The following is a 127,656-nucleotide window of genomic DNA, read 5'->3' as shown; positions in this document are numbered from 1 at the left end:
AAGTTACTGGGCATGAGTAGTTTCCCAGGAGCCTTGACTCAAGATACACGCAAAGACTTCATTTCCCAGCCTTCCTTGCAACTGTCAGTAGTCACATGACTGAGTTTAGCCAATAGAATGTGAGCAGAGATGGTGCACACCATATCCGCCCATAGCCTCTGCAAACCTGCCATATTGCATGTCCACGTTCTTTCCCCTTCTGCAACCAAGTGACAAAGGCCATGTGACCTTGGGAAGCCACTCTTTGAAAATGACAGACCTTCCATCAGCCTGAGCTCTACAGCGATCCACATCCCCGTTAGGTCAGACAAAAACTTTGGTAAAATGGTTGCTTAACACAACTTGGAAAGGAGGGAAACCAGCTAAAATGCTGCCTGCTGGTGCATTTAACATGATGCAAGAAAGAGATGAATTTGGGAAATTCTGGCAAGTTTGTAAGCAAAAAAAAAAAAAAAAAAAAATCAAAAAGAGAGAGAATAGAGATGGTGCATAAATTTAGGGTCTAGCAGGGTTAAAACGGGCAGAAAATAGCTAGACCACACATTTTAGGAAAAAGACTAAAAAAGGCTTCCAGCAATAATGACCCATTAAATTTTCTCAGTTAAGTGGCTTGTCCTGTGGCAAGTATCAGATCAAGGGTGGAGCTTTTTCTCCCCTACCCTTACCAGTGGTTCAAATGGCCTCAGAGCAGCTGCCATTACATTGAGGCTATAATGGAGTCCAGGAAGAAAATAAATTCAGACTTGAAAATTACATCTAGGAAAAGTCTTATATTCCTGCACAGAACAGAGTGGAATCACACAGATTAGACAGAAGCCTTCTGATGTTTGAAAGAATTACCTTGCCAAGAAGGCCGGACAAAATGAAAACAAAAACAAACGCCTGTGATGGTTTGAGTCTTACTGCAACCTTGGCTCCTCAAACTCACATGAGCAGAAAGTGGGCGGTGAAAGTTCATGGTCCCTAAGAGGATATCCTCTCTAATACTCTGAAGTTCCCTTCTGCTGTGAACACATAAAATAATGAACAAGAAAGCCCTCCCAGAGGACAGAAGCACAAAAATTGATGGATAGGGAAGTTCCCTCTAGGCTACATAGAAACAGGATTACATCAAGAACTTTGCCCCATGCCAGGGCAGAGGCTTGCAATTCCTGCCTGTAAGGATTTTATTATTGCTACGGACCAACGACTGCTGTGTGTGCAAAACCATTCATTCCCTTTTTCAATAGAGACATTTTTGTTGTGATTACCTTATTCCTGCTTCAGCATTAGGAGTGAGTGTAATGGAGGATGCCTGGCAGGATAGGAAGAGGATAACTTGTCTTTTAGTTTGTCAAACCATACAAAGCTACCCTCAGACCTGATAGAGTAGACTGCACATAACCAGGAGAACCTGGACTTTAAACTTGATGTGGTATCAGGATAGGTCTTAAATTGTCTCCTCTAGGGAGAGAAGAAGATATCTTCTCTACCTTCTTCCCAGGAGCCTTGACTCAAGGTACACAGAAAGCCTTCATTTCCCAGCCTTCCTTGCAACTGTCAGTAGTCACATGACTGTGTTTAGCCAGTAGAATGTGAGCAGAGGTGGACAAAAGGATATGAATGGATATTTGGGGAGCTAGCAGAATGATGGACTAGGACCGAGACTGCTGGCATCACCCCAGACTTCATGTTCTATTCTGCCTTTTGTATACTCAGCTAGACAGTATCTCCCAGTCTCCTTTACAATTAGATGGGGCAACATGACTGAGTTTTAGCCAATGGAATGTGACTGAAAGTGATAGGTACCAATTACTGGGCTGGTCTATAAACACTTCTCATGTGTGATGAGGCTCCAGGTTCTTTCCTGAATGGCTGCATGGAGCCAAACTCCCCAAATGACCTGAACTACTAAGAACTGCAATATGAGCAGGAAACAAGCTTGTCTTAATCTAATGTGTATTTTGGGGTTGATGTATTAGTCCAACTAACCAACTAACATTACTCTAAATAATACACTGATTGTCCCCTTCTGTTTTCCCAGTTTCCCAATTCCCTAGGCCACTAATCAAGACTGAACTTATAAATATGCATTTAATTACAATTTTACCAATAATTGTATGGCCTCTCTCTCCTCCACACAGCCCCTTTGTGCTCCATTACCCAAAGCTCCTCTATTGGGTATTTCTTCAGTTTACTTTCTTGTTGATCTCAGGCAAAGCAGTTAAGCTCCTGAGTCTCAAAACCATGGGGGTTAATAGCAGAAATGCCTTACATGGCTATGTGAGGAATGGCTAAAATAAAATCTAGCCCATATTGAGCACAGTGCCTGATACGCAATACATATAATGGGGAAAAGCTTTTTCTCTGCCATCTTAGGTTCAAACCTGTAGACTGTAAATTAACTGACAAAAGATTAATAAAAGACATACAATATTTGTAATATTGTTATGTGCAGAGAGGCTTCACAGAAAAGAAGTAAAAACCCAAAGAATGTTAGACTTGAGGGCTACTATAAAATTTTAAGAAAGGGTTAGAAATTGTGGAGAAGTGACTAGAAAAAGGAAGGAGGGTTTGGGCTTCTAGGCTCAATAAATTATGGGAAGAGAACTAGGAAATATGTGGGGGAAAACTAATGGAAGATAAGAGTTATTTTAGTAAGGTTCAGTTATGTAAACCTAGCTCTAGTTCTCTGTCTGTGGTGATAAGAGTCGCTCTCCCCATCCTGGTGTGGGGACTGGGGTTGGGGGTATTTTAGGTCACTTGCACAAAGGGAAATTTAGGCTCTGCTTTTAGGCAGAAAAGGGGAAGGCAGAGAACCTTTCTTAGGTGTGTTGATTCTCAACTGCCTTTAGCTCACAATAATCCTCATGCCAAAGTAGCATATTTTGAAGTGGCGTATTCTGGACCTCTCCATATGTGTTCAGTGTATGTGTATGTGTTCTCTGTATGTTCAGTAAATGTGACTGTTATTGTTATCTTAAAGAGACCATATTCATTTGAAAATACCACTGGTCTGAATTCACCCTTCAAAGGGTGAAAAGGGTGTGCTTCCATCATGCTTGAATGGATAACTTAAGACTAGCTGGGGACCCAGATGGGGAGAGTTTTGGTTAAAGGAGCAGACATGGAATTGAACCTGTCACTCAGGAGAGGGCCTGGGAACACCACAGCAAAAGCACCTATGGTAGGATCCAATGGCAGAGCCAGTTAGGGGTGAGGCAGTAGTCATTTCTAACAGTTGATCTTCATCTAAAGCAGACATCTGGTAGCCGAGGGGATGAGGAAACTAGGTTTGGGAATAAACAGAATCATAAAGAAGTAGCAGGGATGTCGGAGAAAATAGTTTAAAAAGTAAATAACTAAGCTGTGGGAACCTAGAGACTCGGGAGCCACTCTCTTGGGACAAACTTATGTTTGTTCTTTGACTAAAGTCAGAACAAGACCCATGTAAGCTCAGTGAAGGAGTGTGGGAGACAGTCAGAGGTGACATCTGAGGTAGAACCAAGCCAGTCAGTACGTCAGTCAAGTCAGGCAAAAAGGCCTACTACGGGTAGTTCCAGAATCTCTAAATTTTTAAAGTAAGAATGGCTTGGGAGCCGTAATCAGGTTGGAAGCTGCATTCGTATTACACAATACTGAGAATAGCTAAATATTCATATAAAAGATTAGTAGGTGGTGTTTGTTCTATTTTACCTAGTATTTAGAGGCATTTTGTAGAGTGAGAGTTCCCAGGGTACCTATTTCCCCATATTGCCAGAAACAGAAGTCTGTGACCAGACATCTATCTAGTTTGTAATGAAAAGCCACATTTTGTTGATCTCAGCCAAGCTTCATAGAGCCCAGAAATAGCAGACATTTGCTTCAGATTCATCTTTCTCATCTCCACCAACATCTATTTTTTCATAATGCCGCCCTCAGGCCACTTACATTATAATACAGGTTCTTAGGCCACATTCCTAGACCTCCTGAGTCAGAACCTCTGGCTGTGGAACCCAGAAATCTGTATTGTTAACAAGTCTTTTAGTGATCTTTATCACCAGCATTTGTGAGCTATTTGTCTATGCAATAGTAGATGCTCAATAAATGTTCATTTGTTTTTTCCTCCATGTTTTTAAAGAACATTTGAAAAGATCCTTGCCCCTGGAGAATTATCTCCCAGTTCCTACAAAGCCGAGTATCAGAAATAAATTGAAATTGACTCCTTTACTTGCATATAAATGCCTGCTGTGGCCTGAATGTTTGTACCTTCCCACAAATTCCTAATTATCAGTGTGAACAGGATTAAGGACCTTATAAAAGAGGCCTAAGAAAGACCCCCTGCCCCTTCCACAATGTGAGGACACAGCGAGAAAATGCCTTCAGTGAGCCAGGAAATGGGCCCTCACCAGATACCAAATCTATTGGCACCTTGTTTTTAGACTTTCCAGCCTCCAAAACTGTAAGAAATAAATTTCTATTGTTTGTAAGTTACCTGGTTTATGATATTTTGTAATAGCATTCCAAAACAGACTAAGACAATACCACTGCCCTGGCTGTTTCTAAAGGAGCTGTGCTCTAACAGTTATCTCTTTTATTTTACATAACTCCAACCTGATCATGGAAAGTCAAAGATCTAAGCATTCTGAGTTTTTTATTAGCTTTTGTGTGTTTCATTGACTTTGTATCTTCAGTGCCTGGCACACAAAAGGTACACAATGTGTGCTTTTTGTCATGTATTGAGTTTTAAAATAAGACTCAAACTAGAATCTCGGCTTAGTTTATTGCTACAATTCTATTCATATCATTCATCATTTATCAGAAGTTCTATAGCAAAAGTTCAGCAGCTTTAGTCTCTTATGAAATAGCATTGTTCTTAGTGTTCTTTCTGTGCATTTCACTAATCACTGTGACTCAGTAATATATAATTATCAGAGCAAGCTTTGCATACATATGAGCACTTATTGCATCTATGCATGCCTATTAAGACATGCCACAATTTTTAACAATAGGAGAAAAAATATTAAAATTGCCATGGAGATTTTATTTGCTCTTGTTTATGAAATGTGCCCCGATTAAGACCATCAGTCTTGAATTCATTTTTGATCATTTCATTCTAACTACACTCTTAAAATAATTCTTGAATAGGATACTAGTTTTCGTCACTCACAGTGGAGAAATAAAATATCAGAAAAGGAAAATAATCAGCACTGAATTCATCCGAAGAATTTTATCTGGATTTTGGTGTGATGCCTTCAAATAGCATGTACTGTGTATCAGGTACTATTCTAGCAGATGCGGCATTCAAAGAAGAGAAACACAAGATCTCTGCTCTTTGGGCATCTCATAGGAGAGATACAAGTGTGTGCAAATAGTTGCCCAATGGACACCAGTGCTTGTTCTCTCTCTCTTGTTTACCCCACACTAGTTAATAACATGGATCCAGGGGAAGTAAGAGTACACAGTATATACAGCACCCTGAAGAGTGGCATGTCTGTTAACCACCCAGAGTCAGTTAGGAGAAGAGGTGGGCTGGTAGATGGAAAGCAATGGTTCCTACTCTTGGGGAATGCTCTCTCTAGAGGAGAGAAAGGAATTGTAGTACCATCAGCATTTCCTTAAGAAAGGACAGTGCATATACGTTACATTGGGAATGGGGCACAGGGTGGGATGCCTGCCCAAAGCCTGGTACACAGGACAGGCTCAGCAGTCAGCTGTGGGGCTTGGCTTTAGCACTGGGGTTTCCCGCAGCCCTGGAATGAGCACCATGAAAACATTCCTGACCTCTAGAAGCTTATAGTACAGTTGAAATGACAGAACAAATGAACCGTTCAATTAGAGATCATGGAAGGACAAAACTGCAGTGATGGTAAGATTATGGTCCAGTCCTACTCCCCACTAGCAGCATGTCAGCTGGTAAATTGCTGAAACTCCCTTATTCTCTTGTTTTTATTACAGTGAGGGTATATTCATAGCCCCAATCTTTTGGGTTGTGGTGTTTGATGAGTGGACCTGGATAAAGTGCTTGGGAGGCAGCCATCATACAATGCTTGCTCCACAAGTGTGAGACCTGTCTATTCTTTGCTGAGCAGCAACCACAGAAATCTGCCCAGGCCAATACTGTGCCTGAGAGCTCTCTAAGTTAAAAGAGATTCCCAAACAGCACTCACTTCATGCTACTAGAGAAAGAGGTTGTGGTTTTCAAGAGGAACAGCAGCCGTTCATGACTGTGCAGGAACAGCATCCTTACCTTCTTCTTCGGAGCAGGTTTGTAAATGAGCGTCTTATTCCACAGGTGTGGGCTAGTGACATAAGGTCATCCTCTCCAACATCAGTGGCAAAGAGACAACAGTCAACATGATATATGTTTTTTCTCAAAAGAAAGACTCCTAATTCCTTCCCATGAAAACCACATTTTAGTAGCAGCCTAGTTGAATTAAAGGCATCTCATGGCTTAATTTAAAGAGAAAATAAGGTTTGCCACAGTAATTAACCAAAAAAGAGACAAGATGTCTTAGAAGAGAGATTCAAATTATCCCAATGCTGAAGTTAATAGGAATGCTTTTTTGCTTTTCTCCCTAGAGGCTATGTCGATCTGGCAAATTAGTAATGTGCCTCAGCTCATTGGTATTCTATGCCAAGAACTTGTGCTGCAAGATAAAAGAATGTGACTGTAGTAAACCCTACAATAATGACTTTCCCTGAGCTTCTCTAGGGGGTTTCTGGTTTATTCACCCTTCCCTTTCTCAGCCTAGTGATTCCTAAGCACTCATCCGTGAATCCCTATTGTAAAAGAAAAGGTAGATAGTAAGCGTAATTTTCATACCACAGGCAAGAAAGTCAAAGAGTCATAGCCTAAGGAATAGTCATACATAACCAAGAAAACAGCCAGTGTGGGAAGACCCAGGGACACCCAATTGCTACATAGTACCCCCCGCAGCCCAGCCCCATCTCCAGGAAGCCTGACTGCCCTTCCACCAAGCTTTCTTTCCTTCATTTATTCATCCATTCATTTATCATTTGTCAGATATTGAATGGCCATCTATGATGTTTCAGGCACTCTGACACCTATTCGGGGTACAGGCATAAATTAGACAATCATGGTGTGTCTTAGCTGGGGTTAGGTGTTTCCCAGCTTCAGTCTTCTGTAAATCTGTCCACCTCTCTCAGAAGCCCAGTTATAAATTCTATCTTTATTGTTCCTTGAATACTGATGTTTTAGTTAATACGTCCTTTCATTTTTTCTGGATCTACTTAACAGACATTTCAGATATTGAGTATTTTTTCAGATGCTCAAATCCAGTCTCATAGCTTGAAATTCTATCTACATACCAACAACTACCAAACCAATTCTTTACCTTTTGGATTCTAGGGTTTTATATCCAAATGCTTTCTTGACATCTCTACTTGTAAAGACTTGTAGATCTCTACATCTAACAGAGATCTCAAAGTTAACATGTCCAAAATTGAACTCCCCCAATCTTTCCCCACAAAACCTCCCACAGACCTCCATCTTCATAAATACAATCTCCCTTCCTCCATTTGCCCAGAAAAGGAAGAATCAAGTCACCTTTGGCTCCTCTCTCTCACACACTTCCTTATCCAATTCAGTCACAAATGTTGCTAGTCTTCTACCTTTGTAAGATTTTGAACATCACCACTGGTCTAAGCCATCATTCTCTTTTCTGAGAAATATTGAATGATCCTTCTAATTGGCCTTCATGCTTTCTTTCTTGCTTTCCTTCTGTGTAACAACTTGGAAAAAAAAGTTCCAAACCTATCACAGTTAAGCATTAAAAGTGTTTGCTTACATAATAAAGAATGTTGGAAATTTCTCATAATCCAGCAGGTTTTGTATACTATTGCTATATCAACTGGGTGGTTTCTTTCCTGAACTTCAATATGTGGTAGCTCAACAAAGAAAATCACACCATGCTTTGGACTTAAATTCTAGGGAGTCCCATTACCACGTTAATTAACCAGATCTACTGGGCTTCCTCCTTAAATGCTGCGTGGGTCCACCCCTCAAAAGGAGATGGTGCCCAGTAGTGGCTGGGACCCTCTTCCCAGAGTAGAGGCTGCTGCATCCTACCCTGGTCTGTCACTCCTGTGCTCCGGCACCCCCATCTCAGCCATTTGCTTTGTGAATTCCAACTCCTGCTGCTGCTGTAAGCTCCAGATGAACAAGCAGCCTCCCCTGTCTGTTTTCTGGTTCACTGATTCCTCCACTTGACTTTAAATTCTAACCAAATACCTTTTCCTACTTCTTTCCTGGGATTCCTTTGTCCCCTTCCTCTGGGCTGTGTGTCTGAGTGCTGTCATTATCACCTAACTCAGTGGAGGCATTTCAGAAGAAACTTGAGACAAAGCACAAACATCATAATGAAACTATAATGTATGTCTTTATGACTACCATTATCTTCATATAAAGAAGCAATCGTTTTTAAGGGATTAATAAGTGGTGTTGAGAATTTAGGAATGTTAATAAATACATGTGAATCTGCTTTCTGTTAAAATTTACAGCTTATAGGAATAAAGCTTGGTTACTTTATATAAGGACAAAAAAGAACAAGAAAGAAAGAAATCACTGACAAACTTCCCAGGAGACAATTCACAAGATTGATTTTTTTAAACAACATTATTTCTTCAAGTAAAGAGTTGATGTTTAATAAAGTCTTTGATACTTTTTGTAAAATGCACTTCCTTAAATTTTATTACATTCTATTGTTCTTGAGAAAAACTCTCCAAATTAAAAAAAATAGTGATAGATTTCTAACAAAGCATATTTTCCAGATGTGCATTAAGTTACTGCTCATGCATATTTATTCACATTCAGATCAGAGTCTTATTGACAGAGAAACTAGCTTTTTTCATTTCTGCAAGTATCAGAACATTTAAGGTCATTTAGCAAACAAACAACTGATACATGCTGGGAACCACTTTAATATTTAGGAATCAACGACCACCAAACCAGAAATGCCAAAGAATCATGGCCGCCAAAAACTCAGTAGACTACTTCCTGCCATATGGATGGTTGTGACCGCAGTGTGTACTCCCAGGCTGAAATCTACCACTTCTAGTCTATTAGACACAGGGACAGCTCTTGAAGTTCTACTCAGCATAGTGGATAGCAAAGTTCTGAAACAAAAACTATCTCAAGATGTGATAAAATAAATACACATAGGGAGAAGATTCTGGCAAGATGCTGAAATAGGAAGCTCCAGGAATCTGTTTACCCATCCAGACAACAACTGCACTGGCAGAATCTGCCTGATGTAACTATTTTGGAATTCTGGAGTCTATTGAAGGCTTGCAACTTCCAGGGAATGTCTTAGAAGTAAATTTCAGTTAGTTTTGGTCAACTTAGACTCAGCACAGTAGTAACTACCTATTGACCGCCCCAGCCCTGTGGCAGGCAGCTGTGCCCATGACCTGAAGAAGACTGCATACAGCTTGTGGGAGCCAGGGTGGGCAATAAGGACCCAGTCCTCCAAGTATTTGTGCTGTGATTATTAATTGCTGCTTCTCATCACAGAAGTACAGACAAAGAGGCAGGTGGCCATTGCTATTGCCCCACCCTCATTATTGCTAGCCCCTCTCTCGCTGAGGTGACTTCCAGGGTACTTAAAAACCCAGCATTCTTTTTCTTCTCCTTAATTTTTATCTTTTCCCCTTTTGGGAGCCATCCATTAGAGACTGGGACATTCCGAAGTGACTGCATATATGGGGGATATTGGAAGGTGACTATGTATGCCCAGGGAAAGGCACAGGCTCAGAAAGACCTGAGAAGACCTTAAGTTTACCTTAAGGTCAGGTTAGCCTAACCTTAAGCTCAGGCTAACCCTCAGCACTGAGACAGCCTACAACAATTAAAAAAACAAAAACAGTAAGCAACAACAACAACAAAAAAACAAAACCAAAAACAAAAGCCCAGTAAACCCCAGGGAAGGGAGAGAACCTAATTTCCAGTGTTATCAAATCATTAGCTTCAAATGTCCATTTTTAACAAAAAAAATCAAGAGACATACAAAAGAAAAGGAATGTGTGGCCCATTTTAATGGGAAAAAAAGAAGCAGCTCCTGAAAAAGACCTGATGTCAGATCTACTAAACAAAAACAATTATCTTAAAGATACTGAAAGAGCTAACAAAAGATGCAGAAAAAGCCAAGAAAATGACATAAGGACAAAATAGAAATATTTGCAAACATATAGAAAACCTATGAAGAAACAATAAATTTGATGCTAAAAAGTGTTATAACTGAAATAAAAAATTCACTAGAGAGATTCAAAGGCTGATTTGAGAACGAAGAAGAATCAACAAATTTGAAATAGGACAAAGGAAATCATTGAATCTGAGGAACAGAAAGTAAAATGATTGAAGAAAAGTGAACAGAGCTTAAGGGACTTCTGGAACACTGTTGAGCAGAACAACACGTGTGGTGGTAGGCTAAGAAACAGAAGAGAAAACAGGAAAGATAGATTATTAAGAGAATTGATGGCCAAAGTCTTTACAAATTTGATAAAAGACATAAGTAAAAATATTCAAGAAACTCAGTAACTCCAAGTAGGATGAACTCAAAAAGATCCACACTGAGACACAATATAATCAAACTGTCAAAAGCCAAACACAGAGTCTTGAAAGTTGCAATAGAAAAGTGATTCATCACATAAAAAGATCATCAATAAGATTATAGGTTCAAAGATATAGTGCAGATGGGGGAATAAGTTCTAGTGTTTGATAACACAGTGGAATGACTAGTTAACAATATTTTATATTTCATGAAAGCTAGTAAAGAAGATTTAAAATACTCCCAACACAAAGAAATGATAAATGTTCAAGTTGATGTATATCCTAATAAATATCCTGATTTGATCACTGATTGTATATTGAATATACAGCTTACACATTGTATATTCTTGTATCAAAATATCATGTGTATCCCACAAATATGTTTAATTACTGTATATCTCTAGAAACATTTAAAAATAATAAATAGTAAATTATGAGATTAAAAAAAGAGAGTCTCATCATAAATACTGGAGACCAAAAGGCAGTGGGCTGATATATTCAAAGTGCTAAAATAAATAAAAATATCAACCCCAAATTCTATATTTGGTAAAAATTGTCCTTCAAAAGTGAAGGAGAATTACAACATTCCCAGATTAACGAAAGCTAAGGTAATCTGTTACTTCTAGACATACCCTAAGAGAAACACTCAAGGGAGTTCTTCAGGTTGAAATAAAAGGACACTACTCAGTAACTCAAAGCCATATGAAGAAATAAAGATCTCAGTAAAGATGGACAAATAGGCAATTACAAAAGCTAGTACTATTATAACAATGGTTTGTAACAACACTTTGTTTCATACATGATTTAAAAGACTGTTTTTTTAAATTTAAACAACAGCAATTTATTTTCTCACAGGTCTGAAAGCTAGAAGTTCAAGATCAAGTTGTCCATAGGGTTGGTTTCTTCTGAGGGTCGTTTAACTTGGTGTATAGATGACCATCTTCTCTCTTTCTTCACATGATCTTCAGTGTGTGTAAAAGACTATTTAAAAAACAAAATAAGAAATGATTAGTCTAAAAGCTAGAATTACTGTAACTTTGGGTTGTAACCACATTTTGTTTCATACATAATCTAAGAAACTAATTCACTTTTAAAAACAATTGGTTTATGTTGTTGAACATACAAAGTATGCAGATGTAATTATGGTACATTAACGACTGAAAGGGTAGAGGCAGAGATGTAAAGAAGCAGTGTTTTCATATGTTATTGAAGTTAAGCTGGTTTAAATACAAATTAGAGCATTATAACTTTATGATATTAAAGATAATCTCAATAGTAACCACAAAGAAAATAGCTATAGAATACACACAAAAAATAAGAAAGGAATTTAAACATTTCACTATAAAAAATTAAACACAAAAGAGGACAGTAATGCAAGAAAGGAAAGACAGAAAAGCTATAAGCCATGTAGAAAACAAATAGCAAAATGACAAAAGTAAGTCTCTCCTTATCAGTTAGCCTTAAGAAGAAAGGAAATTCCAACACACACTACAGCATGAATGAGCCTTGAGCATATTATGCTCAGTGACATAAACCAGTGAAAAAAAGACAACTACTGCATTATTCCACTTGCATGAGGCAAATAGAGTAGTCAAAATCATAGATACAGAAAGTAGAATGGTGGTTTTAAGGGGCTAGAGGAATGGGGGATGGGGTTATTGTTTAATGGGTACATAATTTTGATTTGGGAAGATGAAGTTCTAGAGATAAATGATGGTGATAGTTATATAACAATCTTTAACTGTACTTAATACTACTGAACTGTACACTTAAAAATGGTTACAGTGGTAAACTTTAAGTTATGTGCATATTACTGCAATAAAAAAATCAGAAAAGAAATGAATCCACTAAATTAATGAAGCATTATGATCTATTTATGGTTGAGGAATTTATCAAATGTCCTCAAAAGGAAGACACAGTGTTTTAGTATTGTTGTTCTTCATGAACATTTGAAGTGATACTATGGTGTCCACAGATATTTCTTTCTACTATTATCAATATCGGAAAGATAATATTGGGTAAGAAGAACTATGATGATGGTCTATGTCTTTATGTTAAGCTTCATACTGAATGCTTAGTCCAGTAGAAATAAAATTGTTTTGGCTTGCTTGAGTGAGGAAAGCCTTTGAATGCTGTGCTTTGCAACAACATGGATGAATCTCAAAATATCATGCTGAGTAAAAGAAGCCTTATCAAAAGAGTACACACAGTAGGATTCCATTTACATGAATTTCAAGAAAGGGCAAAACTAACCTACGGTGGGAAAAAAATCAGAAGAGTGGTTGCTTTTTAAAATTTACAGTGGCTGTAAATTTAACTGAAAAAAGACAGATTGGCCGGACATGGTGGCTCATGTCTGTAATCCCAGCATTTTGAGAGGCCAAGGTGGGTGGATCACTTGAGGTCAGGAGTTTGAGACCAGCCTGGCCAACATGGAGAAACCTCGTCTGTACTAAAAATACAAAAATTAGCCTGGCATGGTGGCACGTGCCTGTAATCCCAGCTACTTGGGAGGCTGAGGCAGGAGAATTGGTAGAACCCAGGAGGCGGAGGTTGCAGTGAGCCTAGATCGTGCCATAGCACTCCAGCCTGAGCAACAGAGCAAGACTCTGTCTCAACAACAAAACAACAATAACAACAAAGAATGTAAAAAGACAGATGGACAGAAACACAAAATGTTTTAATGTTTTACACACATGGGAGTTCACAGAAAAGAAGTGAAACTCAAAGAAGCAGTTAGACTTGGGGCTTACATACCATTTTAATCATTTTAACAAAGGAAAAAAGGTTTGAGCTTCTAGGAGTGATAAATTATGGGAAAGTGACAGGAAATATTAGGTTGGTGCAAAATTTATCGCAGTTTTGTCATTACTTTGGCAGAAACTGCATTACCTTTACACCAACCTATGTGAGAAATTAATGGAAGCTGAATGTTATTTTCCTTTGGTCTGTTTATGTAAACCCGTTGATGCCAACTCTGTCTCTGGTGATGAGTTGCTCTCATCTTTCTTGTATAGGACAGAGAAACACCTCACAAAGGGAAATTTATGCCCTTCTTTTAGGCAAAAAAGGGGAAGAAAGAGAACTCTTCCTGCATCCATTGATTCTCAATTGTCTATGGCTCAAAATAATCCTTAGGCCAAAGTGGCATATTTTGTGGAGGCATACCTTGATCCCCTGCAATATGCACACTACAGTATTTTTGTTTTATTTTAATTTTTTGAGACAGAGTTTCACTCTTGTTGCCCAGGCTGGAATGCAATGGCACAGTCCTGCTACTTCTCAACATCTGCCTCCCGGGTTTCAAGCAATTCTCCTGCCTCAGCCTCCCAAGTAGCTGGGATTATAAGCATCCACCACCATGCCCAGCTAATTTTTGGATTTTTAGTAGAGATGGGGTTTCACCATGTTGGCCAGACTGGTCTCAAACTCCCGACCTCAGATGATCGACCAGCCTTGGCCTCCCGAAGTGCTGGGATTACAAACGTGAGCCACTGCACCCAGCCACACACTATTTAGAAGGATGTATACTGATGTATGGAATTTACTTCAAAATGTATCAAAAATAAGAGGAATTATGAATAAATGGGGGATTTGATAAAGAAATAGATGTGTAATTTTTTTTTTTTTTTTTTGAGATAGGGTCTCACTCTGTTGCCCAGGATGGAGTGCAGTGGCACAATCATGGCCTACTGCAGCCTCGAACTCCTGGGCTCAAAAAGTCCTCCCACCTCAGCCTCCCAAGTAGCTGGAACTACAGGCACATGCCACCATGCCTATTTTTCTTATTTTTTGTATAAATGAGGGCTTTCTATGTTTCCAGGGTTGGTTTCAAACTCCTTGGCTCAAGTGATCCCCTTGCCTCCACCTCCCAAAGTGCTGGGATTACAGGCATGACTCACCACACTTGGCCAATTAAATATATATATATAGAGAGAGAGAGGGAGAGAGAGAGTAAAATGTTAACGATAGAACTAGGTAGTGAGTATATGGGTGCTTATTATAACATTATCTCAACTTTGATGACTGTTTGCAAATTTTCATAAGAAAGTGCTGGAAACTACGCTGTGTTCATTGATAGAGCCTCTACTGTCCAGAAAATGACATCTGGGTGACCCCTTTTGTAAGGCTGCCCCACTTGCAAGACACACAAGCCCATTCCATGGCTTCTTAATGATTTCAATTGTCTCCCTAAGAATTCTGCATTTTTCTGGAGGCTCTCATTGTGCGTACAGGCTTCTGATTTGGACTTTTCTGCTTCTGACAAATTGCCACTCACTACTTAACAATCTGGGGCTTTATAACCCCACTTCACACCAGAGAGAGCTGAACTAGACTCTTACCCTTTATTTTCCTTGAAAGCCTCTGCGCAGATTTTCCTGAAATTCAAGAGGGACAAAGAGGGTTTACATCACTAACTTGAAAACAAAGTAAATGAATATTTGGATTTCCTGCTTTTAACAAGCGTCCTCTGCTCTTTCTGCCAATTCAAGCTCCTATCTCCAGCTCTATGGTTTTCCTCCTTTCTTTTCATGCCTTACTCTGTGGACTATTTTCTCCCTTTCCAAGGGTCCAAAATAATTTGCTTAACAAATAACTGTTTTCTCCCTAGAGCAGCTCTGTCCAATGGAAATGGAATGTGAGCTGCATATGTAATTTAAAATTTTCTATTAGCCTCATTAAAAAATAAAGAGAAACAGGTGAAATCAATTTTCATGAGGCATTTTATTTAATCTGAAGCATTCAAAATATTGTCATTTCAATGAAGAGGATTAGGATATGCCACCCAAAAATGTGCTACTGTGGCATATTGATTATGTTGAGCTGATGGCAACTGAGAAACGGCAGGAGCAAGATGAACTCTCTGCCCTCTCCTTTTCTGCCTAAAATCAGAGCGTAGGTTTCCCTTCTCTCCTGGACTACAATGAAGAGGGTGACCCTTATCACTGGATACGAGGAGCCAGCACCGATTAAACCTTACTAAAATAACCCTACCTTCCATTTGTTCCCCCTATAGATTTCCTCATCACTTATTAGCCCTGGAAGCCTCAACTCTTTCCTTTGTCCAGTCACCTCTCCTCAATCAATAACCCATTGTTAAAAAGGTATCAACCAGGCGCGGTGGCTCACGCCTGTAATCCTGGCACTTTGAGAGGCTGAGGTGGGCGGATCACCTGAGGTTGGAAGTTCAAGACCAGCCCGACCAACATGAAGAAACCCCGTCTCTACTAAAAATACAAAATTAGCTGAGCGTGGTGGCGCATGCCTGTAATCCCAGCTACTCTGGAGGCTAAGACAGGAGAATCACTTGAACCCAGGAGGCGGAGGTTGCGGTGAGCCAAGATTGCACCATTGCACTCCAGGCTGGGCAACAAGAGCGAAACTCCGTTTCAAAAAAAAAAAAAAGGTATCTAAGCCCCCAAGTCTAACAGCTTTCTGGGGTTTATACTTTTCTGTGCAGTACTTGTGCACATAAAAATATTAACATCAATAAAAACGTATGTGCCTTTTCTCATGTTAATCTTTCTTTTTCCAGTAGAATTTGCTCATCCCAGGCACTGAATCTGAGAGGATAGAAGAAAAGTTTTTATCCCCTCCACTCCATCAACATATAACCAATATGAACACTATCAATGAGATATATTCTTTTTTAATCTTTATTTTAATTGTTTTACTAAATTCTTTGAAATTCTGCACGTATTTTACAGTTACAACTGTGAAAGGAAAATATCTTGGGCCCCCAAAATCACTAAGCTAAATGGAAAAGTAGAGCTGGGAACTGCTTAGGGCAAACCCGCCTCCCGTTCTATTCAAAGTTATCCCTCTGCTCACTGAGATAAATGCATATCTGATTGCCTCCTTTGGAAAGGCTAATCAGAAACTCAAAAGAATGCAACCATTTGTCTCTCATGTATCTGTGACCTGGAAGCCCCCTCCCCGCTTGGTGTCTTCCTGCCTTTGCTTCGATTGGTCCCACTTTTCCAGACTGAACCAATGTACTTCTTACATAAATTTATTGATGTCTCCTGTCTCCCTAAAATGTATAAACACAAGCTGTGCCCTGACCACCTTGGGCACATGTCCTCAGGACTTCCTGAGGCTGTGTCACGGGCGCGCAACTTCAACCTTGGCAAAATAAACTTTCTAAATTAACTGAGACCTGTCTCAGATTTTTTGGGTCCACACAACTCATCTCAATTTAGACTAGCCACACTTCTGCATGTAACCCTAACCACCAAATTCTACAGTGCAGCTCGAGAGGAATTCTACCTGTGGCCTTTAGTGTGAGTGTGTGTGATTCCTGTAACATACATACAGAGAGAGTAGATTGGCACCTTTTGTTCCAAGGGAAATAACATAATCAGGCTTCCTTCCATGTTTATAAAGGCTTCCCTGCTTCATATTTAGTTCAAAGGTTCTTGGGATGGGGTGGACAAATGCACACAGGGGCCATGGAACCTCCTGGGGAGGAGAGGAATTCACACACACACACCTTCAATATCATCACCACACCTCTGAAGAACACGGATGATTTCATATAAGAAACCTGGCAATCAAGGACATCAGGGACCTGAAAGTCACTTACAGCACAAGAGAAAGAAAAGCCTATAATAGTCCCAGGCTCTACTTTCGGGTTTAGAGTGTGAAGGGAGAAGACTCATTCTGTTTACAGCATGTGGTCATGTTGGAAATGCTAACACTATGAGCTTTCCTGGGGGAAGTGTGTGTGTGTGTGTGTGTGTGTGTGTGTGTGTGTGTGTGTGTACAAAGCTGTACTGGTGGGGGGTTGAGTCCTCGGAGTTACAGAGTGACCATAGTACTGTATGCAAGAGACTTTCTTTAGAGGGAGCCTTGAGATGTCTGTCGCTGACACACCAGTGACAGCAGTGCAGCCTTCAGCCACCTGAGTAAATCCCACCACGAGCAGGTAGGACCCTGGGATACAACAGGGCTTGGGGGACCAGATATACACAGCTCAGCAATGAACAAGGGCCCAGCCTGCCATGATAGGACCTCCTCTTGCCTTGCTGCTCTGAATGTGGTGTACAAAGTGGCAGTGCAGGGATCTCCAGGGAGGTCATCAGATATGTGGAGTCTTGGGCCTCCTTCCCACCAAATCAGAACCTGCATTTCAATAAGGTCTGCAGAGGCTTTACATGCACATGGAAGCTTAAGAGATTCTGCTTTAGTGGATTTTCCAGCTTTCTAGAAGGCACTAAACACAAGAACTGACATCCTGGATTAATTTATCACCCAGGAAGTCAAAGAAGCAAAATGCTTTCTTGGGTTTGGCAGAATGGGGGCTCCTAGGAGTTAAATTTGATTAATAAAAGTAATGCGACCTAATGTGTACCCTCTACCTGTGATGGGGGCATATCTGTTATACTACTAACAATAACATTATACTATACTTGAAACCAAACTGCCAAATGTAAAAATGTTGAAGGTAAAAAAGCATATTACATATGTGTATATATATATATGTGTGTGTACATATATGTATTTATATATCATATTTATTAGATATATTATCAGAAACTGGCTGGTTGTTCTTTGCCACCATGTACTACTTTGGATGGAGTATTCAGGGAAGGCTTTAGAGACACAAGTGTCCGGCTAGACCTTGAAGGGAGACTTTAGATGGGCAGAGCAGTGGAGACAATGATTAATAAGAGGAAAAGCTTTGGTCACAGAGGCATCAACTGACTGCAGTCACCTGCCTGTTTAACTCATGAGGATCATTTCACTCTGTGTCTGTCTCCTACAGGGATCCCAGAGCCATGATCTCTGACAGATAGACTAGCAGGAGATCAGTGAAGCTTTGGGTATTGGTTCCCACAAAAGATAGATGGAAATGCTTCCATCAGGCCCTTCATTCAAAACATGTTTAGTAAGGACCTAGTATGTACACCGGGAGGGACCTTGGATGGATGGGGCAGGAACAAGTAGTATGTTTTAGACTGGATGGGCCTTCTAAGAGTTTGCAACCAACAGTCAGATCAAATTAAAAGTGGAGTGACACTGAGTGGACTGGAAGGGCCAAGATCAGTGATATGGATGATAGGTACCACAGGAATTTTCAAAGAGAGATCAGTGAGGCACAGCATTAGAATTTAGACCCTCTCGATCAAAAAAAAGAAAAAAGTTATTGTTTTTATTAATCTGTTTAAATTACTTGTGCATCAGAAATGCACAATTATCACTGATATCAATGATGAGTACATAGTGTCAAGCATGAATGATTAAGAAAAAGATCACAAGAAGGACAAACTGAGTCTCTTTCAAAAGACAAAAATGAAAGGAATCTCTCCCTCCAGTATCTTCCCTGGAGGGCCACAGGCGCCTGTCCTTGGCAGTTCAGTATAGCTGTTGAAGAGGGGTTCACTTCTAACAAGAGCAGTGCCCTAAAATTCACATGGTAGTACTGAGCCAAGGTTCCAGAAGCTTGTCTACCCATATCTGTGAAGATTATCAGCAGCAGACTGCAATGAGACCACTTCTCTCTGAAGTTCTATTTGAGGCTCCACCTTGAATAACTTCAGTGACCAGATTAGCCTGAAATCCTTGGGATAGAGAGGGCTATCAGGGGCTTATTCTCAGGTCAGAATGACTTTTCCAGCTAACATGCTTCTGGGCTTATGTAAATTTAAACCAAGTGGGAAGATGGATGACAGAGGGATGGAGTGGTAAGTAGACACACAATAAAGCAAGGATAATGACAGTGCAATCTAGGTGATGGGTGTAGATTGACACCTTTTGTTCCAGGGGAAATAACATAGTCAGGCTTCCTTCCATGTTTATAAAGGCTTCCCTGCTTCATACTCAGTTCAAAGGATCCTGGGATGGGGTGGACAAATGCACACGGGGGCCATGGAACCTCCTGGGGAGGAAACGGATTCACACACATACCTTGGATTTACAGTTCAATATCATCACATGGCTCACATGAGTTTGCTGGGGTTGCCATAACAAACTGAGTGGCTTAAACAACAGAAATTTGTTGACTTAGAGTTCTGGAGGTTAAAAGTCTATGATCAAGATGTTGGCAGGGCTGGTTTCTTCTAAGGCCTTTTTCTTTGCCTTTTTGCTGTGTCTTCACACGATATTCCCTCTATGCATGTGGATGTCCTAATCTCCTCTTCTTCATAACGACACCAGTCAGATTGGATGAGGGCCCACCCTAACACATGATGGTAACTTGGCTACCTACTCAAAGAGCTCATCTCCAAATACAGTCACATTATGTGATACCGGGGGTTACAACTTTAACATAAAAATATGATTCAGCCCATATCACAGATGTTCACCGTAAAATTCTTCCAACTTTGCTATACGGTTAAATTTCTTCATAATAAAATGATAAGTAAAACTTAAATCAAGCAAATGTATCTCTTGTTTACAATTCTTCCGGATAGTTTGGCCAGGGAGGAGACTACCAACCCTCAGCCAAGTGAAGCTTAAAGAGTTTTATAGATTTCACATCCTCCATGTCAGCCCTTGTCTCTCTTCCCAGCCTCCAGCAGCAGAAACAAGAGGCTGGGCTGCAGCATTTTGCATTTTATTTACAGAGCCTGCTAAAATACCATGATACTTGGTAAAACATCTTAATGTCTCCATATGGTAGAAACAGACAGTATCAATTGCTGTCATAGTCTGAGACTGCAGTGCCTTCATTTATAGTGAAAATTCTTCAGTGAGACTCAAGTAGCTCTCCAGCCTCCAACAACACCTGCTGACAGTCCAGGACAGGAAGAAAGGTGCAAAGTCAACTGCAGAGGGAGGAGCACACAAACATGTGATGAAAACTCACCTGCAGACCCTACTGGACACAGTGGGATGGGGGAGTGTGAGTCTCTTAAGGATCAGAGCAGGGTAGGACTCCAGCCCTGTATTGCCTCTGAAAAAAGGTAAACAATCCCCAGGCAACCCCAAGGGGTCAACCTAAAACAGCTCTTGCTTGATTCTGTCCCTGAGATACATTCTGAGGACAGCTCAAGGAGTCTGTCATGCCTTCTTATTGTTTTTAAATGTTCAAAGCAAATTTGTCTACAATCACACATGTGGTCCGTTGTAAACTTATTTCCTAAAGAATAAACTTCACTTTTTTCTATTAAAAACAATCAAACAGATACAGTTAAGATCCAATTAGTATCCAGAGTGATTTACCAATACGTAGTAAATATGGCACTTACGAATTGGTACATTGCAGAGTTCCATGCTGCTATTCTGGGGCCATGAAAAATTTCTAATTATAGTGGGAATAGAGGAGCTGGGGTGACGAGAGGGGAGGAGCTGCCTAAAGAGCCCCCAGTAGGCTGCCCAGAGTGGTCACCGATTTCCAACAACATCTGCAACCACAATAGGCTCAGATTTAGGGCTGCCTCAGTCCATTTGCAGTTCTTCAATAAAGTGTGATGGAAATCAGCTTTTCCTCAATCAGTATTATGTTGGCTGTGGGTTTGTCATAGATGGCTTTTATTACATTAAGGTATGTACCTTCTATGCTGATTTTGCTGAGGGTTTTAATTATAAAGGGATGATGGATTTTGTCAAATGCTTTTTCCGTGTCTATTGATATAATCATGTGATTTTTGTTTTTAATTCTGTTTATGTGGCATGTCACATTTACTGACTTATATATGTTAAACCATCCCTGCAACCCTGGTATGAAACCCACTTGATCATAATGGATTATCTTTTTGATATGCGGTTGGATTTGGTTAGCTAGTATTTTATTAAGGATTTTTGCCTCTATATTCATCAGGGATATTTATGCCAGTTATTTTTGTTTTCCATATAATTCATCCCATGGACTAATCATACCAGGCAGAAAATGGACACACTTCTGGGTTTCTGCAGAAGTCTAAGAAAGCCATAGGGAAGGCAGGAAGCCAGAGCCTGGATGTTGCCCTCGTCAACAACTTGCAGTGACCTTGAGAAAGTCGGGCTTTCTGCTGGAGTTGGCTTCTCTCTTAATTGAAGATGACAGTTTTAATCTATGTCCCAGGAGAGCTGAGAGGAAGAAAGGACTCAAAATATCCTGAATGTCACTGTCTGTGACATCCCACACAGTAAGATTCATGTGCAATATAGGACACATACAGCTTATTTCATTAAAAATAAGGGAGAAATTTCAAAATATGAAAGTTTAGCTTACCATGGTAGAGGACTAGGAGACAATATGACATTTCCTTAGTGTTATACACAGCCATTTGATGTGGTTTGGATGAAGTTCATTGAAAACACATATGAAGGAGCACTTGAGGTCCACAGGTATGTGAGAGTCCAACTGGGGGAATCCTGGCTGAAAACAGACATCACACTCAGATTGCATCATTCAAGGAAGTTTAATAAAATGATTGTAAAGGTTTGGGTGTGGTGTTGGAGACCATAAGGGTTAACATAGGACCTGGGCACCTCTGGAACTGAAGAGGCAAGAGAAACAGGGATCACTCAAACCCAGTTCACAGAGAGGGCCACCTGAGAGCACCTGTGACCTAGTCCAGGGATGGAGTCCAGCCTGAGGTGACCCTGGAGGAGGGGATCAGGATGAATAAATGCCCAGTCTCATCTTCTCCTCTCTTCGACCTCTGCCCATCCCCACTGACCCAAGTCGACAAGAGGCTAGAGGTCAAGGAAACCCATTGATGCCATCCATATGGGCCAGGCTCACAGACCCAGAAAGGTGTGGGAAGGAAGGAGGGTTTGTGGTCAGCACAGACTTTAAAGGAGTCCATTGTGGGATTAAAAACATAGGCTCTGAAGTCAACTGCTGAGAACTACTCCTGACTCCTCCACTTACACGAGTTGTGTGAATTATGCAAACTTCCTGCAAACTGCCGATAATACTATTACCAAGTGAGCCAAAAATCATTGAACACGTAAAAATTGTGCCTCAAGGAGACAGGAGGAAAGAGTGGAAGCTGCTGGCCTTGTATCCATTCACTTGCTTAACAGTAGAACGCCTCTGGTCTGAGCTTTGTGGCAATGAAACAAATGGGGAAAGAGACTAACAATATCTGCTAGGAGGAAGAGACTTTATTTATTAAATGCCATTAACAGAATGTCCCGGCCTAATGAATAACTTTGAGCAAATAAAACCAGAATCTATAATGCAAGGCTCCCTGGGGAGAATGCCACATAAGTAGTATAACTCTCTGGGGCACAGTATGGAATGGCTTCAGCATCCACACTGTATGGATCCTCACAGAACCTCACTTGGAGCCCATCTAGTAATCTCACCTGACAGTGTCTCTAACGTGGGAAGGAGGGTCTTGGGTGCTATCCAGGCTGCCCCACTCCTCTCTGTCTGTCTGTGACTCAGAGCCACCTGAGCCCAGAATTACCAGGAAAATTTAGTATGAGGTAAGATCTCTCATCTGGATGAGGTTGATTTGATAAGCAAATCAGAACAGGAACTAGAGGAAGGCAAGCAAAATGTCTATGACACCAATTGAAGACGACACTCACTCTCACAGGCAGATGGGTACCTGAGAGCAGGGGTTTCCTTGGATTTTGTGCCCTGGTGCCTGTCATGCCTCACCCTAGTTCTGCCCTAAACCATCCACTGGGTTAGCTCACTTGGCCATTTGTGAACCTTGGGCAGTTATCCCTGTCATCTTGAAGATGCTCAGTAGCTGCCCTTCCTGTCTTGTGGTTCTATCAAGTCTGTTTTCTGGTTCTCCACAATTCATGTGTGCTCTGAGAAGTGGCAAAGCGGCATCAGCTTGATCTGCAAATTCTCAGACCCCACTTCAGACCCATGAAAACATTATCTGCATTCTAACAAGATTGCCAGGTGAGTTGGGTAGATATTAATGTTTGAGACACTCTGCTCTGATTAACTACAGTCTTTTGTAGCATATTAATGATTGAAATGGCAAGCACATTCAGCTCTTCATTGTCTCAAAGCTAAGTCAGGAGGCAATATTTAGTGCAAGGCACATACATGCTGTTCTTGATGGTTTTCATATAAAAGCTAATTTCCCAGGAACCAATTTGCTATGGTTTGAATGTATTTCCCAAGAAGCTGGTGCTGGAAACAATCCCCAATGTAGCTGTGTTGGGAGATGAGGCCTAATGAGAGGTGATTAGGCCATGAGGGTGGAGAGAATTGCCACTATCACTATCACTGGAGTGAGTTTGCTATAAAAGGGGGAGTTTGGTGCTCTCTCTCTCTCTCGCCCTTCCACCTTCTACCATGAGATGACACAGTAAGAAGGCCCTCACCAAACGTTGGTCTTGGAGTTTGGACTTCCCAGCCTCCAGAACCATGAACCAATATATTTCTGTTCATTATAAATTACTCAGTTTTGGGCGTTCTGTTATAGCAACACAAAACTGACAAAGACACCATTTTTTAAAGGGCCCTGTTCCTTTTATATCTCTGTGTACCTAACTCATAAGGCTGTTATTGAGAGTAAGTGAATAAATGGATGCAAAACCCCTGTGTGGTACCTGGTGCATGGAAAGCATTTGGTGAGCATTACCTCTTACTACTTTAGATGGATTTTACATAAGAAAAAAAACTGAGTTCTATGTTTCATTGATTTAAGGGAATAAATTGAGAAAAATGTAGCCATTAAATATTCTTAACTTTTTTACCCTAAAATCAACAGCTTCTCACCCTGTTCCCAAATTGACATGCAGATCAGTATACTCAAAGAACCAGGAGGCAAACAAACCAATCACACGCAGCTAAGTGCACCACAATTGGGCATGCTTCATAATTTTTCACAGCCGTGTTTGAGGATTATTAATACACAAAGGGGATTGGTTGAATGCTGGGGCTCATTTTCCTGTCACTCTGTACCAGAAATGGAGATTTGTAAAGGCAGATTTTATGCCAGTTCTTGGTTATTAAAGTTTTTCTAGGCAGTAAAGGAGAGAATTTTCTGGCTTTCGCTAGAGAAAAGCTGTCTACAACCTCCTGAAAGGACAGAATGCTTTAAGTTTGGTAGGAGCCAAGCAAAACAAAGTCATATATTTTTATTTTAACATCAGATTTCATGTGTCTATTCTGTTGTGCATTTATTGTATAGAGTCTTTTGTGACTTTGGAGTTAACAGAGGGTTTAGGCTGTCATATCTAATTCATTTATAATTGTATCCAGCAAGTTATGTCAGGACAGCGCTGACCTTGGTAGACACAACGTTTCACAATTCCTCACAATAAGACCTTTCGCCCAAGTCCCGGATGTGTAATTAGTAGTGCAGATAATTTCTGCTGTTGACTTTTAGTTTTCCTCAAAGAATTCCAAGGCTCAGTTAGGGCAATGTGTGTTTACTATCTCCTCACGATTTTAAAGCAAGGCATCCACTGGGTCTCTCACCCAATGTCAGCAGCTGATAAACATTCTTGAAGCTGTGAATTGCTGGGAGGATGAGAAATGTTGTTTCAAATACCAGTTTGTGAACCTTAGCCTTCATATTAGTTGGATGTGAAAACAAGACCCTTGATTTTCAGGACACTGGCTTGAAAAATCACACAGTGCGCCAGGCGAGGTGGCTCACGCCTGTAATCCCAGCACTTTGGGAGGCTGAGGTGGGCGGATCACCAGGTCAGGAGATTGAGACCATCCTGGCTAACACGGTGAAACCCCGTCTCTGCTAAAAATATTTAAAAAAATTAGCTGGGTGTGGTGGTGGACACCTGTAGTACCAGCTACTCAGGAGGCTGAGGCAGGAGAATGGCATGAACCCAGAAGGCGGAGGTTGCAGTGAGCCGAGATCGTGCCACTACACTCCAGCCTGGGCGACAGAGCAAGAATCCGTCTCAAAAAAAAAAAAAAAAAAAGAAAAATCCCACAGTGGATTACCACTGAATTATTTACCCTGCCCTGAAGGATCACAGTGTTGACTGGCCAACTTCCGCTCTATGGAATAAAACTGGTAACACATCAGGAAGGGGCATTTTAAACAGGAAGCCATTTCCAAGGAACAGAACTTTGACAGCGAATGAGATGTATTAAATGTATTATGTTAAAATTATAGGAATAAAAAGAGTTTCTAAGAAAGATGTGGTATAGTTTCAAAAAATGAAATCCAGAATAAATAGCTTAGGAGGGTAGGAAGGGGTTTGGAGAAGGAAGGTATGAAACCAACATCAGCTCCTAACAAAGTTTCACTAGTTTGTAAGAAACTTTAAAAAAAAGAAAAGATAATAAAATATACAGGCTGGTGCTCAGGTTTGGAGTTCAATTTTTCAATGAATTGAGTTAAATTTCCGTGGGACTTCAAGTCAAACTGTCTGATAGGGCATTTAGATTTTTTTTTTTAATTAGGCAGGAGATGCTGATAGAAGATGGCAAAAAAAAAAAAAAAAAATTACAAACAAAGTGGAAGCAGGGAAGGCTAGGATGGAATGAATAAACCATTTCAAGCTTTGCTCCCTTGCCCAAGCATGTGGGGAACTCCACAGCACCTCAAGAGCCTGGGCATAAGTTCTACCCATTCCAAAAGAAGGGACTTGTTATGTTATCCTTTTCTTAGAAAGGGCAACCACAGTTCTTGGTTCTCTGTTATCTGCCATATGTGCACTTGATTCTCATATCTAGATCAGGGGTCATCTTCTATCTCCACATTTTCCAGGGGAGGAAGCAAGTTCAGAGTTCCTAAATACCTTAGCAAGGTTGAGCAGCCAGCCAGCCCCAAGCAGGACTCGGCATTTATTTGATCTTAGAGCCCACTATTGTCCCACTATGACATCTTAGTGGGAAATGGGGCCCAGGGAATGAACTGTAGGAGTTTTATAACCATAGCAAATTAAATAAATCACCTGAAGGCAGAAAAATATTTCATCATTAGACAAATAGTAACCAATTTACTGGAAAATGTCCTCCTTTGTGTAAAGAGATTGATATGACCATTGCAATATTATTATTTTTGCTATTTGTAAGTTAGATGGAAGTCAAGAATCATATCTAAAACCATTTGTTATAGGAGGCCATAGGATAAATTCCTGGATTCAGAAGAACAAGCCAATGAAATGGCCAAAACTCCTCCACCTACATCCCTTTCCCCTTATTTAATAATTATGGACACAAGCACATGTACGTAGTGACATCCCTTTCCACTGCCCGTCGGCAACAAGCTGCCCTGTTCTCTTACCTCTAAAACTACCACCAGCTCTGTCATGGGGCAAATCCCAAAACTGGTGTTCAGCCTAGGAGGCTATGTGGGTTCTTGGCTCCATGAAAGAAAGAATTCAAGAGCAAGCAGACAGAGTAAAATGAAAGCATGTTTATTTGGCCAGGTGCAGTGGCTCACCCCAGTAATCCCAGCACTTTGGGAAGCCAAGGTGGATGATCACTCGAAACCAGGAGTTTGAAACCAGGCTGGCCAACATGGCAAAACCTCATCTCTACAAAATATACAAAAATTAGCTGGGTGTGATGGTGCACACCTCTAATCCCAGCTACTCGAGAGGCTGAGGCTTGAGAATCACTTGAACCCGGGAGGTAGAGGTTGCAGTGAGCTGAGGTCATGCCACTACATTCCAGCCTGAACAACAGAGCCAGACTCTGTCTCCCACTCCCCACCAAAAAAAGGAAGTATGTTTATTAAAAAGTAAAGAGGCTGGACAGGTTTTAGCAGGCTTCTCACTGCATGCTGTTTTATCAGCAGGTCTTTGTGACCCGTGTAAATGAAACAGTAGCTGAGACAGGTCTCAATCAATTTAGAAGTTTATTTTGCCATGGTTAATGACATGCTCGTGACACAGCCTCAGGAGATCCTGAGGACTTGTGTCCAAGGTGTTCGGGCTACAGCTTGGTTTTATATGTTTTAGGGAGACACAAGAGAGCAATCAATACATGTAAGATGTAGATTTGTTCAGTCAGGAAAGGCGAAACAACTGGAAGTGGAGGGAGGGGGCTTCCAGGTCATAGGTGGATTCAAAGATTCTCTGATTGGCAATTGGTTGAAAGAGTTTATTTAAAGACCTGGAATCAACAGAAAGGAGTGTCTGGGTTAAGATAAGGGATTGTGGAGACCAAGGTTTTTATTATGCAGATGAAGCCTTCAGGTGGCAGGCTTCAGAGAGAATAGATTGTAAATATTTCTTATCAGACTTAAAAAGGTGTCAGACTCTTAATTCTCTCCTAAATCAGGAAAAAGACCTGGAAAAAGAAAGGGGTTATCTGCAGAATGTAGATTTTCCCCACAAGAGACATATTTGAGGACCATTTCAAAACATGTCAAATAAATATAGTTTGGGTTTAATTATGTTGATTTCTTTTAGGGCCTACTATCCGTCATGTTGGTATCTTATTGCTACAAAGAGTCTGCTTTGTCAGTCTTAAGGTCTCTTAATGTTAACACTGGTCAGGTGTGCCTGATTTCCAACGGGAGGAGAGTAAAATGAGGCATGTTTGACCCCCACTTCCCATCATGACCTGACCTAGTTTTTCACGTTAACTTAGAAATGCACTTGGCTGAGAGGTGGGGTCTGTTCAATGGGTTGAGGGGCTCAGATTTTTTTCTTTTATTGAGATAGAGTTTTGCTCTTGTCACCCAGGCTGGAGTACAATGGTGTGATCTCAGCTCACTGCAATCTCTGCCTCCTGGGTTCAAGTGATTCTCCTGCCTCAGTGCCCCCAGTAGCTGGGATTACAGGTGTCCACCACCACACCCAGTTAATTTTTTTTATTTTTAGTAGAGACGGGGTTTCACCATGTTGGCCAGGCTCGTCTCAAACTCCTGAACTCAAGTGATCCGCCCACCTGGGCCTCCCAAAGTGCTGGAATTATAGGCGTGAGCCACCTTGCCCAGCCCTAGAATTTTATTTTTGATTAACACCTGTGTCTTGTTAAACAAGTTCTACCAAATTTCAATCTCACCTCCATCTTCACAGACAAACGATAGCAAAAGGGCATGAAGAAATACAAGATTATGAGGCACACCAAAGCTGCCAAAGTGTTCTGATTGAATCCTAGGCAATGTCTAAAGACAAAATCACAGCAATTCAGTTTAAAGATCTTACTTGGCCTATATTTGTGATTCTAGAATCAGGCAACACTTTATTCCGTAAAACAGAATGAGTGTTCTGACAATCTGAGCAGAGGAGGTTGGCTTTACAGACAGAAAAGGGCTGAGAAATGCAGACAGAGAGAACAAAAAGATTGGTCATTTCGAAGTTACTTTTCTTATAGGGTTCAAAACAGAGGGGACTGACTGGGCACAATCACTCACACCTATGAAGAAAATGAAAATATTCTGCCCCAAAATATATTTCTTTGGCATATGTTGAAATGGCTGCCACCTAGGCATCCTGACAGAAGTGGCCTTTCAAAGCTGCCTTAAGTGGTGTATTAGTCTGTTCTCACACTGCTATAAAGACATACCCAAGATGGGGTAATTTATAAAGAAAAGTTGTTTAATTGACTCACAGTTCTGCATGGCTGGGGAGGCCTCAGGAAATTTACAATCATGGTGGAAAGGGAAGTAGGCACGTCTTACATGGCGGCAGGTGAGAGAGTGTGTGTGGGAGAAATGGTCAAACACTTATAAAATCATTGGATATCCTGAGAAATCCATCATTATCCTGAGAACAGCATGGGGGAAAACCACCCCCATGATCCAGTCACCTCCTACCAGGTCCTGCCCTTGACACATGGGAATTATGGGGATTATAATTCAAGATGAGATTTGGGTGGGGACACAGAGCCAAACTATATCAAGTGGGAAAAATGTGCATCTGTAGAGAATCTCTGTTAATGCATCCAGACCCCTCTCCTTTCTGTTCCTTTCCCCAGATCCGGGGGAGACATTGAGAATCTGACACCTTTAAAAGTCTGAAAAGAAACAGTTTACCATCTATTCTGTCTGAGGGAGGCTTCATCTACATAACAAGTCCTCCTTTGCAGCCAAGCCTCTTCTCCACCTCCCACACCCTGTTTTACCAGAATCTAAGCCTCTAGTCTTTCTGTAACCTCGAAATGGTATACAAGTTTCTTAACTCATTGGGAATTTAGATCTTCATTCTGTAGACTCTTGTGTATGCACATTAAATAAATTTGTATGCCTTTTCTCCTATTAATCAATGTGCCTCATGTCAGCGATTTTTAGCAAAACTTTAGGGGGCCAAGGGCCTACAGCCCCAACACCTCTAATCCTAGCACTGTAGGGAGCTGAGGTGGGAGGATGGCTTGAGCCCAGGAGTTCAAGACCAGCCTGGGCAACACAGAGAAACCCCTATATCTACAAAAAAATTAAAAATTACTTCAGTGTGGTGGCACATACCTGCAGTCTCAGCTACTCTGGAGGCTGAGGCAGGAGGATCATTTGAACCCAGGAGTTTGAGGCTGCAGTGAGCTATGATCATGGCACTGCACACTCAGCTGGGTAACAGAGCAAGACCCTGTTTCAAAAAAAAAAAAACAAAAAACAGAGGGGACTTCCTTATTATACCGAATCAGGTTGACTAGAATCTCCTGTTTTTAGGAAAACTGTCCTATTTCAATGTTCAATTTGATTACATGGCACTTAGCACCAGTGACTCCATTCTGGTTTGGCCTGATCTCCTAGGGCCCAGTGCAGGAGGCCAGCCCAAAACAGTGGTCTCTCATGCACTTTGTTTCCCAGCACAGATGTTCCAAGGACAGAATGGACAGCAAAATGTTTCACTTCCATTCAACAAATTGCTTCATTTGGAACTGCGTCAAAAAGTTGCTAGCCCTTTTTTACATTGGTGATATTCCCAACATGTAGTCATATTTTCCTACATCTTAAGTTTTTGCTTCCAAAGAAGCAAGAGCTTGGAATTCTTTACAGAGAAAACATGTCTAGTGAGTTGAAATCTGCTCCCACCCTGCACTGAGATTCTATACCCCCAGTAGACTGACCTTGGGTCTGACATTCCCTGTGCTAGAGCTAAGGCCTTTCAGGATTTTAATATAGAGTAAACTTTCATTTTCTTCCATTAAAATGGCAGTCCTCCAGCATTTTTTTCTCATCTGTTGGCAGTGAGTGTAAGTTCAGCACTTACTTATTTCCCTGGCTCAGCAAAAAGATACACATGCCACTTGACAATGAAGATTTAGTAAAAACTCATTTTGGAGGAGAATTACTTATTTGAATTTTGCCAATGAAAGTGAGATAATTTCAAAATGAGTCCATATGTTATGTTGCATGGTTAATGAGAATGGAGTCATTCCAAACTGATTGGACATTTTATTTCTAATTTTACAATTCTTTGAGTTATTTAAAACTTCTCCATTACTTCTCCATTGCTTATCTAATTTGTCCTTATTTTCCTGGAAACTATGTATTTTTTTCCTCAATTGATGGATTTGTTCTTATCCATCAAAAATAGGTAAGGATTGGCCAGGTGTGGTGGCTCACGCCTGTAATCCCAGGCAGGCGGATCACAAGGTCAAGAGATTGAGACCATCCTGGCCAACACGGTGAAACCCTGTTTCTACTAAAAATAGAAAAATTAGCTGGGCGTGGTGGTGGGCACCTGTAGTCCCAGCTACTTGGGAGGCTGAGGCAGGAGAATTGCTTGAATCCAGGAGGTGGAGATTGCAGTGAGCCAAGGTCACGCCACTGCAATCCAGCCTGGCAACAGAGCAAGACTCTGTCTCAAAAAAAAAAAAAAATATATATATATATATACACGTATATGTGTATATATATGTGTGTATATATATGTATATATGTGTATATATGTATATGTGTATATATGTATATATATGTGTATATATATGTATATGTGTATATATGTATATATGTGTATATATGTGTATATATGTGTATATGTGTATATATGTGTATATGTGTATATATGTGTATATGTGTATATATGTGTATATGTGTATATATGTGTATATATGTGTGTATATATATACGTATATATATATAAAAGAATAGGTAAGGACTGAATTATATTCAATATACTATAGAAACATATCTTATCTCTATGAGATTAGTTTAATTTTTCTTTCCATTAGAATCAATTCATTTATTCTTACTTTGTTTCAATAACAAATATGAAGAAAATATCTGGGGATAAATTCACTTATCCTCAATTTTTTTCTCTTTTTTTATATTCTTCCCATTACTTGATAACCTTAGTCTATAATCAGTCCTGTTTTACAATCTTGTAATCACCTTTGCTTTCCTAAAAGTGATCAGTTCAGTATTTAGTTAGTTGCTGGATTTGAGAGAGAGAGAGAGAGAGAGAGATCATGTTTATTTCACCTTAAAAACCAAAGATAAAGATATTTGCCTCTATAGCATAATGCTTTAAACATCAGTGCTACAGTGGCTATTACAGATGGAATCCTAGCCTATGCAAAGGCTGTGGCCAAGAGATCTCTGCCAGAAGCCACCCTGTGGTATTCCTCAGGCCCCTCTCTCTGGAAGGAATTTTTACTTCCTACATCCAGTCTCCTCCCAGGATATTTGCCACCTAGGCAAATGCTAGGACCTTTGGCTTTCTTACTCCCCACACACCCAGGACTTTTCCTGCCCTTGTCACGTACAGCTATATGTTAAAGAGTTTGTTTAACATCCATGCCCGTGGTCTTCCACATTACTCCAACATGAAAAAGAGTTGTCGAAATGGACAAATAAACTTTAATCTATTCACTTTCTCCAAAATAACACTGAACATTTTCTCATGAATTCAGATGACCAGTCAGAGAACATACGTCAAAGTCAGGGGTGGTCTTCCTTCTTGGGGCTTTGGTTCACTAATCCTCCACTATGCACTGATTGTTGATTCTAAATGGCATCAGTGATATCTTACAGAGGGAAAGTCCAATGTTCTTTGCTTCTTGTCCATCTGGGATAATTTTTTTCTCTGAATTCCCAATATTTTTTTCTTGTTCTTCTCATTGATCTATTGTTGATTTTTAAAACTACCATCCCCATGATTCTGCTTCCTTTCTGATCCTTCATCATTTATTCTGCCTATAGACAGAAAGGGGCTTTAAGCTTCACTTGGGAAGCCTGTCCAGGATTCCCTGAAACATCACTTCCAACTATTGGAATCCAGAGATCTCAGATGTGTTTAGTGTCTGTGGTAGGCAGACCAATGGTTGCCCAAGGACGCCCACGTCCTAATCCTTGGAACCTGTGAATATGGCACTTTACATGGCAAAAGGGACTTTATAGATGTGATTAATGATCTTGAGATGGGGGGTCATCTGGATTATCTGGGTAGCCCCAATGTGATTTTATAAAGGAGCAAGAAGTTAGAGTTAGAGGAGATGTGCAGACAGCTCAGAGGCTAGAATCACACACCACCATGAGCCAAGGAATGCAGGGCCTCTAGAAGCTGGGAAAGACCCAGAGCTGATTCTCCCCAGAGTCTTCAGAAGGACAGCGGCTTTGCTGACACCTTGATTTCAGCCCAGAGAGACTCATTCTGGGCTTCTGACCTCCAGTGCTGTAACATAATAAATTTGTATTCTGTTAAACCACCAACTTTGAGGGACTTTAATTATAGCAGTCATAAGAAATGAATGTTGTGTCTTTTATTTCTTCATTTAACCACCTTAGTTCTTTTCATGCTATCATCACTTGTTCTTTAATGTCTGTTATTTGTTAATGTCCTTTCCCCCTATTTTTTTCTGCCTGTATTTCACAGAGGATCTCTAAGTTCTGAGCACTGACACCATCCTGTAAATGGCCAGGTGCTGCTCCTGCCCCTAACAGTCTTCTTTGCTTCCTGCTAATTATTACACTCTGGAGGCGAGAGCTGAGCAGTTGTTGATTGGGGCTCAGCAACACTTTTGCCTCCTTGCTTTAAACACACTTTGTGCTCTGTCTCCTTTCCCAAAATTGTTCTGTCCTCTTGAAGTTAATTAATCCTTTTCTTTTCATGAGATTTGAGAAAAGTGCCTCCCCTCACCATATGTCCCATTTTTCATATTTGTCTACTGGATAATGGATCTTGTCTCTCCTTTGCATTCCTAGAAGTGATTACTTTGGTATTTAGCTGCTTGCTGGGTTTGAGAGAGAGAGAGAGAGAGGGAGGAAGAGAGAGTAATATAAACCCTTTATCTTTCCTTCTAAGGTTTAATCTTTAGCTAATTAACTTCAGGTAAGAAATTCCCCATCTTCTAAGTCTAAGCAACTACTGTGCTACCCAAATTTATATCTCTTTTCTGTTTGTAATCCAATCAGCCATATCTTTCATTTAAAATGTAAAGGCATGCACATATTCTCAGACCATCCTTCTAAAAACTCACTTCCTCCAAGATTCAAAGTCTTCTGAGACTGTATATTTCTCCTTTGCTTATAAAGTTTCATTTCTCATGAGACAAATAGGTAGTTTTCTTTATCAAACTGTCTGTATAATGAGAGTATAAATTGGTAAATTTTTCAGGCAAGCAATTGGACCACAAATTTCAAGGCCTTGAAAACCTCAGAGCTTTGTCACAACAATCCATGAATAAATTTCATAAAGTTAGAATTTCATAGGAATTCATGACATAAATTTACTTGTTTACTTATGAAATAAACTTATGAAATAATTGGAGACATGCAAATATTTACACATACGTATTTATGATTGAATTATTTATACAAAATGTAGACAACAAAAAACCCAATAATAAATGTGTAACCTTATAAAATTAAACACTGTGCAGTAAAATTTGAAAAATCAGATTTCTAAAAGGTCAGATTTTCAAAAATTATTTAATGACATAGGAAAGTGTCCATGATTCAAATCTTAAAAACAAAAACAAAAGCAAATCCCAAGTTATAAGGTGAGTATAATTTGAACTCAACTGGGAAAGCACAGACACACTCATTCACACACAAAATGGAAAGTTCCATAAAGAAATACACCAATCTGTTAACAGTATTTATCTCTACATGGTGATGATGTTAATAATGACATTTTATTTTTTTAATTTAATTTGATTATTATTATTTTTTTGAGACAGAGTTTCACTCTTGTCACCCAGGCTGGAGTGCGATGGCATGATCTTGGCTCACTGCAACCTCTGCCTCCCAGGTTCAAGCAATTCTCCTCCCTCCACCTCCCCAGCAGCTGGGATCACAGATGCCTGCCACCACGCCTGGCTAGCTAATTTTTGTATTTTAGTAGAGACAGGGTTTCAACATTTTGGCCACGCTGGTCTTGAACTCCTGACCTCAAGTGATCCGCCCGCCTCAGCCTCCCAAAGTGCTGGGATTACAGGTGTGAGCCACCATGCTTGGCGCATTTTATTCATAATGTTTTCTGTATTTTCCAATTTCTCCACAATAAACACCTAAAACTTTAGGAAACAAATCTAAAAACAAAACAGTTATTTGAATGTTGACCAGCATAGTCAGTGATAAGACTGCAGACTGGAGCCCGACTGCCTGGAGTCACAATCCAGGCTCCAAACCACACAGTCTGTGTAAAGTGCTTAGACTGTGCCTTCCCCATAGTGAGTCCTAGGTGAGGGTCCTGACTATGGACTACAGTGGACACTTTCAGATTATCAGGCTGGGACCTCCACCCACACAGGTGGGTGATGATCGCAGGACCTTCAGTGCCTTCCTGGCCAGGCAGCAGTAAAACATCTGGTGAAGGGGGCCAAACGGTATTTTCCCGCTAGGAATTCTGGAAATGAACCCGAGAAAGGAGTACAGTCTACCTTGACTGCCTGGTCTGTGACATGTAAAATTGGGAACTGTTAGACATTCCTCTACCCTGCCTCACTTGCCCCAATACCTGTACCATGGGACCCAGGTATATTCATATATATCCCATCTGTGTCTATGAGGAGGCAATGAAGTCTAGAATTATAAATACCATTGTTTTATTGTATATTGTAAAATCAAGATATAACTAATTATATATTAATAATAAATATGTATCACAGAAGCACATGTATTATATAAATATGCATGAGCCATGATTCTAGACTTGGTCACCAACCTGCAAAATGAAATAGAGAAGAGCAGAGGTGAGGAACCTGAGTGCAGCCTGGCCCACATGGTCTAGATGCTCAGCAACCCCTCTGGTCCTATTACCTCGCCCTTCTTGTAAACCCATCTAGGACTCTGCAACCACAGGAATCCTAACTAGTGCAAATCTGGTTGACGGTGGGCTCTGCACAGTCCCACAGCTGCAAGCTTCTTCCAGTCCCTCTCCCTGTGGCTCGTGAGAAAACACACACCAGAGGAAGCTCACAGATGACAAGCTGTCCAGGAGGTCTGGGGGCTTGGGAGCATGGGGAGGGCAAGGAGCCACAAGTCCAGGGAGCAAGGAAGTGACGAGAACAACTGGCCAGCTGCTTCCTATTAGTGGAATACTGCTTCCTGTTAGGGAAATAGACAATTACCTGGACAATTACCTCAAGTGGAGGACCCAGTAAGCTTATCAGAGTGTTTGTATGTAGAGGCCTGTTCCATTAGATCTTCACAGACTCGAAACTGCGCTTTACTAATACCCAATTTGAGTTAATTTACTTGAGATTTCAGAATCAAAGTCAAAAGATTTTGAAAAAGCCAAAATTATAGGATATATAAATATTAGGTTGGTGCGAAGTGATTGCAGTTTTTGCCATTACCTTTAATGGAAAAAAATGCAATTACTTTTACACCTATCTACCATTATGGTTTGCTAAGTTTTTATAAGTATTAATAGTTACAGCATGCTTAATTTGTTGTCTATGTGTCTTCTTTAGCGGTTAGTATATTCTGAATATTTTTTCTTTTGTAAATAGTGAATACTTGAGGGGACACGCTTTGAGGCTATGCAAATTTCTGGTTCTCCTTAAACTTTTGTCCTCTAACATTAGCATTCATCAATGGACTGCACCTACAGTAGCTATTACTGCGGTGTCCTCATGGTCACTGTCTACTTCCCTCATTTCTCCTGCGCATATTAACTGCGCCTCCCCTGTAATGAAGAGTTACACCCTTTCCCTCATTTGTTTGTCTATTAAATCATTTATGTAATATAGACTCACAGATGTTTATCTTATATATTAGTTATTTCTTTTAGCTCATTGCTCAAATTGTTCCAGTTTTGTCCATTATAAACTCTTTAGATTAGGTTTTGTGTCGTTTTAATATACTTTCCTTTTTTCTTTCTTTCCTTCTTTTTTTTTTTTTTTTTTTTTGAATAGTACTTATTTACTTTCTCTTGCCACAAGATGCTCCAGGCTCATCCTGGATTGTTCGATTGTTCCTGTCACAGCCTTGGTGAATTAGTCAGCTGGGCTGCCATAACAAAATGCTATAATATATGAGTGGCTTAAACAATAGCAGTGTATTTCTCATAGTTCTGGTGGCAAGAAGTTCAAGATCAAGCTGCCTACAAGGAAGACTTCCTTCTGAGGCCTCTCTCTTGGCTTGTAGGAGACTGCCATCTTGGTGTGTGCTCACATGGTGAAGAGAGAGAGCACTCTCTGGTGTCTCTTCTTATATGAGACTTCATCTAACACTAATTACCTCCAAAAAGCCACATCACAAAATACCGTTAAATTAGAGGTTAGGGCTTCAACATAGGACTTTGAGGCAGGGGACACAAAAACACTTAGTCCATCACACTTAGAATCAAGCATTTCTTCCAGGAGCCCTGGTTTACTTTATTAGAAAATGTTTGTATTTAGGAGCCAAGACCTGGACATTAGGATTGCTTGTTGCTACTGGGGTGTTCCTGCTTCTAAGTAACATTAGGAAGAACTAGGAAATATCTGTATATATACTAATTTATGTATATACACAATTTTTATTGATTTATTAATAGACTTTATTTTCTAGAGCACTTTTAGGAGTACAGCAAAATTGAGTGAAAACGACAGATTTCTCACATAGCCCTGTCCCCACACATGCACAACTTTCCCCACGATTTACATCTCACACCAGAGCGGTACATTTGTTACAAGCAGTGAACCTACACTAACACATAATTATCACTCAAAGTCCATAGTTTACATTAGGGTTCGGTTTTAATCTTTTGTATTCTATGGGTTTTGACAACTGTATAATTTCCAGCATCGTAGTGTCATATAGAGTAGTTTCATTGCCCAGAAAATCCTCTGTACTCTGTCTATTCATCTCTCATCTCTCCTTCTCCCAATTTAATGGCCACCATGAATCTTTTTACTGTCTCCATTTTCCTTTTACTTAATGTCATATAGTTGAATTACACAGTGCATAGCCTTTTCGGGTTGGCTTCTTTCACTTAGTAATATGCATTTAGGGTTTCTCCACACTTTTTCATGGTTTGATAGCTCATCTTGTTTTAGCACTGAGTAATACTTCATTGTTTGGATATTCCATGATTTACCTATTTACCTACTGAAGGACATCTTGGTTTCTTTCAAGTTTTGGATTGTTGCTTCCTCTCTCTAGGCCATTATGAATAAAGTGTCTATAAAAATATTCCAAGTAGGAAGTTGTGCAAACCCTAAATCACTGGGAAAGGTTTTTGTGTGGACATAAGTTTTCAGTTTACTTGGGTAAATATCAAGGAGCATAATTTCTGGGTCATATGGTAAGAGTATGTTTACTTTTGAAAGAAACTGCCAAACTACTTTCCAAAGTGGCTGCACCATTTTGCCTTCCCACCAACAATGAATGAGAGTTCCTGTTGCTCCACATACTCACCAGCATTTGCTGTTGTCAGTGTCCTGTATTTTGGACATTCTAGTAGGTGGGTAGTGTTATTTCATTGCTGTTTTAATTTGCAACTTTCTAATGAGATATGATGTTGAGCATCTTTTCATATACTTATTTGCCATCTGTATATCTTCTTTGGTGAGGTGTCTATTTAGGTCTTTTGACTATTTTTCAATCAGATTGTTTGTTTTCTTATTGTTGAGCTTTAGGAGTTCTTTATTTTGGAAAACAGTCTTTTATCAGATGTGTCTTTTGCAAATATTTTCTCCAAGTTCATGGACTGTCTTCTCATTCTCTTGAGATGCATTTATCATTATTGTTATTTTTAAGTTTTATTTTAAGTTCAGAGGTACATGTGCAGGTTTGTTATACAGGTAAACTGATGTCATGGGAGTTTGTTGTACAGATTATTTTATCACCCAAGTATTAAGCCTAGTACCCATTAGTTATTTTTCCTGATCTTCTCCCTCCTCCCATGCTTCACCCTCCAGTAGACCACAGTGTCTGTTGTTCCTCTTTATGGAGACACATGTATTTTAATTATAATGTAAAGCAAAATAATAAATAGTAAAGTAACATAATGTAAAATAAGCTATCCTATTATTTTTTACATTTTTATAAATGTATTAAAAATACCATGTGTTCATACCAATGCCTCTTGATATCACAGGCTCATTCTAGCTTTGTCCTTTGTCATTTGTATTGATCATCTATCAATGAGTAATAGGAAGCAAAAGGAGGCTTACGACCCAGAGCCTGGGTGGAGCCTGAGTTCAGCTTGCAGATCATGGTGATGCTGCTTGTGAGGCTGGGAACCAGATATCTCCAGGTCCTCTGAAGTACCCTTGTGGGGACATATTCGAACTCCTTCAATTCCCAGAACTTCTGTGACTCCTTCAAAAGCCTGGAAAAGGAAAGGTTGTTCTCCCACTTCTTAAATAAGGAAGAGGTAAACCAAGACACTTGTACTCAGCGAAACCTGGTTGGAATCATTCAACACTGAGAATTTATTGCCTTGAGTGCAAAACTATTTAGAGGCTAGTTAAGAATTTTCTGGAAAATCGTAAAGTACAAGAAAAATGCCTATTGAAATAATAAATGTCATTTAAATTTGTGTGTGTGTGCGCGCGCACGCATGTGCATGCTATGGATTTAGTTCTTTTAGAATAGAAGAATTGAAGGCTTGTCAAAGCTATTCCCTTGGGTGTGGTGGTGGCAAAATGTTGTAAAATGAGGATGATAAATTAGTAGTTTGGAGGCAACTTGCGAATTGCACCATCTCAATTCCAGCCCTGGTGCTTCCTTGACTCACAGTGAGAAACTGAAGTATTTTTTCTCAGATTTACTAACGTGAGGGCTCTGACAGGTGAGAGAGGGCTCTGATGAATGTTTTCCTTACACACTGGAGTGCTGCTCTTTGCCCCCAGTGTGGCCACATCCAACTCAAAGCAGCTCAAGTGAGAGTCTCTATGGCCTAGCCTTCTGAAAACAGAATACTATACACACACCACAGGGGGAAAAATAAAGAGTCAAGGAAAAGGCATCACAGCTGCCTATTTGGGCCCAGACCTGAGATCATTTTTGTGACTTTTGGCTGTAAGATTTCAGGAACACTCAGATTTTAAATTTTAACGGGCAGTTTCTAAGGAATTACTTTTCTGGCAGCAGAGGTAAAGGCACAGAGGGAAGCTCCCAGGACTGCCTAGGGACACTTTCGGGCCTACGGAGACAAGGCTGCATCTTCTTTATCACAGTAGGTGTCAGCTGTCACTGGAAATAATTGTTCCCCTGACATTTTTGCCAACTGCAGAGTTACAAAAGGCCCTTTCACTATTTTTATCTTCATTCAGACTCTGGTAATTTTTTATAATTTCTGAATTTTCTTTTCATTTAAAAATATTAGTCTACTAATTCCACTTTTAGAAATTTATCCTAGGTATATGTTGAGAAATGCATGAAAATATTTACCACCTGTGAAGTTCATCATATCTTTATGTACATTGTACAAGATATTAAACAATCTAAGTGGTAGTCCCGGTTAAGTAGATTACGACAATGGAATATAGCGCGATTATTTCACAATTTTTTTCAAAGTCTGTTTAATAATATTTCTATCAGTTCAATAAGACCTCTTTTACCTGTGTGCCAGAGAGACTTTATTGGACTGTTGAAAATGTTCTAAAACTGATTAATAGTGATGGCTGCACAACTTGGTAAATTTACTGTTCATTGAATTGCACACTTGAAGTGGGTAAATTATATGATGCGTAAAATGTGTCTCATTAAAGTTGTAAGAAAATTGCTGATTGCTGAGACCTAGATCACTGCTGCTATCCATGGGTCAGAGTAGGGGTGTCACGGAGATTAGTAAATATGTGCAGTATAGACCGAGTTCCCTTGGCAGTTGTTGAAACGTCAATCATAGCTCCTAAGATTATTCTCCTAGTTCCTAGTTTCAGGTTCCTATTCTCCTAGGAGAATATGCATACTTGGAATTGTAATTTTCAGTAACTGGGATAACTCCCATATTGGCTACTAGACCCACTGAGTAGAAAGGAAAACTGAGAAGTCCGTGAACCTGTTACAGTGATGAAATCGCACTCTGGCTCTAACCAGTAGGAAGTGGTGCACACCCTAAATCACTGGGAAAGGCAAACTGCCAGAGGGAGGGAGATAAGCACCATGAACATGCAGGGCTCACCCTGATAAAGCACTGGGGTCTAGTGTCCTGGGGCACATCGGGATACCCCTCCCAGACAAAGGAGACAAAGGACAAGCTGCTAAACCTAGAGCTCCCCACCTCCAAGAAGACAACACGTTGGACTTTGGATATATATATTCCATAACTTTTGGGGGGCCCATTTTGATTCACTTACTGTTTTTTCAAATTACTTCCAGTTTTGATTGGTACCCAGAGGAAAAATCAGTTTTTCAAGTGATGCAGCTGCAGTAAAAGAAGCTGGGTTCATCAACTTACAAACTGGCAGAGCCAACTAAGGGCAAAGTACCCAAACAGCTTGGCTGCTGTCTGAAGCCCGCAGTGAGCCCAAGTGGAGAATGAGAGCCTCTGCATTCCATCAGGAATTACCTTCCCTTTGAGAAAACATTTCTTAGTTTGTAACTAGGCTCTGTGGAGACTCAGCATCTGACTATATCACCAGGTGCTGTAGACGCTGTTGGCTGTCAAACCAATTCCTATGTGCTCAAACCCTTATCCCCATGTCTGTAACATTAGCAGGACTGGAGGAGCTATATTATCAAATATTCCTCCACTTCTGTAGATGAGGGTGGGGTAGGATGCCACAGGTCACAGATTTTGGGCCAATAAGACCAAAGCAGAAGTCCCTGCAAAGATAACTGCAAAGGTGCTGGTCCTGGGTCACTGAGCCTGCATCCCCTCCGACTTATTTCTACAAGAGTACAAGAGAAAAGCAAAGCCCTATGTGCTGAAGTCACTATGAGTTGTATACTCTGTTGTTTGCATCCTGAAGCATCCCTAATTGATACACCAGGCATCTGTGTGACTTGAGCAGCCCTTGCTGACCTGGGAATTGTCAGTTTCATCTTAGAGAAGCTTTGCACCCCATTGTCTAGCAAGCCTGCAGCACCCAATCTCAGAGAGCCTCATCCCACCACCTTGTTCCTTTTTCTTCAAGCTTCACTTTTATCTTCAGGGTACATTCCTGAGGAACAATTCATTAGGAAGAAACAGATGACTCTGCATGGCATCACAGCTCAGCAGTGGCACTAAAGGACAGTGGAGGAGGAACCTCCCTGTGGTAAGCAGAACTTCAAGCCACATATTTCATTCCCCACATTTCCTGGAATGAGGGGTGGCTAGAGATAGGGGTGCACAGTTCATTCCAGCTCAGTGCTTTGGCCAAATAGCAAGGGATTTAGAAGCAACAGAGTGGACCTGGAGACAAAAAGCGTGGAAAAGAGGATATGGATTGTCTTTTCAGAATGGTGCAAGAGTAGCAGAATATCTGCATTCTCTGCGGCTGCTCCCAGGCTGGATGAGATGTCCTACTCTGTCACTGTGGGTCAGCATCCTCCTCCAACCAGCCAATCTCTTGCGTGGTGGTATTCTAGAGAGTGGCCAAACTGTCGGAAAGGAGGTGACGAAATGGGTCAAAAGCAATTCTCCACAACTTGCTTTGCCATCCCCTCTGCATAGTGCCCAAGCGGCTGGCACCATTCACCAAATTGAGATTTTAATATTTACCATACCCTAGGAACAGCCAGCTTCTTGGTAGCACAGTGACTGCACCAAGCATCTTCCGTCATAGAAGCACAGCGATCTGCTTCACTGGAATTAAGATGAACTTTGTGCTTCAGTTTGCATTCATGCTACTTTCAGCATCACTACGTCCCAGACTTTCTAAACATCTTATACGTTGTCATGTTGCCCCACATTACATTGCTTCTGACAAATAATTAATTTTATAAAAACAACTACCTTAATGTTTGTGGTTTTCACAGGATTTATCAGGTGTACTATCCTCCAGATATAGGCAGCATATATATTCTTAAATACATATTAAAAACTCAGTTTTGACCCCAGCTGGGAGAAGAGCATCTTGTGAGGCTGGGATGCTGTCCTGTGGATGCAATATGTCCACTGAACCAGCAGTCAGTATGTGGTGCTTTCTCACCCTTGGCCAAAATACATGGATCTAAAGGTAAGAATAAAGGTGGCATGCCTCATGATTAGACCTATAGCCTAATGAAACATTTGTATTTCCAGTCCTTGTACTTCAGTGTTTTTCTTGTTTGGAGGTTTACTAGCTATGGAAGAAACCCTCCTATTAAGGATCACAACAATGTCTTCAACTGCTTGGCCATTTATGTTTTCAGGCCATTTGGCACAAAGAAAAAGAAAAGAAAAAAGTAAAGAGGAGAAGTTGTAGTGTTTGGGGGGCATAGGTCCTCACTATGAAGGAAATACTGAAGTTTTTTACACAATGGCAACAGGAAGGCAAGTGAATGGAGCCCAGGTGATTCTCCCAGGTCCTTATGCAACCACGCCCAATGCTATCACTGTATATGGGCTAGAATGCCAAGGGTTGATATTCATTGGTAATGAAAAGTTGAGTTATCCCAATGGGTAAACAACAACTTAGTTATTGGCAGAAGGCAGAAGGAACATAGAATACATTATGGGGAATGCAGTCTCCATTGACGTTGCCTTCCATGCTGGGTCATGCTATGTTCATAATTTTTTTAGTGATCTTTTCTTTCCCATATTGTATATAGGTGTACAATAAGTCCTGGTAGTACTAACACTGAAACTGAGAGCATAGGTTGCAGGATATTGAGAGGGCACTGCAATTGCTCTAGAAGACTGTGTATTACTCAAGGAACGTGGAGTGGTTGAAGTAAATGACTACAACTTGGATTATATTCCACTGAGGAGTGCTGTACTTTTAATCATACAAGAAAGGACTATATTATTTTAGGCAAGAGTACTTTCTTCCATAGGATTGAAGAAAGGTTTACATAGGTGTTGAGTGGTCAAAGGGAGGGGATGTAGAAATATTTCACATTTTCTTTAGAGGAGGGCCGCTACCTTGATTCAAAGGCTCTTCCAGTTTTGAAGGAGTGCCTCATTACCAGGCTTTATGGGAGGCAGAGCCCTCCCTCCCAGGCCAGAAGCAGAGAGACCAGATGCTTCCTCTCACCCCTAGCCTGCCAGCAACCTGGGCTGTGGGCAGGTAGCCAAGGCTGGAGTAATCTGATGCTCTTACCCAGGACTCAAATCCTGCTTTTTGGGTGAGCCTCTGAGACAGCTGAGATGTGAGCCCTGATGAAATCTGCACCAGACTGCTCTCGGCAGGGAGCTCAGCTCGGTCCGGCTGCCTGGTCTCCTGCTTCTCTCAGACGGGCTTTTGAGCCTTCTCACTGCTGCTGTAAACTACTCAGCATCCTTCCTTCTCTGATTAACTACCAGTCAATTTCTATCACTTGCAACCAAGAATCCTGACTAATGTGCCAAGTAATTTCTCTTTACTCTGAGCACGCCTCAAAAATGAAACACTTCTCTAAAAACAACTTGTTTTTCTTACCACAACTGTTTGAAGTAGTTTGATAACATTGCTTGGCCTAATAATTGCATAAATTATCTGGTATTCTGAGCTCACACACAACCAAATCAGGCCCAATCTAAGAATGTTAGAAAATTGTCTTTTGCCATGAAAATGTTTTCATAGTCTATGTATGATATGTGTGTAATCCACACATCAAACATTTATTATTCATCTCATAGATCCCAAGAATGGACGCTATTGCCTTTCAAGAGTTCAGACTACAGAATAATTGAGTACTACATGTACCTACAAGATTTGAGAATAGTTGAGAAGAGTGATCAGCACAAGGCTGGGGTTGCAAGGAGCATCCCCAAGAAGGTGAAATGCAACATGCATTGCACTAGAAAAATAAGAGCATTTCTTCAAGCAGAGGGCACAACATATGCAAAGGCCCAGGAATATTTCACACACTGTGTCAGGGAACTACGGGATGTTTGAAGTGGCTACAGCAAGCTTAGGAAAAGAGCAGTCAAGGAAAATGAAGTGAGTGTTGGGCAGAGGTCAATTCATGGATGGCTCTGTTGATTTTTTCCTAAATGTAAAAGGAATGTACTAGTTTCTCAGCGCTGCCATAACAAAGTGCCACGGACTAGGTGGCTTAAACAACAGACATTTATTTTCTTTCAGTTCCGGAGGATGGAAGTCTGCAATCAGGCTGTTGGCAAGGCTAGTTTTTCCTGAGCTCTCTCTCCTTGGCTTGTAAATGCCACCCTCTCCCCGTTGTCTTCACACGGTCCTTCCTCTCTGTGGGTCTGTGTGTCCTAATCTCCTCTTCTTATAAAGATGCCAGTCAGATTAGATTAGGGCCCGTCCTAAAGACTTCATTTCAACTTAATTACCACTTTAGAGACCCTGTCTGCAGATAGTCACATTCTGAGTTACTGGAGATTAGGATTTCAACATATAAATTTTGTTGGGGATAAAATTCAGGCCAGATACAGTGGCTCACACCAGTAATCCCAGTGTTTTGGAAGGCTAATGTGGGAGGACCACTTGAGGCCAGGAGTTCAAGACTAGCCTGGGCAATATAGCAAGACCCCAACTCTACAAAATTTTTTTTAAAAAAATTAGCTAGGTATGATGGCACGTACCTGTAGTCCTAGATACTTGGGAGGCTGAGGAGAGAGGACTGCTTGAGCCCAGAAATCCAAGGCTTTAGTGAGCTATGATTGTACCACTGCCCTCCAGCCTGGGGGACAGAGAAAGACCCTGTCTTAAAAAAAAAAAAAAAAAAATCAGCCCCAAACAAGGAACACAGAAGGGTTTATACAAAGGAGTGACATCATTAGAGCAACTGTTTAACAGGCCCACTTTAATGACAATTTGGTGCCCTAAGTATGTGTATGTAATTAAAGTCAAAATATCCCATTGTCTACAGCAAGGAATCAGATAAGTGAAATGACACCCAAAAATAAGCCTTTATTGAACAAATTAAAATTTAAATTATTCTAATTCACTTTATCCTAAATTGAGCTTTGATTTAAATTCATATCACACCATGGCCAGAAGGGAGATGTAAAAAGGCCTGAGAGAAAACATACTAAAAATCAATTTTAAAAAGTCTTAAACAGTCAATCTCAGTTACAAAGCATTTTCAGATAGCAAATTCTTGCTGAATTTCTCTCAATTTCTATACTTTTGAGAGACTCCTTTTCTATACCAGTGTAGAGAGGAAGAAGCAAGGGCGTGGACAGAGTAGGAGGCAGAGGTAATGGTAGCATAAAATCCTAGATTGCCTACGTACTTCCCTGTTTTATTTCACAATTGATTTTACATAGCCAATTTCACCTTTAATCATGAAGTTTTAAATGGCTTTCATTTCAAGATCCAAAAGACTATTTTAAAACGTGACATCCCATACATCTTTATTACTCACTTTTCACCAAACACTTTGAATTATCAAATAGTTTCTTGAGGGTTATAAATGTTAATAATTTTTATTCCCCACAATACCTTTCATAGTACCCTGAGTGTATTAAATAGTGCTCAAATATGTTTTATTTAATTATTAAAATAAGAGACACTTGAATTTCATAGCTAGTAAAATCATTTAAATGTGTATGTGTGAATATACAAAGACATACACGTGTATTACATAGCAAGATTTATTTCAAAGCATTTTGAAAACTATAAATGGTTATACCAAGAGAAAACATAACACAGCTCTGGTTGACCCACGGTTGCCCTCTGATGTTTTCAAACCATTATCATAATAAAGTGGAGAATTTGTCAAACCCAAGAACTCAAAAGATGCGTTTCAGAAGTTTTCATATGGACAAAAAAACTTGAGAAATTATTTATCAAGGTATCACAGATGATAACCAAATGTCAAAATTTTAAAAGAGCAGAAAATGATAAATAGTTCTGTTGCTCAGGAGGAAGTACAAGAATGTCCATGTGTGAGAAAATATGTATGTGTATAAATATATTTCTATACATACACACATAGACACACACATGCACACACATATACATGTGTTTATGTGTATATATGTGTGCATATAATATATGCATATGCATATCTATATATCTTATTCCATTATTTTTATAGTGTCCCCAAATTTTGTCTTTTCATCAACTTACTCTGAAATTTTGAAACAAATTATAGTGTACATTTTGAACATCAGCTTTAATAAAGTTTCTAAGTGCCCCATTTAAGTTAATTTCTGACTTATTAAAACTTCCCTAATGAATATTTTTAAAATACACATGCTTAATAAGACATATTTTCTGCTTTTATAGGAACGTTTTGAGAGAGTTGATTTTTCTCTGTAACTTATATTAGCAGTAATTTTATGAACTTAGTACATGTGCTTGATATATTGTCAGTGTTATTGAACAGGCTGGTTGATAGTTTGTCATCAATGTGGTGCTGTATTTCTAGAAATATTAAGAACTTAACCAATTCAATTTTGCACTTGGAAAAAAAATGAGTTCCAGAGGCAAAATTCCATGTCCTACATAAGAATATCCAGGCCTTCAGGAATCCTAATCCCTTCACAGAAATGGTGACAGCTATGTTTTTATCCCAGCCCCATGTCCACAGCTCTCTCCTCTCAACAGAGGCTTTCTTGACAGAGGTACTTCTGTAATCAACAGAGCATGGAATGGGGAATGTGGCTAATTCTGTGCTAGCTCTTTTTAAAGCTTCCACCCAGAAGTGCCACACATCAGTTTTCACATTCATTGACCAAGACTAGTTACATGACCAAACCTAAGTTTTAGGAGAGAGGAAAGTTTAATCCTTCCATGTTCGCAGAAGGAGAACAGGAAATATTAGTGAGCAATGCTGATGACAGGCAGTCCACCGTAATCCACAAGGACTGATAACAGCATCAGTCAGTGTAGCCTGGGGAAGCAATGGCTACAGGATTTTGGTCAACATATTCTTAGAAATAGTACGCTTGTCTCTTCTATTTAAACCAAACAGGAAAACCTGATGATGATTTTTATTATCTTATTGACTTCCTAATTCCACAGGCCTGGTAAAAAGACTCTATTCCCTAGTGAAACATAGGTAACTTTTTAATGTACATGACTTGGTTGAGAGATTGAATTCCGCTAAGTTACAGGAAGTGTAGAACACAGGGCCTTCTTTGTTCGCTTATCAGTATGTAGATAATTGGGTTATACACAGGGTCTTCTTGTCAAAATGAATGGTATAGTACTTATGACTGGTGACACCATTCCAGGTGGCCCATATGTAGCAAGTAAGCCAACACTCCATAGACCATCCCCAAAATGAGAAGTCAGATGACTTGACTAATGACCATGAGGAGGATGTGGTATTCCCTTTTCTGAGGAGCAGTCTTCTTGGTTTTCCCAACCTGAATGTATATCATTTAAATCCTGTTAGTAAAGTTTTAAGATTTTTGTTAATGGCTCAAAAGAAAAAAAATAGAAATCATAGATAGTCCTTTTATCCCCAAATACAGGTTTTCATTGAATAGTAAAGGTGAGTAAGATCTGTAGTTTACAGATGAGATTATGAGACCTAGTTAATTTAAAAACCTTATACCATTTCTTTGAACATAATCTCAGCAATAGTTAATGAAATTTAATCATGAGTCAGAAAGGCTATACAGTAGTCCCCCTTTATCTATGAGGGATACATTCCAAGACCCTCAGCAGATGCCTGAAACCGTGAATAGTACTGAACCCTATATTATATATAGGGTTTCAGGTGTATATATATATACACACACACATGCATATATATATATGTCATAGTATAGTATATGGACATATATACTACATATGTTTTTTTCTATACATACATACCCATGATAAAGTTTGATTTATATATTAGGCATGGTAATAGATTAACAATAGCTAATAAGAAAATAGAGCAATTATAACAGTATGCCAGCATCACAACTCTTCCACTTTGGGGCCATTATTAAGTACAATAAGAGATACTTGAATGCAAGCATTGTGATACTATGACAGTTGATTGACCTGATAGGTGAGATGGCTACTAAGTGACTAGTGGGCAGGTAGCTTAGATAGTTTGATACGCTGGACAAAGGATGATTCATGTCCTAAGTGAGACAGCGTGAGATTTCACCATGTTACTCAGAATGGTGCACAATTTAAAACTTGTGAGTTGCTTATTTCTGGGATTTTTTCATTTAAAACATTTTTAAACCACAATTGACTGAGGGTAACTGAAAGCATAGAAAATGAAACCATAGATAAGCGGGGACCACTGTGCCCATATTGGGTTTTTGTTTTACAAACTATTCAACAGTTCATAAGTCCCTCAGCATAAATAAGAGAAATGGATTATTTCCCCAACTCTGTAGCTTTGAATGTTACAGATTTAGTGGAAAAAATGTTTTTGTCAGCTGGGCGTGGTGGCTCACACCTGTAATCCCAGAACTTTGGGAAGCTGAGGTGGGTGGATCACCGGAGGTCAGGAGTTCAAGACCAGCCTTGCCAATGTGGTGAAACCCTGTCTCTGCTAAAAATACAAAAATTAGCCAGCCATTGTGGCAGGCACCTGTAAGTCCAGCTACTCGGGAGACTGAGGCAGGAGAATCACTTGAACCTGGGAGGCAGAGGTTGCAGTGAGCCGAGACTGCAACATTGTACTCCAGCCTGGGAGACAGTAAGACTCTGTTTCAAAAAAAAAAAAAAAAGTTTTTGTCTCTCTTTATGTCACAGAAACTCTGCCCACCTAGATGCTAATTATCTTGGAGTGTAATTAATTACCATGACCTGTAGCTACATAAGTAAAACAACCAGGCTAAGGTTCTATGAAACAATACACTAACCAAGTCTTCCCATGGACTCGGAACTAGGAAAGCCTTTTTCTATTACTCCTAACAATTTAGAGATCATTCTCTTCTGCATCCTTTTCTCCTAATAAGCCATTAAAGGACCTTGAGACATCCATGAAAGAATCCTAAAACTCTACTTCTATAGGAAATAACAAGAGTTTTCTAAATTTCTCTGAACAACATCTCACTCTATTCCCAACCAAACTAGATTTGATTAGTTTGCAGACAGGCAGTAAGTTTTGGTGCTCATTATTTTTTTAAATCTCAGCAAAACAATAGATAATTATTAATGCTTTTAAAGAACAAGTTTTCAATGACTGCTCACTTACAAAAAATGTCTAATACTGTATAACAGAATCACTGGCTCATGTAGAACTGCCTCATCCTAAAATAGTCAGACACTACATTATAGTATTTGTGCTATGTGTTCATATGCAGTCACATATAACATATATTTGGCATGGCATGAATAGTTTCTGAAGGTAAAAATAAATAAATTTATATTAATTGTCACCTTTAGTTAAAACTGTGCACTATAAAGAATTGTGGAAGCAAAAGCTTAATAATAATGAAGGGTGAGAGGATTAAGATTTCTACCTCAATGACAACATAGTAGAATTACTGGGGCAAAGCTGAACTAAATGGTAGTTAATGTGTTGATAATAAAGCATCACATTTGAGCTTCATTTGCCTTTTAAAAACTAAGTTACTTCTACTTACAATTAGCATCCAAAAGAGTAAAATACGTAGGAATAAGTTTAATCGAAGGGTTAAAAGACTTATACACTGAAAACTATAAAACATTGCTGAAAGAAATTAAAGAAGACCTAAATATATGTAGACATCCATGTTCATGGATCAAAAGACTTAAGATTATTAAGATGATGATACTACTCAAAGTGTTCTACAGATTCAATTCAATCTCTATTAAAATTCCAATGTTTATTTTTGCAGAAATGGAAAAGCCAATTCTCAAATTCATAAATTCATAAAGAATTACAAGGAACCCAGAATAACCAAAACAATCTTGAAAATGAAAAAGTTGAAAACAATTTCAAAACTAACTACCTGTTACAGTGATAAAAAGAGTATGGTACTGGTATAAAGATAGACATATAGACCAATGAAATAGAATTGAGACTACAGAAATAAACCCATAAACCTATGGCTAATTGATTTTTAATAAGGATGCCAAGACAATTTAATGGGGAAGACTGTCTCTTCAACAAGTAGAGCTGTATAACTGCATATCCACAAAATATATTAATGATCTACCTGTAAGTGATAAAAACCAAAAAGCCCTTAGGAGAAAACATAGTAGTGAATTTTCATAACCTGAGATTTGGCAATGAATTCTTAAATGTAGCACCAAAAGCAAGTGCAACAAAAAATAGATAAGTTGGACTTCATCAAAATTAAAAACTTTTGTTTACCAAGGTACATTAGCAAACAAGTTAAAAGACAATCTACAGAATGGGAGAAAATATTTGTAAACATCTGCTAAGGGTCTATCTAGTATCCAGAATGTATAAAGAACTCTTACAACTCAGCAGAAAAGAAGTATCCCAATTAGAAAATGGGCAAAGAATTTGGACAAACATCTTGCAATGATACGCAAGTACCCAAAAACACATGAGAAGATACTCAACATCATTAACCATTAGGGAAATGTAAATCAAAACCTCAATGAGATTCCATTTCAAACGTACTAGAATGACTATAATAACAAAAAAAAGGAAGAAAGAAAAATTGAAATAACAAGTGTTGGTGAGGACATGAAGAAACTGAAACCTTCAGACATTGCTGGTGGAAATGCAAAATGGTACAACTGCTATGGAAAACAGTCTGGCAGTTTCCCAAAGAGTAAATAATAGAATTACCATATAGCCCAGCAATTCCACTCCTACGTAAATACTCCCGAAAATGAAAACAGATACTAAAAAAATACTTGTACATGGATGTTCATTGTAACACTATTCACAAAAGCCAAAAGGTGGAAACAACCCTAAATCTATTAAACATGAATGAATAAACAAAATATGACATACACATAAATGAAATGTTATTCACCTATAAAAATAAATGAAATACTGATACATCTTACAATATGCAAAAACTTCAAAAACACTATACTAAGTAAAAGAAGCCAGACACAAGAGGTCACATATTGTGTGATTTCATTTTTTATAAGATATCCAGAGTAGGTAAATCTACGGAGACTGAAAGAAGAATGATGGTTGCCAAGGCTTGGGAAAAGGTGAGAATAACAAGTAACTGTTTAATGGGGTTTCCTTTTGGGGCGATTGCATTAGTCCGTTTTCACACTGCTATAAAGATACTATCTGAGACTGGGTAATTTATAAACAAAAGAGATCTAATTGACTCACAGTTACTCATGGCGGGGGAGGCCTCAGGAGACTTACTATCATGGTGGAAGGTGAAGGGAAAGCAGGCACCTTCTTCACAAGGCGGCAGGAGAGAGAGAGATAGAGGAAGGAAGTGCCACATTTAAAACCATCAGCTCTCTCATCAGCTCTCTGATAGTGAGAACTCCCTCACTATCAGGAGAACAGCTTGGGGGAAACCACCTCTATGATCCAATTACCTCCTACTGGGTCCTTCCCCTGACATGTGGGGATTACAATTCGAGATGAGATTTGCAGGGGGACACAGAGCCAAACCGTATCAGCAATGAAAATGTTATGGAACTTAAAATAGGTGGTAGTTGTACAATGTTGTGAATGTACTAAATACCACTGAATTGTGCACTTTAAATAATTAATTTTATGTGAATTTCCCTGCGGTTTGTTAAACTAAAAAATAATGGGTTAAAACGAGCTTAAGGATATTCCAAAATTGTATCCTTCTCAATCACTTGAATTTAGGTAGAAGTTTTTGAACTGCAGAGTGAATCAAAGGCTGGAAGTTTTGGGTTGCCCAAGGGAATATATTACACAGCAGTCCGTCATTTGTCATGTATGTGGTTAAAAAGGACAGAACACTTGGCCAGGACTGTAGGGTCAGCTCTAATATCCCAGGCCCTGATGATATGTGATGATGGTTTTTTCCCTCTGGGATGAGGGTTATCAGATTTGCTTACATAATCAAGAAATTCTTCAATACAGAAGCTTTTAGTAAAGCAGCAACATTATTAAAATTGCTATATCTCCATATGCTCATGTGAAAACACCAATGTGTTGAAAATTTTCTTCTTTAATCCTCAAGTTTTAGGGTTTTGCCTCTTAAATATATTTCCTCTCAATGACATTTAATATCCCTAAACACAAAATGGAATGATGCTAATTCAGTCATTCTATAACATCAATACAGCATTTAGACCTGAATAAAGGATGTCCCTCATTGTTTAGGTGCATCTTGAATTCCCTATCTGTCTGGTGCAAGGAAATGAAGGGGTAATAAAATCAGAGTGTGCATGGAAGCATTTGATCAAACTCCATGAGCTGCTGCTGGGGCTTGGAGTGGGGGTGTTTCCAAGTGGACCACATAAGGTTGTGGCATCATTTTGGATAAACATTGAAAATATCTAAAGTGTAATCTATTCAGGATGATGGCACATTACAGGGAAACTATAATAGCTGTGAAGAATTCATAGGCATCTGCCACGCACAATTTAACTAAACAATTTGCCAGTCCCGTCTTTTAGAGTGGCATTTTTAACACCTTCATAAAACAACCACATAAAAGAAAGAACAATCTACATTTATTCAAAAAGACAGCCAGCTTTCCCAATAAAAACAGAGCAAGAAACATAGATTCCATGAGTTAATATGAGGCAGAGCCACACAGGAGTCCCTGGAGTCATTAAGACAATTAAGTCACTAAATGACGTGGAGAATCAGTTGAATTCCTTCGTCAAGAAAGAAATAAAAATTATTCACTTAATACAGGTTTGCTTATTTATAGTACCACAGGAGTCATTTTTTGTTTTCTTCCTCTATGTTTTTCTCTGAATCTGAGAGCCCCGTACTTATGTACAGTTTCAAAATAACAGATGATTCAGATCAAGCCTTAATGCCTAGTCAGCAGGAAAAGGAAGAGAGAAAGATCTTTACTAATAAAGTTACCAAGACTCTGACAAGCTGTTCCCCATGGATTTAAATTCCCACAGACGACCAGCTCCAAATCCCAGAGAAATTTTACAAAATGAGCGTAAATAGGAAGGTTTAATTAAACAAGAGTGCTCTTTCTAAAATGAGAAAAAACTTATTTTTATGTGAAGAATAATCATTTCAAAAGAGAATCTACAGGTAAGAATCATGTGTTCTCAAAAGCTGAGGTAAGCAGAATTACTTACTGCTGCCTAAAATGAAACTCAGCTGACATCATCATCCTTATCCCGTTAGGTATATTGAGAATATTTTTAGAAACCGTATTTCTATATATTTCTGAACAAAATTTGAGGGGCCTCAGAACCTGTTAAGTTACCATCTTTCAATGATAATCCTGCAGAGACCCAGAAGGAAAAGCGATCCTAGAGGAAGGCTACTGTTCTTTCTGTGGCTTACCTGGAAAGAAACTCTCAGGTGGATTTGAGGAATATCAAGGCCATTCCTTTTTGTTGCCTGTTTCTCTGAACCGTTCTCACTCTGAGGGAATAAGCGGCTGGAGGTGCAGAGGGAGAGATACATAAGACAACTTCCCATTCTGAATGGGTACCACAGGTGCCACTATTCTCTCATTTCGCCAAAAGGTTGTGAAATAAGGGTCAATTCTGGGATTCATAAGTCCTTTCCTCAGTACATTCTAAATTTTCATTAGCTCTTCCTGTTAATTCACAGAACTCAGACTTCCCAAGCAGGGGGCAGGAGGGTGGCAGGGTCCTCTCTTCTGAAGAAAATCTTTCAGCCAGGGATACTGAGGCACTCTTCTGGGGCCCTGTGCAGAGCGACTACCTGGAATGTCCAGACAGGGTTGGAGAGGTCTCTTCTCTGTCACCCCCTCATCCCTAACCCACCTCTCCTCTACTAGGTCCCTAACTTCATACACAGTATAAACTCAGTGTTGAAGCATGATGGGGCACCATCTGCTACTGAGTGGGGAAAGGAAAGTGAGTCCAGACAGGGTAGAAGTGACACAAGTTGAGTCAGTGAAGGCTTTATTCCGAAAAATAAAGTCACTCCAGGTGCTTCAAACAAGGAATTGAATTCTGCAGGTCAGGAATAAGATAGTGGAATTGCTGAAAGACTAAACAAACAAACAGGGATAGTAAGGTCAACCAGAGGTTCATCCCTCCTGCAGCTGCAGGGACAAAGGAATGAGGTGGTCACCCACCCGAAGCTGGAACTGCAGCAGGCCAGTCTGGTGGGAGCTGAGCCCACAGAGGGAGAGCATGCCTAGGGGATCCTGGGTCCACCAGGGGACTTGGCCAGAAATGCCACAAGGCAGAGTGAGAGCTTCCCCCATCTCCTTGCCTCCAATTTTTGGCACATGCCTCCCACTGGCAAAACCTACCTGAAAGACAAAGGCAAAGAGACATGGAGAATATTGTTCCCTGATATACAGAGCAGACTGGAGAAAGCACAGGGTGGACCGAGAACCAGCACTCTGGCATCTGATGCAGAATTCGGGCTCAATGAGTTTGCAGTCAGTGTAGTGAAGACAAAGATGTGTGTCCCTGTCACAGTTCAGCTTCAATAGTCCCTGTTGCTTACAGAAACTATGGTAAATAAATTACCTTTTGTATGCTAATACTGACCAATTAGCTGTGGTTGCCTGGAGCTGTGTGTTTCAAAGGATTTTGAGGCTAAAATCAGACTCAGCAGGAAATGGTGCTGTGACCACTTAATGTTGTTTGTCCTGAATGTAGGAAGGATGTGGCGGCATACGGACACTGTACTGTTCCTGTAAGTTGTACTTTCAGTCAATATTAGACAAGTGTAGCCCACCATACATACCATGTGATAGCTCCCCTCCTTGCCTGTTTCATATTGTCCCCTCTAGGGGAGTACCTGCCTTTCCTCCCTGTTATATATACAAAGTGCTTATCCAGTTTTTAAGACTCAGGCCAGTATGTTCTCCACTATCTATTCTCCTTCCCTAAGTGGGATGAAGCACCATTAATCCATCTTCACATTCTACCATGTGCCTGTCTCTCTCATTGTATTTCCCACATTCAGTGTACTTCCCACATTCTATCATGTGCCTGTCTTTATCTACTTTCCACATTACATTGAGTTATCTCCTGATGTGACTGTCTCCTTCTCACCAGAAAATGAGTTCTCTCATTTTCTGGTAAGGACAGAGACCTTACCTCATCTAGCTCAAAATCCCTGGCATTTGGCCTTGTGAGTGTCCAAAACTTAGTAGGTAATCAATACATATTTGTTGAAATAACAAGTCAATAAAGTGGGGATGATATTCAGATAGCTATGGTTGCACTGCAGGAGACATGCACTTCAGGCAAAAAGTAGGCTGGGAAAGATGGTCAGAGGTGGAGTCCAGCCTCACAGGGAGGTAAGGTTTGGCTTGAGAGAGGATTCCATATCTAGCGGGGACTAAGATGCTAACCAAGAGTTAGGTAGAGTTTATCTTTATTACCAGGAAACCATGGCTGTAGCTTAACAGTATGTTGGAAGAGGGGCTTATTGGGTTAAGGGAACACTCACTGGCATGTGAAAGGGTCTTGACCTAAGAGGATGTGAGTAAGGCAGCACAGTAAAAGCTTGTGACTGCACCAGGACTCAGTGCACAGGTGTGGTGACAGGTGCCAAGGCACCTACTGCTCAGACTATTTAGCCCAAAATTTTCTCTTCAGACTACTCACCTGCATTTCTTCCAGATGGCAGAGCCCACCTGTGGCCCTGCTCTTCTAAAGGTTACTGTTGTTTCTGCACAACTTGTTCCTGTTTTTCATCATCAAGTCCAATACCTATCTATTTATTGTCATTTGCTTTGTTCTCTGGAAAACTGTAGTCCCTTTCTGTTTGAGTTATTAGGTCCATCTCTTTGGCTTTCAGATAAATGATTGTCCCATAATCATGTAAACCTTGTACATGAGCCATCAACTGGACCCCTGCAACAGAAGACCCCCAACTAGCACTGTCAGTGTTGTGGGCATAAAACATGCCACCTGGTCCCATTCATAATCAGCCCATTCTGACTTCCCAACCTGGACTTCTTTCTTCTCCTCTACCTTCCCTTCACCTCCCTTTCTCTCCATTTCCCTTTCATTTAGTTTTTCAAAACGGAAGTTCTAAAAGAAATGACTTCTCAACACCATGACTACATATAATCCCCAAGAAGGACCTCCAAAACCTCCCCCCAGGCTCAGGAGCTGCCACCAACCCCCTACATTTCCCTGCCCCTCAACATTTCCCTTCTTTCCCCCATCACACAGCTTCACACGGGCCAGGGCTTTGGCGGACACTAGCAGACAAACCTGTAACAGAGTCTACATCCTTCCCCTCAGATCACCTACCTACTTTAAATTCTATATATGCATTTCCCCCATATGCCCCTTTTAACCAGCAGACATTAAGGCATATTTCTGTGTTTGAATGTTTGTCACAGGGATTCCCTGGCATTCTTATCTTGGCATATGAAGAAATGGTTCCATTGATTTAGTTGAGGGCCCTGCAATCAGATTATTGTAAAATGCTTCAGAAGCAATAGGGAATTTTTCACTTTATTTTTATTTACATGATCAACAGAAGTTTCTAAAGATTTTCCTAGGTTTACTTTTGATTGCTATTTTAAACTCTCAATCTTCACAACTTCTGGTTTCTCGTGACCGTGGAAGAGTGAGTTGATGTGATTGGTGTACCTTCTTGAGTATATGCCTGAGATATCCAATGCACAATGTCCCCTCACAATCCCCTCACACCAGCAAACACCCTGCCGTGACAGGTGGTGGTGGTCTTCCTTTTGTCTCCACTGTGTAGACATGTTAACCCACTATCTTCAGGCTTTTAGTCATGCAGAGAAGAAGCCTGGTGTCAACTTAAGGCCATTTGCCTTGTAAGTTATTCTCCTTAGATCTTGGTTTTTAAAGGTTTACTTTTTTCTTCTGAGAATTCAATATTTCCAAAGAAATTCATCCTATCTGGCACTTGATAGCCCTTTTCATTAGCAGATCCAAATCTTTCTTTTGGTTAGATGTTCTAGCCAGGACCTTCAAGGAATTTACCTTTTTGATTATGATTTTCATGGGTCTAGGCTTTGATATTTTTCTTCAACTTAACCACTTAGGCAATTAATTTGGTTCTCAAGAATGAGTGCTCTTTCATTTTATCAAATTATTATTATCATTATTTTTGAGAATGAGTTTTGGTCTGTCACCCAGGCTGGAGTACAGCGGCATGATCTCTGCTCACTGCAACCTCTGCCTCCTGGGTTCGAGCAGTTCTCCTGCCTAAGCCTCCAGAGTCTCTGGGATTACAGGAGTGTGCCACCACTCCTGGCTAAGTTTTGTACTTTTAGTAGACATGGGGTTTTGCCATGTTGGCCAGGCTGGTCTCGAATTCTTGGCCTTAGGTGATCAGCCCGCTTTGGCCTCCCAAAGTGCTGGGATCATAGGTGTGAGCCACCACACCTGGCCCAAATTAACTTTATTTGTTTATTTATTTATTTATTTATTTATTTTATTTTTATTTTTTTTGAGACGGAGTTTCACTCTTGTTGTCCAGGCTGGAATGCAATGGTGCGATCTCGGCTCACCACAACCTCCATCTCCTGGGTTCAAGTGATTCTCCTGCCTCAGCCTCCAGAGTAGCCTCAGGTGATCCGCCCGCCTAGGCAGTCCCCAGCCTTTTTGGCACCAGGAACCAATACTGTGGAAGACAATGTTTCCACAGACCTGGGGAGCGGGTGGTTTCGGAATGAAGCTGTTCAACCTCAGATCCTCAGGCATTAGTTAGATTCTCATAAGGAGTGAGCAACCTAGATCCCTCGCATGTGCAGTTCACAACAGGATTTGCACTCCTATGAGAATCTAATGCCACCCGTGATCTGACAGGAGGCGGAGCTCAGGTGGTAATGCTCACTCGCCAGCCACTCACCTCCTGAGGTGTGGCCAGGTTCCTAATAGGCCACAGACTGGTACTGGGTTGGGGACCCCTGCTTTAAAAGATCATGTGTCTTAGCTCTGAAAAGCCCGTCTTTATCTAACTGAATTCCTTTAATTGCCCCTATTACTTTTTGTTGTTATTGTTAAAGTCGTTGCTGACTTTGTCGACTCCTTAATTTCAACAGCAGCCCCTATTCTAGGTATTTTGCTTTGTCTTCTCCCTTCTGGTAGCCAGGTCTGCATAGGTGAGGTTTGGCTTTGTTTCTGGTTTGCCTGCTTTCAGCTCTGTGAATCCTCTGTGTCAGAAAGTGCTCATTGCCTTCCAGTGTCCTTCTCTGCTTCTGCTTCTTCTTACCAACAGAACATTTTGTTGCACCAAATCTCCCAGCCTGCCTTCAGGTAGGAAGAGCACAGTCTGAGCCAATGGGATATAAGTGGAAGTTGCTACGGGATGGTCAGTGTCAGCTGACACGCTGGTTGGCCTTCTCTTCTTCTGACCAGGTTCAGGAACTTGATGCTAGAGCTAGAGAAGTCATCTTGAAAACTACAAGGTAATAAGCATGCTGTCTGCTAATTGCAGTTGCGCAGAATAACAGAAAGAACCCAAGTCTCTCACAGCATCATGGACCTGCTATGCCAACCTTGAAATGCCTAGCTCTGGACTACCTGTTACAGTGAAAAAAATAAAACCCCTAATTTGTTCAAGCCAATCTATTAATAGCTACATTTTCTATTATTCCTAGCTAGATGCAATCCCTAACCAGTACAGTCTCTGCTGTTGCTACCTCTTGGAAAACCAGCCGGTGTTAGAGAGGCAGGGTGATTTCCACCCCTCTGAACTGGCAATAAGCCAGCCCACAGTAACCTGTTGCCCCAGGTCATGGGCTGAGCAGAGGATTTGGGGGCCCATTTCTCCTGAAATGTTAAGTACCAGCCCCTACCAGCCTGAGAGATAAACCGTGAATTAGTCAGCTTGAACAGCAGCAACAAAATACCACAGGTCGGGGTCTTAAAGAACAGACACATATTTCATCGCAGCCCTGGAGGCGGGAAGTCTGAGCTCAGGGTGATGGCGTGCCCAGATTCTGCTGAGGGCCTCTTCCTGGCTCCCGGATCTCCTCACTAAGTTCTCAAATTGTGGAGCGAGAACTCTGGCATCTTTTCCTTTTCTTTTAAAGGCACCAGGTTTATGGGAGCAGGGCTCCATCCTTATTACCTCATTTCACCTCAGTCACCTCCTTAAAGGTCCTGTCTTCAACACACTCCCTGGGGGTTTAGGGAGGACAAAATATGAATTTGGGAAGATACAACTCTATCCACAGCAGACAGCACCTCAGCCCTCCAATGCTGCTCCCTACAGATGTGCTGGGGCCAGCAATTCCTGGCAGATACTGCCGGGGTCACACACTCATGGTGGTAGGAGATGGTCAACTCCACTGCCCCCCATTATTTCCAGCTCCTTGTGGAGAGCCACTCTTCTTGGACTGAAGCTCCTCAATCGACACTTCAGGTCTCTGAGCCCCTCAGAGATAGAGCTGATCCCACCTTCCCACCTTGTCCAGGGGCTGAAGCCCTGGCCCCCAAGCCTCCTTCATTGTGCACCAGTGCCAAACCCAGGCAAGTACTCCAAACACTTTTGCACATTGCTTCTTGGTATCAGAGTCGCCAAGCACTGTCTGGAGTGATGCTTTCACTTACATAGGGAAGAGACCAGCTTCAGTACTGTGTGCTGGTTCCCTACAGCTAGTGAGTCTCTCCAGGCAGCCCATGCAGAGATGTGACTACAGACACCCTGTTCATCCCTCAGCAGAAGGACCCCATCCCCTCCTTGTGGAGGACAGATACAGCAGTGAGGTTGGCCAGGTGCCGTGTGAGGCACACACTTGAGCACAGCAAATGGGAATGTACTAAGCTTGCAATGGGGAAAGATATCCCCACAAAGGCAATTAGTCTGGCACAGGCTGTGTGGGCTCATTATCTCTGGGAAAGGCACTGTTCCAGGCACAAGAGTCATTTTTATGTGGCCAAAAGAAGTCGAGAGACAGCTTGCATGGGACGGCCTTTCCCAGTTGTGCTGTGTCAGGGGATTTAGAGAGGGACTAGATATGGGGAATGAACATTCAGGCCACTATCACATCTAGGACAGGGCGGTCCCCAACGGTTTAGCCATTTCTGCTGTCTAGGATCACTCGTAACAATTGCTAACTAGATCTCATTTGGAAAACTTCTCTGTATTGAAAAATCCCTAACTACTTAAGATTGTCCTGCCTCACATGGATGGAGCAGGCCCTTTCTTATTAAATGGACTGGTTCTTTCAGAGAAGGAATGAAATGGAGCTACTCATGGCCTTTTCAATGTTCTTCCAAGCATAAATTATCCACTATCTCTAACATCCGAGTCAAACGCTCTCCGGGAAAATGAAATAGCAACAGGCAAAACGTGACATCCCAAACCATCTACCAAATTCCTGGGAAATGGAGATGGAAAAAGGATTTGTTTGTAGGGTCTATGGTTTAAAAAATTCATGCAATTTCTTCCTTTCTTTCTTCGGTTTTCTGAAGCCTTTTCTTCCCTTCATCATTCAATAATGAAAGGCTGAATAACAGCAGTTTTATATTGAGCGCTTATAAATTGGAAATGGATTTTAAGTAATGCAGCAAAATCCTGTACCACAAAAATCGATAAACTCCATGGACTGCGTTATGAGGGATTTGACCTATTTAAGGAAAGTACTAAAGGATTAATAAAGTATAGTAGCAAGTCCCGGAGTGCTGGGGGTTTCTCTGGCTTGCCTTCCCTCCACCTGCCTGTACTTGTAGGGGTGGAAGGGACTCAGGCCGTCAGACCTGCACGTGCTGAATGGAGCTGCTTGTTGATACTCACTAGTCCCTGCTCCAAGGCCAGCCTTTCCACCCTATTTGTTCGTACTGTGCTGTCCCACCTAAGCAGCCCTCTCTCCAAAGACCCTCTTGTCCATGCCACCTCATGCTTCTAGAAGCAGCTCACCATCATCAAGCTTCACTGTGCATACATCTTTCTCATTGAATGTGGCTCAGCATATTCCTGTCCTGTGTGTCCTCCTCTGCCACCACGGACTCCTTGAGGGCAAAGACCACACCACAGCTGCAGCGCACGGCACTGGGAACAACCCTGAATTATTTTAATTCAGCACAATTAGCTGAAATAAGCACATGGCCCTCTTCTCACCTCCAAGTTTTGGCTCATTATGTTTTATAATCTACTAGACTTTTCCTTGTTCTTTTCTCTGGCTGTGCAACTACTACCTGCCTGGTCCCACCTCCTCCATGAAGCCTTCTATGATTATCCTTTATTGATTTATTTTCCCCTCTAAAATCCCATAGCACCCTTTACAGGGCTTGGCTCTCAGTGCAAAATTCCTTACTTTGCCTACTTGTGTGTTTGCCTTTTCTCTCCAATTATAGTATAAGGTCCTTGAACAGAAGTCTGTATTACTGAGTGATTGAATATGTGTTTCATGAGTAAGAGGTCTGTCTCTGCCCAAGTAGTAATTCCTGCATCACTTGGGCCATTGCCCAAGCCCTGGCACACAGCCACTCTCCTTGGCCACCCTACCATAGTCCCCAGTCATTCGGCTACTGTGCACCAAGACTTAACTGTGAATCCCTCCAGCCTGTTCTAACCCTGGCTGGTAATATCTGTGTTCCCTAGTTTGAGATGAGAGTAGGGTTGAGTGTGGGGAATTTGTCTCGGCATTCCGATTTCTAGTACTAGGTGCCAAACTTCCCTGGGCCAGATTGACAAAGGCCATGAATGACAGTGAAACCAGTGACCCAAGCAGCAAGCTAGGCCATATTCATCATTAAGACAAACCACCATTATTTTGTAGTTGAGGGAACTGAGATCCTTCCCAAGGAATTAATCTCTCTGAAAGGGCTCTTAATCTGGAGTCTATGACCCGTCAAGGGCAGTGGATGGAATTCAGGGATCTATGAACTCGGGTGGTGTCTTAGTTTCCTACTGCTGTTTTTTACAAACGACCACAAATTTTGTGGCTTAAAAATCACACAAATGTTTGTCTTTCCAGTCCTGGCAGTCAGAAGTCTGACATCAAGGTGTGGGCAGCACTGCATCCTTCTGGGGAATCCACGGGGGAAGCCACTTCTTTGCTTGTTTCCAGCTTCTGCAGACCACTGGCATTCCTTGGCTTGTGGCTGCAACACTCCAATCTCTGCTTCCATCATTGCATCTCTTTCTCTAACTCTAATGCTCTTCTTTACCTCTTATAAGGACCCTTATGATTACATTAGGTCCAGAATTACCTCCCTATTTCAAGATCTTTAACTTAACTACATTGGTCAACTTCCCTTTGCCATGTAAGGTAATGAAATAGAATCATAAGTTTCCATGATTAGGAATGGATGTCTCTGAGGGGCTATTATGTTGCCTACAACAGGTGGAGAAATTACATCTTTATTTTCACTAATGGTAACTGAAATTTGGTATTTCCTATTATTATGGATGTGGGCAATCATTGTAGTACTAGAAATACTATTGTTGCAGATGTCTTACAATATCAATTATGTTCGTCCCTGCTTCAAAATTATTGTAATTATCAGACTTACCACTGAATCCTGGTATTTGTTGTGTCAATAAAAATTCACATACTATGTCACAGTTAAAAAAAAAAATACTTTGTCAGTGAATTTCCAGTTTCCTTTGTATCTTAGGTGAGGTTTTCCAGACAAAAGATTGTGAGTTGAGGGCTCATGTGCAAGCGTTTTATGAACGCAGAGCTTCCAAGAGAAACGGGAGGAGTGGGGAAGGAGAGGGAAGGAAAGAGGACAGCAAGGTTCAGACTTCCCGTGAGGCCTCAGCTTCAGCCTGGTTCCACTGGGAGGTCTGGAGTGAACACTAGAACTCAGAGTATGTTTCAACCAGAGGTAACAGAACTGGGGTTTCGAACTCTGGGCACAGTCAGTTATTAGCTTAGGGAGCTCAGAACCCATAAACTCACAGTCACTGCTAGCTTTCTGTCTATGGGCAAAGAGCTCCACCTGGCCAAGAGCAGTCGTCGGAAGAAACTCACAGGTCTGGGTCAGGATACAGCACACACAAAATCTGGGAAATGAGCACACAGAAATGGTACGGGGACTCCAAGTGGATTTGCGAAGAGCACCAACAGTACCTGCTATACTTTGTGATTCTATGTATTTCATTTTATGCATTTTAAAATACTTTGAGGAGGGGTTCATCATCCTCACAGGACTACCACAGAAGTTAAGTACAAAAAAAGCTCATGGTACAAAAAGTTAAGATCTTCTGTTTTAGGGTCTGCTATCATAAGTGGCTTGTTAAATGGCTGGGAGTTTCCATTCCGCAAATGTAGATGCAGAGGATAGATTTCAGCAGGGTCATTATAACCATCAGCATCCCTCTCCACATAAGTTATCACGTGTGTTTATTTCAGCACAGTCACATCAGGTCTGTATTTGCCACATCTGTTTAAGGACTGATATGAACTCAATTTGTGAATACTAAAGTGTTTCTTGTAAAAGATATATATCCATATATTATTATCCATATATTATATATATTACATATATCAGTGACTATGACTATGATTTTTTTTAATTTAAAAAGTGCCTTTGAGAGATACAATTTCACAAGGTTAATTTAAAATCTAATGTGCCACTGAGATTACAATGGAAGAAAGCAAAGGCTGCCTGGCTTATGGCATTAGGTGTGCACGCCAGCTTGCTTACAGCACGCTCAATTAGAACAGCCATGTAACTGCAGAGAAAGGTTCAGGAGAGAACGAGGGAAACCCAGGCCAAGAAACTAGTAGAGAAAAAATGGCTTCTATTTAAACACATTCATGGAATTATTTTATCTATGTATATGAAGAATTATTATCTTAAAGCATATTTATCCTTAAAAAATATTTTTTAGGTTAAAATATTCTTAATTTTTTATTTAAATTCCAAATTAAAAGCAAAGCATGTAAGAACCAAAATTGTTTATTTAAGTTTATTAAAAAAAATAATGACAGCCTTTTTCAGTTCAAATGAAATAATAAATTTTAGAAGGGGGAATGAATGTGAATAATCAGGATTACCAGAGTATTCTGATTTGGGAGTTTTATAAAGAATAAAAAATATGCACTGATACTCGCCAGTCCCACAGACACAAGAGCAGGAAACACCATTGTTTCCCTAGATTGGGTTTGTGTTTCATGGTGCTCATGTTCCTCTCAATGAAGAGTTAATTTAGAAGCCAAGTGTGCTATTTATGAAAGAAAGCCTTCTTCCCAATAATATAATGGATGGAAGAAAGAAATGAAGTACACATACAGACACACATGCACAACACATGCACACACACACAGGCCCACTCCTGCATACACATAGACGCACATACACACTGACACATACACATTCATACAGACACACATACACATTGACACGCACTCATTCACACAGACACGCTACACACACACTCATACACACACATTCACATGACACACTGACACATTCACACGGACACACCACATGCACACACACAGACACACTCGTATACATGCAGACACACATATACACTGACACACACACTTTCACACAGACACACACATTCACCGAAGATGTCGAGATAAAATTATTTATGTAAAATATCAGTAAATGACAAACCCTATTTATAACCAGGATCCAAAAAAGTATGTTGCAAATATAAGCCTGTGAGGAGAATACAACACACAACATTTTTCTTGTCTTTTGCTCTGGCTTTGAAACTTGCTAAAATTAGCAGCAGCACATTAGCTGAGAGCAGAAGAATGTTATATGCAAAGGACTATATATCAAAGAGCTAGAATCTGTGTGGCTGAATCATGCCAAGACTTCTAGATTTTGGAGGTTGTTTTTGAAAACTCCCAACTATACATTAAATCTCATCTCCTCACTGATCTCAGAAAACTTGATTATAATGATTCCTTCTCTCCCTTTCTACAGGATTTTTACCATCAATGCTTACTCTGAAAAACTGTGAAAGCCTGAGATTTGACTCTGCTTGCAAGCAAACAAGTAGCTTGCCATGATTTTATGGATGATGGGAGAAAACACAAGACTCCTGGGTCAGAGGCAAAGGATTTTATTACTCACAGCAAACAGCACAAGCACCAGCCTACTGACATTGGTTTACTGAGCCCCAATGCCCATAAAATAACGTGAAAAGGGCCAAGTAATACCTGGGGTCATTTCAAGGTGCATTATAGGAGCCTTGTGCTTAGGGAAACCAGTTTTTCATAGTGAGCCCTAAAGCCTGCCTGAGATTTTCCCCAGAGGGAGACATTATCTTGTTGACTGACAGTAAACAAATCTACCCCCTGATGGGAGGAAAACACTGTCTCTATCTTCCAAGCCTATTCCCCATACAAACATTCCTGAAAATATAGTTTTGAACAAAGGCAGTCAATGCCTCTGCTTGCAAGATGCACAGGAGTGTGAGAGACCCATGAAAAACTGTCCCCCAACACTTAAGTCTTTCTCATTAGTAAAAAAGAAACTCCTCCCATCCTTTATCTTCTTCAGTCACTGCCCTATCACCATCCTCCACAGCTAAATGTCTCAGAGCTGCCATTTGTTCATCACTCAGTCACTTCTCATGCAACTGCATTTTGCCTTTCCTCCTCCTCCTGAGTCCAGGGGACCCTGTGCCTTTCTCATCCAACCTGTTCTCTCAGCAACTTCCACACTGAGGATGACTCCCTTCCTGAGCCTCTCTCTTCCTCGGCTCCCCTGAAGTCACATGGTTGCATCTTTCTTATGGACCCCTTGTTGTCCTTCCTCGTCTGTTTGCTGATTCCTCCTCCATTCCCTGTTAAACTTTGGATTTCCTCCAATGCTAGAACTTCTCTTACAACTCTACACTCCATCTTTTCATGATTTTACCCATCACTATATTGTCACCATTGTGTAGGTAGTGTTTCTTCCTATATGTATATTGCTAACCTAAATCTCTCTTTTTAGTTGAATACATTCAATTGCTTTCTTGGCCTCATGGTTGAACAACTTTAACGGTTGAAAAATGCAACCCAAGAAATTTCTTCCCCAAATCTACTCTGCTTCCAGCAGTTTTCACCTTTGTAAGCATGATCATCCCTGTAGCTGTACAAATTAGAAAAAAGGTTTCTCTTCCATAAGACACTTTACTTTCATCTACTGGAAAATTTTCATAATACAGTTGACCCTTGAGAACACAGGTTTGAACTCTGTTGGTCGACTTACGCACAAATTTTCTTCAATTTTTTTTTCAATAAGTTACACCAAATGTGCCTGCGTCTCCTGCCTCCCCTTCCATCTCCTCCATCTCTTCTGCCTCTGCCACCCCTGAGCCAGCAAGACCAACCCCTCCCATTTCTCCTCCTCCTCAGTCTACTTAACGTGAAGACAATGAGGATGAAGACCCTTATGATGATCCACTTCCACTTAATGAATAGTAAATGTATTTTCTCTTCCTTTTGATTTTCTTTATAACATGTTCTTTTCTCTAGCTTACTTTATTGTAAGAATACACTACATAATACATATAACATACAAAATATGTATTAATTGACTGTTTATATTACTGGTAAGGCTTCCAGTCAATCGTAGGCTATTAGTAATTAAATTTTAGGGGAATCAAAAGTTCTACAAGAATTTTCAACTGGGCAAGAAGTTAACACACCTAAACCTTGCATTGTTCAAGGATTAATTGTGTATTAATTTTGTTAGGACAAGACATTATCTTCACCAGCTGGAAAACTGTTGTTATAAAAATAGAAATTAATGCTGTCAGAGGTATAAATGTTGTCCTTTAGAAGCAACACCCTTATTCACTGCACAGCCTCTGCAGCAAACCTGGTCACCCTAACCCACTGAAATACAGAAGATTTCTCTGTTAGGAAACACTGTGACATTTATCCAGGCATTGGTTCTGAATGTTCACTCAATAGAATGGAATAATTAACCCCACTATCAGATACTTCCATGTTTTAAAAAAAGGAAAGAAAGTAAGAAAAATGGGGCATTGTTAAAATCCTGCCTTGAAAGTTCCTGGAAATGAACAGAAACATTAGTGTGGTATTCTTTTCACTGTGAATTTCACAGCCAAGAAGACAAAAGTTCTCTAAGATGCAGGTTTTTGTTTCTCTGCTTTCCCTACCTATCTCCTTAAAATGTAAATTTTGACACTGCAAACACAAAGCTGACTCTTAAAAGTAAAATAAAAGAGAGAGGGCCTGTAATTCTCCAGCTTCAAAAAGCAATAAACAAATTCCTACAATGATGCAGCTGAACAAATGCTGATTAAAAGGCAACCTCAGAGGAAACAGCAATTTTCAAAACAATTATTAACGCTAGAGACCCATCGATCATTTGATAAATGTGAAAGCCTTTTTCTGCTTTTCTGCAGCCTCTAGCTGTATGTACTTGAGTCTTTAAGAAATGTTAAAATATAAATCTCAGTAGAATTTTCTAGCATCTGCATCTGTGTCTCAACTACTGTAGTTCGCTTTACTTATATAGACTATATCAAATAATTCCGTTTTTGAAATTTTCTATTGATTCCATTTTGTCATTGCTTCAGAAATTATATTCATATCCCACTCCTTTAGGTTTTAATGCATCATTGATTTTTGTCTGTATTCATATTAAATATGTAATAGTATTTTATTAACAAAAATGTCATTAAACTATCGGTATTTTATATTCTAAAACACAACTATCAAATAGAAAACAGTATATATTGTAGCACATCTGTAAAAATTACCAACTTACAATTGGATAGGCTACACTGCAACATTCAAACTTGCTCTTTGCAGATACAGGACATTTCTTAAAACAGTTCAAAAGTATTCACTACCACTACGTGTCCATTCTGACAATGCCGTAGCCTGCCTAACTCAAAATGGAGGGAAAAACAACTCAGGAAAAAACGGGAGTTTCCCAAATTAAAATCTTGACAATGTACCTGCAAAGAATGTATATACAGAATAAAAGAGAAGAAATAAGCTAAGAATGATGCTGCAAGAAGAATCTTGTGATAAATTCAGATTTTTAAAAGGAATAAAATCTGTACACAAAGTAAAACTATCAAAAGCTTCTGATGAGGACTAACAATACCCAACTTTAAGACTTACTATGAAGCTATCACAGTCCAGACAGTGAGGTATTGACCAAAGAATAGACACATAGATCAATGGAATGGAATAAAGAGCCCAGAAATAGACCCATACAAATATTGTCCACTGATCTTTGGCAAAAGAGCAAAGGCAATACAATGGAGAAAAGAGCATCTTTTCAACAAATGGTGCTGGAACAATCAGATATTCGCATGCAAAAAAAAAAAAAAAAAAATCTAACACATGCCTTACAGCTTTCATGAGAACTAACTCTAAATGGGTCATAGACCTAAATGTAAAATGCAAAATTATAAAACTCCTATGAGAGAATCAGGTGACCTTGAGTTTGGCAGTGACTTTTGAGTTACAATACAATCCATGAAACACACACACACACACACACACACACACAAGCACAATCCATGTAAAAAAGGATAAGTTATATTTCATGAAAATGAAAAACTTATTCTCTACAAAAGGCATTAAGAGAATGAAAAAACAAGCCACAGTCTGGGAGAAAATATTTGCAAAACATATATCTGATAAAGTACTTGCACCCAAAATATAGAAAGAACTCTTAAAACTCAACAATAAGAAAAAAAAAGCAATTTAAAAATGGGCAGAAGATTTAAACAGACATCTCACCAAAGAAGATACACAGATGGCACAGATGGCAAGTAGCATATGAAAAGATGCTCAAACTCATATGTTATTAGGGCATTGAAAATTAAAATAGCACAGTGCAGTAAAATTAGAAATCAAGATCACGAAAATTACTAAAAAACCATACAATTTCATGGAAATTCAGTAACCTGCTCCTGAATGACTTTTGGGTAAACAATGAAATTAAGGCACACATCAAGAAATTCTTTGCAACTAATGAGAACAAAAATACAACATATCAAAATATCTGGGACAAAGCTGAAGCAGTGTTAAGAGGGAAATTTGCAGCACTAAACACCCACATCAAAAAATTAGAAAGATCTCAATTTACCAAGTCCACATCACAACTAAAAGAACTAGAGAACCAAGAGCAAATCAACCCCAAAGCTAGAAGAGAACAAAAGACAACTGAAATCAGAGCTGAACTGAGGGACACTGAGACATGAAAAATCATTCAAAAGATCAACAACTCCAGGAGTTAGTTTTTTGAAAAATATTAATAAAACAGACAGCTAGCTAGACTAATAAAGAAGAAAAGAGGGAAGATTCAAATAAACACAATCAGAAATGACAAAGGGGATATTACCACTGACCCCACAGAAATAAAAATAGCCGTCAGAGAATATTAAGAAGACCTCTATGCACACAAACCAGAAATCTGGAAGAAATGGATAAATCCCTGGACAAAGGAACCCTCCCAAGACTGAACCAGAAAGAAACTAAATCTTTGAACAGACCAATAACAAGCTCCAAAGTTGAATCAGTCATAGTCTACTGATGAAAAACAGCCCAGGACCAGATTCACAGCCAAATTCTACCAGATGTACAAAGAAGAGATGATAGCATTTCTGTAGAAACTATTCCAAAAATTGAGTAGGAGGAACTCCCTCCTAACTCATTCTATGAGGCTAGCAACATCCTGAAACCAAAAGCTGGCAGAGACACACACAAAAAATTCAAAACTTCAGGCCAATATCCTTGACGAACATCAATGCAAAAATCCTCAACAAAATACTGGCAATCCAAATCCAGCAGCACATCCAAAAGCTTATCCACCATGATCAAGTTGGTTTTATCCCTGGGATGCAAGGCTGGTTCAACATACACAAAACAATAAATGTGATACATCACATAAACAGAACTAAAGACAAAAAACACATCATTATCTTAATAGATGCAGAAAAGGCTTTCAACAAAATCAACACCCTTCATGTTAAGAAGTCTCAGTAAACTAGGTATTGAAGGAACATGCCTCAAAATAATAAGACCCATCTATGACAAACCCACAAACATCATACTGAGTGGACCAAAGCTGCAAGCATTCTCCTTGAAAACCAGCACAAGACAAGGATGCCCTCTCTCACCACTCCTATTCAACATAGTATTGAAAGTCCTGGCCATAACAACAGGAAAGAGAAAGAAATAAAGGGCTTCCAAATAGAAAGAGTGGATGTCAAACTATCTCTGTTAGCAGATGACATGATCCTACATCTAGAAAACCTTGAAATTAAGGCACAAATCTAGAAATTCTTTGAAACTAATGAGAACAAAAATACAACATATCAAAATCTCTGGGACAAAGCTGAAGCAGTGTTAAGAGGGAAATTTGCAGCAATAAACACCCACATCAAAAAATTAGAAAGATCTCAATTTACCAACCCCACATCACAACTAAAAGAACTAGAGAACCAAGAGCAAACCAACCCCAAAGCTAGCAGAGAACAAAAAGCTCTTGGCCCAAAAGCTCCTTCAGCTGATAAACAACTTCAGCAAAGTCTCATACAAAATCAACATGCAAAAATCACTAGCATTCCCACACACCAACCACAGCCAAGCCCAGAGTCAAATTAGGAAGGTAGTCCCATTCACAATTATCACAAAAAGAATACAGTACCTAGAAATACATCTAACCAGGAAGGTGAAAGAGCTCTACAATGAGAACTACAATACACTCCTCAAAGAAATTGAAGGTAACAAAAACAAGTGGCAAAACATTCCATGTTCATGGATAGAAAGAATCAATATCATTAAAATGGCCATACTTCCCAAAGCAATTATAGATTCAATTAAACTACCAATGACATTCTTCATAGGACTAGAAAAAATAACCAAAAAAAGAGCCTAAATAGCCAAGGCAATCCTAAGCAAAAAGAACAAAGCTGGAGGCATCACACTATCTGACTTCAAATTATACTACAGGGCCACAGTAATCAAACAGCATGGTACTGGTACAAAAACAGACACATAGACCAATGGAATAGAGCAGAGAGCTCAGAAATAAATCTGCACACCAACAGTCATCTGATATTCAACAAAGCTGACAAAAACAAGCAATAGGGAAAGGACTCCTTATTCAAAAAATGATACTGTGATAACTGGCTAGCCATATACAAAAGATTGAAACCAGCCCCCTTTCTTACACCTTCTGTTAGACAAAAATCAACTCAAGATGGATTAAAGACTTAAATATAAAACCCAAAACTATAAAAACCTAGACAATACCATTCAGGACACAGAATGTCTGTTTCCTGAAGACATTAGTGTTTGAATCAGGAGACTGAATAAAGGAGATTGGCCCTCACCAACATGAGCAGGCATCATCCCATCTGTTGAGGGCCCGAAAAAAAAACAAAAGGGTGAAGGAAGGGCAACTTCTCTCTTCTTTGGCTGCGACTTCCATTTTCTCCTGCCCTCAGACATCAGGGCTTACAATTCTCGGGCCTTTGAACTCCAAGACTTACACCAGTGGTCCCTGGTTCACAATCCTTCAGACTCTGGCTGAACTGTGTCACTGGCTTTCCTGGGTCTCCAGCTAGCAGGTGGTAGATAGTGGGACTTTTCAGCCTCCATAATTGGTGTGAGCTAATTGCCATGATAAACCTCCTCTTATATATATCTATGTATCTCCTTTCAGTTTCTGGTAAACTTTGACTAATACAACTATGGCTTGAATTAATAATATATTAATATTGATTCATCAGTTGTTAACAAATGTATCACACTAACGCAAGATGTTAATAATAGGGGAAAATCCATATGGGAAGGGAAAGGGAGAGATGGAAACTCAATTTTCCATTCAATTTTTCTGTAACCCTTAAGCTGCTCTAAAAGATAAAGTCTATGCCTAGACCACTGTCATGGACCTTTTCCCCTATGTTTTCCTCTAGTTGTTTCCATAGTTTCAGGTCTTACATGTAAGTCTTTAATCTATTTCGAGTTAGTCTTTGTACATGGTGAGAGATAAGGGTTTAATTTCATTCTTCAGCACATGGATATATAGTTTGCCCAGCATGATTTATGGAAGAGAGTAACCTCTCCCTATTTTGTGCAATTGGCAGTTTTGTCAAAAATTAGTTGGCTGTAAACATGCAGATTTATTTCTGGGCTCTCTATTCTCTTGCAATCATCTGTTTCTGTTTTATGCCAGTACCATGCTGTTCTAGTTAGCATAGCTTTGTAGTATGTTTTGAAGTCAGGTAGTGCAGGTAGTGTAATGATTCTTTGTTTTTTGTGTTTGTTTTTTGGTTTGTTTTTTGGTGGGGGTGGGGAGGGGGGCTTAAACAACAAACATTTATTTCTCACAGTTCTGGAGGCTGGGAAATCCAAGATCAAGGTGCTGGCAAATTTGGTGCCTGATGACAACCTGCTTCCTGGCTTGCAGATGGCAGTCTTCTGTGTCCTCACAGAGCAGAGAAAGAAGCAGTCTCTCTCATACCTTGTTATAAGGGCCTTAATCTTATTCAGGAGGACTCCACCCTTATGACCTAATTATCTCCCAAAAGCCCCACCTCCAAATACCATCACGCTGGGGATTAGGCCTCGACATATGAAGTTAGGGTAAGGGTGACACAAGCATTCAATCCCTAGCAGGGAGCCTGTGAAGAGCAGAAGGACCCAGGTTCCTTAGGAGTGTGGCAGATTAACTCTTATTGCAACTTCAGCTAGTGTCTCACTTTTGAAACATTGTTTTTATCTCATAGGGTGGGGACTACAACAGAGACAATCTGGGCTGCAGTGGTCATAAACTTATTCCAGGCAGATTCTCTGTAACTGTATTTTTCTCTTTCTTTCTTTAAACCAGCCCTTGCCTGATTATTGGAGAAAAATTCTTTCCTTCCTATTTGTTTCATTTCATTTCACCTACTGATGACTTTTAAACATGAGAGTAGTATGAATAAAACATTTTAACGCCCAAACAAAACCCTGTGTTTTGAACTAAAATTAGCTAAAATTGACAGTGACAGCAACCTCACCAAAAAACCCTGAAAGACACTTAGAATTCTCCTTAAGGAAGTCTCCATCTGACTCCTCATCCTACTTTCATTAACTCTCCTCTTCCCTAAGCTGAGCCACTTAAATCAACCGGTGGACTTAACCCCTTTTCAGTTCACTATCTCTGTTTTTTTGCTCTAGATTGCTTTGGCTATTTGGGTCTTTTGCAGTTCCATACAAATTTTAGGACATTTTTTTTCTATTTCTGTGAATGTCACTGGTATTTTTGAGAAGGAGCACATTGAGTCTGTAAATCGTTTTGGGCAGTGTGGACAGATATTTATATATATTGAGACATCGTGTTGGATACCATAAATATGTACAATTTTCATGTTTCAATTATAAAGAAAAAATAAAATAAAGTCAGTGAATTTTTGTAAAACAATAGATTCTAGTGTGCTTATTAGGGCTTGGGGAGGTGAGTGAGAGAGGGCAAGACTGGAAAACTGTAATTGAAGGGAAAGAGAAAGGCATTTACATTTGTTAAGACGCTACCATGGGTCAGGTCCTATGCCAGGCACTTTCCATGAATTTTTCTCACTTGAGTTGTTCCTGACAACACCATCCTTAAGGATAGCCATGTTGTCCCTGCTATGAGGTCAAAGTATCTGCCCAAGGTGAGTCGAAGTGGGGCTAGTCTGATTTTGCAGCCTGTATGCTTTTCACCTTACCAGTTGTTATAGACTGAGTTGTGTCTTGGGCAACACAATCCATATGTGGAAGCCCTAACCCCTAATCTTACTGTATTTGCAGATAGGGCCCTTAAGGAGGTAATTAAGGTTAAATGAGGTATAAGGGTGGGGCCCTAATCTAATAGGACTGGTGTCCTCATAAGGAGAGAAAGAGACCTCAGGGACGCTTGGGTACAGAGGAAAGGCCATGTAAGGACAGACAAGGCAGCATCTGCAAGGCAACGAGAGAGGCCTCAGGAGAAACTGCAGGCACCTTGATCCTGGACTTCCAGCCTCCAGAACTGTGAGAGAATAAATGTCTGTTGTTTATGGCCCCCAGTCAGTGACATTCTGCTATGGCAACCCTAGCAGACAAGGACACTTGTAGATCCCATGCCATGCTTTATGGAGCCTGGGGGGCTTGTGAGTGTCTATTCAGGGATCACCTTAGAAGGCAGAGAAGAGAAGCCTGTGTCCCTCCGCTGCCTTCACCTCCTCTCCAGAAACATCAGTCCTGCTCATTTCCTTTTTGTTTCTTTACTCTCTGCTCTAAGATTTCTCTTGGCCAAGCTTGAAGATCGGTGGCCACCACCACCCTTCCACTAAATGGGAAGAGCCCTGCGACGCCAACTACGAACCCAGTACTGTGAGAATGATGTAGGACATATAGCAACTTACATGGACACACAAACCTGTGAAGACTGTTCATCCTTGCTGGTCATGTAGTCTCTATAAAAAGCTCCTCTCTGGGGTGGCCCGCTGTGCTCATGCTGTCTGCTTCTGCTTACTGGGTGTGACCAGCTACTCACTCTGTGGGTGTCTTCAAGGGCTGGGTTTTGTTGTGGGCATGTTCTTAGGGCCCCTTAATCAATTCAGTGTATTTCTACATGGTGAATGTGTCTTTTCATCCTTTTCTGATTCTGATTCCCCTCTGAAAGGTCCCAGATGTTGCCCTCTGGGTCTCTGAAGCCAGAGCTTAAGGAGAGACCCCTCTTGTCCCCTCAGCATGTGCCAGTGGGACCTAAGCTGGATGTCCCCACCTGCTGCAGGGCCCTGGCCCTTCTTCTCCTCTGTGCTGTGTGCCCCAGACAGCTGACCCTAAAGGTAACATCAGTGGGTCGTCGCCTTCCAGGCTGGTTCTGCCATTGGAGGTGATGGCAGACATCAGAGGGAGCAAGCAAGTAGACGAAGCCTGATGTATTTGTTCTCCGCATGTGTGTCTCTCCAGAAATCCCCCCTGAAGGCCACAGCTGCTGTCAGGCAGTCCTCTTCATAGAGCTACACACTCAAGGCTGGGAGCCTTCATCTTGCTCCTCCAAGGCTGTTGAGAGCTTTGGGGAACCGCATTATTGCTCATTAGTTTTTTGTTTTTAAAAAGTTGTGGTAAAATTCACATAACACAAAATTTATCATCACAGTCATTTTTAAGTGCACAGTTAGTAGGGCCACATATATTCACAACCAATCTCCAGAACTCTTTTCATCTTGCAAAGCTAATGCTCTGCACCTGGTAAATTGCTCCCCACTCTCCTCTCCCCACCAACCCCTAGTAACCACCATTCTACATTCTGTCTTTATGAAGTTGTCTGCTCAGGGACCTCATATAAGTGGAATCATACAGAATCTTTCCCTTTGTGACTGGCTTTTACTTAGCACAATATCCTCAAGGCTCATCTATATTGCAGCATGCATCAGAATTTACTTCCTTTTTAAGGCTGAGTAACATTCCACTGTATGGATAGACCCCATTTTGTTTATCCCATCTATCAATGACAGGAGTTGCTTCTAACTTTTGGCAATTATGAATGACAACTTGTTGATTTCTAAAATTCTGCCATTATCTCTGACAGTAAATCTGCATTAAACTCTCCTCAGTCACCCAGTGAGTGAGGCATCTGTTTTCTGCTGGGATCCTGATGGACGCAGAAGCCAGGTTACCACATCAGCCTGCCTGGCTGCCCAGCCAAGAAAGAGGACTCAAGAAGAGAGAGCTTAGAGGATACAAGGAAGTTACAATTCAGAAAGACTTCAACAGGTCGAATGACATCTCCAATTCAACGAGATGAAATCTGATACAAATAAAACTCTAGCTTTAGGTTAGAAAATTACACATTGACTACTCAGCAGCATTTCACTTTAAAAAAGAAAAAATAACTGGGAATTGCTCCAGAGCAATGGGTCTCATCAGGGAATGTCTTCCAGGGGATGTTTGGCATATGTTTTGTTGTCACAACTAGGGAAACCTCTTGGAGTCTAGTGGGTAGAGACCCAGCATGATGCTAAACATTCTACAATGCACAGCACAGCCACCACAACAAATATTGGTCATCTCCAAACGTCTATTGTACCAAGGTTGAGAGGCACCACCCTAACCTATGGGAAAAAATGCATAACTAAGAAGGAGGAAGCTTTTGACTTAATGTTGAGAGCAAACTTTCTACTTCTATAGATGCCCAGCAAGAGGGCAAACTGTGTCATAAAGCCATGCTTGAGCAGGACGCAGAAGCTGAGGCCTACGATTAGGGCTACAGCAGGGAGGCACTGGGCTGGTCAAGGTCTGAGTAGAACAGCTGCTAACTCTCTTCCAAACTTGGGATATCTCCTTGCTTTTTAATTGGTCAGCTGCTTGTGTCAGTAATTGTTCTCAAAGCCTTAAGAATAGACAGATTTTTTTTTGGCAGCATCTTACTCTAAAAATTTTAAAACCTATGGCAAAGTTGAAAGTATTTTACATTAAGCACTTACATACCTACAACATAGATTCTACTGAAGCTGCCTTTGCAAAAATATGACAGTGAGCGAAGGCAAGCATGGCTGACTCAGTCTTGCTTCAAGCCTCACAGGCTGGCTGTCTTCACTTCTGGATGTGGGCCAAGCTAATCATGGAGGGAATTTATAGTTTAATTAAGCAAGGGTGATAACAGTTTTTCCCTAAAATCAATCCCCTTCTTGTTTAGGGACTGAAATGGTCTTTGTAAGATTAATGAAAGGGCACAAAATTAGGATTATGTGAGAGGCCTGAATTCTGCTAAAATGACTCCCTTACTGCTCAGGAGTCATGTGGTCAGAGGTCACAAGAGTTGTGACTTTTCCAATTGCTCTTGGAGATAATATCACTATTGTAGAACCTGAGATTGTTTTTTAAGATGTTTTTCAGACTTTTGCATTCTGGCAACCAATTGACCTCACCCAGACCCATGGCTCATGACTCAACCGGTCCTGTGGCTCCAGCCCAGAGGTAGACTCAGCACATGAGGACCATTTCCCATACCCATATGATCTCTTTCTCAACCTATCAGCAGCACCCATTCCCTAGCCCCCTGCCCACCAAATAATCCATAAAAATCCTAGTCTTTGAGTTCTCAGGGAGGCTGATTACAGTAATAATAAACATCTGCCCTTCCACTTGGCCAGCCTTGTGTTAATTAAACTATTTCTTTACTGCAATAATGCTGTCTCAGTGGATTGGGTTTATCTGTGCAATGGGCAAGAAGAACCTGCCCAACAATTACACTACCATTCAGATATTTTTAAGAAAGACTTTTTCTTACCTTTTTTACCTTTTTTCACATTTTCTGCTGGAAAAAAATGAAATGTCAGTATCTAGATGGACTTTTAAATAATTTAGTTGCTCATGTTTTTTAAAGGTAATGGGATATAATGAGTATTCTTGACATGAAAATTTTACTCAGATGATACATTTGACATAATTGGGCCTATAAAACTCAATTTGTGGATTTTTAAGATGTCATTTTTGAGGACATGGATTGACTCTTCATTCTGTTATGAAATCATCATAGGTAGGTATGTCAAATACAGAGGTAGCTTTATTAATGCACATCCAAACTACAGCTCCTCATCTAAACAGAAACCCAGGAACCAGCAAATTGCAGTTTGATGCTTACAACTCACCAACCCTGATTGTCAGTGAAGTCAAGTTTTGATAATAACCAAAACTATAGTGAGTCAGTAGCATTTTATCTTTGTTATTTAGCATTTTTGTAACATTTTGTGTTTTCAAAGGGAATATCATCACCATTTCTCCTAGTCATTCAAGAGAATATCTACCTGCATATTTTCTCTGGTATGTAAGAACCACCATAACTGTTCATTTCAAACCCTAGCACATATTCTGAAAATGTTTTTAGTTCTTTCCTCCAAAAGGAAATGACCTTAAGAAAACTTACTTTGCAATGAAAAGGATTCCAAAAGGAAGATACACACACACACACACACACACAAACACACACGCACACACACACTCTGGGCTATTTGGAGGTTTGTATAGATTAATTGAAATGTAGCCCCATCCTGTAGGATCCATTTGGTGTTGTTTCACATACATATATTGTAGAAGCAATTCTTACATTGGGTTTTTCTTCTTCTTTTTAGACCCAAATTCTAATCATTAGGAATATTGAACATTCGTGTCCAAAGAGAAATTTGTTTTAGCCAAACTTCTCCTCTTTCCTCCACGTCCTCCCTCTTCACTACCCTCTACTATTGTATCACATAGCCACTCACCTCATTGATTTTATAAACACTGAAAAACAGCAAACAAACAACAATGTCAACTCCAAGAGGATAGCTCAAGGGAGTTAATGGCTCAAAGTCAAGTTCATCTTACTGAATGATGCAAAGGTTAAGGCTTTCAAGACTTGGTAAACGAGAGGAAAGTGTCACATGAAAGAACTATTGAAGAGCTCCTCTTAAAGAAGCAAAGGCCAACTGTAACAATCATCACAGTTGACGAAAGCAGCTGAAAGCAAAAGCAGAGGAATTTCCTTACTTTCTTGAGCTCCAGCTCCACAGAATAAATCAGGTTTCCTGAGAAGACTCAATCATATCATTTGATGTGCACCAACTACTATAATCTGGAAGCAATTTAATAAAAATATGTGAAGACTTATTGATAGGTTAATTGTATCCTACAGCCAAAAAATCCTACCTTAAAATGCACAAAAATAATAACCAAATCAAATTATTCATTTTGTCTATGATTAGAAAGAAGAGGGAAGCTAGGAGGAGGCAGCTTCTGCTGGTACCCACTTGAAGAAGACTTACCCTAGAGGGAGCAACTCAGAATTTCATCATGCCTTTATATGAATCTGCTGCATCTCAGGCAGCTTTTTATTGTAACTAATAGATTATCTGAGTTAACATGAGCAGAAAACACATTGGCCCATCATTAATCATTTGTACACTTAAAGTAATTTTCATTAGAGAGCACCTCACTCCTTCTGATTTGCTCTTACATCTTTACTAGACTTTAAGATCTACATAACTTATAGATATTTCAGAAGCCATTTTATTCTCCTCTTCAGATGATTTACTATTTTTCCACCTTAATGTGGCTACTTATAGCTAGGATTAAAGACTAGGTGAATTTTAATACGTATTAAATGTGTATACATGCACAGGTGTGTGCATAACACACATGGAGCTGCAAGTATTTTCCATGGTGAACTGAATTTGAATTTTCTGGACTGCTTTCAGGTGCATTGCTTCTAATTCTTACATTTATTGTCTATTTCAGGAATTTCTATTTTTAAATTTTCTTGAGAAAAAGTCAACACAAATGACATTTAACTGGGGTGTTTGTACTTTGACATTTAAAATTTTATGTGAGATGATAGAAGAAAACACTATATGGAAATTAAGCATTGGAATTGTGTAATACAGTGAAGAACTATATGTATCAAACTGAATCCTGTCACATAGATTATCATATTTCCAATTTCAACTCTAAAGTCTATTTGAACTTGCTCCATCTACAATGTGGAGATAAAATACATGTAGACAATAACTTGGACTCAGCCAATAATGCAAAGGTGCAATGATCTCAACACTGAGTTAGCCTGGAGTTTTATTGTGTTTGATCTCTTCCGTAGCTGTGTTTGATAGAGAACATATATGTATTTATTTAAATAAAGTACACATTAAAAATATTGCCAAATACTAAGATTATATATGTTTGCCAACTATCACACCTTGCAATGTCAAATACAGGATTGAAAACACAAAATTTCAGTTCTAAATAGAAGTCCAATGCAAGTTGTTGTCTAATGTGTATTCCACCCAACAGATGATCCAGTCAGTCACAGACACATTGATCTCTTTTCTGGCCATGCCTAGTACTAACGTGATTTATCATGAGGACATCAGTCTGTTAGCAACCACAGTGAATGGCAAAGCTTTCATATATGCGATATATGTGAAAGACTAAGCTAATTAGAACTAATCTACAACCTACAACTGGGGACTCTGGAATACAACATTGCAATGCCAAACCATGCAGTCTTCGACAAGAAAAAAAAATTAAGAAATGTGAATTACGTTTAAGGCATTTTGCCTCTTACCTTGATTTGTGGCATGGAGGTTATGTTGCTACTGCTGTTGTAGATCTTAATTGATTTTTAAAACATTCCTGCAGAGTGAATTTCCCAGAAGAGTTCTTTTTTCCTACTGTCAGTACATTATAGTCTTCATATTCATGTTTATTTTTAAATTACAGGACTAGCTTTTTTTCCAATTTTATGATTATTCTGCACATTTATACAGGGTGATATCAGTTTCCCTTGCAGGGCTCAGATAAACCAAGAGCAACCCTACTCAGGGTGGGTAGAAGATCTCAAGACCCCAGGGGAACAGAGGGCTGCCATCTAAGGGAGCTCAGGCAGAAAGATGAGGGAAGCTGGTGTGGGGACTGTGGGGCACAGCTGGGAAGGTGCTACTGTGTCTCACATCATAAGTACAAGGAAAGTCCAAGCAGGAGAAAATTCTGCCAAAAACTAGGAGAAAAGATGAGAATAGGAGGATTGTTGATTCCCAGCCAGAAAGTGCTGACACTTCTGTTACATGCTGCCTGGTGTGGAATGCAGTTGCTTGGCAGCTCCTTAAAGGGCCCCACAGGAAGAGCAGAGGATTGATCAATCCGTCCTGCAATAAGGGAGGATTTGTGCCACACCTACTCTTGTAAAGGGTTCCAAATGACTCTCCATTAGGGTGACTGAACAATGGGAAAGTTGTCAGAATCAAACTGGAGTCACTAATGTTAAGGTAACCCTGACAAACAGAACCAGGGAATGCCATGAAGAGGTCTCACACTGGCATGCCTGATAACGAAAAAGACTCTGCATAAACCACAACCTTGCACAAAGACCATCACAACCTTATATACAAATGCTTCTGCAAGTACTTCCCAGCAGCTTCCTGTCCAACCTAGGACTGGCACCAACCTTGTTACTAATCTCTGTAGCCAAGAATAATTATTTCAAAACAACTATGTAGTCCTCCTCATGTTTTAAAAACCTTTGTCTTCCTTTACCCCCCTGAATATGCACATAGTTATTATGGTATGTGTAATCCTATTGCAGTGCTATATTACCAAATATCTTTTGTTTAAGAGAATCTCTTTCTGCTGTTTTTTAGGTTGACAACAACATGGTAGAGGTGTTGGCTCACTGCAGCCTTTCCAGATGTCCCTCCTTGACCTTCTCAGGAGACATGTCTATTGAATCTATCACGTTGGATCCCAGAGGATAAGTCTTTATTTCCAACATGTGCAATGTGGCCCTATCAACCAGGAGAATATCTCAGGAGTCTCCCAAAGTTGTTAGCATGAAATGGAAACCAGTGGAGACTAAATAAAGAACAAGAGGTAAGAGCGGAGGTGAAGCTGAGCTAACTGTTAGCACCAGGTCCTTGTCCCATCCTTTCTAATCTTAGAGACTTGGACCCAGTTGCACCAGGGCAATTATGTCCTGCCACACAAAGTGTCACACAGTTGCAGCTGTGGCTTTGCACAGGACCAAGTCACAGAGGGGAGGGATGGGACACTTTTGGGCAAAAGACATGCTGATCTGCACAGTGATGTTAGCATGGTCCTTTATAATCCTGCATAGAGGATTGTCTCATGTGTCAATATGACTTTCAAACACACTTTTTGCCCATCCATGGATGGTGTCCTCCTTCACTCTTGGAAAATTAAGGTCCAGAACCTCACTTGGTGAATTGAGTACTGAAATGGTCATATAAGCTAATCATCACAGGCAGGGGAGGCATCATGAAAGGCAGCACGGGAAGGCAGCTGCACACAGGTGAGCCATGTTCCCAAGGCCCAGACACACTGCCACCATGCACAATGGCACTTCCGGCCTAGCCCTGACTTTGCAATCTCCGTGATTCCAGTGCCCAATCCCTTGTCTGTCTCATGAAATGGGTTCAACAATATAGGTCTGTCCGAGGAATTGTTTAATCCTATTTATCGCTTGATGCATCATTTTTTGGGGAGGACACTTCCCCAGAATTTCAAAAGGCAAAGATAAAATGTTTGTGGTGTCTCTAAACCACCGTGTAAGAAGATGACGAGGCACATTACAGAGAAGTTTGCACTTCAGGCCTCAACTTGCCTTCCCTAATCATCTCCAAGGAACCCGTCATATTCCTCCTGATACAGTTCACCCCAACTGTTCAATTTGGAAAGAATTGTACATTTCTATGCTGAATTTTCCTTTGTTGCAAAGACCATATGTAATCTTTATCCTTTTCCCATCAAATAAAAACCTACAAATTTAAAAATGAGCTCAATTTGTGTTTCAAGCTGTTCTCCATGAACTCTGAATCAACTTGCTGAATTAAGAGGAGAAAACAAGTATTTCCACCAGTTGTGTTCTCTGCCATTTAATGGGTATCAATTTCCAAAGGGAGCATCCCTTTGTATCCATTCAACATTAAAGCTTGCTTACAAGGAGTCATGAAAACATTCACGGAAAATGCATATTATGAAAAAATTATGCAGGGATTTCAATTTCTGGCACCAACGCATACTTGTACTAACTTGTTATGACATGTCTAATGAGGATCACTTTGAAAAAGCCCATAATAAAGCAACATGAATTCTGCTAAAATTGAAGCAAGAATAAGCATAAAACTTACAGTGAACCTTCAGAGGAAGAATGGTGAAACATTGATGCTTTATTTATGGGGATAATGACCCAAAGACATCAGCAATTTACAAACGGATAACTTGTTTTAAGAAGGGATGTGGCAATGTTGAAGATGAAGCCCACACCAGCAGACCATCCACATAAATTTTCAAGGAAAAAAATCATCTTGTTTATGCCCTAATTGAAGAAGATTCATGATTAACAGCACAAATAATAGCCAACATCATGAACATCTCAAGTGGTTTAAGTTATGCAATTCTGACTGAAAAATTAAAGTTAAGCAAACTTTCCACTCAATGAGTGCCAAAACCATTGCACCCAGATCAGCTTCAGGCAAGAGTAGGACTTGCAATGGAAAATTTAAACAAATGGGATAAAGATCCTAATGGATGTCTTCAAATAATTGTAACAGGAGATGGAACATGGCTTTACCAGTATGAAAAAAGCACAATCAAAGCAATGGCTGCCAAGAGGTGGGAGTGGTCCAGTCAAAGTAACAGTGTACTAGTCAAGAGCTGAGGTCGTGGCAATGGTTTTTTTGGGATGCTCAAGGCATTTTGCTCATTGACTTTCTGGAGGGCTAAAGAATGATAACATCTGCTTATTATGAGAGTATTTTGAGAAAGTTAACTGAAGCTTTTGCAGAGAAACACCCAGGAAAGCTTCACCAGAGTCCTCCTCCACCACAGCAATGCTCCTGCTCCTTCCTCTAATCAAACATGGGCAATTTTATGAGAGTTTTGATGGGAAATCAATAGGCATCTACTCTACAGTCCTGATTTGGCTCCTTCTGACTTCTGTTTCCCAAACTTAAAAGAATCTTTAAAAAGCACCCATTTTTCTTCACTTAAAATATAAAAATAAACTGCATTGACATGGTTAAATTCCCAGGACTTTCATTTGTTTAGGGATGGACTGCATGGCTGGTATTTTGCCTTACGAAAATGTCTTGAATTTGATGGAGCTTACGTGAAGAAATAAAGTTTTTTTTTAATTTTTATCTTTTAATTTTATTTTTCCACAAACTTTTTGAAGTCCCCTCATATCTCAAAACTATGGTTGAGAACATAAACTAAACTAAGAATAAATACATAACCACTACATCAAAAATAGTGAGAATCTAGAATTAGCTCTTGGAGGGGGGGAAAAAAAGCAATATGTCCATATGTATTACACATAAAAGCAAAGCAAATACTGTATTCTTGGGAAAGGTATATATTCCTATTCTGCATAAAAATATAATTTTGTTGAAGAAATGAGACTAGAGAATGAGGCATTGCTATGAAATGTCTACTCCATAAAAATCAGTTATTCATTAGAGTAACAATATGACTCAGCATTTATTTTTTAATTGCAACAGTTTTGGGGGAACAGGTGGGTTTTGATTATATAGGTAAGTTCTTTAGTGGTGATTTATGAGACTTTGGTGTACCCATCAACTGATCAGTGTACACTGTACCCAGTGTATAGTTTTATTCCTCATCCCCCTCCTACCCTTCCCTGAGTCCCCAAAGTCCATTATATTCTTATGACTTTGCATCCTCACAGCTTAGCTCCCAATTATGTGAGAACACGATTGAATATTTAGTTTAATAAAAATAAATTGATGTCAGATTTGAATTAATGGAAAAATTCAATGTGGATCACCTTGAGAGACCTCGTGTCAGAGAAGGAGAACCCAACAACTCAGCTACACCTCTAAAGACTGAGGTTCCTCGACCCTTTAGGAAAGAGGATCAGGAGGAAGGCTGGGTCACCCTCGAAGGTGTCTACAAAGAGCAGAAATGAGAAAATGAAGCAGGACTTCAAGAAATATTTCAAATACTAATTGAAACAGTTAATAGCCTCTTTAAAGTCTAAAGAGTCTGAGTATGTGAAGTGAAATATTCATTACTTTTTGGAATTTATTTAGTGCAAAATTTAATTAGTTAATATATTGAACAATAAAATACAGAAAGCCAGTATTTTTTGAGAATTTCAACATTACAAATTTGAATCATTATATGTCCAAAAACATTTTAAATAACAAATTTAGCAAGCCATATTTCAATGGTTCAAACACCTGAAGCATCAGAAAAATAATGTAATGGCCACAAAATACATTTATTCAGGTATATTCAAAACTAAACTATGAACAGCATGGATTTATTTCATTTCTTTTTTACTTCTATACTGTGTTTATATGTTCCGAGTGTTATTGATATGCTTATTCTAATATCTTTGCAAGAGTTAGGTAGTAATACTTTGATTCCTCCCTGGGACTGCAGAAATCTTGCCAGACTCCAGAGAAAGAGAATTCTTTCTTAGGCCAACTGTCTTCTCTTCAGTGAGCTGAGATATCCAGCTACTCGACATGGTTTCTTCTCCCAAGCGAATTCAAACTGGAGCTGCAAAGCATCAACCTGCATTTCCTTTTTGTAATTAAATTGCAGTTAGACTTCTTTTATTGTGATAAGAATATTTAGTATGCAATCTACCCACTTACAAAATTTCCAAGTGCATAATACAGTATTATTAGCTATAGGCACACAGTGTTCTACAGCAGATCTCTCGACCTTATTCATCCGTCTTGCATAGCTCAAATGTTACATTTGTTGAATAGCAGGGGAAATGGGAGGTGCTGTTCAATAAGACTTTTAAATTCTAGACCTTGTACTTAGGTTTTAGGTTTTGTGTTTTGTTTTAACCAGTATTAGTCATACTCCCCACTGTCATGGATAGAATAGTGGTCCCCCCAAAAGATATGTCCCTGGAACCTGTGAATATGAACTTATTTGGGAAAGGAGTCTTGCCAGATGTAACTAAGTTAAGGATCTTGAGATGAAAAGATAATCCTGGGTTTTACAGGTGGGCCCTAAATGCCACAAGAAACACTCGGAGGAGATTTGACCAAAAAAAAAAAAAGAGAGAGAAAGAGGCAGTGTGACCATGCCAGAGAGGCAGAGGTTGGAGCGACGCAGCCACAGACAAGGATCGCCAGCAGCGGCCAGAAGTGGATTTGGAAACTTCCCCAGAGACTTCAAAGGCAACGAGGCCCCACTGACACCTGGATTTCAGACTTTTGGCCTCAAGAACTATAGAGAATGAATTTATGTTGTTTTGTACCACTGAGTTTGTTGTAAATTTGTTACAGCAGCCACAGTAAGGTAATATGCCTCCAAGCAGTAATTTTAAAATATGACTTGGCCTGCATTACATCGTTCAGAGTCCATGCTTTGGGATGTATTGCTAAGTATAGTCTGTACACATTATTAAACACATACTAAATTATAACTAGTACAGCCATATAAATATTTCCTGGAAGAAGGACTGAGTCTACATAATTAGTTTTCCTCTTTAGGACATTTAAGTAATTCTTCCCTTTGGAATATGTGGCCAATCTCTATTTGTAGGTGACCACAACTTACTGCTTGAGGTTTCAGTATCTACCTTTTCTGGGATCCTCTGGTTTGTTTACAGTTATTTTGGTGTATTCTTATGTACGTGGATAGAAGCAAGTGTATATTTGCTCTTTAAAACTAGACTTACAATAGAAGAAATATCTACATATTTTGACGTCACCTACTTATTAAAAATCTATAAAGTAATGAAAGCCATTTCACTATTTTCATCCTTCTTTTGTGTTACAATTACCTGTCTGTGTTTTTCTTATTGACTTTTCTCTTTGGGGTATCTTCATCAATTCATGGCTTTAAGGACACTTTATCCTCATTCATCGTAACTGTATTTATATTTGAGACCCAAATGATTATAGCCATAATCACATTTGATATTTATATTATATAAAACATAAATATATTAAAGACTAATAAAATATATTATATATAATTATATTTGATAAAACAGATTACAACATAATTCTATTTGAGGCTCAAATGATTACAACTTGGCCAGTGGGTGTCTCTTTAAGTTGTCTTTAAGTTGTTCTCTTTGTTCTTTCAGCACAGCCCTTTGCTTTTTGGCCACTAAATTTTCCTGATTTTACCCTGCTACAGGTATGGAATCAGCCACCCTACAATGATTCTTGGTTCCTTTTGTGGGGAACAGACTAGACACTGAAGTCTGGGCGCTGGAGGAGCAGGTGATGGGAAGCACCCTCCTATTACTTTGGCACCGTGTTTAGTAAAGACAGAGCTGGGAAACACAGACCTTGTTAAAAATCCCACGTGCACCTGAGGTTTCTAATAGTTCTGCTCATTCTCCACCTGTCCTCTGCATCCATCCTCTCCCCTTTGTTCTGCTCACTACCCCCAGGAGGCTGAGTGCTGGAGTGGCCATCACTACGGTGTCCTTACCCTTGGGCTTCGGCTAGATTTGGCAAATAGCAGGGACCAACAGGAGGTCGGTGAGCAGAAGGGGAGGGAGGCTAGGAGTGCAATTCTCCTTACTCACCCCACTCCAACTTCACATGGCCATCTGGGCAGAGCTGCACTCTCATTTTTACTGCTCCCCTTAGGTAGTCTCTCCTCCATAAATCCAGTGAGATTCTCTTGTCAGCTGCCCTTCAGACACTGGGGTGGGAAGAGCTTCCTGCTGGTAGAGCCTCTCCTCACCCTTTCTAGATGTCTTGACCCTGGCTCATACCTCTCTCTTTAGTTAAACGTTTGGAGTGGAGGTTGGTTTTTTTTTTGTTTTGTTTTGTTTTCTGTTGACCTGGCAACTCAGACTCCAACATAACACATTGTTTTCCTATATACCAATTTTCTAACAGTAAATAGTTTCATCAACTGATAAAATTTACTCCTACATTGACAGAAGCCTTGTTTTCATTCTTTATTCCATGGTGAGGCTTAAAATTTATTCAAAGAAATGCTACTGTTAAGTTAGCCTATGCAAACAGAGAGAACAAACTGGGCCAATTAGTGACCAGCTAAATTGGCACCACGTCAAGCAGTTTCTCTAAGACTAGTTGGAACTTGAGGGTCTTTTGCACATCCTGAAAAGCAGCTCTCAGTAGTTTTATTACATATAATAAAAGAGTTTTACTATATACAATAAAACAAAGGGGATTTCCTGTCAGTTCCTGTCAGGCTGCCTTTCTAGTGATCAAACTGACCAATGACCCAGGAACAGCAGAGATATCTAAAATGTGGGGAGACTGAGAATAAAAAAAATCTGTTTACACTGAAATGGGGAGCTGAATTTTTTTAATAAATCTTTTTTTTTTTTTTTTAGAAATAAAGTAACTTCATTAGAAACTTCAGTTTTTAAGTTACAGATTTGTAGAAAAATTATAAAGATAGTGCAGAGATACTCATGTATCCCACACTTAATTTTCTCTATGATTAAGACTTCACATTAGTATGGTACATTTACTTCAATTAATCAACATGACACATTATTATTAACTAAGCTCCATAATTTATTCTGATTTCCTTCATTTTTACCCAATATCCTGTCTCTCTTCCAGTACCCTGTGCAGGAGAACATGTGACATTTAATAGTCATGCCTCACTAGGCCCCTCTAGACTGTGACAGTCTCTCAGAGTCTCCTTGCTCTGATGACCTTGGCAGTTCTGAGGAGATTTTGTAAATTGGGACTTGTCTGATTCTTTTGTGTGATTAGACCATTACAGGTTTTTGGGAGAAAAACCACAGAAGCAAAGTATCCTTTTCATCACATTGTATCAAGGTACACTCTGCCAGCATCATAACACAGTTGCTGCTGACCTTGATTGTCTGACTGAGATAGTTTTTCAGAAGGAAGTCACCCTGTGCAGCCCACACTTAAGGGTGGGAGTTGTGGTTGTGTTACACCTGTTTGAGGGCAGAGTATCTGCATGAATTACTGGAATTCCTCTGCATGGGAGATTTGGCTCTTCTCTCCCATTCAGTTATTTAGCAAATAATTGATTTATATTAGTACGAACTCACAGATATTTATAATTTGCGTTGTAGTTTGGTGCTGCTTTATTTTGTTGCTCAAATTTCAGCATTGGCCACTGGAAGTTCTTACAGTTGGCTCCTGAGTCCCTTTGACATACACCCATCTCTCCTGCGCCTTCCTCCCCCTTTTTTTTTTTTTTTCCAGCATTTCCTTCTTTTCTGGCACTAAAAGATGCTCCAGGCTTATATATTTCTTGCTCCAGTCCTAGAATCAGTCATTCTCCAAGGTGGGAGGCTAGATTTTACAAAGTAACATTTAACATAAATAAACTTGAGTTCCTTCTGCATTCCTCTCCTCAGCATCTACATCTCCATCCCAGCCAGGAGGGGCTGCAACACAGAAAAAAAGATCAAAGGAATCAAAGCAATCACCCCAACACATACGCACACAAAAGGCCAGAATAGGCACTACTTTCTTAGCCACTTATCACCAAGAGTTTTTGAATGTTCTTTGGATAAAATGTGTTAAAAAAAATGTATATATGTTATTTATGAGTTGTACAGATAATAAGTAAAAACCCACAGTTAGAATTGAAAATATCAGACTGAACTTCCTACTTACCTTTAAATATATATATGTGTGTGTGTGTGTATGAGTATGTGTGTGTGAAACTATATACATACGTACATATTTCCTACTTGTATACACTGAACAAGCCTAAAAACGAAGACAAACCCAGTAGTGATTACATCTTGGATTGCAAACTTCAAATACCATTTCTTGCAATGGAAAGTAGGGCTCCTTGAGAAATGCCTGGTTCCAATGTACAAGAAAAGCCTGGAAGATTTCTTCATGCCCGAAAGCAAGGAACCTGTCAAGACTACTAGTGCCTTATCAAAAAGACTGAGGAACTAACTTGAATAGGCTCCCACTGGCCGAAAATGAAGCAATTTGAATATTAAAAAAGGTAATACTTGCAATGGATTGAAAGACATTACATATGATTTAATACAGGAGAGTTTATAATCATACTAAAAAAAGAAAAATTCAGCTCATTAATCAACCTTGGATACATGCAGAGAACCAATTAATTTTTTTAGGACTGATTTTTTAAAAATTAGGGAGAAGAAATGGAGCAATTATCAGGCCTTCCCTATAAAATCTGTTTATCTGAGTATCCAAATAGTTAATGAAAGAAAAGTATCTTTCTGGAATTATCTCATGAGTAAATAACTGAGGTGAGATAGACTATCCATTTGCAATACTAACTACTAATGAATTAAAGGATCTAGGCAAATAATTTCAATGGTTGATAAGCATCACCAAAAAAAGAGACAATTAGGTATTACCTGCCTCTCGATGGAAGGACACCATTGCAAAGTAGCATGGTCAAGAAAAAGAACAAAATCAAGACTAAGTCTGATCAAATGTCTATCTATCAACCTATAGGAGCAGGGAACAGAGGAACGTGCTTAAAATTCCATGGGGATAAAATAAACAAAATCCAGACTGTGAGAAAACCTACACCCTACCACCCAGTTTCTTCAACAGAAAAAAATGATGTAGAGGAATTTAAGAGTGATGATCAAAAGGTGGGCTTCATTTAGTTCTCAATTTAATAAACGTTAAAAAATTAAATATCCAATTAGGGAAATGTGAAAATACTGAATATAGGATGATATTCAGGAATTATTGCTAGGTTTTTTGATATAATGATGTTATGATTAGGTAGCTGTAATACTTTTAAATATATTTGAAAATTCGCTTTTTTTTTCACAATGGGTTTGCCGCCAGAACACAGGTGTCATGAAAACTACCCCCAAAAGCCAAAATGGGAAAGGAAAAGACTCATACCAACATTGTCGTCATTGGACACATAGATTCGGGCAAGTCCACCACTACTGGCCATCTGATCTACAAAGGCGGTGGCATCGACAAAAGAACCATTGAAAAATTTGAGAAGGAGGCTGCTGAGATGGGAAAGGGCTCCTTCAAGTATGCCTGGGTCTTGGATAAACTGAAAGCTGAGTGTGAACATGGTATCACCATTGATACCTCCTTGTGGAAATTTGAGACCAGCAAGTACTATGTGACTATCGTTGATGCCCCAGGACACAGAGACTTCATCAAAAACATGATTACAGAGACATCTCAGGCTGACTGTGCTGTCCTGATTGTTGCTGCTGGTGTTGGTGAATTTGAAGCTGGTATCTCCAAGAATGGGCAAACCCAAGAGCATGCCCTTCTGGCTTACACACTGGGTGTGAAACAACTAATTGTTGGTGTTAACAAAATGGATTCTACTGAGCCACCCTACAGCCAGAAGAGATATGAGGAAAATTGTTAAGGAAGTCAGCACTTACATTAAGAAAATTGGCTACAACCCTGACACAGTAGCATTTGTGCCAATTTCTGGTTGGAATGGTGACAACATGCTGGAGCCAAGTGCTAACATGCCTTGGAACCATGCTGCTTGAGGCTCTGGACTGCATCCTACCACCAACTCGTCCAACTGACAAGCCCTTGCACCTGCCTCTCCAGGATGTCTACAAAATTGGTGGTATTGGTAGTGTTCCTGTTGGCCGAGTGGAGACTGGTGTTCTCAAACCTGGTATGGTGGTCACCTTTGCTCCAGTCAACGTTACAACAGAAGTAAAATCTGTCGAAATGCACCATGAAGCTTTGAGTGAAGCTCTTCCTGGGGACAATGTGGGCTTCAATGTCAAGAATGTGTCTGTCAAGGATGTTCGTCATGGCAACGTTGCTGGTGACAGCAAAAATGACCCACCAATGGAAGCAGCTGGTTTCACTGCTCAGGTGATTATCCTGAACCATCCAGGCCAAATAAGCACTGGCTATGCCCCTGTATTGGATTGCCACACGGCTCATATTGCATGCAAGTTTGCTGAGCTGAAGGAAAAGATTGATCACCGTTCTGGTAAAAAGCTGGAAGATGGCCCTAAATTCTTGAAGTCTGTTGATGCTGCCATTGTTGATATGGTTCCTGGCAAGCCCATGTGTGTTGAGAGCTTCTCGGACTATCCATCTTTGGGTTGCTTTGCTGTTCGTGATATGAGACAGATAGTTACAGTGGGTGTCATCAAAGCAGTGGACAAGAAGACTGCTGGAGCTGGCAAGGTCACCAAGTCTGCCCAGAAAGCTCAGAAGGCTAAATGAATATTATCCCTAATACCTGCCACCCCACTCTTAATCAGTGATGGAAGAACAGTCTCAGAACTCTGTTTCAATTGGCCATTTAAGTTTAGTAGTAAAAGACTGGTTAATGATAACAATGCATCGTAAAACCTTCAGAAGGAAAGGAGAATGTTCTGTGGACCACTTTGGTTTTCTTTTTTGCGTGTGGCAGTTTTAAGTTACTAGCTTTTAAAATCAGCCCTTTTTAATGGAAACAACTTGACCAAAAATTTGTCACAGAATTTTGAGACCCATTTAAAAAGTTTAATGAGGAAAAAAAAGGTTGAAAAATTGTCATGACCCCAAATGTTCTTGCTTAAAGTCACCCAGATAGTAATGTAACAGTGCAACAGTAAAACAACTAACATGACTGACTCCATTTTTGTTTAAGAGGGCTTTACCCATTCCCGCACATAGGTTAGAATAATTTTAGAGCACTAAGATTACATGCAGAAAACAGCAATCATGTGGTTTTTAAACTAAGTCTGGGATTAAGGAAAGAATGCAAACAACTACTATGTCTTGTTAAAGATTTGTAGGAGCATTGTGACCCGACCACGGACAAAGTGGTTCCCCATCTCCTCCATCTGTCACTGGAGCCCAGATGTCTACAGACCTCTGTCACCTCTTGATACAAACACCCTCCTCTTCCCTATATCCTTCTCCCACAAAAATCCTGCGGCCAGCCTGGAAATTTGAAGGTGGTACTTTAGAATGCTAGTTCACCATCTTCTTGCTTTTCCTCCCACCAACTTCATCTCTCGTATTTGGCTTTCAAGTAGCAAGCACCCGAACCTGGGTTTGGTTACAGTAATTTCTGAAGCTCAGGTTGAAACACTGTGAATTAAGACACAAATAAATGAGTCACCCCAAACCAAAGAAAATTACTCTGTATTGGCAAACCAATTTTTTTCAAAGCAGTTTCTGATGTCCTTCAGTAGTTGAGACCTATAGTTCTCCAATCCCATTGCCCTGAAAGTATTCTGCTAAGTGTCTTTAATTTGCCTTGATATCTGGGAATGGAAGTTGAAATGCATATAAATGTTAATTCAAGAGCTTTTGTCTCGGGCATCACATCTGTCGGGTCACTTCCCTGAGCAGCTTTGAACTGGCACAATCGTATGGAGTTAATTTTTTTTTCTTGGCTTTTCTAGTTAGCCTGAATGAACCAGAAGGCCCTTTGGGTGTGTCGAGGGTAAGTCAATACAATAACACTTTTTAATGGCATTCAATTGTACTTGAAACCTGACAACCAAAACTGGGTCAGCATGAAGGCCTCCCAGTCACCCTGGTGACTTCGACTCAGAAGACACAGTAGGTATCCCAGTTCCAAAATGGGTACATTGTTTTAACCTCACATAAATTTTTCACAAATATTACTTAAAACAACAATTTCCTTTGTGCCATAAAAGATTTTAAATTATTGATGAGTAGTTTCAGTCCATAGAAAACTGCCTAAATTAGCAGTAAAACAAATTAGAAATAATTGTGTGAGCTATGACAACGTTCTAAATATAGAACACACAGCTAGATTTTCCTAGTTACTTCTTAAAGTTATCAGGACCTTTGTAAAATTGGAAATATTACAGTGCCTTTTCACTAGCATTTTTGATAATCAGATTTAATAAGAATGATGACAGTAATGATGATAGCACTAATGACTAACATCATTTAGGATTGTTATGTTCTAAATACTGTGCTCAGCATTTTACATGTTTTATCTCATTTAATCTTTATAATATCCCTGTCTCTATGAGGAAGGTTGTAGTAGGTCCTATTATAATTGTTTTACAAATGAGCAAAGAGGCTTAGAAGTTGAGTTGCATTTTTTAAATGGCAGGACCAGTACTAGTAGATATTACAAAGCTAGTTGGAAAAAGCAGACTTCTTTCATAGTTCCCGTGAAAATGATCCATACAAGTGAATTTCAAATATATATAATTTTGGCAAGACATTAATATAAACCCTCATATAAAGATGTGCTCATCCTGGGACTGAACAGCCTGGAACACACAGAAGAAAACTGGATTGCACAATAATAAAAGAAATTTGCACCAAAGCGGAAGAGCAATTATTGTCTGCGAAAGGTTTCACTAGGTCTTTAGTATGAAAGACTTAGAAATTGCTATGAGAATCTCGCTGTCAATCATTTATGTTTACTGCATATAATTATAGTTGGATTATATAGTTCACTGCATTTGGGCTTTACTCTCCAGCAGTCTCAGTTAATTGTTTTTGCTGTTCTCATAAAATGTTTCCATTTGTGTTGTGGGTGGATATTTAGAACCAATCCAATATCTTTTAAGTGGCCTTCCATTCTCCTTTGAATGTACAGGGTCTTATCAAAGGAAACCTGTCTGAATATCTCCCCTTAGAGAATTTATCTAGTTCTGCTTCCTGTTTTCCCCCTAGAATCAACTTATCTTCCCACTGAACCCGGTTCTAGGAACTTCACTTTTGAAGCTAAGTTTTGCTTCTGTGAAGCCCCATTTTGGTTTGGCAGTTCTAGGCTGGAGTTTGATCTTTTCCCTTGGGTGCTCTCTTCAGACCACTGGGCTCCATATCTTGGAGATGGGGAGTGGATCTGCACCTCTGCCCTGTCCAGCCACCAAGCATTCTGAACCCCAGCCAGGATGAACCCCTGTGATAACAGAAGAAACCAAGTCAAGCATGTCTTAAAGAATGTTGTCTCTACAAAGAAGTTTATTTCTGACGAGAAGACCTACAATCCACACCTACTCATAATCACTTACCTAATAAAAACAAAACAGCCCTAGAATTTGTAAATACATTATTTTTCTTCCTAAGAGTTCAGAAGCAACAGTAAAAACAATGGACAACACCAGGAAAATTTGGAAATAAAAAAGAAGTGTCTTCTATTTTTAGCATGTGATGTCTTGATGAAAAATCTCATGCCAATGTGATTCTCAGTTGACTTGTTTTTCTCTAAAAGCCTTTATCTTAATATTTTGAAGTTCCACAATGATGTGTCTATGTCAACAGCTTTTTGCCTTTGTTGGATTTGGTACTCAGTAAGTTTTTTTCCATTTAAGAAATAGGGTTACCTTCAACTGTATAGAAATTTTTATATTATTTCTTTGGAGGAAAAAAAATTGTTTCCCTCCTGTTTGTTGTTACTTTTTAGAAATCCTATTAGATGTTTGATCTCCAGTCTTGACTGTAGTCTCTATGTCTTCTCTGTCCTCTCAAATTTTGTACCTCCTTATTTTTGATCTGGGAGATTTCTTTAATTTTCCTTGCGGTCTCCTACTGAATTTTGTTACTTAGCCCATTGTGTTTTTAAGTTCCAAGAACCCTTTCCCGTGCCTTCGTTCCATAGCATCCAGTTCTTACTGAATGGATACAATGTCTTTTATATTACTCAGTAATAGTTTCTTTAAGTCTTGTTGGTTCTCCATTTTTCTCTTTCATTTTGCAGACCAAAAATAGGATTGCATCAAACTGAAAAGCTTCTGCACAGCAAAGGAAACAATTAATAGAGTGAAGAGACAAACTATGAAATGGGAAAAAATATTTACAAATTATGCATCAAAGATTTAATATCCAAAACATACAAGAAGTTCAAACTATTCAATAATAGGAAATCAAATAACTCTATTTAAAAATGGTCAAAGGACTTGAATAGACATTTTTCAAAAGAAGACATAAAAATGGCCAACATATATATGAAAAAACGCTTGACATCTCTAATCATCAGAGAAATGCAAATTAAAACCATAATGAAGCATCAACTCACACCCATTAGATTGACTATTATCAGAAAGATCCAAGATAACAAATGTTGGTAAGGATGTAAAGAAAAGGGAACCCTTATACACTGTTGGTGGTATTGTAAATTTGTACAGCCATTTTGGAAAATAGGATGAACTTTCCTCAAAAATCTATGAACAGAACTACTGTATGATCCAGCAATTTCACTGCTAGTCATGCACACAAAGGAGGTTTAATCACTATGTCAGGAATATCTGCACTCTTATGTTTATTGCAGCATTACGCACAACAGCCAAGTTATGGAAACAACCTAAGTATCCATCAACCAATGAACAGATTAAAAATGTGGTATACATACACAATGGAATACTATTCAGTCAGAAAAAGAATGAAAACCTGTCATTCATAACAACACCAATGAACCTAGAGGCCATTATGTTAGGTGAAATAAGCCAAGCACACAGAAGATACCCTGTGATTTTCCTTGTATACAAAATATTTTAAGAAGTCAAATTCACAGAAGTAGAGGGTAGAATGGTGGTTACTAGAGTACTGGAGGCTGGGGCGGGGAGTGGTGATGGGGAAAGGAAGGATGTTGGCCAATGGGCACTAAATTAGTTAGAGAGAAAGAAAAAGTTCTGGTGTTCTATTGCATAGCAAGTTGACTATAGCTAATAATAATGCATTTTATATTTCAAAATTGCTAAAAGAGTGGATTTAAAATATTTCCACTACAAAGAAATAATAAGTATTTGATGTGATAGACATGTTAACTACTTTAATTTGATCATTGTACAGTGTATAAATGTATTAAAATATCACTTTGTACCCTATGAGAATATACAATTATTATTTGTCAACCAAAAATGAAATGAAACTAAAAAAAAAAGAATATCCAATATGAAGGCTAGTGGGAGTCCTGGGGGAGGAGCACAAGGCTTCCTGACCAGTAGGCATTCCTTGGGTGAGCAGGCTGGGGCACGAAGCCCAGGATGCAGAAATTTAATTTAATTTAATTCAATTTAACTTGAGTGCTAGTTCCTCACTAGAAACTATACTAGTTTTCCCCAAAAAGTAATTTTAATTTATTTAGAAAAAATTCATGTGGCGCTTTCATTTTTCCTCTATTTGGCTTGGAAGCTGCATTGCTGATGGTTAGACATTCATCTTGAGGTGGTGGTGCAGGGACCTGGGTGGGCAACAGACTATTCTCTATTAGAGACCTTTGAGTGGTCTGCTTGTTTTAGGCTCAGCCCTCCACCTGCCCCTTCTGCAGTGGGTTTCTCTGGGCATTTGTAAGGTTGTGGATTTGCTCGTATTGTTGTGGCACGAATGGAAAGTATATGCATGTTGATACTATACTTGTTGGATTTAAATACATTTCAAATGTCTTTAAAAAGTTACATTCTGATTTGGTTTTAAAACAAACAAAAAAAAACAAACAAAAAAAAAACAAAAAGATATTGGGTATACAGGACAGCATGACAACGAGGAGCTGAGTGAAGATTTAATGTTAGTGAAGCAAACATTCACCATAAGGAAATGTGCACATTTCCAGTTAGTTTGGAAAGCAACATCCAAATTCTCTATAGGCTCTGAGAAGAACAATTGCCTGGAATGGATGAAGCTGGGTTACATCATGTGACTGTGACCCGTGAAGGAGAAAAGCTGAGCACACATTCAGCAGTGCACTGAAGCCGGAAGAAGTAACCAAATCCCTCCAGTGGACAAAGGAGACTTCGAAGGGACAAGAGGTTTGTTGAGGATCAATTCATGGATTAGGAAGGAATATTGTTAATGCATTGTGTCATAACTGATAGTCAACAATTTTTCTTTTTATTATGATGTTTTATATTCAATTTAACTTAAGTTCTTTTTCTGGTTTCTCCTCACCTTCCTTAACGACAATAGGAAAAGTGCTCTGGGGCCTATTCTTGGCCCAGTTTCCCTTTTTCTGTCTACACCCCTGCCATGGAGGAGCTCGTTGGTAATCATGGCTTTGAACACAGTCCATAGTAAGAGCTGCTGTCATCCTACCCAGGTCACTTCCTGGCTGATATGGGGAGGTGGGGGTAAAGGGGTACAAATGGTCATTCCAGTGCCTCACAGTGGCACACTCTGGTACCATTTACTCCCAGAGCTCCCCAGCGGGATCAGGCTGAGGCCAGATGTCAGCTGAACCCACATCTTTTTGTTGTTGTTGAGACAGAGTTTCGTTGTTGTTGAGACAGAGTTTCGCTCTTGTCACCCAGGCTTGAATACAATGGCGCGATCTCGGCTCACTGCAACCTCTGACTCCCTGGTTCAAGCGATTCTCCCGCCTCAGCCTCCCAAGTAGCTGGGATTATAGGCACACATCACCATGCCCAGCTAATTTTTGTATTTTTAGTAGAGACAGGGTTTCACCACGTTGGCCGGGTTGGTCTCGAACTCCCGACCTCAGGTGATCCACCCGCCTCGACCTCCCAAAGTGCTGGGATTACAGGCATGAGCCACGGTGCCTGGCCAAACTGACATCTTTGCCTAGCTTCTTCCCCCATCCTATCCTACTTCCCTTGCTTTCTTACAGATCTCATCTAGGGGCTGTAATAAATCATTCACCCAATCCCTGAGTAAACCATTTACACAAGAACCCCTGTCTTGGGCTCTGCTTCTAAGGAACCAGACTTAAGGCATCATCTATATACTCAGACATTCAAATTTGTATCTCTGGACTGGATCTATCTGCTGAACTTCCTTATCAACATTTCTACACGGAAGCATCTAATCTTAACATGCCTAAGAGTGAGCTCCTGATCACTTTTGCTTTACCAAAACTAGTCCTAGAGATTTCCTCACTGTCCTAAATGGTAACTGATACTGTTTGGCTGTGGCCTCACCCACATCTCATCTTGAATTGTAACCCCGTAATCCCCATGTGTAATGAGAGGGAGCCAGTGGGAGGTAATGGAATCATGGAGGTGGTTTCCCCCATGCTGTTCTTTCTTGTTTTTTTCTTTTTTTTTTTTGAGATGGAGTCTCACTCTGCTGCACAGGCTGGTGTGCAGTAGAGTGGCATGATCTCAGCTCACTGAAACCTCTGCCTCCCCAGTTGAGTGATTCTCCTGCCTCAGCCTCCCAAGGAGCTGGGATTACAGGTGCATACCACCATGCCTGGCTAAGTTTTGTATTTTTTATTTTTCAGTAGAGACAGGATTTCACCATGTTGGCCAGGCTGGTCTCAAACTCCTGACCTCAAATGATCCACCTGCCTCAGCCTCCCAAAGTGCTGGGATTACAGGTGTGAGCGACCACGCCCAGCACCCCCATGCTGTCCTCATGATAGTGAGTGAGCTCTCATGAGATCTGATGGTTTTATAAGCATTTGGGATTTCCCTTGCATTCATTCTCTCTCCTGCTGCCCTGTGAAGAGGTGCCTTCTGCCATGATTGTAAGTTTCCTGAGCCATATGGAACTGTGAGTCAATTAAACCTCTTTTCTTTATAAATTATCCAGTCTCAGGTATTTCTTCATGGCAGTTTGAGAACTGACTAATCCAGTAACCTTATTATTTCATTTCCCTGGTCTAAAAGCTATGGAGTCGACTTTGACTCCTCTGTTTCTCCTGCACCCGTGTTGAATCCATCAACACATCCTGCCAGCTCCTCCTCCAGGTAGGTCCACGCTTGTCCTTCTCACCATCTCCACAGCTACCATCTAATCCAGGCTATCATTATATCTCTCACCTGGGTTATTTTAACAGCCTCCTAAATTTACTTCCTGTTTTTGCCTTTGAACTTCTTTCTTGTATTCTCAATATAGCAGTCAGAGTAAGCCTGTTAAAATATAAGTCTAATCATGATACTCTTCTGCTCAAAATCCCTGAAAGCACCCCACTTTGGAAGAGGCCGTCCACATGGGTTCCTAATTATCCCTGCCTGTTCCTGCTTAGTGTGCCAAACTGCAATCCTACTCTGTCCTCTGAGAGTGAGCAATTTCTCTAGCTGGCCCTGTAGGCCATTAAGTTTCCTGGAGGAAGGGAGACTGGCTTGTTGGCTGTTTCATATAAAGTTTGCTGCTCACCCAGAAAGTGCTTGGCTCTTGGCTCTGAGTTCTTCTTCTGTAACACAATCCATTGTGTGTGCAGACACCCATGATGGGGCCTTGTGCTGCCTCTGTGCAACTTAGCAGGGAATGGATAGCTGTACACAAACCATTATGAACTCTGGCTACTGTTGTGCCATCTGTCTCTGGCCCAGGAGTCTCATGTCTTCTGTTTGCATCCATGAAGTAACAGGCATACTTCTTAGCTTACAAGGAAGGTAAAGATCCAGGCTCTGTGCAGTTCTTGACACCCATCACATTCAGAGTAAAAGCCCCAGTAGCCTACAAGGCCCCACCACTTGCCCCTCCTGATCCTGTTGCTTATTCTCTGTCCCTGGCCCACACTAATCCAGCCACACAGACCTCCTTCTTTTCTTTCACACATGCTCAGCACTCTCCAGCTTCGAGACTTTTGCAGTTTCTGTTCCTTCTAAAAATAGCCCCCTCTCCCAGTCATCTGCATGGCTGGCTCCCTCACCTCCCTCCTGGCTTTTCAGATATAACACCTTCCTTGAGGCCCGCTCCACCCCATCATTCTTCTAAAAACTGCAACCCTCAGACCCTTATCTCCTTTCTTGCTTTCTTTTTCTCCTTGATATTCATAATCATCAAACCTCTATCTAGTTTACTTACTTATTTGTTCCCAACCTAGTCTCCCGCATTAGAATGTAAGCTATAGGGAGCAGCGAGTTTTGCTCACATTATTCACTGCTGCTTCCCCAGTAACTAGGGCAGTGCCTGGCACATAGTAGAAACTCTAAATGTGTTGAATGAATGAACTTCTGGCAAACACAATCTGCAAACCTGTATGCTATTAAACCTATGATCACCTTCTGAGGAATAAGAAGCAGTGGGGTCACATATGAGCAAAACAAACACAGTGTGTTCTACATGGGGTTTACCATTTTGTCAGGAAAACATATTTATCAAATAATCATACAAATACATAACTATAAATCATGGAAAGAGCAATGAACGAAAAATACAGAAAGCTAATAGGCCACATTAAATAATGCTGTTCTCATGGTGTAGAGTAGTTACTGGGAAGCATCTCTCTAGCAAAGGTCTGTATTTCTCAACTTACTTTTTATCCAGGTGCAATTACATGACCAGTTCTCACCAAAGGAGTGTGAGAGAAATTAGTGTACATCACTTGTGGACTGGTGTTTCAAGGACAGAGGTGTGCCTTCTCTACTTTCTCCCCATCTGCTATCTGGAACCAAGAACTGCAAGATACTGAGGAATGGAGGAATGGCAGGATAGAAAAGGCCAGGGTTCCTGAATTGCCACTTGCAGGAACCCACTAAACCAACCAGAACACTGCCAGAGTAGCATCAGAAGTCTACTGGATAGTCAAGACTTTCACCACCAACTAGTGGTGATGAGGCCACTATGTCATGTGTGAGTGGAGATCATGTGAGAAGCAGCAATGAGAAACCCCTATCCCATCCAGCCAAGTTGATATCAACAAACACATAGTGGGGATCTTGAAATCCTAGCCCTCCCAGGCAATAACAAGGTGTCCTACTCATCCAGGGAGTGTCAATGAAGACCAAGTAGGAAACCCGGACTTCCTCCCACATCTGGCAGTAAAAGAGTGGTACCCACTTCCCCTGCCATTGAAATGTCAAAGGAAACCTATTAAAAGAGTAGATTTTTTTAAAAAAGTAGAGTCTCATAATATTCAATATTCAAAATACCCAGGGTTCAATTGAAAATCACTTGTATCAAAACCTGGAAAAATCTCAACTTGGATCAGAACAGACAATTAACAGGTACACAACAGAAATGACACAGAGGTTAGGATTATATGACAAGGAATCTAAAGCAGCCATTATAAAATTGCTTCAATGAGGAATTACAAATACATGCCACAAACTAAATAAAAATAGAAACATACACAAACAATCGCAGCAAAGAAATAGAAAATACAAAGACTAAAAGAAGTTTTGGAAATTAAAAATACAATAACCAAAATTAGAATTAAATAAATGGACTCAAAATCAGAATGGACAAAAACAAAGTAAATAATTAGGACATCTTAAGATAAAACAATAGAAATTACCTAATCCAAACAATACTGAGAAAATAGACTGAAAACAAATGAGCAGAGTCTCAGGGACTTCTGGGATGATAATAAAAGGTCTTGCATGCACGTCATTGATGTCCCAGAAAAAAAGAATATATAAGATGGGATGAAAAAGCCTTTGAAGAAATAATTACTGAAAATTTCTTATATTTGGCGATATGGTTTGGCTGTGTCCCCAGCCAAACCTCACCGTGAACTGTAATAATCCCCACATGTCAAGGGTGGGGCCAGGTGGAGATAATTGAATCATGGGGGTGGTTTCCCCCATACTGTTATTGTGGTAGTGAATAAGTCTCATGAGATCTGATGGTTTTATAAATGGGAGTTCCCCTCCACAATCTCTCTTGCCTGCCACTACATAAGATGTGACCTTGCTCCTCATTCGCCTTCTGCTGTGGTTGTGAGGCCTCCCCAACCATGTGGAACTAACTGAGTCAACTAAACCTCTTTCCTTTGTAAGTTATCCAGTCTGGGGTTTGTCTTTATTGGCAGCATGAGAACAGACTAATACACTTAGAAAATGCCAAAATTCTACAGATTCAAAAAGCCTAGAAAAATTCTGAACAGGATGAACTGAGAGAAACCCACACAAGATATATCACAGTCAAATGTTTGAAAACTGAAGGCAAATGTCTTAAAAGCGGTGATGAGAGAAAAATGATCCCTAACCTAAAGGGGAAAACCAGTTAGATTATAGCAGATTTCCCATTAGAAGCCCTGGAGGCCAGAAAGAAGAGGCACGTATTTTTCAAGAAATAAGCCAACTGTCAACTCAGAATTCTATATCCAGGAACAATGCATTCCGGAAATGAAGGAGAAGTTAAGATATTCTCAGATGAATGAAAAGTAGGAGAATTTCTCCCCAGAAGACTTACTTTAAAATAAGGGCTAAAAGAAGTTCTCTAAACAGAAGAGGAGAGATAAAAGAAGGAATCTTGGGGCTGAGTGTGGTGGCTCACGCCTGTAATCCCAGCACTTTGGGAGGCCGAGGCAGCCGGATCAGAAGGTCTGGAGATTGAGACCATCCTGGCTATGGTGAAAGCCCATCTCTACTAAAAATACAAAAAATTAGCCAGGCGTAGTGGCGGGCACCTGTGATCCCAGCTACTCGGGAGGCTGAGGCAGGAGAATGGCATGAACCCAAGAGGCGGAGCTTGCAGTGAGCCGAGATGGCACCATTGCACTCCAGCCTGGGCAACAGAGACTCCATCTCACAAAAAAAAAAAAAAAAAAAAAAAGGAATCTTGGAATATGCAGAAGGAAGAAAGAAAAATAAAAAGTAAAAATATTGATGAATATTTTTCCTCTTGAGTTTTCTAAACTATGTTTGAGAGATAAAGCAAAAATTATAACACTGTTTGACGTGGTTCTCAATGTGTTGGGAAAGGCAGTCATGCACAGCTCCTCAGCCCTTGAATGGCTACCTGAGAGTAGACTTAGGCCTGGAACATTCCTTACAAAGAGGTAAAGAGCCCTCATAACTAATGCTGGGTTTATCGCCTTGTGAGAGAGTATCTTCCCTGTTCTGGCCTTGATGTAGTTACTCCTTTGTTATGCCTAAGCATGTGTATGTGTCAGTGTCCTCAAGCATGTCCCTGGCTTTCTATATTTCAGGTCCCCATGGGAGAAGGAGAAGGTGCTTCTACTGCAGGACAAACTAGAGCGTGTGTAGCCACACTGCCAACATCGTATGTGCAGTGGATCTGCTGGCCACATGGGGGCCAATGCATTGCAAGGGGCTATATCTTGTGCTCATGCTCTTTCCTTATTCTGCAAGTAAACAACATGCAACTTGAGCCTGATGTGTCTATTGCCTGTTCTCAGCTACCTCAAATCATGCATTGGTCTCCTTCCTTGGTGGCACTAATCAGCCTTTTAACTTTGTTCACACAACCTAGCCACCCAATGAACAATGAAGCACCCTGTATGTACATAATATATACAAAACAATTATAAATGGGGGATATTAAAGAAATGTGAAGGGAGGTAAGAGTTTGTAAATTCAAACTGGTAAAATGCTGACACCAGTAGTTTGTGATAAGTAGTCCTTCTAAAAATTGTACAGATAATGCAAAAGAGAATTCTAAGTTCACAGAAATGAAGAAGAAAACAGAAATAAAAAATGAACAAGCACAAAACAACAACAAAAACACTCATCAGACTTAAGCCCTTACATATCTGTAAGTTACATTACATTAAATGCAAGTGATACAAATACACCAATTAGAAAACAGAGATTGGGAAAATAGATAAGAGCAAAACAAACAAAAAACACAACTCCATTATATTCTGTCTGTAAGAAACTCACTTCAAATGTAAGGTTTTAGGTAGGTTGAAAGTAAAAGGATGGAAAATGGTATACCATGCAACCTTTAATCAAAGGAAACTATGAATAGCTACATTGTTGTCAGATAAAGTTGACATCCAAGCCAAAAAAAAAAAAATTACCAGGAACAAAAAGAAGCATTACATGATTTCAAAAAATAGCAATCTACCAAGAAGGTATAGCAAATCTAAATCTGTATGCACCCATGTGAAGCAAAAATTGAAATAACTAAAAGGAGAATGTAAAAACCACAATAACAGAGACCTCAATACTTCTCTCTCAACAGTTGATAAAACAACTAGACAGAAAATCAGCAGAAGAGCTCAGCAAAATTATCAGACAGGATCTAATTGACATTTGTAGAACATACCATCCAACACCAGAATATGCATTCTTTTCAAGTGCCAATGAAATGAAACATGCTGTCTAGGGCAGTTTTGAGAGGAAAATCTATAGCACTAGTAGCACATATTAGAAAAAAGGAAAAATCACAAATCTGTAGTTGAAGTTTCCATCTTTAGAACCCAGAAAAAGACAAGCAAAATAAACCCAAAGCAAGCAGAAGAGAGCAAAAATTAAGACAAGAGCAGAAATCAATGTTATTTAGAACATAAAAAAAGAAAGAAAATCAATGAAACAAAAACTTGATCCTTTGGGAAAATCTTTAAAATTGGCAAACATCTAGTAAGGTGTTTTTGACAAAAAAAAAAAAAAAAAAGAAAACACACATTACCAATAGCAGAAATGAAACGGGAATATTGTTACTGCAGATAAGAAAAGGATAATATAAGAGTACTAGGAACAACTCTACAAACATAAATGTTATGTCTTAGAAGCAGCAGATCAATTATTTGAGAAGAACAAAGTATCACAACTTTCCCAACATAAAATAGTTTGAATAACCCTATAATGATTAAGAAAATTGGATTTATAACTTAAAAATGCCCCCCAAAAAATTTCCAGGCTCAGATGCCTTCATGGGAGGATTCTACCAAATATTTAAGAATTAACACTAATTCTACACAATGTCTTCCAGAAAAAAGAAGAGAAGGAAACATTTCCTAGCTTATTCTAAGAACTCAGCATTATCCAGAAACGAAAAAGAGATAAAGCAAGGATGTCCACTCTCACCACTCCCGTCCACTATAGTACTAAAAATAAAGCAAGAAAACAAAATAAAAGGCATGCAGACAAAAAGAAGAGGAAGTAGAACTGCCCCAATTTGCAGATGAGATAATGGTCTATACAGAGAAACCCAAGAAATCTACAAAAACTTTAGAATAAGTGAGTGAAGCAAGATCTCAGGGTAAGAGATCAACATATAAAAATCAATTGTACTTATATATATTAGCAATAACATGGGGAAACAAATTTAAAATATAATATCATTTATTACTGCCCCCAAAATACTTAGGTGCATGTCTAACCAAAGATATAGACTTGCACGGTGAAAACTAAAAATCACTAATGGAGTCAATCAAAGAAGATCTAAATAAATCAAAAGACATGTCATATTTGTGGACTAGAAATTTAATATAGTAAGGATGTCAACTCTCCCTAAATTTATATACATGTATAATGCAATTCCTATCAGAAGCTCAGCAAGACTTTCCGTAGACATAGATAAAATTGTTCTAAAATTTATACAGAAGGGCAAAGAAACTAGAAGCTAGATCAATAGCTAAATCAATTTTGAAAAAATAAAGAAGAAAGTGGAAGAAATTATTTTTCTCAACTTCAAGACAACTACAAGACATAGTAATCAAGATTGTGTGATATTGGCAGAGGGAACAGACACATAGATTAATGGTACATAATAGAGAATTCAGAAACAACCCAATACAAGAGTGCCAACTGATCTGATTTTTTGACAAATGTGCAAACACAACTCAACAGAGGAAGAATAGTCATTTCAACAATCACGCCAAAGAAACTGCATATTCACAGGCACAAAAATGAACCTCAGCATAAATCTTATACCTTTTACAAAAATTAACTCAAAATGGATCATAGATTTAAACGTAAAACACTAAATTATAAAACTTCTATATGATAACACAGGAGATATCTTCAGGACCTAGGGCTTGCTGAAGAGTTCTTAAACCTAGTACAAAAAGCATGAATTATTGAAAAAAATTGTGAATTAATATTCATCAAAATTATATTTTTGCTCTGTAAGAAACTTTGTTAATAAAATGAAAATACAAGGCAAAATATCTGCAAGCCCCATATCTGACAAAGGGCTTATATATATAATATGTAAAGAAGTCTAGAAATTCAACAGAAATTAGAATGTGCAAAAGATCTAAAGAGACATTTCACCAAGCACATAGAAATGTTCAATATCTGGCCACTAGGAAAATGCAAATGAAGACTGTCTTGGACCATTGGTGCTGATATTTAAAAAATCACAAACTGGGTAATTTGTAAATAACAGAAATTTATTGCTTGCAATTTTGGAGACTGAAGAGTCCAAGATCAAGGTACCAGCAGGTCTGGTGTCTCGTGAGGGTAGCTCTGTGCTTCCAGATGATGCCATGAATGCTGCATCCTCACGGGGTAGGAGGCAAGAGGGCAAAGGGACTAGCTAGCATTCTCCAGTCCTTTTATAAAGCACTAATAAAAAACACTAATCTATCAGTAATAGATTAGCAATCTATTACTAATATTACTATAATAAAAAACACTAAGTAATATAGATTACTATAATAAAATATCTTATAAGTAATAGATTACTAATACGTAACAAAAAAACACTAATCTATCAGTAATCCATTACTTATTACTTATTTTTTCCTCCAAAAGGCCCCCATCTCTTAAGACTACCACAATGGGTTTAAAATTTCAACATGAGTTTTGGAGGGGACACATTCAAACCATAGCAAAGACCATAATGAGATATCCTATGCACCTATTAGAAGTGCTAAAATTAAAATAATGAAAATATCAAATGCTGGTAAGGATGTGGAGAAATGGGATCTCTCAGATTTTGCTGTTGGGAATGTAAAATGGTACAGTGACACTGGGAAACAGTCTGACAGCCTCTCAAAAAACTAAACATACACTTACCATACAACCCAGCAGTCACACTCCTTGGCATTTATCCTAGAGAAATGAAAACTTATGTCCCCACAAAAAGTTTTATAGCAGCTTTATTTGTGATAGTCAAAAATTAAAAACAATAAAAATATTCTATAAATCAATGAATGGTTAAACTGTGTTACATTCATGCCATACACTTCAGCAATAAAAAGAAACAAACTATTGAGACTTGCAGCAACTTCAGTGGATCTCAGGGACAATACATGAGTAAAAAAAAGTCAGTATCAAAGATAGTATATTCTGATTCCACTTCCATTACATTCTCAAGATGATAAAATTGTAGAGCTGGAACACAGATTAGCAGTTGCCAGAGTTAGGAATAATGGGGTTAGGGGAAGGGTGTGGAGACATAGGGTGTGGTTGGGGCTACAAATGGATAACACAGTGGAGTCTTGTGATGATAGGACGGTTTTGTAACTTGATTGTAGTAATTACGTGAATCTTCTACATGTAATAAAATGATGCTGAACAAAACACACATATTGCACCAATGTCAATTTCCTGGATTTGGTACTGTACCATCAGTATTTGATAGTATTGCATAAATGAACTAAACACACATATTGTGTCAATGTAAATTTCCTGGTTTGGGAAATATGCCAACACATATTTGATAGTATTGCATAAGGTGCAACCATTGGGAGAATCTGAGTGAAGGGTACATTAGGACATTTCTATGCTATTTGTGAAACTTCCTGTGAATCTAAAATGATTAAAAACATTGATTTTGTATCCTGAGACTTTGCTGAAGTTGCCTATCAGCTTAAGGAGATTTTGGGCTGAGACGATGGGGTTTTCTCCTTAGGGATCTAGAACTAGAAATACCATTTGGCCCAGCCATCCCATTACTGGGTATATACCCAAAGGATTAGAAATCATGCTGCTATAAAGACACATGCACATGTATGTTTACTGTGGCACTATTCACAATAGCAAAGACTTGGAACCAACCCAAAAGTCCAACAATGATAGAATGGATTAAGAAAATGTGGCACATATACACCATGGAATACTATGCAGCCATAAAAAATGATGAGTTCATGTCCTTTGTAGGGACATGGATGAAGCTGGAAACCATCATTCTCAACAAACTATCGCAAGGACAAAAAAACAAACACTGCATGTTCTCACTCATAGGTGGGAATTGAACAATGAGAACACATGGACACAGGAAGGGGAACATCACACACCGGGGCCTGTTGTGGTGTGGGGGGAAGGGGGAGGGATAGCATTAGGAGATATACCAAATATTAAATGACGAGTTAATGGGTGCAGCACACCAACATGGCACATGTATACATATGTAACAAACCTGCACATTGTGCACATGTACCCTAAAACTTAAAGCATAATTTAAAAAATAAAAATAAAAATAAATAAAAACAAAATAGTTTTTCAAAGTAAAATATTCAAGTAAATAATAAAAACACGAAGTATGCAAAGTAAATATCCTTTGATATAGGACTGAAAGGGTGATATAGTATGATGTCTTCAGGACACTGCATGTATGTTAGCTTTGCTGGAGCCTAAAGTCCTTGTGTGAACTGTTGAGTTACTGCTACACTACAACTGAGTTTTACTTTCTTTTATTTTTCATCCTTTAACAGGGATAACCATTGGAAATATAATTAATGGATTGAATTTGCTCACATTAATGGAACTCATTAAATGGTCTGAGTAATTAACTGGCTTAATATATATTTACAATAATTCTGCTTGCAATGCAAGTCATAACTATTTGTTTGACAATTTAATTTTATACTTCAACTTTTTGAGAGTGTGGCCTTTTCAAAAAAATGTGTCTATTAATTAAAAAGTAGAAAAAAGATAAAATGTGTCATATGATTGATTTTATAGTTACTTTTAAAAGGAAATCTACTAGAATAAAATTACTTATAACCAATTAAAGCAAAAAGTAGTAAACCTAGATGCAATAAATTTACTTTATGCAATTTTTCTAACTTTTCTCAACTTACTAAATGTTTGTTAAGAACTATCAATATACAGGACCCTCTCACAGGCTTGGTCTAGATCAACCCTCAAAAGCTTTTCTAAGTAAGCTCCAAACCAGTTATTTAATAAAACTTTCTGCAAGGATGAAATTTGTTTTATATGTGCTATTCAATAAGGTACCCACAAGTGATTGTTGAACACTTGGAATACGACTTACAAAAAAAGACACTATATTTTTTATTTAATCTTATTTTAATTAATCTAATTTTAATTTTAAAAAGTTGTAGATGGTTAATGGCTGCCATATTGCGTAGCTCATGATATTATCAAATAGATTTCGGATATTAACCCCTTATTTTCAGAATACTTTCCTTCACAAGTTCACACAGAAATCTTCACTATAAACAGGGAAATCCTCTGTCAGACATTTTCCTACCATGATCCCCCTCGCCTTTCCTCCTTGCTAGCAGAGGAAGCCTGTGTTCATAGCTGTCAGATATGCCAGATCCAAATTATTGGGGCAGCTCTGGCCAATGGCACGTGAAAGTGAGTCTCCCAGATGATTTCTGAGACACATTTCCGTGCCTGATAAAAAGAGAATAATAAAGAAGAGAAGACCTTTTTCCTCTCTAGGTTGCTTGCAGCTGCTATGGCCATCTTGTGACCATGAGGCAAATAGTGAAAGAAAGAAGCTTACCCTGACATCATTGAGCCATGGAATTAACTCTGGATCAACCAATACCAGCTGCTTATTTTGTAGAAAAAAAATAAATATTGTTTCAGCTATTTTTTGTCAATATTTTGTCGGTTGCCATCTCAGCTTCCAAACTGGATAGAGATCCTTAAAATTCATGATGGTAGTTAAGGTTGGGTCATTCCATTGTAGTGCAAGAAGTGTATCAGTGTGGGGGAGCAGAGAAGAAAAGGGAGGAAAGACAGGAGATGCTATAAAGACCAATAGTTTTGTAACTACTCTAGAGGGAAACTTTGGGACACAAGGTGTGACACAGCTCTAAACTGGGGTGGGAGGGCATGGCACTAGTGAGGATCTCCAAGTGTGGCCCAGGCAAACTGGCAAAGAGGGTGAAGGAGATGGAAGACCAGAGGAATAAGCAAAGTTCAAATCGTGAAGGACCTGGAGGGACATACTGACATTTTGGACTGATTTCTAAGGGCCATAGAAAACCATTGTTTTTAAGTTTTAAGTAAAGAACATGGTCACTTTTGCATTTTCAAAAGCTTATTCTGGCTGCAGGTGGAAAATGATTTGGAATGGGGCAATTCTGGAAACTGAAATATCAGAGGGAGTACATCATATCAGGGAGTCATGATGTTGATATGATGTAGTATCTTGATGTTAACTCTGGTCACTTGTTAAGACGGTTTTTGTTTGTTTTTTGGTTTTTGTTTTTGAGACAGAGTCTCACTCTGTCACCTAGGCTGGAGTGCAGTGGCATGATCTTGGCTCACTGCAACCTCTGCCTCCTGAGTTCAAGTAATTCTCCTGCCTCAGCCTCCCAAGTAGCTGGGATTACAGGCACACACCACCACACCCAGCCAATTTTTGTATTTTTAGTAGAGACGGGGCTTCATCATGTTGGTCAGGCTTGTCTGGAACTCCTGACCTTGTGATCCTCCCACGTCGGCCTCCCAAAGTGCTGGGATTACAGGCGTAAGCCACCACACCCAGCCTTAAGATAGTTTTTAAATCACTGACTGGTAGTTTCAAAGTCTAAAAACAATTATGTAATTTATCAAGAAAACATCATATAATAATGTTGGCAGGTATGCCAGTGTCAAAATATAAAACACAGAGAGTTTTTCATAGGACTTGGAATGTTAATTCTAGAAATTATATAAAGTAGCAAAGTATGCCATATGCTCCTTCAGACCAAGAGATTGCTGAGCTAGCATCATGATGAGAGGATCAAATTCACACATAACAATATTAACCCTAAATGTAAATGGGCTAAATGCCCCATTTAAAAGACACAGACTGGCAAATTGGATTGGATAAGGAGTCAGGACCCAACAGTGTGCTGTATTCAAGAGACCTATCTCATGTGCAAAGACACACATTGGCTCAAAATAAAGAGATGAAGGAAAATTTACACCAAACAAATGGAAAGCAGAAAAAAAGCAAGGGTTGAAATCCTAGTTTCTGACAAAACAGACTTTAAACCTACAAAGATTAAAAAAGACAAAGAAGGGCATTACATAATAGTAAAGGGATCAATTCATTAGGAAGAGCTAACAATCTTAAATATATATGCACCCAATACAGGAGCACCCAGGTTCATAAAACAAGTTCTTAGAGACCTACAAAAAGACTTAGACTCCCACACAATAATGGTGGGTGACTTCAACACCACACTGTCAATATTAGACATATCATCGAGACAGAAAATTAACAAGTGTATTCAGGACATGAACTCAGCTCTGGATCAGGTAGAAATGATGGATATCTACAGAACTCTCCACCCCAAATCAATGGAATATACATTCTTCTCAGTGCCACATGGCACTTACTCTAAAATCGATCACAAAATTGGAAGAAAAACGCTCCTCAGCAAATGCAAGAGAGGTGAAATCTTAGCAAACAGTCTCTCAGACCACAGTGCTATCAAATTAGTACTCAAGATTAAGAAACTCACTCAAAACCACATAACTACATGGAAATTGAACAGCCTGCTCCTAAATGACTCCTGGGTAAATAGTGAAATTGAGGCCGAAATCAAGAAGTTCTTTAAAACCAATGAGAACAAAGAGACAACATACCAGAATCTCTGGGACATAGCTAAAGCAGTACTAAGAGGGAAATTTAAAGAACTAAATGCCCACATCAGAAAGCTAGAAAGATCTCAAATCCTAACATCATAACAAAAATAACTAGGGAACCAAGAGCCAACAAATCCAAAAGCTAGCGGAAGATAAGAAATAACTAAGATCAGAGCAGAACTGAAGGAGATAGAGACATAAAAAAACCTTCAAAAAATCAGTGAATCCAGGAGATGGTTTTTTGAAAAAAATAATAAATTAGACTGCTAGCTAGACTAATAAAGAAGAAAGGAGAGAATAAATCAAATAGACACAATAAAAATGATAAAGGGAATATCACCACTGACCCCACAGAAATAAAAACAACCATCAGAGAATACTATAAACAGCTCTAGGCAAATAAACTAGAAAATGTGGGAGAAATGGATAAATCCCTGGACACACAGACCCTCCCAAGACTAAACCAGGAAGAAGTCAAATCCTTGAATAGACCAATAACAAGTTCTGAAATTGAGACAGTAATAAATATCCTAACCAATAAAAAGCCCAGGACCAGATGGATCTATAGCTGAATTCTACAAGAGACACAAAGAGGATCTGGTACCATTCCTTCTGAAGTGATTCCAAACAATTGAAAAGGAGGGACTTCTCCCTAACTAATTTTATGAGGCCAGCATCATCCTGATACCAAAATGTGGCAGAGACACAACAAAAAAGAAAACTTCAAGCCAATATCCCTGATTCAAAAATCCTCAGTAAAATACTGGCAAACTGAATCCAGCAGACATCAAAAAGCTTATCCACCACGATCAAGTCAACTTCATCCCTGGGATGCAAGGTTAGTTCAACATATGCAAATCAATAAACGCAATCCATCACATAAACAGAATCAATGACAAAAACCACATGATTATCTTAACAGATGCAGAAAAGGCCTTTGATAAAATTCAAAATCCCTTTATGTTAAAAACTCTCAATCAGCTAGATATTGATGGGACATATCTCAAAATAATGAGAGCCATTTATGACAAACTCACAGCCAATATCATACTGAATAGGCAAAAGCTGGAAGCACTCCCTTTCAAAACCAACACAAGACAAGGATGTCCTCTCTCACCACTATTGAACATAGTATTGGAAGTTCTGGTCAGGGCCATCAGGCAAGAGAAAGAAATGAAGGTATTCAAATAGGAAGAGAGAAAGTCAAATTGTCTTTATTTACAAATGACACGATCCTATATCTAGAAAGGCCCATTGTCTAGGCCCAAAAGCTCCTGGCTGTGGGTTTGTCATAAATGACTCTTAATATTTTGAGATATGTCCCATCAATATCTAGATTATTGAGAGCTTTTAACATAAAGCGATGTTGAATTTTGTCAAAGGCCTTTTCTGCATCTATTGAGATAATTATGTGGTTTTTGTCATTGAAGCTGATGAGCAAATTCAGCGAAATCTCAGGATACAAAATCAATGTGCAAAATTCACAAGCATTCCTATACACCAACAACAGACAAGCAGAGAGCCAAATCACGAATGAACTCCCATTCGCAATTGCTACAAAGAGAATAAAATACCTAGGAATGCAGCTAACAAGAGATGTGAAGGACTTCTTCAAGGAGAAATACAAACCACTGCTCAAGGAAATAAGAGAGGACACAAACAAATGGAAAAACACTTCATGCTCATAGATAGGAAAAATCCACATCATGAAAATGGCCATACTGCCCAAAGTAATGTAAAGATTCAGTGCTATTCCCATTAAACTATCCTTGACATTCACGGAATCAGAAAAAACTACTTCAGGCCGGGCGCAGTGGATCACCCCTGTAATCCCAGCACTTTGGGAGGCCAAGGCGGGCAGATCACCAGGCCAGGAGATTGAGACCATCCTGGCTAACACGGTGAAACCCCGTCTCTACTAAAACTACCAAAAAATTAGCCCGGTGTGGTGGTGGGTGCCTGTAGTACCAGCTACTCAGGAGGCTGAGGCAGGAGAATGGCATGAATCCAGGAGGTGGAGCTTATAGTGAGCCGAGATCGCACCACTGCACTCCAGCCTGGGTGACAGAGCAAGACTCCATCTCAAAAAAAAAAAAAAAAAGAAAAAAGAAAAAACTACTTTAAAATTCATATGGAGTGCCACTGGACTCCAGCCTGGGTGACAGAGCGAGACTCCGTCTCAAACAATAAAATTAAAATAAAATAAAAATAAAAATAAAATAAAATAAATAAAATAAAATAAAATAAATAAAATATAAAATAAAATAAAATAAAATTCATATGAAACCAAAAAGAGTCTGTGTAACCAAGACAATCCTAAGCAAAAAGAACAAAGCTGGAGGCATCACGCTACCTGACTTCAAACTATACTACAAGTCTACAGTAACCAAAACAACGTTATTGATACCAAAACAGACACATAGACCTATAGAACAGAATAGAGATTTCAGAAATAAGACCACACATCTACAACCGTCTGATCTCTGACAAGCCTGACAAAAGCAATGGGGAAAGGATTCCCTATTAAATAAGTGGTGCTAGGAAAACTGGCTAGCCTTATGCAGAAAACTAAAACTGGGCCTTTTCCTTACATCTTATGCAAAAATTAACTCAAGGTGGATTAAAGACTTAAATGTAAAACCCACAACCATAAAAACCCTAGAAGAAAATCTAGGCAATACCATTGAGGACATAGGCATGGGCAAAGACTTCATGATGAAATCACCAAAAGCAATTGTAACAAAAGCAAAAATTGACAAATGGCATACAATTAAACTAAAGAGCTTCTGCACAGGAAGAGAAACTATCATCAGAGCTAACAGGCAACCTACAGAATGCGAGAAAATTTTTGCAATCTACTCATCTGCCAAAGGTCTAATATCCAGAATCTACAAGGAATGTAAACACATTTACAAGAAAAAAAAAACAAACAACCCCATCAAAAAGTGGGAAAGCAACATGAACAGACACTTCTCAAAAGAAGATATTTATGCAGCCAACAAACATATGAAAAAAATCTCAACATCACTGATCAGTGGAGAAATGCAAATCAAAACCACAATGAGATGGTGCCATCTTATGCCAGTCAGAATGGCAATTATTAAAAAGTCAAGAAATGCAGATGCTGGCGAGGCTATGGAGAAATAGAAATGCTTTCACACTGTTGGTGGGAAGGTAAATTAGTTCAACCATTGTGGAAGACAGTATGGTGATTCCTCAAGGATCTAGAACCAGAAATACCATTTGACCCACCAATCCCATTACTGCATATATACCCAAAGGAATATAAATCATTCCATTACAAAGATACATGCATGTGTATGTTTATTGCAGCACTAGTCACAATAGCAAAGACATTAAATCAGCCCAAAGGCCCATTAATGATAAACTGGATAAAGAAAATGTAGTACATATACACCATGGAATACTATACAGCCATGAAAAGGAACAAGATCATGTCCTTTGCAGGGATGTGGATGACTGGAAGCCATCATCCTCAGCAAACTAACACAGGTACAGAAAACCAAACACCACCTATTCTCACTCATAAGTGGGAACTGAACAATGAGAACACATGGACACAGGGAGGGAAACAACACACACTGGGGCCTGTTGGCGATCAGGGGTAGCTAGAGCATCAGGATAAATGGCTAATGCATGTGGGTCTAAATACCTAGGTGATGGGTTGATAGGTGCAGCAAACCACCATGGCATGTTTACCTAGGTAACAGAACTGCACGTCCTGCACATGTATCTCAGAACTTAAAATAATTTTTAAAAAAGCTAATCACTATACTGACCTCTGCTGATATAATTTAGTTTTGCTTATTTTTGAACTCAATGTAAATTGAATTTAGAATATGAAAAAAAGAGATTGCTGAGGAAGGACAAGGTGAGATAACTTGCCAAATATCAAGACTTATTAAAGCAATAACTAAAATGTTGTGGTATCAGCTTTGAATAGAAAAATAGATCAATGGCACATAATACATATCAGAAATAAATTCACCCCTGTCTAGAAACTTGATAAATAACAGAGGGAATTACAGATCTTTGAAAAAGGAAAGTATTCTTCAGTAGAGTTTGGTACTGAATATGCATGTAGAAAGAATGAAATTTGGTACAAATCTCACAGCAATTACAAACATCTGTTAGAATAGTTCCACGTGGATCAAGGATTGAATGTGTAAAGCAAAAATGTTAAACTTTAAATGAGGACATAGCATAATACTTCTACGATTATGTGAGAATTCATTGAACAAAACCCAAAGAGATTGATAAACCTGACCATTTTAAAATTTAAAACTTGTTATTGAAAGAACACCATTAAGCATCTGAAAAGATAAGATCTTTCTGACATACATAACCAGAGAAAGGTTAGTATCCAGTATTTATAAAGGATTTCTGAAAATCAAAAGGAAAAGAAGTCTTAAGAAAAAAAAATGGAAAAACAGTACATCAACAGGCACTTCACTGAAAAACACATGAAAAGATTAACCTTGTTAATAAACAGGAAATAGAAATTAAAACCAAATGATACATAATTTTACCTCTACTAAGATTGGAAAGGATGCTAGCCAATGGTACTCTCATCCTATGTAGATGACAAAAGTATAGCATTACGTTATGTGGCCGTTTTTCTCGTGCCCATGTATTTTGAGGGACCCTTGCATGGGCACCACAGGTTTCACACACAGGAATGCTCATAACAAAATTATTTTTACTAGCAAAAATTGCAAAGAATCCAAATATCCTTGGACAGAAGGATAAAATGGTGGCACAGTGGAATACAAGACAGGAGAGAGAAGAAATCAATTACAGCCATACACATTACAGATTAACTCACAATATAAACACTCAGAAGGGTGAGGAGGTAGGAGGGGGTTTGTATTAGTCTGTTTTCACACTGCTATAAAAAATACCTGATACTGGGTAACTTACGAAGGAAAGTTTAATTGACTCATGATTCTGCAGGCTGTACAGGAAGCATAGCAGCTTCTGGGGCAGCCTCAGGAAACTTTCAATCACGCTGGAAGGCAAAGGGGAAGCAGGCATTTCTTACATGGCCAAAGCAGGAGGAAGGTGTTGGGGGTGCTATACACTTTTCAACAATCAGATCTCATGATAACTTATTCACTCACTCTTGCCATGACAACACCAAGGAGGATGGCGTTAAACCATGAGAAACCACCCTCATTATTCAATCACATCCCACCAGGCCTCACCTCCAACACTGAGGACTACAATTAGACATGAGATTTGGGGGGAAAACAGATCCCAACAATATAATTCCACCCCTGGCCCCTCTCAAATCTCATGTCCTTCTCACATTTCAAAATACAATCATGCCCTTCCAACAGTCCCTTAAAGTCTTAACTCATTCCAGCATTAACTCAAAAGTCCAAAGTCCAAAGTTTCATCTGAGTCAAGCCTCCCTTCCACCTATGAGCCTGTACAATCAAAAACAGGTTAGTTACTTGCAAGACACAATGGCGATACGAGCATCAGGTAAATATTTCCATTCCAAAAGGGAGAAATCACCAAATAAAGGAGTCTACAGGCCCCATGCTAGTTTGAAACCCAGCAGGGTAGTCATTAAATGTTAAAACTCAAAATAATCTGCTTTGATTCCATGTATTACATCCAGGCACACTGATGCAAGGAGTGGACTCCCAAGGCCTTGGGCAGCCTGCCCCTGTGACTCTGTAAGGTTCAGTCCCTGCAGCTGCTCTCAAGGGCTGGTGCTGAGTGCCTTTCCAGGCATAACTTTTAGGTGCATGGTGGAAGCTCTCAGTGGATCTACCATTCTGGAGTCTGGAGGACAGTAGCCCTCTTCTCACAGCTCCAGTAGGTAGCGCCCCAGTAGGGACTGTGTCGGGGGATCCAACCCCACATTTACTCTCTGCACTGCCCTAAGAGAGGTTTTATATGTGGGTTCTGTACCTGCAGCAGGCTTGTGCCTGGACACCCAGACTTTTCCATACATCCTCTGAAATCTAGGTGGAGGCTCTCAAGCCTCAACTCTTGCCCTCTCTGCACGTACAAGCTTTATACCACATGGAACCTGCCAAGGCTTATGCCTTGCACCCTGTTAAGCAAGAGGCCTGTACTGACCCCTTTTAGCCAGGAGTAGCTGGGATGTGGAGAGCACCGTCCTGAGACTGCAAAGAGCAGCAGCAGGGCCCTGGTCGCAGCCCACAGAAACATTATTTCCTCCTAAGCCTGTGGGCCTTTGATGGAAGGGGCCACCGTGCAGGTTTCCGAAATGCCTTCGAGGCCTCCCTCTTGTCTTGGCTATCAGCATTTTCCTTCCTTTTAGTTATGCAAATTTCTGCAGCCTGCTTGAATTCCTCCCCCAAAAATGGGCTTTTCTTTCTACCATATGGCTTGGCTGGAAATATTTCAAATTTGTATGCCCTGCTTCTCTTTCAAATATAAGTTCCCATTTCAGATCATGTCTTTGCTCACATATATGAGCATAGGCTATTAGAAGGAGCCAGTCCACATCTTGACGGCTTTGCTGCTTAGGAATTTCTTCCAACAGATACCCTAAATCATCCTTCTCAAGTTCAAAGTTCCACAGATCCCTAGGGCAAGGGCACAATCCAACCAGGCTCTTTGCTAAAGCATAGAAAAAGTGACCTTTACTCCAGTTCCCAAATAAGTTTCTCATTTCCATCAGAGACCTCCTCAAGCCTGGGCTTCACTGCTCATATCACCATCAGCATTTTAGTCACAACAATTTAACAAGTCTCTAGGAAGTTCCCATTTTTTTCTCATCTTTCTGTCTTCTTCTGAGAACTCCACACTCTGTCAATCTCTGCCTGTTACTGAATCCCAAAGTCACTTCCAGATGTTCAGGTATCTTTATAGCAATATCCCACTCCTGGTACCAATTTTCTCTTTTAGTCTATTCTCACACTGCTATAAAGAAGTACCTGAGGCTGAGTAATTTTTAAAGAAAAGAAGTTTAATTAGCTCATGGTTCTACAGGCTATACAGGAAGCATAACAGCTTCTGGGGAAGGCTCAGAACACTTTCAATCATGGTGGAAGGCAAAGGGCAAGCAGGCATATCCTACATGGCCAGAGCAGGAGGAAGAGAGGGAAAAGGGAGATGCTATACACTTTTAAACAACCAGATCTCATGATAATTCACTCACTCACAATTGCCATGACAACACCAAGCGGGATGGTGTTAAACCATGAGAAACTGCCTTCATGACCCAATCACCTCCCACCAGGCCCCGTTTCCAACATTAGGGATTACAATTTGACATGCGATTTGGGCAGGGACTCAGATCCAAACCATATTGGGGTGGATGATGATAAATTACTTAATGGATACAATGCATGTTATTTGGGTGATGGATACCCTAAACACACTGATATCACCTCTATGCAGTGTACTCATGTAAGAAAATTACACTTGAAACACATAGATTAAATACAAATTTTCAAAAACAAAGCAAAAAACAAAGTTGAATGAAAAATGCAAGATGCAAAAAATAAACACACAGGATTGCATCACTTATATAGAGTTGAGATACATGTGATGCTATATTGTTTATAGACACATCTGAGGTAAAACTCTAAGAAAAATTAAAGATGTGATAAGCATAGCATTCACAATAGTGGTGGCCATTGCTGAGAAGAGAGAGTGTGGGGACTGAGGAAGGTCTGCAAGGCATAGTGTTCTGTTAATTACCCTGGGACGTGAGCACATACATGATTATTTACTCTCAGTTTTTAAACCTTATGTATATACTACATACAGATATTCAATTAAATATTTTATAATAAAAAAATGAAATTAATAACAAAAGACTTCCAGGTTTTCGTTTTGAGGAGCTAGATGGTGTCACCATTATGATAATATAATCCTGACCACAAAATTACATCGATTCCCCAATGGGAGATACACGTGTGTGGTTCCCTAAGGACAAACATTTTTGTCATGGGAATATCCACCAAGAGAATGGCTACAAACCAGAAACCTTATCTTATTTGGGTCAGACATAAGCTCTAACCCCACAACCCCATGTTTATTATAGTCACTGAATTTTCTAGGAAAACAATGGTTTAGCAGCATATACTCTGAAGAGCATTCATACTCTTTTCAATTTTAGGATGAACCATAAAACTTGGGTACACAGGTTTTGTAGGTTTGAGTAGGTTTTGTAGGTTTTCACATTATGGATGTGAAAACGGTTAAGAGAGCAATGTCCATAGAGGAGAAATAGGAAATTTTATGCTTTGTCAGGTGGAAACTTTTTGAAAGCAAAGGTAATGTATGTGAAAGCAATTTGTATTAAAAATATAAATATTGGTTATTATTACATGAACAATGAATTCTGCTTACCCGGATACTGTTTCTGAATACCTTTATCTGTCCCTGTAACAGATTTATTGAATGAGTTGAATTTTGTAGGGGGCAAGGAGAAAGTCAGTTTGCTTTTTGGCCAGCTCTGTATTTCCTCTGTTCTATGGCAAATCTCCCACCTCTAGCCCTGGAGATAGCCTTGAGTAGATCTCACAATTACTGTGGTCATTCCCAGTTATTACAACTAGTCTGATTTTTTAGGTATTAAAAAATGCAGATTAATTCAATATTAAACTTTTATCTTGCATCGACTTCAAAGTTTATCCCCTGTTCTAGCTCAGTCCTGCCTTAGATGGGGAAGCCTGCAATGGGGCAGGAGACCTTTATCACTATTATCTCCCACTCCTCTTCCATTTCTCCTCTCAGACTCATTGTGCTGTCCCTTGCTTCTTTAAGTTTGAAGATTGTGAGAGGAGGGACAGAAATGTCCCCAATGGACTTGGATAGTTGTAACATGGCAGGAGTGTCATCTGGGTGTGGCAGCAGATGACTTTATTTTTATGGAGTAACTTGGGTAGGTTCTTCAGAGACCCTTATTCGCCCAAGTTCCTTGAGTCAATGGGATGTTAGAAGTCATAACACATGAAACACACGTGTATGACTGGGCTTCTCATTCTTGCAATTGTGCCACTGCCATAAGACTATGGAGTACAAAAAGCACATGGAAGCCAGCAAAGTGGTGTTCACCTATAATCTCAGCTATTTTGGAGGCTGAGGCACTTGAACCTACAAGTTTAAGGCTACAATGTGCTATGATCACACCTGTGAATAACCATTGCACTCCAGCCTGGGCAACATAGCAGGACCCCATCTCAAAAAAAAAAAAAAAAAAGTTTGTTCTTTAAAAAAAAAAAAAAAAAGCACATGGAGCAGAGCCAAATCACCAGGCCACCCTGACCCATACTCAGACCTGAGAGATATCCCAGCTGATATCAACAGAGCTCATTAGTTTGCTCCCAGCTGACCACAGGCATGTGAGCAATAAACACTTATTGTTCGTTGGCGAGGTTTTGTGGTTATTTATTATCCAGCATTATTGCCATGATAGGTAGCTGACATAACTGTGAGTAGGATTTATTTTACTTCCACTTCACAGATACAGAAATAGGCATTTGGAGAGGTTAAAATTACACTACTCATGAAATGACTAGAGCTACATTTGGACCCAGATGTCTAGGGCTGGGCTGGGGCCAGGTTTGCTTGCACTATCAGTTCCCAGTGCTACATGAAGGGTTGCTATATATTGAGGTGGTATAAATGTTTGCTGACATTCTAACAGTACATTTCCTTCTCCTACAAAAAAGCTTGGGGTCTGGGCATGGTGGCTCATGCCTATAATCTCAACACTTTAGGAGACCAAGGAGGGCATATCACTTGAGCTCAGGAGTTCAAGACCAGCCTGAGCAACATAACAAAATTCCCATCTCTAAAAAAAAAAAAAAAATACAAAAAAAAAATACAAAAAATTAGCCAGGCATGGTGGTACACGCCTGTGGTCCCAGCTACTAGAGAGGCTATGGTAGAAGGATCAATTGAGCTCAGGAGTTCAAGGTTGCAGTGAGCCATGACTGCACCACTGTACTCCAGCCTAGATGATAGAGTGAGACCCTGTCTTAATAAAGAAAACAAAAAGGCCTGGAATCATAAAGATCCACTGAGTATAGCCAAACAATCTTAAAAATGAAGAACAAATTTGGAGGACTCAAACTTGCCAACTTCAAACCTTACTACAAAGCTACAGTAATCAAGACAGTGTGGCACCAGCATAAGGATAAACACATAAAGATCAACAGAATAGAGTGGAAAATTCAGAAATAAACCTTTACATTTATGGTCAATGGATTTTGGACAAGGTTGACACAAAAATCCAAGGGAGAAATGGTCTTCAACAAATGGTAGTGCGGCAGGTGGATATCTACATGCAAAAAGAATAAATTTAGACTCCTACCTCACACCATATGAAAAAGTAACTCAAAATATGCCATGGACCTAAACTTATGAGTGAAAATTATAAAACTTGTAGAACTAATCGTAAGAGTCAACCTTTATCACCCTGGTTTAGGTAATGATTTCTTAAATTTAATACCAGAAGTCCAAGAGAGAAAAGAAAAAAACAGATATTGTACATCATTAAAACTGAAAATATTTTTGCTTCAAAGGATACCATCAAGAAAGTGAAAAGGTGGCTAGGCGGAGTGGCTCACTCCTGTAATCCCAGCACTTTGGGATGCTGAAGTGGGCAGATCACCTGAGGTCAGGTGTTCAAGACCAACCTGACCAGCATGGTGAAATTCCTTCTCTATTAAAAATACAAAAAATAGCCGGGTGTGGTGGCACACACCTGTAATCCCAGCTACTTGAGAGGTTGAGGCAGGAAAATTGCTTCAACCCAGGAGGTGGAGGTTGCAGTGAGCTGAGATCACACCACTGCACTCCAGTGTGGGTGACAGAGCAAGACTCTGTCTCAACAACAACAACAAAAGAAAGAGAGAAAGAAAGAAAGAGAGAAAGAATGAAAGAAAGAAAGAAGGAAAGAGAGAGAGGGAGGGAGGGAGGGAAAAGGCAACCCACAGAATGACAAAAAAATTTTCAAACTGTAACTTATCATCTGATAAGATGTCCAAAATATAACTCTTATAACTCAACAATAAAAATACAAATAATCAATTTAAACATGAGCCAAGGAATTGGTTAAACATTTCTCCAAGGAAGATATACAAATGGCCATTAAGCACATGAAAAGATGTCAAAATCACCAGCTATTAAGTAATGCAAATCAAGACCACAGTGAAATATCACTTTACATCAAGTAGGATGACAATAATAATAATAATAATGGATAATAATAAGTGCTAGCAAGGATGTGGAGAAATTAAAACCCTTATACATTGCTGGTGGAAATGTAAAATGGTGCAGCCACTTTAAAAACCGTCCGGCAATTCCTCAAAATGTTAAACAGACTTACCATATTACCCAGAAATTCCACTCCTGGGTGTATTCAAGAGAAATTAAACCATGTGTCCATGAAAAAACTTGTACGTGAATATTCATAGCAGAATTATTTCTAATAGCCAATGTCGGATATCCAAGAATAAAAGGAATGAAGTACTGATACATGTTACAATATAGATGAAACTTGGAAACAATGTGCTAAGTGAAGACGGCAGTCACAAAAGACCACACATTTTATGATTACATTTATAAAAAATACACAGAATGGGCAAATATATATAGAGACAGAAAACACATTGGTGGTTCCTTAGGACTGAGGGGTTGGAGAATGGGGAGTGACTACTAATAGGTATTAGGTTTTCTCTTAGGGGAAATGGAAGTATTCTAAAGTTAGATGAGGTGATGGATGCACAATTCTGAATATAGTTAAAAACAACGAATTGTACACTTCAAACTTAAAAGGGTGAGTTTTATACTGTGCAAATTATATCTCGATAAATCTGTTTCTTAAAGTTTCATGCAAAAAACAAAAGCCCTGGCACAATGCAATTGAAACGTTTCCAAAAAAATAACAATTAATGAAATGTATGTGGGCATCAAAATCTCCCCATCTGCCATTACTGCAAAATGACCAGGTAGTTTTATGAGTGATTCTACCAAATGATGTAGCACATACATTCTCTATCTTATACAAATCATTCAATAAGAGATAAAAGGGATAAAAGTTATCCAACTCACTTCATGATGCTAGCAAAACTTTCATACCAAGTCCAGATAAATAGAGGAAGTTAAACAAAAATGTCAACTGACAAACATCAATGCAAAAATATCAAAGTGTGAACTATTTATCCAGCAACATCCAAAACAAATTAAACATCAGAGGTTTAAACCTCAAGAAGTGTATTAGTCCATTTTCACACTGCTATAAAGATACTACCCAAGACTGGGTAATTTATAAAGGCAAGAGTTTTAATTGACTCACAGTTCTGCATGGCTGGGGAGGCCTCGGGAAACTTACAATCACAGTGAAAGAGGAAGTAGGCAAATGTTACAAGGCAGCAGGTGAGAGAGAGAGTGTACAAAGAAGGAACTTGCCAAACACTTGTAAAACCATCAGATCTCGTGAGAACTCACTCAGTATCACAAGAACATCATCGGGGAAACTGCCCTCATGATCTCATCACTTCCCACCAGGTTCCTCCCTTAACACTAGGGGATTATAATTCAATATGAGATTTAGATGGGGACACAAAACCTAACCATATCATTCTGCCCATGGCCCCTCCCAAATCTCATGTCTCTTTCACATTTCAAAACAAATATGCCTTCCCAACAAGTGCCCCAAAGTCTTAACTCATTTCAGCATTAACTCAAAAGTTCAAGTCCAAAGTATCATCTGAGACCAGGCAAGTCAGTTCCACCTAGGAGCCTGTAAAATCAAAATCAAGTTAGTTACTTCCAAGATACAATGGGGGTACAGGCATTGGATAAATGCTCCCATTCCAAATGGGAGAAATTTGCCAAAACAAAGGAGCTACAGGTCCCACACATGTCCAAAATCCAGCAGGGCAGTCAAATCTTAAAGCTCCAAAATGATGTCCTTTGACTCCATGTCTCACATTCAAGGCATGCTGATGCAAAGGAGAGGCTCCCATGGCCTTGGGCAGCTGCACCCCTGTGACTTTGTACAACCCTCCACACTGGCTGCCTTCATGGCTGCCATTGAGTGCCAGCGGCTTTTCCAGGCATACAGTACAAGTTGTTGGTGGACCTACCATTCTGGGGTCTAGAGAATGGTGGCCCTATCCTCACAACTCCACTAGGCAGTACCCCAGTAGGGACTCTGTGTGGGGGCTCCAACCCCACATTTCCCCTTTGTACTGCCCTAGCAGAGGTCCCCATGAGGGCTCTGCCCCACACCAGACTTCTGCCTGGACATCCAGACATTTCCATACATCCTCTGAAATCTAGGCAGAAATTCCCAAAACTCAATTCTTGACTTCTGTGCACCTGCAGGCCTAATACCACATGGAAGCCACTAAGGTTTGGGGCTTGCACCCTCTGAAGCAATGGCCCAAGCTGTACCTTACCCCTTTTAGCCACAGCTGGAGCTGGAGCAGCTGGGATACAGGGCATCAAGTCCAGAGGCTGCACAGAGCAGGGTGGCCCTGGGCCTGACCCACAAACCATTTTTCCCTCCTAGGTCTCCAGGCCTATGATGGAAGGGATTGCTGCCAAGACCTCTGACATGCCCTGGAGACATTTTCCCCATTGTCTTTGGCTCCTCATTACTCATGCAAATTTCTGCACCTGGCTTGGATTTCACCCCAGAAAATGGGTTTTTCTTTTTATCACATCATCAGGCTGCAAATTTTCCAAACATTTATGCTCTGCTTCCCTTTTAAACATAAGTTCCCATTTCAAGTCAAAGTTCCACAGATCTCTAGGGCAGGGGCAAAATTACATCAGTTTCTTTGCTTAAGCATAGCAAGAGTGATCTTTGCTCCAGTTCCCAATAAGCTCCTCATCTCTATCTGAGACCACCTCAGCCTGGACTTCGCTGTCTACATCACTATCAACATTTTGGTCAAAACCATTCAACAAGTCTCTAGGAAGTACCAAATTTTCCCACATCTTCCTATCTTCTCCTGAGCCTTCCAAACTGTTCCGACCTCTGCCTGTTACCGAGTTCCAAAGTCACTTCCACCTTTTCAGGTATCTTTATAGCAGTATCCCATTCTCTGTGGTACAAATTTCCAGGATTAGTTTACTCTCACACTGCTATAAAGATACTACCCCAGACTGAATAATTTATAAAGGAAAGAGGTTTAATAGAATCACAGTTCTGCATGGCTGGGGAAGACTCAGGAAACTTACAATCACTGCAGAAGGAGGAGCAAGGAACCTTCTTCACAAGGTGGCAGAAGAAAGAAGAATGAGCAAAGGAGGAACTTACCAAACAATTATAAACCCATGAGGTCTCGTGAGAACTCACTCACTATCATAAGAATAGCATGGGGGAAACTGCCCTCATGATCCAATTCCTCAACCCAAGTTCCTCTCTCAATACCAGGGGATTACAACTCAAGGTGAGATTTAAGTGAAGACACAAAGCCAAACCATATTAGGGGGGAAATGGCATTATCTGTTGGAGCTTTAGATACACGTGTTCTGACTCATCAATTTTACTTCTAGATATATACCCTAGAGAAATTTTCGCACATGTGCTCTTGTAGATATGTATAAGAATATTCACAGCAGTAGAGTTCACAATTACCAAAAACTACATCAATGTTCTGCTTCAAAAGAACCAATGAGTTGCAGTGATGTCATACAATGAAACACTTATAGTAATAAAAAGTAACAAACCTACATGCAATACATACAAAAAATTGCAAATAAAACACTGATTAAAAGAACAAAATAGGCCAGGCGCGGTGGCTCACGTCTATAATCTCAGCACTTTGGGAGGCCAAGGTGGGTGGATCATAAAGTCAGGAGATCGAGACCAGCCTGGCTAACACAGTGAAACCCCGTCTCTACTAAAAATTAGCTGGGCGTGGCAGCACGTGCCTGTAGTCCCAGCTGCTCAGGAGGCTGAAGCAGGAGAATCACTTGAACCCCGGGAGGCAGAGGTTGCAGTGAGCTGAGATCTTGCCACTGCACTCCAGGCTGGGTGACAGAGCGAGACTCCGTCTCCAAAACAAACAAACAAAATAATAATAATAATAATAATAATACGTTCTGTATGAACCCACTATATAAAGTTCCAAAATAGGCAAAATAAACTATTCTGTTTAGAGTTATTTATTGCTGGTACACAGATAAATAAAAGTAAGAAAAAATTATGATAAAATTGGTGGTTACCTCTAGAGGGTAGAGGGGAGGTGTAGTCAGTGGTAAAAACACATGACTCTATCTTCCCCTCAGAAAGTACATAAACCTCTGAGATTCTGACTCAGACTACAATTTAATGGTTTTAATTCAAAAATGCATCAAACCTTTAACATGTTGCAAAAAAAAAAAAGTGTTGTGGCCATTTTTTTCTTCA

The 127,656-nt window shown here is 39.7% G+C and overlaps 1 long non-coding RNA gene and 1 pseudogene across 2 annotated transcripts, besides 4 other annotated features; one reads left to right on the top strand and one right to left on the bottom strand.

Moving 5' to 3' along the window:
* Nucleotides 1-6,157: 6,157 nt before the first annotated feature.
* Nucleotides 6,158-87,837, bottom strand: LOC102724744 (uncharacterized). 2 transcript variants are annotated; one of them, XR_923152.3, is made up of 3 exons: nucleotides 87,579-87,837; nucleotides 21,687-21,829; nucleotides 6,158-11,509 (listed from the first exon to the last, which is right to left on the bottom strand). It is a non-coding gene; the product is annotated as an uncharacterized LOC102724744 (long non-coding RNA). The 2 variants fall into 2 exon arrangements; XR_923150.3 differs by having other exon boundaries at nucleotides 21,687-21,833; nucleotides 87,579-87,835.
* Nucleotides 26,999-27,510: an enhancer, noted in NCBI's record as "NANOG-H3K27ac hESC enhancer chr2:107378467-107378978 (GRCh37/hg19 assembly coordinates)". NCBI's record gives its function as "activates a minimal SCP1, AML or CMV promoter by ChIP-STARR-seq in naive H9 embryonic stem cells {active_cell/tissue: H9 hESC(naive)}" and the evidence as "EXISTENCE:reporter gene assay evidence [ECO:0000049][PMID:30033119]".
* Nucleotides 34,871-35,087: a silencer, noted in NCBI's record as "fragment chr2:107370890-107371106 (GRCh37/hg19 assembly coordinates)". NCBI's record gives its function as "represses an EF-1alpha promoter that drives an FKBP-Casp9 reporter gene in an ReSE screen in K562 erythroleukemia cells {active_cell/tissue: K562}" and the evidence as "EXISTENCE:reporter gene assay evidence [ECO:0000049][PMID:32094911]".
* Nucleotides 41,179-42,378: an enhancer, noted in NCBI's record as "CDK7 strongly-dependent group 2 enhancer chr2:107363599-107364798 (GRCh37/hg19 assembly coordinates)". NCBI's record gives its function as "activates an origin of replication core promoter dependent on BRD2, BRD4, P300/CBP, MED14 and CDK7 cofactors, with strong dependence on CDK7, by STARR-seq in HCT116 cells {active_cell/tissue: HCT116}" and the evidence as "EXISTENCE:reporter gene assay evidence [ECO:0000049][PMID:35650434]".
* Nucleotides 54,920-55,509: an enhancer, noted in NCBI's record as "NANOG hESC enhancer chr2:107350468-107351057 (GRCh37/hg19 assembly coordinates)". NCBI's record gives its function as "activates a minimal SCP1, AML or CMV promoter by ChIP-STARR-seq in naive H9 embryonic stem cells {active_cell/tissue: H9 hESC(naive)}" and the evidence as "EXISTENCE:reporter gene assay evidence [ECO:0000049][PMID:30033119]".
* EEF1A1P12 (eukaryotic translation elongation factor 1 alpha 1 pseudogene 12) lies at nucleotides 90,783-92,480 on the top strand (annotated as a pseudogene).

Source organism: Homo sapiens, chromosome 2 (genome assembly GCF_000001405.40).
Source record: "Homo sapiens chromosome 2, GRCh38.p14 Primary Assembly".
NCBI classification, from domain to species: domain Eukaryota; kingdom Metazoa; phylum Chordata; class Mammalia; order Primates; family Hominidae; genus Homo; species Homo sapiens.
This window is presented reverse-complemented; position numbering and strand designations above follow the sequence as displayed.